This window comes from Phaseolus vulgaris, chromosome 3 (genome assembly GCF_051622355.1).
Source record: "Phaseolus vulgaris cultivar YP4 chromosome 3, ASM5162235v1, whole genome shotgun sequence".
Classification (NCBI taxonomy): Eukaryota; Viridiplantae; Streptophyta; class Magnoliopsida; order Fabales; family Fabaceae; genus Phaseolus; species Phaseolus vulgaris.
The window spans coordinates 51,350,058-51,457,624 of NC_143500.1; the positions used below are offsets into that span (position 1 = coordinate 51,350,058).

The 107,567-nt window shown below is 30.6% G+C and overlaps 10 protein-coding genes, 2 non-coding genes and 2 pseudogenes across 29 annotated transcripts; 9 read left to right on the plus strand and 5 right to left on the minus strand.

Annotated features, from left to right (window-relative positions):
- The first annotated feature begins 1,216 nt into the window (after positions 1 to 1,216).
- Positions 1,217 to 5,962, plus strand: LOC137808433 (uncharacterized). Its single transcript, XM_068609538.2, has 8 exons — positions 1,217 to 1,598; positions 1,789 to 3,159; positions 3,262 to 3,432; positions 3,518 to 3,572; positions 4,137 to 4,285; positions 4,910 to 5,002; positions 5,296 to 5,424; positions 5,531 to 5,962. Exons 1-8 carry the CDS (start codon positions 1,530 to 1,532, stop codon positions 5,609 to 5,611), a joined length of 2,118 nt encoding a protein of 705 aa, XP_068465639.2. The 5' UTR covers positions 1,217 to 1,529; the 3' UTR covers positions 5,612 to 5,962.
- A 3,518-nt stretch (positions 5,963 to 9,480) lies between these two features.
- LOC137808434 (Leucine-rich repeat (LRR) family protein) lies at positions 9,481 to 13,886 on the plus strand. 2 transcript variants are annotated; one of them, XM_068609541.2, is made up of 2 exons: positions 9,685 to 10,993; positions 13,725 to 13,886. In XM_068609541.2, the coding sequence occupies exons 1-2, from the start codon at positions 9,848 to 9,850 to the stop codon at positions 13,752 to 13,754; spliced, it is 1,176 nt and encodes a 391-aa protein (XP_068465642.1). In that variant the 5' UTR covers positions 9,685 to 9,847; the 3' UTR covers positions 13,755 to 13,886. The 2 variants fall into 2 exon arrangements, with proteins under 2 accessions (XP_068465640.1, XP_068465642.1); XM_068609539.2 differs by lacking the exon at positions 13,725 to 13,886 and having other exon boundaries at positions 9,481 to 11,158.
- Positions 13,887 to 14,800: 914 nt separating this feature from the next.
- Positions 14,801 to 17,287, plus strand: LOC137808435 (uncharacterized). The gene has a single exon (XM_068609542.2). The coding sequence runs from the start codon at positions 15,161 to 15,163 to the stop codon at positions 17,069 to 17,071; it is 1,911 nt and encodes a 636-aa protein (XP_068465643.1). The 5' UTR covers positions 14,801 to 15,160; the 3' UTR covers positions 17,072 to 17,287.
- Positions 17,288 to 21,878: 4,591 nt separating this feature from the next.
- On the plus strand, positions 21,879 to 23,400 carry LOC137808436 (GATA transcription factor 5). Its single transcript, XM_068609543.2, has 3 exons — positions 21,879 to 22,117; positions 22,205 to 22,501; positions 22,575 to 23,400. The coding sequence occupies exons 2-3, from the start codon at positions 22,217 to 22,219 to the stop codon at positions 23,169 to 23,171; spliced, it is 882 nt and encodes a 293-aa protein (XP_068465644.2). The 5' UTR covers positions 21,879 to 22,117; positions 22,205 to 22,216; the 3' UTR covers positions 23,172 to 23,400.
- Positions 23,401 to 34,949: 11,549 nt separating this feature from the next.
- On the plus strand, positions 34,950 to 41,106 carry LOC137805698 (cytochrome P450 84A1 pseudogene; annotated as a pseudogene).
- A 9,845-nt stretch (positions 41,107 to 50,951) lies between these two features.
- LOC137808437 (cytochrome P450 84A1) lies at positions 50,952 to 53,998 on the plus strand. Its single transcript, XM_068609544.2, has 2 exons — positions 50,952 to 51,955; positions 53,236 to 53,998. Exons 1-2 carry the CDS (start codon positions 51,056 to 51,058, stop codon positions 53,854 to 53,856), a joined length of 1,521 nt encoding a protein of 506 aa, XP_068465645.1. The 5' UTR covers positions 50,952 to 51,055; the 3' UTR covers positions 53,857 to 53,998.
- A 2,246-nt stretch (positions 53,999 to 56,244) lies between these two features.
- Positions 56,245 to 60,590, minus strand: LOC137808439 (protein FMP32, mitochondrial). 5 transcript variants are annotated; one of them, XR_016519309.1, is made up of 9 exons: positions 60,302 to 60,550; positions 59,849 to 60,106; positions 59,554 to 59,685; positions 59,353 to 59,412; positions 58,292 to 58,335; positions 57,097 to 57,173; positions 56,941 to 56,997; positions 56,769 to 56,835; positions 56,245 to 56,689 (listed from the first exon to the last, which is right to left on the minus strand). XR_016519309.1 is itself a non-coding variant. In XM_068609546.2 (8 exons), exons 2-8 carry the CDS (start codon positions 60,041 to 60,043, stop codon positions 56,570 to 56,572), a joined length of 708 nt encoding a protein of 235 aa, XP_068465647.1. In that variant the 5' UTR covers positions 60,044 to 60,106; positions 60,302 to 60,590; the 3' UTR covers positions 56,245 to 56,569. The 5 variants fall into 5 exon arrangements, 2 of the variants coding, with proteins under 2 accessions (XP_068465647.1, XP_090155893.1); XM_068609546.2 differs by lacking the exon at positions 58,292 to 58,335 and having other exon boundaries at positions 60,302 to 60,590; XM_090299767.1 differs by lacking the exon at positions 58,292 to 58,335 and having other exon boundaries at positions 60,275 to 60,521.
- Positions 60,591 to 61,124: 534 nt separating this feature from the next.
- LOC137808438 (transmembrane and coiled-coil domain-containing protein STS1) lies at positions 61,125 to 67,803 on the minus strand. Of its 3 annotated transcripts, none has more exons than XR_016519312.1 (15): positions 67,346 to 67,729; positions 67,188 to 67,269; positions 66,504 to 66,998; positions 66,042 to 66,210; positions 65,792 to 65,944; positions 65,202 to 65,299; positions 64,915 to 65,006; positions 64,642 to 64,716; positions 64,416 to 64,551; positions 63,630 to 63,689; positions 63,462 to 63,544; positions 63,192 to 63,268; positions 63,035 to 63,105; positions 61,547 to 61,604; positions 61,125 to 61,432 (listed from the first exon to the last, which is right to left on the minus strand). XR_016519312.1 is itself a non-coding variant. In XM_090299768.1 (15 exons), exons 3-15 carry the CDS (start codon positions 66,897 to 66,899, stop codon positions 61,310 to 61,312), a joined length of 1,587 nt encoding a protein of 528 aa, XP_090155894.1. In that variant the 5' UTR covers positions 66,900 to 66,998; positions 67,188 to 67,269; positions 67,368 to 67,803; the 3' UTR covers positions 61,125 to 61,309. The 3 variants fall into 3 exon arrangements, 2 of the variants coding, with proteins under 2 accessions (XP_090155894.1, XP_068465646.2); XM_090299768.1 differs by having other exon boundaries at positions 64,642 to 64,712; positions 67,368 to 67,803; XM_068609545.2 differs by having other exon boundaries at positions 64,642 to 64,712; positions 67,346 to 67,803.
- Positions 67,804 to 71,153: 3,350 nt separating this feature from the next.
- LOC137808440 (DnaJ (DUF3353)) lies at positions 71,154 to 74,896 on the plus strand. Of its 9 annotated transcripts, none has more exons than XM_068609547.2 (5): positions 71,154 to 71,318; positions 72,170 to 72,344; positions 72,450 to 72,553; positions 73,790 to 74,234; positions 74,422 to 74,896. In XM_068609547.2, the coding sequence occupies exons 2-5, from the start codon at positions 72,202 to 72,204 to the stop codon at positions 74,576 to 74,578; spliced, it is 849 nt and encodes a 282-aa protein (XP_068465648.1). In that variant the 5' UTR covers positions 71,154 to 71,318; positions 72,170 to 72,201; the 3' UTR covers positions 74,579 to 74,896. The 9 variants fall into 9 exon arrangements, with proteins under 9 accessions (XP_068465648.1, XP_068465649.1, XP_068465655.1 ...); XM_068609548.1 differs by having other exon boundaries at positions 71,155 to 71,282; XM_068609554.1 differs by having other exon boundaries at positions 71,155 to 71,282; positions 72,486 to 72,553.
- Positions 74,897 to 76,621: 1,725 nt separating this feature from the next.
- On the minus strand, positions 76,622 to 91,919 carry LOC137808441 (putative serine protease EDA2). Of its 2 annotated transcripts, none has more exons than XM_068609557.2 (12): positions 91,482 to 91,919; positions 91,230 to 91,355; positions 89,594 to 89,749; positions 79,903 to 80,085; positions 79,598 to 79,714; positions 79,405 to 79,458; positions 79,232 to 79,303; positions 78,143 to 78,348; positions 77,934 to 78,028; positions 77,472 to 77,546; positions 76,990 to 77,073; positions 76,622 to 76,887 (listed from the first exon to the last, which is right to left on the minus strand). In XM_068609557.2, exons 1-12 carry the CDS (start codon positions 91,665 to 91,667, stop codon positions 76,772 to 76,774), a joined length of 1,470 nt encoding a protein of 489 aa, XP_068465658.2. In that variant the 5' UTR covers positions 91,668 to 91,919; the 3' UTR covers positions 76,622 to 76,771. The 2 variants fall into 2 exon arrangements, with proteins under 2 accessions (XP_068465658.2, XP_068465657.2); XM_068609556.2 differs by having other exon boundaries at positions 79,405 to 79,461; positions 91,482 to 91,827.
- On the minus strand, positions 82,852 to 83,607 carry LOC150028904 (uncharacterized; annotated as a pseudogene).
- On the plus strand, positions 90,164 to 90,237 carry TRNAP-UGG (transfer RNA proline (anticodon UGG)). Its single transcript has one exon. It is a non-coding gene; the product is annotated as a tRNA-Pro (tRNA).
- On the plus strand, positions 90,430 to 90,503 carry TRNAW-CCA (transfer RNA tryptophan (anticodon CCA)). The gene has a single exon. It is a non-coding gene; the product is annotated as a tRNA-Trp (tRNA).
- A 2,621-nt stretch (positions 91,920 to 94,540) lies between the features above and the next one.
- Positions 94,541 to 99,701, minus strand: LOC137808442 (putative serine protease EDA2). 2 transcript variants are annotated; one of them, XM_068609558.2, is made up of 12 exons: positions 99,442 to 99,698; positions 98,777 to 98,902; positions 97,795 to 97,950; positions 97,248 to 97,430; positions 97,008 to 97,124; positions 96,842 to 96,895; positions 96,671 to 96,742; positions 95,925 to 96,130; positions 95,716 to 95,810; positions 95,161 to 95,235; positions 94,866 to 94,949; positions 94,541 to 94,795 (listed from the first exon to the last, which is right to left on the minus strand). In XM_068609558.2, exons 1-12 carry the CDS (start codon positions 99,625 to 99,627, stop codon positions 94,683 to 94,685), a joined length of 1,467 nt encoding a protein of 488 aa, XP_068465659.2. In that variant the 5' UTR covers positions 99,628 to 99,698; the 3' UTR covers positions 94,541 to 94,682. The 2 variants fall into 2 exon arrangements, 1 of the variants encoding a protein (XP_068465659.2); XR_011080707.2 differs by having other exon boundaries at positions 94,739 to 94,795; positions 95,688 to 95,810; positions 99,442 to 99,701.
- Positions 99,702 to 107,567: the final 7,866 nt, after the last annotated feature.

Consider the following 107,567-nt stretch of genomic DNA (forward strand, 5'->3'; position numbering starts at 1 on the left):
AAAAAAATTATATTGATTCTTATCAATAAAAATATGATTATATACCTAAGAAAACAAGGACAGATAAAGTAAATGACCTTCTTGTAGCATAGTCTTTAGTATTCTTAATAGCTTTTAAAGAATATTTGTACTTCTCATGCAATTCTATGTTTTATATGTAAATTATGATGTAATAATTTTTTATAAAATAGTAAAATAATTGTAGGTAATTAAAATATTTTGACTTTGTTTTCTATATTTAATTTTTTTCATTTTTTTATATTATAAACTCTTTAATCAAGAGTAAGAGTTACAAGAAGATTTTCTAACGATTTACTACCCTAACCTATTTTTATTTACAAGTGTAAATTAATTTTTAAAATAAAAAATGAAATTATTATTTAACAAAGCTAAATTATAAATACCGGAAAGAAAAAGTTATTCAAGTAATAATATTTCATAATTTTTCTGTAATGAAACTGAATTCGTGAAAGAGAAAAGAATTAATGACAATTAAAATTAATTTTTAAAAAGAAAAATTAAACGCTTAAGTATTTTTAAATAGAAAAATAAAGTAGGTATTTGAAAACAGCCCACTTGAACTCTATTCTATTAATTTATAATATTTAATATTTGTTTGACACACTAGTAATTAATATATCTAAAATGATAATAATGATTTAACAGAATTAGTTGAATGAATATTGATCATAATAAATTGAATACACGCACACACATCAACAAATTTATATGAATTTTGAAAGCAATTAAATAAAGTATTAATACATTTAAAATTTGTCCTATTATTTTACAGCAAATAATGTATATTTTAATAACGCTTATTAAACATGTTCTGGCTTTATAATTAGTTAGAAAATGAATTTACATAAATATTGAAATGAAAAATAAAACAGTTGTCTGAGAAAGCAATTAAATAAAGTATTAATACATTTAAATAATGTTGTTCTGTTATTTTATAGTAATTAATGTATATTTGAATAGCACTGAATAAATGTGATCCGTTCTTCTTCTAACAACGTTCTTGGAATTTAAGATTAAATCATATTCATAAAAAGAGTGCTTCGATTTTTGGTAAGAATATTATAACAAGAGATATACATAATTATTGTTATTATAATAAGAAATATTTAACATTATTTTCAAGTGTTTAAAAAGTTAAAATTCAATTTAATAAAAAAAATACTAAATATGAGTTAATTTTTAGTTCAGCAGATGTAGAGAGAGTAATTAAACAGATAAGAAGAGATTAATTAATAGTTAAGTATCCGTTTATCTGAGAAGTGTGTTGGAAATGGTGGAAAAGGTGAAGGAGGGAATCATTTGTGCGAATATGTTGCAAGAAAAGGAGAAGAGGGTCACGAGGTTGTGTGATTTGTGAATGAAACCTCTCACACGTTACCCGCGCTCTTTCCCAACTCTTACAATCTTCTACTTTAACTCTTACATTCTCTCACCACTTCAATTCTTCTTCTTCTCTCTCTCTCTCTCACAGATTTCTAAACTCATTTCACCCTATCCTTGCTACTGCCATGGACCTCGTGGAGGTTCTCCCTCCCTGGGTTCCAGAAGATGACCTTCTCCTCAAAAACGCCGTTGAGGTACTCAATTCTGCCAAACCCTACTATCTCTTCATCCATTCAATTTCTACTCAATTATGCTATTCTTTGTCATGTCAATTTTCGCGCAATTGAGTAAATTGAATTGCAAGTTGACATAGAATTAAGTGATTGCTATTTGTTTCTTGCTTGCATTATTGTGGTTGGTTTGATTGTGTTTAATTTTGTATAGGCCGGTGCTTCGCTGGAATCGCTGGCGAGAGGAGCCGTTCGGTTCTCGCGGCGGTACTCCTTTAGGGAATTGCAAGATCGGTGGCTGTCTCTGCTCTACGACGGGGATGTTTCCACCAAGGCGGCCCTTGCCATGAGGAATTTGGAGCTGGCCAAGTCAGCTGCTACCGGTGGCGAAGGAAGTGGGAGTGGTGCGGGGGAGAAGAGGAAATTTCAAAGCAGTGGTGGTGTTGGGAAGAAGATTAAATTTCAAAGCGTTCGCAAGCAGTACTGCGCCATGCAGAAAAAATATCGCCGGCACCGCAGCAGCGTCATGTCTTCCAAGGTAAAGAACGGGGTGGTGGGGTGTGAGGGAAAAGAGAATGTGGTGGTGGATAGTAATTTAAATAGTGATGTTGTGAATAGTAGAGTAGTTGGTTATGAGAATTGCTTGGGGTCAGAGGAGGTAGAGGTAGGGCAATTGAGTGATTTGGTGAGGGATGTACCTCTGTGGAAAACGATTGAGGATGTTTGTTTGCCTGATGTGCCTGTTCATGTTAGTGTTGAGGGTAAAAGTTGTGGTTCTGAAGGGGGAGTGGATTTGAAAGATGAGTGTGGGAATGGTGGGTTGAAATTAAATGCTCCTGATGCTGAAAGTCTCGTGAACTTGGCAAATGAGGATGCAGTTCTCTCTGTGAATGTAGAGGGGAAGGAGGTAATGGCTATGGATAAGAATAAGGATAAGCCATGTTATGATAATGTTGATTCACTTCTGTCGAGTTCTTCTGGTGATGTTCGTGAATTGCAGAAGTTGGATGAGGAAGCAAAACTTTCTGTGCCTTGTGGGTATGCTTCTGATGGGCTGGGAATTGCAGCTAATCCATTAGGTGGCAGTTGTGATGATCAGCATTTAGTTTCTGATCCTAGAAACAATGCTGCATTGTCAGCTGTAGCAAAAAGTCCTCATCCTGAACACAGTGAGGGATTTATGATCTGTGTGTTGAATACTGAGCACCCTGATATCCCATGCAATGCTAATATGGATGTATCCGTTGTAATTCCTGAATTAGCAGCTCTGAAATCCCAACCAGTTGCTAAAGAGGTGGGTTTTTCAGAATCTGCTATGAGTAATCAAAGAAGAAATGAACCAGATGGAAGCCTGAAGAAAGAAGCCGTTCTTTCTCAGTCTTTTGCTGGTTCACAAACTGTTCGACAAGAAACGGTGCCTAATGTGAATTCAAGCTACAAACCTGTTGTTTTTGGACTGAAAAGTGAAAATCCTGGAAGAAACTCTATCTCTGCAGTTTGTAGACAGAATAACAATGTTGATGTCAACCCAAGTCATGGCAGATCAGTTCGTACGAATGTGATCGATCGACATCTGAAACAAGAGGTAATGTGTTGGTCCAAGGATGCCTTATATTGGAAAATTCATTGGGGAACTAATTATGATTTTACTTAAGAAAATTCCACTGAAGTTTTATCACATAAACAGGATATTGACGCACCAGCTACTGCACATGTTAAGGCTGAGGAAGATAAAGCTTTATCAAAATCAGAAGCAAAATCATTATCAGGAGGTAATATTGAAGATGATGATGTAGACTATAATGATGATGATTATGATGATGACGAACTTCCTAACTTTTCTGATGTCGAGACAATGGTATGCAGAATATGTTGCATTGAATGGTAATTGTTCCCCATATTTAGTTAAGTTATATCTCATATTCTTAATGTTGCCTGCTCAGATTCTTGAAATGGATTTGTCTCCAATGGATCAAGATCCAAATGCAAGGAGAGAAGGTAAATCATCTAAATCAAGATAAACCAAAAGTATCACACTTCTCTCTAATGCTTTTAATTTTAAAAGAGAAACCTTTTGCAAAAGGATCCCTACCCCCATGTGAGATCTAGGGAGGGTTAATTCTACAAAACTTTACCACTGTGAGTGGATGGGTTGTTTCAGTAACTAGAAGTCTAGAATATATGGTTAACCTGGTGATGAGGCAACAAGCCTCACTGTTGTTGCCTAGTTCACCCTCTGCTTAAGGCATTATATATTAGCTCAAAATTTGTTAAAAGTTGAAGTTAAATGGTTGAATTTTTAACGAAAAGGAAAATTGATTGTTTGTTTTTTATTTTTTTTCCCCATGATTTTGTTTATTATGAAATAAGCTTTCTGTGTATTAATAATGTGCCAGTTGGTCTCCGCTAAAGTTTCAAATCAAATACCAACAGTGGTGTTTAAAATATAGATTCAAATATTGTGCTCTGATGTTTTATTGCTAACGTTTTCCTCATTTGTTTTATCAATGTCTAGGCATCTTAATGATGGCTGTCTTCTAATATTGTAGTCTTTTGTTACAGTATTGAGATATCAACATGAAGAAAGTAGGAAGACCATCATGAGATTGGAGCAATGTGCTCAGTCCTCTATGGGAAGAGCCATTAGATCTCAGGGTGCTCTTGCAATAGTGTATGGGCGCATTCTGAAGGAATATATTAGAAAAAGCAAGGTGCAATTTTGAATTTGCATCTCTTGTTTTCCATTAAAATGTGGAATAATGAATTTTTTCCAATATTTTCTTCCTCCCAAGTCACCTCAATGAATCTTGTGAATTTTCCTTTTAAATATGTTTGATACCTTTTTAAGGAGTGTGTGCATGCTTTTGTTATTTCCAAACTATGATTTAATGTCTTGCATAGTTATGGTGTAGTTATCATTGCATAGCCATTAATGCTTAGCTCTGGTTATACGGGAAACAAAATAGAAACAGTCTAGCTCTCAATGGTCTTGTGAGTAGTGGATGTTCATATTTGTTCTAGCTGTCCATGGTTGTTGAATATTTTATTTCTATTAGTTGAGCCTTTTGTGGCTTCCAATGTTTTAACTTAATTTTGTGCAAAATCATTGAATTCTGTAGTGACATCTGCATCTCTGAAAAATTATTGACCCCTAGTAGAGTGAACTTTAATACATTGAATTGTCATGTCCACAGTATGCCTTAACAGTGAATATAAATTGTGATTTTTGGGTTTGCCTAATTTGGTACTGTTCATTTCCAGTAGTTTGTGATGTTTATTCCCAATATAAAATATGTTATTTTGCTCAGTCTGTAGAACCTCTCTCTATTTCACAGGTTATACTTGGCAGAGCAACAAATGATGTACATGTTGATATTGACTTGGGAAAAGAAGGGGAGGAGGCGGCTACAAAAATATCTAGAAGACAGGTAAATTTCTCAGAAGTTCTTGGTGCAAAATTTCCGCGCATGCTTGATTTTGCTGATGAAGTTGCTATTAATTTATTGAGAATTTGATGGTGTTCTTATGAATCTTTTGCTAATTGAATTAAATGTGTTACGATGATGTCTGAATCCGTATCATTTTCGTTAGACATGTGCCCCATTCAGAGCATGGACTAGAATAATATTTTCTTCATGGAGTAAATCCAGAAATTTTCAAGATCTTATTAATTTTAAATTTCCTCCACTGAATTTATATTAGTATGAATAATAAATTACAGGCTTTAATAAAGCTCGACGCAGATGGTTCTTTCATACTTAAAAATCTTGGCAAGAGATCTATCTTTTTGAATGGCAAAGAAATTGCTACAGGACAAGCGCGGGGTCTTGGTGCTAGTAGTGTGATCGAGGTAACTGTCTTTCCTTTCTATTTTAAACAACTTTTACATTAAAATGCTGCAATTTTGTTCTTTACCTTTGGAACATAATAATCTGTGGTGGATGAATTCCATGCAGATTAGAGGCATTTCACTCATCTTTGAGACCAATAATAGGTGCGTCAAGAGTTTTTTAGAAAATGTGAATGAAAAGATATGAAGATACAAGGAAGAGGGGGTTTGTTTGTAAGAACAGAAACGGCGTCGAAGTTCGAATGTTAAGGATTTTAGGGTAGCATTCGTATGCCAGCCAAAAATATAAGTTATACCAGCCAATATTTTATATTAATGTGTTGTAGATCGAAAGTTAGAAAGTGTACATACAGATAGAAGATGAAAAGGCCTCTCACAGTAGATATAGTATAATATGTAGTTTGGCTGCTGTGCAATGGGAACTGATTGTTATCTTGTATGTTTCTTATTTCCCATTTTGATGTAATAGGATTTTTTTAATGAGACGGACATCCCAGCCCCAAGTAGGAATAATCATCAATAAATAATTATTAAACAATGTTATTGTTTCCAACATTTTTAAAGCTCTCTCTCTATTTAATATAGGGTTTTCGATGCCACCTTATTGGGGCTGTTTTCCATGATCAATTCTAGAGTATTTCCTTTATTATTTTATAAACTTTTGTGTTGAAATTGGAGGACTGAACCTCCCATTTTATTAGTCATTGATTTATGGCATTATATCCTTTCACTGCTTAAAAAAATATCCCGGTTGATATGTTGGAATATCACATCTTTCAAGATAGGAGAAAAGGTTGAAGAAGAGCTTTTGGGGAATGACTCCATAAAAAACCATATGGTGGCACCCTGAAGGCTAGCCCTTGTTTTAAATAATCAACCAGCAAGTACTTCAGTGTTTGTAGCAGGTCGTTGCGTTGTATATCATTGCTCAAGTCATTGCATCTTCAAGACTAGAGATTGAATGCGTATCTATTAAAAGTAAGAGTATATAGTTGTATTAATGTCACTGTTTATATGTATAACGTGTTAGAGCACTATTATGGAAATTGCAGAGTTATTCTCTATTTATAAAATAGCTCGAGTGTATTGCAGAATGTATCATAAGCTAAAAAAGAGCAAACAATTTAAAACACTATTTTGTTGTAGAGTTCAATAGTTGAGAATGATGAATGTGAGAATGACAGAGTACTCACAGATACATAAAGTCCTCATTTTGATAAAGTCCTTCAAGTTCAAGATCCTTATCTCCAAATTCAACTCTAAAAAAGTGAGGAGTTTGAATGATATTTATATAATGTGCAATTATTTTATCATAAAACCAGAAAGCTCTAAAAAGACAATTAAAGAAATATTTATTTTAAATTTTAAAAAAATAATAATTAACTAAAAAACAAAACATACATGAAATAAAATACAATTTACAAAATAAAGTAAAATTATTTTTACTTGAAAACGTGCTACACATAACGATTTTAACCCAAAAAAAATACCCCAATATTACTTTGACGATGCTATTATTAAAAGTACATTGCAATGTGAAATGTTTATAATGAATTAATATATAATACATGCTATGGATGCTATTATTAAAAGTACATTGCAATGTGAAATGTTTATAATGAATTAATACATAATACATGCAATGGTATATGTACTGGTAGAGTCCGTATGACTGAGATCATGACTTGAGACTCAGTCCAAGTCAGCAGACACTACAAAAACCATTACGCCTAAGCATAATTAATGAGTCTAATCAACAATCAAACACTAGGTAATGCATTCCTAAGCATGATCCAACTTCCTAATTTGACCCAATAACAGAGGACCCATAATAATAATAGAATAGGCACAAATTCCAAAAATCAGGTACGTCATCATACGATATTAATAGCGTCAAGTGTCGAATATCGAATTCTCACTTGAACGTCAGAGTTCCTTTTGCAAGTATCATCCGAGTCTGGAGTTCATGAGGACGAGAGGTGGAGTAGCGAAAGAAAAGTAAGGAGCCTGCTTCGAGAGGAAGGATGGGAGAATTGACCGACCGACTAAGGAGTGTTCGAATCGTTCTCTTGGTCCCAATCCAATTCGAGAACATTACATATTTGTAAGGTCATGGATCTGGCCCGACTTTGGATCATTTATGATCATGCAACGATCCACATACTGGAAATGAGGAAAACGACACATGATGGAAGATCTTAATCAATCAACACTAACTACCCAATTAAAGTAGAATCATAACAAAAAGCGGTGGGGTTACGATTGACTCCATATATACTAGTCAATATCCTACAGAGAATGACAAATTACATATTAAATTACGAATACACTTGTTATTGACTATTTTAAATGTTTTATGGTTCAGGTCGCCCACTGAACTTGTCTAGAACAATATTCAAATATATATATATATGATGAGCATATATTTATTCACACACAATAGCCTTAATCATAGATTATTGGACTATAATAATAAATAAATCCATTGTTTTAATTAATACTCTTATAATTGGGTTTATTTGGGCCTTAACTATTATTATTGTTAATTTTGTGTTTTTAGAGTAAATTATCCGGAGGAAGCATCTACCTTTGTGAATGGGCCAAATATGCAAAAGTTCAAGTTGCTTCTTGAACCAAAACAGAAAAAATATTATGAGGAGAAGAAAGAGAAAATAAAAGCTACAAGATTCTAGAAACAGAATTGGAAGCAAATCTTTTGCAAAATAAAAAGAATTATGGAAAGATAGAAACTTGGAAACGGTTAACAAAATATAAACTACAATATTCTCTCAAGATCCTTGGAGCAGAAAAGCCTATAAAAGGACACAAGCATCAAGGAGATAAAGGGGAGAGCTTCATAGGGTTTTCTTAGTTTATTTTCTTCTTAGTAATTCTTTTGTTTTGCCTCCGCATGGAAGGCTAAACCTTTTTGGTTGATTCTTTTGTAATTCCCCATTGAGTTCTGAGGTTTTGTTCAATAAAAGTTTCGATTTTTAATTCTCTGTAGCAGTTGTTTTTATTGTCTAATCTCCTGGAAAACTGGTTTTTGTGAGAGGTTGTACTTGAACGCATGATTGAGAGTCTTCCTTATCTTAAACTTTGGTTTCTTAGTTAGTTCGCATTGTTCTAATTAATTTCTTGGGCGCATGATTCAAGGGAGAGGAGGTAAGCATTCCCATGGAGTATACGCATGGAACAAAGTGGGTATTGATTAAACTAGTAGACGCATGCTTTACTGGTGAGTTTCAGTTGAATCAGATCGGCGCATGTTCAATCTGGTTTAGCTCTGTTGGAGGATTGAGAAAAGATTAATCTTAGAGAACCTGTGAAGAATTCAATGGTAGAAGAACTTGGGATCAACCACTTTTTATTTGCTATTTTAATCTCTTTTATATTTTTTGCACAACTATCTCAAACCCTTTTTTATCTTTATTGTTATTGCTAACTTTTATTGCCTGCAGATAGTTTTAAACCCTGATCAATTGATTTTACTATTGGATTCGTTGGGAGACGACTTGGGGACATTTGTCCGTAATTATACTATCATCTCTCTAGTGTTAGACAAGTTTACGCTAGAATCATATTAATTTGACAGCAAAAACGACAGCTATCAATATATCACAAATTAATAATGAAGAAAGTTAACAATCTCATATTTTGTTTCAATATTTTTAATATTTTTATATTGTAATTATATAAAATACACGTATGCAGCAATATGATACACCATAGAATCACACCACAATATAATTACCAACATGTTGGTTTTCTTCAAATACATGTCATCATCAAGAGTAATATATTAACACTCCAATTTTCAACCATATCATTTGTTCAATTTTATGAATAATCGTCACAACCTAAATCTCAATTCCAACAAGTCTCTTACATATATAATATTCTTCATCCCAATCAAATCTTTTTTCACCTCTATCATATATATTTTTTACTTCTTTGATGATCCACCGACCCTATATAAATATTCAAGAATACAGAGAGAGATAATGTTATTTTAAAATAAAATAACATTATTATAAGCAAAATTTATAAATAATAAGATTTTAATTAATTATATCAATAATTTTAATTTACAAATATAAACAAGAAAAAAACAATTTGCTACTTAAATAACTACTTTTTATGTAAAAAAATTGATATCTACTTCAAAAATATCCAAACTGTAAATTTGGCAATAAAAAATCCAAGAAGCAAACAAAACCTAGAAAACTCCAAACTACGATTAAAGAAGAAGTACTATTTTCTTTCCACCTTTTTTTTCTTTTTCATATGCATTGGAGAAGCCATTCACCCAAAAGATCTCTGACACCATTTAGTGTTGGAAAAAAAAGTGAGTTAATGTTGAAAAAGAAGTCTTTAATCTCACCTCTTTCCTCCATCACCATTCTTTCAACTCAAACTCAAAATGCTGTCTCTCACACTCACTTTTCTAACACTCTCACTTTTCCTAACCTCATTGGTTACTGATTCAGCCACGCATTGGGACGACACGCAGCTTTTGAAGGAACTGAAGAACAACCTTAACGCTGCTTCCGTCACCCCAGGCTCCTGCATCTACTCATGGGACTTCTCCTTTGATCCCTGCGACAACCTCTTCAGTGACAAGTTCACCTGCGGCTTCAGGTGCGACGCCGTCGTTTCGGGAACCTCTCGACTCACCGAACTCACACTCGACCCCGCCGGTTACACCGGCACTCTCCCCGCCGCCTGGAACCTCCCCTACCTCCAAACTCTCGACGTCTCAAACAACTTCTTTTCGGGCCAAATCCCCGAGTCATTCTCCAACCTCACGCGGTTAACTCGACTCGGTTTATCCAAAAACTCCCTCACCGGAACCATACCCTCTTCCTTATCCTCCCTCTCAAACCTCCAAGAGCTTTACCTCGACAACAACAACCTCCAAGGACCAATCCCCGTTACTTTTAACGCCCTCACCAACCTTCAACGCCTCGAAATGCAGTCCAACAAGCTAAACGGCGTCGTTCCCAGTTTGAGCTCTCTGAAGAGTCTTTACTACTTGGACCTCAGCTTCAATTTTTTCGGCGGAGGGTTCCCCTCCGCGTTGCCCGAATCTCTGATTCAGATTTCAATGCGGAACAACAGCTTAAGCGGCGCGTTGGAACCCGAATCTCTGAGGAGCTTGAACTCCCTGCAAGTGGTGGATTTGAGTGGCAACGGGTTCAGCGGTGCCGTTCCGTTTGCTCTCTTCGAGCTTCCTTCGTTGCAGCAGGTGACGCTCTCGTTCAACAAGTTCTCGCAGGTGGAAGTGCCTTCTTACAGTTTGGAAATGCGAAGCGGGGTTATCGCCGTTGATCTGAGTGACAACGAGCTTGGGGGGTTTCTGCCGTTGTTCCCGGCGTTGATGCCGAGGCTTTCGTCTTTGTCGTTGGAGAACAACAAGTTCGTGGGAATGATTCCGACCCAGTACGCGTTGAAGACGGTTTTCCCCGAGGCTGGGATGGCTCCGTTCCAGAGGCTTCTGTTGGGAGGGAATTACTTGTTCGGAGCTATTCCGAGTGCTCTAATGGCGCTTCAACCGGGTTCTGCCATGGTGAGTCTTGTCGATAATTGCTTGTATAGGTGTCCTCTTTCTTTCTTCTTTTGTCAGGGAACCCAACAAAAGTCTTTTCAACAGTGTAAGAGATTTAGCCGCTTCATTCCCTAGATTATGCCTTTCATCTCCATTTTCATATCTCAACTTTCTCTTCTATCTTCATTCATTTCTTACACACTCAACTTTTTCCACCTTCTTCCTCCTTTTTTTTTTATTTGTAAAGTTTTCTCTATTCGTTTTAATTATGTTTTATCTACTTAACACCATGTTCTACTAAATATCTATTCCATCCAAACTTGTACAAATTATCGAATTAGTTAATTATAATTAATAATGCTATACAATTTATTTTATCACAAATAATGTATAAAATTAAGTGTTTATATTTGATACAATTATTTATAGCGTAGGGAATATGTTTTTATATTATTAATAGCTTCATAAATACATATATTTTGATGAACAATAAGTAGATATTTTGTTAATAGATTTCAGAATAAATATAAAATTTTAGTAATTAAATATGATGATAAGAAAGATATAAGTTTTCCACTTTTGAGTGTTGATTAATAAAATTAAAAAGGTGATTTAATGGTAAAGAATCTTGGGTTAGATATAGAAAGAATGGAAGTCGTATGGTGCAAGATTTTGTGTCTTTTATGACACTCGAACGTTGTAAGCATGTGACTGTGTCAGACAGAGAGATGCACGTTCGGGACATGCCCGAAATAATGCATGGAGTGGTCTGGCCCACTGTCAGATTGTGGTGGGCTCTATTTTGGGCTAACTGTCTGATGGTGTTTCCAGATTTTAATTTGGACCAAAGCCCAAATAGTAGTTCGGGCTTCATTTTCCCAGAGTTTTATCTAATACCAACAATAGATGATTCATTGGCCTCCCTGGTTTAAAGAGAGACAGAGAAAGAGTAAATAATTTCTCTGCTTAAAATTGCCATATACTTTTAACTTACCAAATATGATATAGAATCATTACCACTTAGGAATTGTTGAGAGAAATATATATTCCTTCTTCTAACCCAATGTTAGTTTGAGTTAACATGCAAAAATTGGAGTTTCATGGTACTTGAAAGATTCTTTAATGTAGTTATACATAATCATTTATTATAAATCATTGTTCCTCATATGATTTTTATTTTCGTATTATCAATTTTATAGTATCTATTATAATAGGTATGTGTTGAGTGAATTTTTTCATGAATTCTTTTACAGAAAAAAAGAATATTTTTTCCATAAGCTAAAATTAAACTTATGTATAAGATATAAATAAATAAAATGAAGAAACTACATAAGAATTTTTTTTATAAATTAACTCATATCATTCAATTTTAGTTTATGATGAAACCAATGTCAGTTTCTTTTCTTATTTTGTTCTCCTAAAGAGATGGGAATCCTAATATGTACTTTCTGTGTGGGTTCATTATTTATGGGTAAACATTTTATATTTTATCCTATTTATACAAAAAAAAAACTATTTTTCATTTAGTATACTAAATAATACGAAATATGAGATTTAATGATTGAAAATATGAAAAAGGTCATACACAAACAAACATGAAAGAAAAAAAAAATTAAATATTCATCATTTTTTTGAAGATAGTAAACTCAATATTAATTTATCATTGGACTAAGAGTAGCACATTTATTTCTATTTGTTGTCTTGTCTTGTTCATTGTTTGTATACAAAGTAATACACTACATATTTTGTTATGTCCATATTATTTATAATATTATATTAATTTATACTTATATATTTTTTATTTGTAGATATTGTAGAAGATATACTCACATAAAAAGTGGAACTTACTCATGAAAGTTAGAAATGTTTTAAGAGGTAATTTAATTATACCAATGTAAGGTAAATATAGAGTTTGTAAACCTTTTAGATAAAATAAAAGATTTATCCGATATTAACTCTTTAAGAGAGGTAAAATGGATGCAAGTTATGAGCTCATACACCCATACTTTAACTTTTAAATTACTTGAGCCGTGTTCTTCTTATTGTTGTGAAAGGAATTGGAGTATACATACTCTTTTATTGTCAAGAAACTCTTCAAAAATAGAAGAGAAAAATAAATTATCGTGTCATTTGAGCACTTTTTTCTCTTAAACAACGGTGACCTTCTTTAACCACTGATGCAACCTTATAATTAGTTCTATCTTTTGCTGGCAACCACTATATTCTCAACTCACCACCAACTGCCACCATGTTTCATCCACTCCTCGACACATCATCTTCACACACATGCACCAAATCAATGTCTCATGCTTTATCATTATATACTTTCTCTGCTCCAACAACTAATTAGCTTAAGTCACTCCACAAATCTTGTGTTGTTGACATTTGTAACAAGCTTCATTTATATTATATATGTTTCAACTTCAAAGGAAGTGATATGATTTTAAAGTTGAATGTTAGAGAGAAAGTCATGCCCAATAAAATATCAACTAGCTTTGTCAATTCCTATGACAAAGTAGAATATATATATATATATATATATATATATATATATATATATAACCATTAATTAAAATGATTCTTATACTAACTTCATAGGTAAAAGTTTGGTGCATATGTCCTATGTTCTAACTTAAGGGCCCATGATAAAAGAAAAAAAATTCTAATCAAATAAAATATAGATAATAGATTATTAATCATATGCTTATTTATAGAAACATAGATATAAAATGTTTGATTGTGTGAAATGTAGGTGCAAAGTATTGTCATTTTCATGAAGTGACATGAACACAAAGTTAACGTGCTTACTCAGCGTATCATAAAGTGGTTAGAGGTGAAAATGATACTAGACGATAAAGAAAGCAATTAGCTATATGTATATGATGTGAGGTTGCCACAGTATCTTCCAATAGTACTGCTAATTCTGGAGGTGGTGCAATAACATTCCAAACTGTTATATCATGCTATAAAATGTGTTATTGTGTGAGCTGTTGTAAGAGTATCATTCACTAGTTGAATACTTGATTTTTTTTTCGGTCGTTTTGTCCTACTTATTTTACTAATTCAAACTCTTTTAAAAATAAGAATAGTTACCACATTAGTCATCTAGTTGTATATTACTTTTTCTTTAATCATCTAGTTGTATTTACTTTTTTTTTTCAAATAAAACTCATGTTAGATAACATTTGTAAATAACATAAAACTAAAAAAAAAACACAAAAAAACATGGAATTAGATCAAACTCATAAAAAAAAAAAAATCCCAAAAATAATCTAAGAAATTACATTGAGACTTAAATTAAAAGAATAAAAAAATAAAGACAAGAATGCAAAAAAAAAACCTTCTATAATGCCTAACTCAAAAAAAAAAAAGACAAAAAAAAAATTATTGAATCCCAAAACTTCGATGGAGTCTTGTTTTCATTTAGAAACAATAATAAAATGATATGATATTGTTGCACATCAGTTATCATTATTTAAACATCTACCGCTGATTCTTTTACCCAAATTCATAATTTAAGAAAAAAAATTACAATTATTTTCGTAAAAAACCTAATTTGGTCCTTATTGTAAAATAATTCTTAAAATTGCAAATCATAACTTAATTTATTTATACAAATAATATTGGATTTGGAAGTGACATGCATGTGTGACATGCAATTAAACATACAAGTGTCTCTGTATAGTATCATTAAACCAAAAGTGGTGAATATCAGTAGCTGCTAAATGTTATAATCCCAGTCATTTTCCACTGAGAAGGCACAGCCTTTGAAACATCAAAATGGTTACAATGATGGGATATATAATTGTAAAATCATTATAATAAAAGAAGTTTCTGAGCAGGGAGAATCCAAATGGCTCATTCTCTCTTCTTTTTCAGTTCTTTTGATGAACCAAAGGCACATGCTTCTAAGGAACTAAGTCAGGGGAAATCCAAGTGGCCGTTAGAGGCACATGGCTGTCTTCAAAATGCTGCATGCAAAGCATCAATAATTCTTGCTTTTCAAATATCTCCAATGCCATTAACAAGAAAATAAATAAATTGAATAGGGTGTGATGTGAACTACTTTACTTCTGTGTAGAAAAGTAGAAAATATCACGCTGCTCATTCCATAAACCAACCAACACTTCATAAATACGAAGTCGTAAGCTGTCTCAGCCAAGTACTACCTATTCATAATTCTGAAGTATGGTAGCCATAATGTTCCTTCTCATTTTCTCATCTCTTACCTCAATTTTGGAGCCATGTCACGTGGTGGACAAAGAAGCATTACTAGAATTCAAGAGCAGGATCATCTCTGACCCTTCAAATCTGCTAGATTCGTGGACACCTTCCTCTGACTGCTGCCACAATTGGGAAGGCATCGCATGTGGTTCCACTGGCAGGGTCATCAACCTTACTAGAACAGGCGTTGTGTTCGACGTTGATGACATCCCTCTAGAAACTTACATGTCAGGAACACTATCTCCTTATCTTGGAAACTTGTCTAGTTTGCAAGTTTTGGACCTCAGCAATCTGAAGCACTTGCATGGTCCAATACCGCCAGAACTTGCCGAGTTATCCCACTTGAGAAAACTTTTTCTCTATTCAAATGAGTTCTCAGGTGGTGTACCAGCATCTTTTGAAAAGCTTTCACGGCTTCAGAGTTTGTACCTCGATAACAACCAGTTGTTTGGTAATGTTCCTTTTTCTGTCTTTGCCTCCTTGAAGTCTCTTTCAGAACTTGGTCTATCTGGGAACAAGCTTTCTGGGGGGATTCCTTCTTCCATTGGAAGAATGGCATTTCTCACTAGGCTTCACCTTCATCAAAACAATTTTCATGGAAGCATTCCTTCTAGCATTGGAAATCTTGTAAACCTCAAGGACTTGGATTTCTCTTATAATCAGATTAGTGGAAGAATCCCAGAGTCAATTGGGAGACTTTCACAGTTGGTTTTTCTTGATCTGATGCATAATAATTTCTCAGGAAACCTCCCTTTTTCTATTGGGGATTTAAGTTCTCTTAAGTTTTGCAGTTTAGCAGAGAACAAGCTAACAGGCGTTTTGCCTTATTCCATTGGAAAACTCCGCAATGTGCAAAGGGTAATCCTCGAGAACAATAAACTCACTGGGAAGTTACCTTCCACCATTGGGCATCTAGCTAGTTTAACTGATTTATTTCTCGCAAACAATGAATTCAGTGGCAAAATTCCACCTTCCTTTGGCCATTTAATCAACCTGCAAACACTGGATTTGTCAAGAAACCAACTTTGTGGTCCACTTCCCCCTCAACTTGCTAAACTACAGAGTTTGCAAACTTTAGACTTGTCATTCAACCCATTAGAACTAGCCAAAGTACCCAATTGGGTTTCCAAGTTGAGAGTTTTTCAGTTGAAATTGGCCAAGACGGGGATCAAAGGCCAACTTCCAAAGTGGCTTGCATATTCATCAGTGTCAACCCTTGATTTGTCAAGCAATGCATTAACGGGGAAACTGCCATGGTGGATTGGAAACATGACTCGCCTGTCCTTCCTGAACCTCTCAAACAACGACTTTCATTCGTCAATCCCAGAGGCATTCAAGGGACTTTCTTCTCTGATGGACCTTGACCTCCATTCCAATAAGCTCACAGGGTCTCTAAGAGTGGTGTTTGAGAAAGAGGTTCAATTTTCACTAGGCCATTTCAACTCCCTCGACCTATCTAACAACAAGTTTTGTGGTCCCATTGACGACAACATTGGGCAAAAGGCCTCAATGAGTTCAATCATATATCTTGCATTGTCACACAACCCTTTGGGAGGATCTATACCAAAGTCAATTGGGAAACTGAGAGAATTGGAAATTCTGGACCTTGAAGACTGTGAACTCTCGGGGAATATACCTGAAGAGCTTGGCGATGCTGAAACGTTAACAAAGATTAATCTTTCAAAGAACAAATTAAGTGGCAATATACCAGAGAAGGTCCTAAATTTGAAGAAGCTTGAAGAGTTCGATGTGTCAAGGAACAGACTCAGAGGGAGGATCCCTCCACATAAGGCCATGTTTCCTATTTCAGCTTTTGTGGGTAATCGTGGATTGTGTGGACCACCACTTCCTCCTTGTAAACTTAGTTATAGATAAACGCACTATCAACATAGTATTTTGTCTCAGACAAAATTTTAAGCATAGAATTAGAGATTTTCACTCTTATGTTCAGAATTACTAATAGCTTAATAAGTTTTACCCGCTACAGTTTTTCCTTGACACTTAGTCCATTAATATAGAGCAGTATGCAAGGTGCTGTCAATTAGTATGTTCTTCTCCTCTTCAAGTTATAGTTATGGATTATGGAAGTCTGTTACTGGAAAACTCCCACTATTTTGGTATTCTGGTAATAAAATCTATAGGCATTACTTAACATAATCAATTCACTCTTTCGTAATTTATTTCTTTGACATGATAATAAATGAGTTTAACAATATGGTATGAAATACATCAATAGAAATTAAATGAGTTTAATTTTGTAATTTATTTTTTTAAAAATTGTTAAATGTTACTTTCAAATTTATCCTTGCGTATTAAAAAATTGTAATAATGAAATGAGTTATTTTTTAAAAAAAATAAACAACTTTTACCTGTTTCGTAAATTTAAAAATTAAAATTAGAAAATAAATATATATTAAATATAAATAGATATAATTTAAAAATTATAATTAGAAAAAAAATTATTCAACAAATTAAATAAAAAAAACTTCAAATAATTTCTTAAAATATTAAACATACATTATAAAATTAGAAAATAAGTTATATAAATAAAATGCGATATTTTTTATTATTAAAAATCCTATAGTAATGAAAAATAAAATAAAAATACTTAAAAAAAATATAACGTAACAATAGAAAATAATTTCATAAAAAACTATTATAAAATAAATTACTAACTCATAAACAAATAATTATAAAAAAAATAATAATATAAACGCAACAACAAATTAAATAGAAAGAGAATTTCAATTTTTTTTTAAATATTAAATATATACTATAAAATTAGAAAATAAATCACATCTTATATAAATAAAAAAATACTGTTTTTTAATATTAAAAACCTTTGCAGATTAATGGGGTAAATTCGAAAATAACACATACTGATGTGATTTTCCCTCTACATCTTTTTATTTTGAGAAAAGAGGATATTTACTGTTCACAGGTATATCCTCTCCTCTTCTTTCCTGCAAAAACCCTGAATCCAAATTACTGATATCATCTCACTTATTTCCTTGTGAACAGTACATCCATAGAAACAAACATAGCCTATTTGGATTCTATGAAATTTTGTAGATTTCTGCAATTAAATTAAAATACCATTGGAGAAAATAGACTTTGACGCTACATAAAAATATTTTTTTAAAATCATTTTCTAGTTTTAATATGAATCCATATTTTTTCTTATTTTAAATAGTTTAAGCTTTTAAATTTTCATTTTATTTATCAAATTTAATTACTTTTCTACTAAGTAAATTTAACTGATTTTAATATACTAGTTCATTTTTTATTAACAAAACTTAGAAAAATGTGATCTTTTTGAACAATTGTTAATTCACATATGCAATATATTAAATTTATTTCTATTGGCGAATTCAATAAGTTTGAAGCTCAATTATTATAATTATCCCTGGTCAGATTTAATTGATTGTAAATTGTAATATAAATCTAAACTTATTATTGTGGTCGGAGACTTTATTGAAAGCCTTTCTCGTTATTGGAACTTTGTTCTAATGTTAATAAATTTTGGACAATTAAATATGCTTTAAATAGAGGGTGAAATTATCTTATTTATGATTATTAACTTAATAATAAAATAATAATTGTTGTATATTTGTATCCTTCAATTGTACTTTGTATTTAGAATGGACTTAGGATCTTTTCAAAGGAATGATAAATATATGTTTACTTGAGTCTTAAAATGGCAAAATACATTATTTTTCCACTAAGATACCAAGAATCGGTAAGGTTGGCAAAATACAGGGCCATTATTTTTCTTTTTCTCTTAGAATCTGCATAGTTGATAAATGTTCTATCACTGAAATCATTATTGTAAACAAATTCACAACCAATTTTTTTTAATAATGTTTCTTTGACACTTTAAAAAAAAATACATTCATTCACATTCCACTTTAATAACATAATAATATATATTAGAATTCAAATTAAAAATAAAAAACATTATTATTTAGAGATGTCAAGTAATTTTTTTTTTAATATGATGGGTATTAGATTATCATCAAATTATTTTTTAAAATCTTGCCTGAAATGTATGAACAAAAAGAGAGTCAATATGGGGTTTTCATTGGCTCAAGAACTCTCTGGCTCCAAATTTTGATCTGAAACGATGAAAGTTATTTTGGTTCGAATTATTTAGTTAAATCGAGTTCAACTCAAACAAATAAATCTATTTTTTTTTTGGAAAAATATATGTTTATTCTCTTAAAATTATTTTTAAATTAATTTTTTTAAATACATACATTTTTTACTGGCAAAATCTGTCGTTACCTACCAGTATATATATATGATTCAATTCATTTCACATACAAGTGGAATTACTCGTTTTATTTTTTTAATATTGTAATCAAATCAAGAAGAATTACATTAAAATTTAGATTGTAATCAAATAAAGAAGAATCACATTGAAATATTAAAAAAATATTAAATAAAATTAATTTAAAAATAATAAATAATTAGTTATTATATGAATTAAATTACATATATTTTATAAAGTAAAAAATTATTAATATCTAAAGTAGTATTTATTGTTAATAAAGATTTATAAACTAGTTTTTAAATTAATATTTAATATTAACTATTAAAATTAAAAAATTTATTTGTTTTAATATTTTAAAAATTATTTGAATATATAAAATATGAAATAATTAGTATTTAAAATCTTATAACTAATTTTAAATATTAACTTAAAAAATAGTTTATAAATTTTTATTGATAATAAATTTATTTTAGATGTCAATAATTTTTTAGTTTATAAAATAATATATAATTTTATTAATATATTAATTAATTATTTTTATCTAAAATTAATGTTTTATTGTTATTTAATTAGTTTTTTTTTTAGTGAAATGAATATAAAGATATGTAAATTGAAAATTGAAGACAACGAAAAAAATTAATTTAATTATATATATAATATAATGTCATTGTTAATACCTATTTTATGATTGTTCAGAAATAAAAATGATCGCTATGCATATTATTATTCTAATATATAGTATTAAATGGTAATATTGGAAATTTTAACACATTTTCACATAAATACTTTATGAGGCTGCGCATTTAGGTTAAGAAGAATAAGCTTTAAAGAATAATAAGGTAAAGAGGAATAACAAAGGATACGAGTTTAACTTGAATGAACCCATATTTTACAATTCATTATAAATTACCACGTATAATAATTATTTATTGATACAATTAATTATTTTAAAATTTGAATAAATATTTTTAATTTTATTTATTTATTTTATTTTAATTTAATATGACAAATGATTGTTTTCAACAATTAACTATGCCATAATTTTTAATTAAAAATTAGAATGACTTATTATGATATTATATTTCTTAAATTTTTTTTATTATAATCATATAATAATAATAATGTATAAATAATAATAATAATAATAATAATAAATAAAAACTTTATACGAATTGTAATAATTTTAATTTTAATAATAATACTAATAATGTTTAACCCAAAACAAAATACATTCGTAAAAAAATAATATAAAAGAATCACAAAAAATAAATCTTATTTGTACTTAAAAATAGTTATTTTAAATTTAAATTTAAATTTCTCATAAAATTTAAAAATTTAAAAAGTTAAGTTTCAGAAATAATAATAATAATAATAAATAATAGTACAATTAACTTGATTCACTTAAATAAAAAAATTTAATTGTTGAAATAGTAAAAAATATACAAATAGCGAAAATTTACATGTTTAAATTCAGATAGTAATAATTATGATTAATATTTTCTTACAGTTAATAATAATATAATTATTATGATTTTAATTTTTGAAAGTTAAATTTCAATTCCATAGTTGATTTATTAATTTATATTTATCTTCTGAAATTTAAATAGTATTATTTCTATAATTATTATTTTTATTTCTAAAATAAAATATTAAAATAATTAAGATTTTTTTTTTTGCTTTTAACTTTGAATTTTAAAATTTCAATATAACTTTAATTTTTTGTATATTTTAGATAATGGATTGTAAATTATGTTAAAACTTTAAGTATTAATTTTTATATAATGTTGTGTTTTGACGTGTGAAGTTTTAAATTTTAAATCAAAATTATAGATTTCAAAATTTCAATTTAAAAATAAAACAACAAATAAATAATAATACTAATAAAATATATAAGGGTAGTTTTTTTATTAAAAAAACAAATATAATAAACACATGATAAACATGGATAATAAAAATAACATTTAAAATTTAAAATCATAAGAACAACAATAAATTTGGATTTTTTTTCTTAATTTGTAACATCTTAAAAGAAAATCAATTTTCTTACAAAAGTTATATTAGAAAGATACGAAAAATATAACGTCTCATTTTTTTTAGCAATCATACTATTAGATATAATATTTCATTATCATTTATATTTTTTCTAATACACATTAAGTAATAGTTTTTTAAAATTTACCAAGTTATAAAATATTTCATTTTATTTAAAAAATATCAATTTCATAATTGTTATTACATATGTTTAATCCTGTATATAATTACTAAAAATCAATTAAACGGTGTCCGTTTAAATACAGTGATAAATACTTCAGTGTTACATATATATTTTATTAATGAGCATTTAGTGTTGATATTTTATTATTTATTATTCTTAATGTATAAAAGGAGGTTGGATAATGGTGATGGTGGTGGTGGTGGTGGTGGTGGAGAGGGTAGAGAGAGTTGAGAGTGATAAAGCAGAAGGAAAAGTAAGATTAGGGAGTTCTAAGGTTTATTTATTATTTATTATTTATTGTTGGGGCAAAGAAAGAGGCACATTTCAGCCCTCATTCAATGATGCTTTAACCAACTCACCATCCTCCACCCTCTCTCTCTTTCTCTTTCTCTTTCAATTTCATCCTTCTTCTCTTCCCTCTCTTCTCTCTCAGGTAACCACTGCAACCCTCCCCTTCAATGTTTTTGTTTTTTTCAGGAATCTTTTTGTCAAAATTAATAAAGCAATTGTTGTTCCATAGTTTAAGGTTGCAATGGAGTGTTTGGAAGCAGTGTTGAAGAGCAGTTTCAGGAAAGACATGTCCCTCAAACTCAGCCCCCAAGCGTTCCCGGAGGACCTTAACATGCAAAACGTCACCGCTTGCGACGACTTCTTCGTCGACGACCTCCTCGACTTTTCGCTCCTCGAAAACGAAGAACCCGACCAACACAAACACAACCACCACTCAACCTCTGTCTCCCCCCACAACAGCAACCACGACAGTTACAATTGCAACCCCTCCTTTAACGACAATTTCAATACCGAACTCACTCTTCCGGTACTTCTTCCCTACCCATTTCGCGTTGCTAACTTTTTCGTTCCTTTTTTCACCAAAGTCGTCATTTTTACAGGCGGAGGAAGTTGCGGACTTGGAATGGGTATCTCATTTCATCGAAGATTCTTTCTCCAAATATTCTCTTTCTTTCCCCGCAACCGTCTCACAGAGCCTCGCTGAGAAACCGCCGGAACCGGGAAACGCCGGTTTCACTTTTAAAACCCTCGTTCCGGCAAAGCCTAGAAGCAAGCGAACCAGAACCGGTGTTCGGGTTTGGCCACTCAGGTCACCCTCGTCTTTCACCGACACGTCGTCTCCCTCCAGCCCTTTGTTAATTTGCGCCGCTGCGTCTAAAGACCACCACCCGGAGGATAAGAGGGCAAAGAAACGGGCCGCGCCGGACGGTGGCGCGGCGAGACGGTGCAGCCATTGCGGCGTTCAGAAAACTCCTCAGTGGCGAACTGGGCCGCTCGGGGCAAAGACCTTGTGCAATGCGTGTGGAGTTCGGTACAAGTCGGGTCGGTTATTACCCGAATATAGACCCGCGTGTAGTCCTACTTTCTCGAGCGAGTTGCACTCGAACCACCACCGGAAGGTTCTGGAGATGCGGCAGAAGAAGGAGGCGGAGCCTGGACCGGACACCGGTTCGCCACCGTCGGTTCCCGGTTTTTGATTATTATTTATTTTTTGTATTTTTTTATGAGACTAGATAGGAAGAGGTTGAACCAATGGACCCGGTTGAGTGGGGCCCTGAGTTAGTGTCTATATTTTTTTTCTCCTTTTAATTTTAACCTTGGTTGGGTGCGGTAGGTAGGTGTTAATGTTAGCTGTTAGACATTAAATTATGTTATTATTGATATTGATTTGGATATTGAGTTTAATTTATAGTCTGTTTTTTTTCATGTTGTAATGTGTGTTATGTAATGCGTGGTTGTGGGTGAGTTTGAAAGTGAGAAGTGTTGGTTGGAAAACATGTACTTAATGAATGGAAAGAGCGAAGAAGTGGTTAAAGGGTGTACTGAAATAGAATCATGTGGAAGTTGCACGCAAGATGGTGGAAGGGCTCATGAAGTGAACCTTTCGCCATCACTCCCAACAAAACAATTGTGCTTCGAGCTACTACTTCCAAACCTTTTCATTTGGACTTTTCCGATTAACTAGATTTTGGTGCTGCCTAATCAACGGGGCACACCCTCTGACAGGTGAATTTTCCTATTTTCTTTTTTATATTGCATTCTTCTCACCACCTATCTTTATCCTTTCTTCACCTCCAAAATCTATTATCTTTTTACCTTTTTTTGTGTGGCCTTGGTTGGACAAGAAAATCTAAAAGAAACAACCTTATTTTGATTTTGAAGTTTCCTTTACCACCATGTTTGGACAAAGGAGAAATAGAACTTAGGTTTTATCTGCGACATTGTAAAGTTATTCTGTAATTTTAATTATTGGTGTTATGAAAAGGAAAGAAGGTTATAGGTGTGATGGATCCCACATAACAATCTTATCTTGCACCTAATTAAGCAAGGTAACAATGGAGTGAAGTTTTTGTTTTGGCAAAATGAGAAGAAAATGGAGTATACTAGAATCGAAAGTTTTAGTATTCTTACTCGGGCCAAGTATCTCTAGGGCCCCATCACTGTGATAACTGTGTCTATGCTTCTTTCAATCATCTTTCACAACTCAAGTCAACTAAAAATGTGTTTTTTAATACGAGATTATATTACTTTCCAAATGATAAATTATTAGTTTAGAATATCTCCGACATAAGCAACTCATGACATGTTTCATACATTGGATTCAATAAAAAAAAATTCTAAAACACTTCAAAAAAACTCTAAATTATATATATAATTTAGATTCTAGTATTATCCATAATAATATTTACTGTTCCAATGAATAAAATAATATTTTCATTTTCTAAAGTTGAGTTCTTTGAAATTATTTCGAAAATCATATAAGCAGCTTTGAAGTATCATATTCTTCGTTTCTCAACTATCATTTTTTATTAATTTTTGTAGTCCTCAAAATAATAAATTTGTGCAAGTAATTTTTAAAATATTGAATACTTGTTAGTTTTTCTTCTGTATCACTCCTACATTTAGGGACTAATTTTACAATTTTTTCATGAAAGATGAATTATGATTCATAATATGTTATTTATGTATTTTTCTTGAGAGGCCATTTGAGGTAAAGAGAAATTATTTAAAATGATAAATCATTAGGGTATCTTCAATATAAACTGCTTACATGATATGTTTCATTCGGATTTAATTGAAGAAATTCTAAAACACTTCAAACAACTCACAATTTTACATATACATATATAATTTATACTTTATTATTGTACATAAAATATTTATTGTTTCAATGAATAAAATAATATCTTTTATTTTTAAAGTCGAGTGTTTAAAATTACTTCGAAAATCATCTAAAGAAGAATAGTTTAAGCAACTTTGAAATGTCAAATGTTAGTTTCTCATCTATTAACTTTTAGTGATAAACAAAAATTGTCATTAACTGTCAATAGTTTGTTGGTAAAAATATAATGGATTTTGACCTACATATATTGTTAGTCAACTTTAAGGAATCAAATTATGACACTTAATCAAGTATTAATGTAATTTCACTAATTCTTTTCATGAAAATGTCTTATAAGCGAAGAATGTAGAATAAAACACAAAATTCAATAAAAAAAATTAATTAAAAATAGAAAATGAGATAAAAACATTTTTGACTTTTTTTCGTATACAAAGATTTGCGAAAAAAGTAAAATTATATATAATAAAATATATATTTATAATCGATTATGAATATATACTTTATTATATATATATTTATATTTTTATGTTATTAATTTATTAATATTTATATTATAATAAAATAAATATAATTAATTATATAATAATTATTATTATTATTAAAATAATAAAAAATATTAATAAACATATATAAAATAATAATTAAAATAAATAATAAATTTATGAAATAACAACTATAATAAATAATTAAAAGAATTATAAAGAATAAATAAAACTAAATAATAGTAATAATAATAAAATTAAAATTATTAATTAATTATAACATTATTATTTTTTATTTAGTTAAAATTAATTTATAATAATATAAATAAATTAATTATTATATATTATTTTATAATTTTAAAAATTTATTAATCTATCATATCATTCACAAATTTTAAAAACTTTTCTTTCATTTTTATTATATTTTTCTTAATTAAGATAATTTCACGTTGTTCACACTTTTTCTTTAAATTTATTTTTTAATTCAAACAAAAGATGTGTTATCTATATATCTATTCATTTGAATCTGTATATTTTGTTCGAACCTTGATTACTAATAAGAATTCCAACAAATTCTTCCACCTTGATTTTTTTTGTCAATACACCTTAAAATATGAAAAAAATAAATGCAATTAATGTTATTATTAATAGAAATTTGTTAACACTATGCAACTATAGTTTAAGAAGGTAAAAAGGAGGGTATTAGGAATTAATTAAATGCAACAACTAGCCTCATAAGTTGGCTTTTTTCTATTAAAAAAAGAGGTGGAAGGAAGACGTTGAGGAAAGAAAATGAAAGTTTTGGGGAGAGTGTCAAGTTTCATTGCTTTAAATCAATATTAATAAATAAAACATTAATGATCCTGAAAAGCAAATGGTGACATTAAATTTAAATTCTTTTCTTTTTCATATTAATTTTTCACTTTTATTTCTAAACTAAAATATCACTTAACCTTTTCTTCTTAAGAATTTATTTTCCTCTTAAAAAAGTTAAAAAAAAGAGTCATGGTTAGGTTGAAAAATTCATTGGGAACTTGTTTTTAAATAATTTCAACTTACTTTTAGTTAAGGTTAATTTTACAAAATAGCAATATCTAAAATCAAATTTGTGCTAAAAAAACAGCTATACACATTTTAGGTATGTTTGGTTAATTTTTCTTTTAAAATATTTTAATAAAATAATTATTTATTAGTAATGTTTACATTACATGTTTAATTAAATTCATTTAAAAAACAAAAAAAATGCTACTTTTTTTTCTAATTGAGCTTCTTTGCAATTACCTTTTTTTTAACACACACCTACATTTTTTTACTAACATGAAATTGAAACACAAAAACAAGTGGTCCATATGCTCTATGCGAAAATGATAATTCTCAGTTAAACTATAATATTTATGGAAATATATGGAGAAGTATTCATTTTTACATAAAAAAAAAGTATAGCTAAATAATAATACGTAAAATATTTTTTATATACGTAAGAAAACATTATTTTAAAAGAAATGTGGTGATATGAGAATAATTCCACAAGTGCATATAAAACTTGTGGGCTTTTATTCCACCAAAATCAAACTAACCAAAAATATAAAAAGGCTTTATTATTTGGTGGCAATCACGTGATGACAATATCCCACCCGTTCCCAACAACTTCCGTAACGTGGTTTCTAATAGCAGCTGCGAAATTAAGAGAGAATAAATAGCAAATGAAATTTCAACATCGTGATGGCTGCTACTGAAGGATTCATCTGCACACTGCATATTGCATATGCTATGGAATATTTTTGCTTACGTATGCTTCCTCTACCTACTTCTTCTCCCCTTCTCTCCCAAACTCTCCCTAAACTTTAAAAAAAAAATGATTATTCAAGATTATAGCTACCCTGCACTACCTATTCATTTATATCTTCAACAATTATTTTAACCACATCATTAATCCTTCTATTACAAATTTAAGGAAGCCAAACACTTCCATAAATTGCTAGATGTAAACAAAGCCTTAAATTAAACCAAAAATTTTCATTTTTTTCAACCGATACTAATGATATACGTACCATATACATGGACACACACTTTGATACGTATTATTTAAAAATATAAGACATATATAATTATAAATTATATAAATTGACAATAAATATGTGCACAAGTATGTTTGAAGTATTATTTTTTTTTAAATATATTTTTTATGATTGATTTTAAATAATTTGTTTATTATTTTTATAATCATAATAAAAATTTATACAATAAATTTGAATTTTTAAAAAATTAATGTATTTATTATTTTTAAAATGATATTCGAATCATGTTAGAATTATCAAAAATTCTAAAATTACTTTTAAATTAAATATTTTACCGATACGTATCGTACGAATGTTATACGAATGTTATACGTGTGCAAACCTCTTACCTATAGATACTATAAAACCAAAGAAGAATAAAAGAAAAGAATGTATTGAATATCAATAAAAACAAATACAAATTAATTGTTATCTTTATAAAGAAGGATTTTCTAGGGTAAACAAGCAACACACAAAAGAGAGATGAACTAAACCTTAATGATTCATTTAGTTTTTTTGTTAAAACAATAGTGAACCACAAAAAAAAAACATAATTTCTTTTTTCATTCTTTTTGGAAACACTATCAGTTGTGTCTTGTCTTTGTTTATAAGAGGAATTGTCTCAGTTAACAATGACAACATAGCACAATGATAAGAATAAATGAAAAAAAAAAAAGAATGGTGAAAATATAGTAAAGAGAATGCACCAAGTTAAAACGTGACGAGATTAATTAAACAACGAAAACAGTTCATTAAAATGAAAAGCTTGCAAATGTTGTCACAATTTAAAGTTTATGTATGTAAGGTTTCCACTTAAGTTCAAGAGAGGTGTCGGTGTTATAGCTCTGTATTAAATGTATAGGTGTCTGCATACATTTATTTATTTAAAACTATTTAAAAAAACCCTGTATTAAAATGAAAAGGAAGATGCCAAGTGAACAAAAAATTTAAGAAAATAAAATGATATTTTTAAAAATAAATTATAAAGTATAATATAGAGTTGACAAAAAAAGACCTACTCTAATGGCTTGACACAAATATTCTCTAAGATGTGTTGGGTCAGATAAAAAAAAAATAACTGACAAATTTGGGCTCATTTATTTTGCTCGTGACCTAAATAAGTCAATAAGCCGAACTATTTTTAAAAATAATAATTATAAGATAAATATTAAAATAATATTATTTTATTAAAATATATTTATATCCAAAAATGTTAGAATTTATATATTAAACCATTACATCTAAAAATTAAAATAATTTTATTTTTTCAATTTAGATTTAAAAACTATTTTTTTATTCTCAAATTATTCATTTAACTTTTTAATTTCTTTAAATTACGTGCCCGATGTGGTAAATTTTACAAAAAAATGGATTTATTTTGAATTTATAAAAGTAGATAAAATTGTAAAAAAATTACTAATATAAGTAAATTGTGTTTGAAAATAAGACTTTAGTACATAAGTTCATTTTTAAAGATTCTTGATTTTTTTTAAAGTACTATAAATACACCGTTGACTTCTACTGTATAGCATTGGTAACATAAATTTATGTAGTTGTTCACATGTCATTACCTTTTTTTATTTTATCACCTTGTATAATATTCTAGTAAGAGATGGTGAATAAAAATCATCACAAAAAATATTAGTACATTGTAGTAAAATATTGAATAGTAAAGAAACATTTTACTCCGCTACATAATAAAATAATATTTCCAGATTAATTCTTTCGAATAAAAAAATATTTGTGGATAAACTTTTTTTAGATTAAATGAATAATTTTAGATTAACAGAATAAACGGTAGGATATATATGTATCAACCTTACCATCATTAATTAAATAAGATGTATTTTTTATCATATATTCATAGATAATTATTTAAATCTATTTTTATTAGAGTAGTTGGATTGGAACCCAAGTTTCTTAACTAATAACTTTTTTTTAACAAATACACCATACATGTTTTATTATTATATTATAATTATTATTATATTTATTAGTATTACCTTATGATTATTATTATATTTATTAGTATGATTATCAATATTAATATAATTATTAATATAAATATTATTAATATTATTTATATATTTAATGTCATTTTTATTTTTATTTAAATTAATAATATTATAAATTATTATAAAAATATTATTAAATATTAACGAGAACACAAACGCTTTCACGCTTGTATATTCGTATTTTTATTTTTATTTTTATCATTACAACACATGTGACACCATTAAGTTATAAACACAAATATGCTTATCTTTTCTTTGTCTTGAACCCGTAGGAAGACTTAGTCAAATCGTTCATATTCTTTACCATCACCGTCAACCACTTCCCCTCCATATCCTCTATCATTGTGATCTCTCTTATTCTTAACCCTCATAATCAAATTTCAAAACGTAAGCATTTCGCTTGTTTGTTATTTCCTCTCCCAACCCATTTTATCACTCATTTTGCTCATAGACTAACGTGTCTTCCCTTTTCCCTTTTTTTTAAATTTTTTATTCAATGAACAAAATCCTACTATTATATTTTTTCGTTATTTCTTTAATAGTTTTGTTATAAGTTTAATTAAATTGTTGTATTCATGTATTTTATGACATTATTTTTTGTCAACACAATAATAATAATATTGTCATCCTACAATACCAAAGACATACATAAATGAATAAAAAAGAAAAAATAATTTATTAAACAATAATATAAATTTAATTTAATTTCAATGTTAAAATGTAAGTATAGCTACCATTGAATGGCTTTTAATGAAATTGAAAAAATTTCTTTACATCTTTCCGAAAGTGTTTACCACCCTAGCTGGTCGAAGCTTGAATGTTAATGACCTAGGGCAAAATTTTCACACTAGGGAGACTACTTAATTAACAAAACATAAATTTTATTTTAAGTTTATTTTTTGACTTCTTGAAAAAGATTAGATTAATAATATTTTTCAATTAATACAACTAATTCATTTAATTTTGTTGGAACACTATTGTTCATAAATATTTTTTAAGATTTTAAAAGTTGACTTTTAATCAGATAAGTGTTATTAATCAACACAATTTTAAGTTGTTAATAAACACTATACATTAATTAAAGATTTTAAATACCTAATCTATTATTAATATATAACATCATTTATCTCGTATTTATAATAAGTTTATTACTTTTGTGTCCAATCTCTTTTATAAAGCATATACTATTTTCCCTCCAAAAAACCAAAGTAAAAAATGTTTTTTTTAATTCATTAACGATGAAAGCATTAAATGAAGAGCATTGTACCCAAAAACCAATCAAAATTAGCCTTTTATTATGATGGAAATAGCATACAAAAATTTTGTATATCAAGACATATCTCACTCTTCCCTATTTTCATTTTTTTTTCACCAAAATGTTAAATAAGTGATATTAGGGGAAAACAAATTTAACTGAATCCCCTCCCTAATGGATAAAAAGTATAGAGAAATTATTGTGGTAAGTAGAGAAAACATAAAGTGAAGTTATGAAAACATGCACAACAAAGCCACAATTATCCCTTAGAATTTGTTGACCCAATTCCACTCCTTTCTTGTAACTTGTTCTTATCACATCCCCACACCCAACATTTCACCTTGCCATTTCCTCCCCCACCACCTCCACCTCCACCTCCACCCCAACCCTCACCACCACCACCTCCTCCACCTCCACCACTGCCACCACCACCTCCTCCTCCTCCTCCCCCACTTACACCACCACCACCACCACCACCTCCACCACTTCCACTTCCTCCTCCCCATCCACCTCCACCACCTCCACCCCCTCCACCCCCTCCTCCACCACTCCCTCCACCCCATCCATGACCCTGTCCATTTCCTCCTCCTCCTCCACCACCACCACCTGAGCCTCCTCCACCTCCACCACCACCACCTGAGCCTCCTCCACCTCCACCTCCACCGCCACTTCCTCCACCCCTTCTTTTTCGCCCTTTATGTTGACCTCCTCCTCCACTCCCACCTCCACCCCCGCCACCACCTCCTCCTTTTCCACCGTTCCCCCCACTGAACTTCATTTCACCTAATAACATTTCCGACGAGTTTGTCCCATTCACACCAACATCTCCCCTCAAACCACGAGAAACTTCAGCGGTAGAGTTGACCATGCCATTGCCACCCTTTAATTCATGAAAATCATTTTTCACATTACCTAAACAAGGGCTTACAATCGCAACAGTCACCAGAAACACCCCAAACACACTCCTCACACACCCCATGTTTTGGTTTTCCTAGATTATGATGCACAGCACTTACCTCATACCACCCTTTTATACCCTTCGCATTGCACTGGGAGCACTCGTGTATTCGCATTCACAAAATCCCCTAACCCTTCCATAAAGCTGCAAAAGTTAGGCCATGGTGATGATGAATGAAGACAAGACATGCAACTTTGATTTGCCTTCAAGTGCAATTTGTCCCCACCTCTATTTTCCCACCAATTTCTTTACACTACATGCAATCCAGAGCATATTATTAATAACACTAGTACGTAAAATCTCTTAGTCCCGGTTCGTGTTTAGGACACATATAATTACTCAAACTCAAAGTTCTTTATTACTTAGTTCACTTTATTCTGGAAAATGTCTCCTTGTTATTGGAGCACCCAAGCATGAAATACCTAAGTGAAAGCATATAAAATGGTGTAATTGTGGTGATGAAATTCGTTATTTGGCTTTTCATGGACCCTATAGTGTTTCATAGAATTTAGAAACGTCAACAAATATTATATTAAATATTCTTTCTAATAAGAACTTAAATTATATCATACATGTTTCTCAATATTCAAGAACAAGAACAGTGTTGTTATATAAGTACCTGTTATAGTACTCTAAATAAAAACTATCAGAACAAACAACTGCTCTAATAATAAAACTGCATAAAAATTTAGTTCTTTAGATTTAAGAATCAATTACCAATACCCATTGTGTTATGAGAGATAAATATACACAAAGAACCACATAATGATGTCTAGATCTCCAAATGTATTCCTTTTTTTATGTATATTAATTAGCATAAATGATAACACATGATGTTTGTTCTGCATCATGTTTGATAGCAGCAGTGCATTATAGTCTTTATTTCTGCTATAGATTAGATTATGTTGGTCTGCTAATTACATATAAGAAGCACTTCCTCTGAGAAGGTTAGCCATTGGCTTTGCAAGTTGAAAACCTCTATAGCTATTATAATTGCAAGTCCATTAAGTAAAGAGATTGACGATGGTGTATATGTATATTGCGTAAAGCACATGGAATGGAGAGGGGATATTGTTGGGTGGGATGGTGTTGGCTTTTTCTTAAAGATTAGAATTTTGGTGGAAGCTGTGGTAGTGGCCTCGTGACAAAGATGACATGTGGTGGACCTGAAGAAACAATATCGAATAGGTATGGCAGGGATGATTGGTAGTAGTGGAGGTAATGTGAATGTTGCATAATGGTGCAGTGTCTTGGATTTTTGAAGTGCATTAAAAGAGTTGCAATATGTGGGTCTTGGTTGATGCGAATTGGAAGGTGGATTTGTTCTTGTCCTCCCATCATTTCTAAGTATGGAGGAAATACTTGCTTATCCTTCTGTTCCTTCTACTTCAGCCTTCTTCAACCTTCCAGAGGGTCTCATACTAGTACTCGTTTAGGTGCTCAATCTTTATGGACAAAATTGACTAGTGATTTCACTCGAATGAAAGGAAAATAATACCTTTACCACCAAGTCACAACCATTATGATAACAGTAGTGCAAACCCCAGTAATATATATATATATATATATATATATATATATATATATATATTTTTTTTTTTATTTTTTTTTTCCTCAACATGTTGAATAAACTTTAAATGTTAATTTGTAGGTTTTAAAATTAAAAATTACTAAAAATAAAAGAATAGAAAGACAGTTTTGTGAGTGAGATTTTATTATATTGTTAGTGGGATTTTAAAACTATAATGAAAATTTTTCTATAAGAACTTCATAAAATCTATAAATAGATGTCCACTCAGTTGTAAGATATATCGAAATACAATAAAGAAGAAATACAAGAAAAAGAGTATTTCTTTAGAAAAAATAATGTGTTTTTTTTTTTTTTAAGTGACTACCTTGGAGTGTTATCTTGGATAAAACATCACATTCACTTAAAGTGTGTTATCCAACTTTAAACTAAAGATCAATTTTATTTCACTTTTAAAGATTCATTCATTTTATCTCTTTAAACCACATTTGTCCTCTTTCAAGTTAAAATGTTTGTTGAAATAACTACATATACTTATTTAGACAATCTTATAATTTTATGATAGATTGTCTCATAACAATTTATAACAAAATAATATTTTTTAAAGTGATATGTATAATTTTGTGACAGAAAATAAATTATTTGTAACAATATGTTTTCTGTCTTATGACAACGTTATAATTTTGTTATAAATTATCTCACTAATATTTGGTAACCGGTTTTATTTGTTTTGTGACATACCTTTTGTCACAAAATAATTTTTTTTTATTAATAAAATAATAATTAACATGTATTTTTGGTAATATTTTATTATTATAAGATGTTTAACAACTTTTTTAGAAAATATTATATATTTTCTGTAAAAAAATATTTTATAATAAAAGGTTTGACAATTTTATAATAACAAAAACTACAAAAAAGAATCAAATAAATCTGGAAAACATTGATTTTGTTTAACTCAAATTTTATATTAAATTTAAACCAAATCAAACCTAGAGCTAATTATTATGTTTAATTCAAATGATTATTTAATAAAAAAATTGAAGCAAACTAAGTCACATGCATCCCAATAAATAACATGGTTTTTTTATATGTAAACCACCAGATTCCAACTATAATCATTCAGTGGGGCTACGATGTGAGTGTGTATATATATAGAGAGAGAGAAGGTCCAAGGAGTGACTCTTGATTCTGATTAGCCCATGCAAGTTGTAGCCCAACAAACAAAGATTTCAAAATAGACCATTAATATTGGCACAGCCAAAAATTACTATTAAAACCTCCCCTGGTAATATTTTTTAACCATGGAAACTTTCGTTGTATATTTATTTACACTAGATTTATGAATCAGGTGAAAAATATCTTTGGAATATAATTGTTCTATCAGACATATTTTTATACTTTTCTTTTTCTTATTTTCAAAATGGATTAAATAGTAATTTACTTTCTCTCTTTTCTCTTATAAAAAATATAGATAAAGAAAAGGAGGTTGTGTAATAAGATTATGTTTTAGATTATGGGGTGGCAATTCAACTAGATAACAAAACTGGGAGCACTTTTGTATCGTAAAAGGATTGGATCACTTTGAAGTAATATATATTTATTAATTTTTATTGCTGATAAAAAAATATTTTAAATTATTAAGAAAAAAAATTATAACAAAAGCATCCACATTAATTAAAGAGTAACAAATTCCAAACTGTCACCCATAAAAGGATAAACATGAAGTTAACTATGTTTCGATTTTCAAAATTGTCTTTTGCTTATTAATTGGTTGAACAAATTTGATATTGGATGGAAACTTTTAACGTAAGAAATATCAATGAAAGACCTTAAAACTAATGAATCAATGTTGAAGCTTCCATTTGTAATTACCAGTATGCCATCTTTCTTGTTATATTTAAATTTAGAGAGACGATTCCTCAACTGTCATTTTTTAGGCATTATTATATTTGTACGAGAATTTTTCAACTCCATAAAGAGCTCGGTATTCAATCCTTTCAGTCCTTGTTCTTCACCTCCTTTTTTTATTTTTATTCTTTTTCTTTGTCCATTTGGTAACTGTGTTTGTCACTCAAAATAAACTAATCAAATTAAAACATACCGAGACAGCTTAAAAAGAGATAAAGGAGAAGATGGAAATGTGGTGTAATAAGTATATTGTTTAAAATTAAATTAAATTCAATTCAATTAATTAAATCCATAGAGTTACCACTTTGACTTGGTTAGCCCAGATATGAAAATGGTGTTATTTGAAACTATTAATACCGATAAAAACAAAGTCGTGAGAATGGTACTCAGTTTCGTGTTGAAATTATGTAGTGGTATTTGCACAATTTTGTTTAATATGTTAATTAATTAAGTTGGGTATGGATGATGATAAAGTTTGTTAGTTTGTTTTTTTGTTAATTTATTTTGGAATTTTTCTATTTGTAACTCCTTTGCCCTTATATTTGGACCTTTTGTTTACTGTTTTGCCTTTTTATATAATGCACCCTTGTAATTACTAAACACATTGAATAATAAATTCTCTTTTCTCGGTATTATTGTTCATTGTTGTTATTTTTGTTATTCCTTTTAGTTTAGGGTTCATCATGCACCTCTGTTTTCTCCTTTTCTGTTTCTTTCGGAACGTTGAGTCTCTATGCTTTCTTTGTTGCCGAAGACACGTTCTTCATAAGTGCTTCTTCACCACGAGAAAAAGCCATCATGTGCACCATCATCTTCCTCAAGGCGATTACTCCACCACTATTTGGTCAATCTTATTAGATGACATAATATTCTGCATAATAGTGTTTTAATGAAGATTAAAAATGTTATATTAAAACGGTTTGATAACCATTGTTACTCTGGATGTCAATATAAACAAATGATTTATAATGACAGTTCTAGAACTGTCATTATAAATGATTGTTGGTTGAAAACAAAAAATTAAAAAAAAAACATATTTTTAAAGACGGTTACAAATGGTTTAGGGTTCCAGATGGAATCTTCGTTATAAGTATATTTTTTTAAAATAAAATATTTTATTATTATGCATATACTCTAATCTTGCATAAAATATCAAATTTTTATAACAATAATGCATGTAATATCATAATTTAAATATAAAAGTCTACATACAATAAATTTGTACATATAACATTCTACAAAATGTTGTACAAAATATGAATCATAAACCCCAAATTTTAAAATGTTTTTGTATTGAGGTATTACTTGAAACCTCTATCAATTTCAGCTTGCACAATAGTCGATATCCAGTGCATAACATAGTAACCATACTCATAATTTTCATATTGCTTTAAAGTGAGTGAACAAATATATTTTAAATATTTTAAGGTGCATCCAAGTGAGGTTTTTTTTTCATTTGCACTTCCCCTCCCACTCAACATGTTATATCCAAAATAAGCACTAAAATAATAAGATTTCATGTTAGAATATGTATGAGTAATAAATTTGTGAATGTAATATAATCATAATGGTTTGATAAATCTCTAAATTTATACTAGGGAACATCATGCAAAATTTCAAATTTTTCTGACAAGTGAAAACATAGGAACTAAAACCTTAAAATACCTAACAAATACCTAAATAAACCTTAAAAATAAAAAAATAATAGTAAAGGGTAGATTTTTGGAATTTGGTCGACTCCAATCCCCTTTAGGGCAACTATCTTTGTTTGGGGTCGTCATATTCATATTTTGTACTAGTCAGTGTAAAATAATACAACTGAAGTTGTGTTACCCGTGCACAACTTCAGTTGTATTTTTCTCCACTGAAATTGTGTCAGTCAAGCACAACTTTAGTTTGGTTGTGAAAAAAATAGGTTTAATGCGTGAAAGGTCTTAATTTTTTTTACTTTGTGGTATATTTACAAATTTTAAAAATATATTTTTTTCTGTATATTATTTTAAAGAGTGGTAAAATTTATATTTGTTATAATGTGTTAATTGTAATTATTTGCAAATTACAGTATTATGTAAATTTGCACATGTTAGTTGAATGACATATAAGCATAATAAATGAAAATTCAAGAAAATGTGAGGTATTTTTTTATAATAAAAAAGTTTATTTACAAGTGATGACACGCTATTGTCGATACGAACAATTGTTCTTATTGTGTTCTTCATTTTTACAATAAAAACACTTTTTTAGTTTGTTTCGATCTGGATCATCTATTTCGATACGTCTAGTCTTTGATCTTCCAATTTTGATACTTTTACATCTCACAAAAACATATTTTCTATAACGTCCAACATATTTGTTACTTCTACCATGACACATTCATCATCATACAATCCACTTTCACTATTTGTATGAATATTCATTATTTTTATCATTTAATTATTCTTGTTTCGTTTAACTTAATCATACAAATTTTTTATTCAAAAAATAAGAAAGACAACATAATTACACAAATAATAATATATATTTTAAAAAACCCAACTTCTTCGTGTTATCAAATTATTCAACAAAAATAATATAAACCAATACACTAAAAGAAAAATAGTTTTAACAAAATTATTTTTACATTATCTAAATTAAAAAATCTGTTAAGAAATTTAAAACTATCGATTTTATAAAAGAAATCAACGAATTGCAGCTTTTTCTTAATAAAACGACCGGTAAGTGAGCCCATAAAAGGAACCGTCTGCCCTACCGTAGCAACTCACGGGATTACAATCTGTACAAACTTTTCAAACTACTCCTTTCCTTTCATTCCGATCATAATCAAAACAGCAGAATATCATATAGGAATCAGAATAAAAGTTTTGTTAACACTGCAAAATACTAAATAACGGCATAAGATTTCGTAACCAAAATCCACACCATGGATTTACTCCTACCATTGTTAATAATCCCGTTCACGTTGGTGCTGTGGGTTTTACTGTCTCCAATTCGCAGAAAAACGGCGCCGTATCCACCGGGGCCAAAAGGCCTTCCCATCATAGGCAACATCAACATCATGGATCAGTTCACACACAGAGGCTTGGCCAAAATCGCCAAGCAATACGGCGCCGTTTTGCACCTCCGCATCGGCTTCCTCCACACGGTGGTCATTTCAAATGCCGAAGCGGCGCGTGAAGTGCTCCAAGCCCAAGACAAAATATTTTCCAACCGCCCTGCCACCGCAGCCATCAGGTACCTAACCTACGACCGCGCCGACATGGCTTTCGCAAACTACGGACCCTTCTGGCGCCAGATGCGCAAAATCTGCGTCATCAAACTCTTCAGCCGCAAGCGCCCCGAGTCCTGGAACTCCGTCAGAGACGAAGTCGACACCGTCGTCCGCACCGTTGCGGCGAACGTGGGCAGCCCCGTTAACGTGGGGGAACTGGTGTTTAACCTCACGAAAAACATCATCTACCGTGCCGCGTTCGGGTCCAGTTCCCAACAGGAACAGGAGAAGTTCATTTCAATTATTCTGGAGTTTTCAGTGTTGTTTGGAGCCTTGAACATTGCGGACTTTGTGCCTTGTCTCGGGTGGATTGATCCTCAGGGCCTCAACTTGAGACTGGTGCAGGCACGCGCCGCCTTGGATAGCTTCATTGATAAGATCATTGAGGAGCATGTGGAGAAGAAGAGGAGTGGGAAGAGTTGTGACGATGAAAGTGACATGGTTGATGAGTTGCTGAACTTTTACAGTGAAAATCCCAAATTGAATGAAGAATCAAACGACCTCCACAACTCCATCACACTCACCAAACACAACATCAAAGCCATAATCATGGTATCCTACTTCTATGCCCTTTTAACTCTTCTCTTCTCTTCTCTTCTCTTATATTTCTATATAATTATTCCAATCAAATACTTCTCTTCAGATTTACATCGAGGGATTCATCCATTAAATTAAGTTTTTAAAACTCTTTTTTTAAAAATAATTTTTAAATCTTATTACTTCTAATTATTTATCATATTTAACTATGGCATACAAGCGATGGTAAAAAAGTTAAATATTTTCTTTTGTAAAAAACAATTTAGCGAAAAATTAAGTTAAAAAATTCTCAAAAAAATGTTTTCTGCAAATATAGTTTTTTAAATGATAAACTAAATATGCAAAATTTATGGTTGAAATTTTGAAAACTTTATATTTTTTTTGCAAAGGCTACCTTGTACCCACACAGTTTTTTTATGGTAAAAATTAATATTTAATAAGATTTGTGTACATATTGTACTTTACTGAGAATTAAGGACTATCAAGTGTTTACTGTTCCTAATTTAAACTTTCTATATATAATAAAAAATTGAATGAATTCAATCGCATAACATGTAATTATTACATTTGGCTCTATGTTTAGAATATTTATCTCAGTATATATATTGTTTTCTAAAAAATCAAATAAATTAAAATAATTATTTTTAATGTTATTTTAGGGTGTCACACTAGATTAAACAGTCGAAAAGGTTTGGTTTGCGTAATTTAAAACAACAATTATTCTTTCTTTTTACATATTTTCTTATTCATTAAAACTAAACAAAAAAAGTTAATGCTAAAAATGGTAATTGTAATGTAAGTGAGGACTTGGACATTACGAACAAATGATATCACGTAGTGTGTATTGCATGAGAGAGTGCATGCATAATTTTCCAAAGAATAAGGTGAAAGCATAGAAGTTCGTTACTATTTCACTTTCACTTTTTCGACCATAAAAGGGAAAAACAAATAAGTGATAACAATTGCACAACATGCAGCACGTTGTGCAGGACGTCATGTGTAGAAACATTGCAAAAGACAGAGTTTTGGGATAAACCTGTTTCAAGCAATTTTTACTCTGTTGTATTTGGCTACATCTTTTTGTTTTTTTATGTGGTTTTTAACGTGGAGATGAGAGAATAAATATTATCATTGAAGAATTAATTTCTATATTTGATCATTTTGGTCAGTGTAACTACAAAAAGTATTTTGTCATTCAAATAAATATTTGGTATTTGGGTACAATAATTACTATAACAATAATATATATTTATTTTGGTAGAAATGTTCAATATTTAAGTGTAATTATTATTATAATAATAATGTATACTTGTTTTGCTTATTATACCTATTTATAATACATAATATATTGATGGACTTTTTACTTTTGGACTTAAATCAAAGTGTATATGTTAAAATTAATTTGATACTACTTAATTCCTAATCATAATACTTTGGATCGATACCGGAATACTATATAACTCAATTGATTGTTGGGATTATATACCTTATCTTTTTATATTATATATGGATTGTAACATTTCTAATATTTATTTATTTATTTATTAATTAATTAGTGAGAAAAAATAAATAAAAATGCAGGACGTGATGTTCGGAGGGACCGAAACGGTGGCATTAGCAATTGAATGGACGATGGTGGAGCTAATGAGAAGCCCAGAAGACCTGCAACGCGTGCAGCAAGAACTCGCTGACGTGGCAGGTCTGGACCGGCGCGTGGAGGAATCGGACCTTGAAAAGCTCGCCTTTCTGAAATGTGCGGTGAAGGAGACGCTGCGGATGCACCCGCCGATTCCACTTCTCCCCCACGCGGCGGCGGAGGACGCGGTGGTGTGTGGGTACCACGTGCCGAAGGGGTCGCGGCTGATGATAAACGCGTGGGCCATAGGAAGGGACGGGGACTCGTGGGAGGAGCCGGAAGCGTTCAAGCCGTCGCGGTTTCTGAACCCGAGCGTGCCTGATTTCAAAGGGAGCAACTACGAGTTCATTCCGTTCGGGTCGGGTCGCAGATCCTGCCCCGGAATGCAACTGGGTCTTTATGCGCTGGAAGTGGTCGTGGCGCACTTGCTTCACTGCTTCACGTGGGAGTTACCCGATGGGTTGAAACCAGCGAGTTGGACACGAGTGACGTGTTCGGACTCACCGCGCCCGGGCGAGTCGACTCGTGGCGATTCCATCGAAACGTGTGTCATGCATGTCCTCTCTAACGTTTGCTTATGCAAAGAAGAAAAAAAGTACCTCAAGTGTACGAATAACGGTCATAAGAAATTTAAATAAATAAAAATATAAATTAGTTTATAAATAAATAAAATTTACTATTCAATTCATTTCACAAAAATCATTATATCTCTTCCACCTTTCTTTTATAATTTTGAATCCACCTTAAATATTTTCTATGAACTGAATTATTCAACTTCTTTCTGTATGAGTGTGAAATTATGTAAAAGATTAACGCATTACTATTAATCCAAAACCTTATATATATCTAGTGGTTATTATTTAATATGGATTGATAATATATACTATCATGTTATGAGTATTTTCATTTAAAAGCCAACATTTTCTTATTATTAACGTGATTTGCTATATCCTAGTTAGAAGAAAATAATTATATAAGTGGTAAATGACCAGCTAGTAAAAGAAATTTATTTGTGAAATATATAAATATAAAAAAATATTTGGGTATTCTCTTGTGAAATATAAAAATATATATTATTCTAAGAAGTCTAAAAGTTATTTGATTAATAATGTTAATAGTTATTTGATTCAAATTGGCTTTAATCTAGATGTTTCAATCAAGATTTATGTTGATCATGTTTCTGCAATTAATCTTGCAAAAAAATCTTGTTTTTCATCAAAGAATTAAACACATTGATATTCGATATCATTTTCTTATAGACCAAGTTGGAAAGAACATGATAAATTCAAATTCAAACATGAAGGTGGTTCAAAATCAGAATTAATGGATTATGTTGATATTAATTCAGATTTTATTTACTAAATTAAAGTTTGAATTAGTCTTAAATTGTTGTCTTAGTTTAGTGTTAATATTGTATTAATGGTTTAGTGGTTTTGAAAGTGTAATCCGGTATTAGTATTGTAGGTGAGAGTTGAGTTATTACTCCTATTTTATAGGTTCTGATAGTTTTGTAATTTTATTTATATATATTGTCAAAGTAAATCAACAATATGCATCAACATTATATTGACTTCTATTATTTCTTTCAAATACATTAAGATTTGATGTTGATTGCTTGCTATATAGGTAAATGCAGAGATTTATTAGACGTATAAGAAGTAGATTCTATAAGTTATACAGTATTTATATAATATGATATAACATCAAATTAAACAATAAAACTGTAAAATTAATCAGAAACAAAAACAAGTTGATTCAGATTTTTTTTCTATTCAAACTTAACTATACATGACTTTTATGTTTTTATTTGGATATATTTTTAATAATAAATTAAACCAACCCATATCACGAACACCCTAATTTTAAATTATTTATGATAAAAATTAAGAATTTGAACACACATATATATATAGTATCAATTATTGATTGAATAAGTGGATTAAAAAATAGAACTATGTTAGTGCATTTGAATTAAATTATAATAATAATAATAATATATTGTTTAATTTAAAAAGCAAAAAAAGACATCATAATAATATTTTTTTTAAAAGAAAACTAGGATAGAGAAAATGTCTTTCAACATATGTGGGAAATGATGTATACTTTTCATAAATTATTTTTTGTTCGGCAAAGTATACTTTTTATAAATATCTATTCCGAATGACAAATTGAACGGGGTGACGTGATAAGCTTGGATAAAAATAAATAATAAAATACAGAAAGAGGCATACCTTAAATAAAAATTATAATTTTTTTTTTGAAAAATTTATATTGTGTTTTTCTATAAATATGTGTATTTTCATATATAGTTTCAAAAGCCTACCTAGAATAGGTGGCTCTACCTTAATTAATTCTCATTTAATTCTTTTAATATTTTTAGTTGTAAGATTTTTCACAAAGTTTTAATTATGTAGTAATTTTAACATTTCACTTTCAACAAAGGGTACTGTATTTGAGTAATTTATTTCATTTATTTTCAATATATTTGATCTTAAATAAATTTAAGAAATTTTAATTTTAAGATTAAATAACAATTATAAGTATTATCAGTAATATTATGTGAGTAATACGTGCATTAAACATATAACCTTTTAATATAATATATTATTTTTGAAAAAAAATTATAATAAGACAACATATTATTCAATTATTTAAATCAATAGTAATTTTAACTCTAATGTATTAAAAATGCTTGAGCCTTCCAAACTTTGAACCTTAGCCACTAAGTTTATGATCTAATATTAAAGGCAATCATAAAACCGTTACCATGTCTCCATCCGTCTCATTATTTTTTAGTATTTTTCACTCTTTTAATAACTAAAATTTGTAATACAAACTTGCACATAATATTAAAATAGCCTATTTATTTCTTAATAAAAACAGTATATTTAGAAAGATAGAAAATTTCAAACTTTAAATTAAATATTAAAATACATTTTATATAATTTTGAATATATCACTACAAGAAAATCATGAAATAGAAACCAATTTTTAGAAACCAAAATAATTAGTTACAATAGAAACTAAAATAGAGACCATTTTAAAAACTAAAAAAAAAATTGGTTTTTAAATTAGTTTCTATTATTTTCTATTATTGTTAAATAGTTTCTAAATTGATATCTAATTAGCAAGATACCAATTATTTAGTTTCTAAATTTAGTTTCTAAAACCTTGGTTGCTAATTAGATACCAATTTAGAAACTATTTAACAATAATACAAAATAATAGAAACTAATTTAGACACCAATTTTTTTTTTAGTTTCTAAAGTGGTCTCTAATTTAGTTATTATTGTAACTAATTATTTTGGTTTCTAAAAATTGGTTTCTATTTCATGATTTTCTTGTAGTGTATAATGAAATTGATGAAAGTCCTCCATCACATGCTAGACTTTTTCCCTTATATCATGTTATAAATTAGTCATCTTATTAAATAAATTAGAATGTCTTTTCCTCGTCATTCGAATTTTTAGAATTCTTATCTTACTCGCTTGATATCGAGTCTTTTCTCAGTAAAATGAATGATACATGCAAAAGATCATCCAATGTTCAAGTTAGTGATCGGTATTCGGTGGTTGAAGGTAATAATTATCATGGAAAACATACCTCTTATCTTGTTCCTGATTGTGTATTTATAGGATTAAAGAGGTCCAGGTGAGTTAATCTTATCATTATGGAAGATTTCGTACACATGAGTTATGCTTAATTAATTATCTTAAATGGTGGTTAATCTTGAAATTTCAAGATATGTTAGACTTTTAGAAGGTTTAGCCACTTGTACCGGTTTCTAGTCCATCATATGAAATATAGTATTTTTGAAATATTCAGACACGCATGTCGATTCCTAGTCGGTCATGCACAATATAAATCTCATTTGTGATACTATGTTTATAAATAATTTGTAATTTTTATTGTGTTTATAGATAGTTTGAATTTTTATATTTGTCAAAAATTAAATTTAATATTTTCTATCAAATAAATCATCCGTATGAATAGTTAGTGATTATCACTTATAGATTTGTAATAAATAATTTATATCAGAGTATAAAGTAAAGCCTAATTATTTGATGATTTATTTATAAAAATTATTGACTAGATTTAGAAATAAAGATAAAGATATGGAAGATTAAGTAGGTAAATAAAGAAGTAAAGAATAATTTATTACTATTTAGAGATAAATGTGGCGAGCAACTTTTTGGTATTTATATATTTAGTGATTGAATTATATATTCTTATTGAAATGATTTTTATATAATATGATATCTTCAGTGAATCAGATTTTTATACATATGGTTATGAACTGGTTTTAATATATTAAATTGGTTTTCATATAATTGTTCATTAAACTAGTTTATGTATAATTGTTCGCTAAATTGAACTTTTATATAATTAGTTTCTTTATAATGATAATTGTTAGAAATGTAAATAGAAAAGTTGAGTAATATTTACAAACTTAATATCTTAAAGTTTTATATTGAATATGGCATTATAGTGTTTTTTATTGACTAAACTCGTGAGTTACTTATGGTGAATCTCCTTAATGTAATTGATGATAAATTAATTTTTAAATCAAAATTAAAATTAATTTTTAAGATTATCTATCAAAGTTTTACCTACTTTCTAAGAAATTATCTCTACTTTAATTCTTTTCTTATACAAAATTTTGAACTGTCAATACTCGAGTAAAGCAAATTATAACACCTTCTTTATGTTGATTTGTTGTGAATAAAAATATTATTTTGATGTAGGTCTCACATAATTAGATTTATGAGTGTTCTATGGTATGGTTTAATTTACTTTTAGACTAAAAATTATCCAAACCAAAAAAAGTGTGATGTGATTTGTTTTGGTTGAAATTAACCATGGAATCTATATTTAATCAAACTTTTGCCGCTTGAGTTGATACTATTTATGGTTATAAAATAATTTTGCTATGTATTATTTATTAAAAAAAACATTAATTAAAACATAAACTAAATAAAATATAAATAAATAAACATAATGTACTGCGTGATTGGATTTGCTTTAGTCTTTAACTCCTAAACTACTAACTGAATCGAATAGAAGATTTTGAAGGAAAAAAAAAATCAAATACAATGAAATGATGTCCAATTTTTCACAATTTACAATTTTTAATTTGATTTTCAATTTTTAAATTAGATTGGTTAGATTCTAAAAATCTTTAATTCAATTGTTTAAATTTGAACAATTATTAATAATTCTCTTCAATCTCAAATCACTCAAATTATGACACCTACTTAAAATTTAGGTTTTTATTTATATTTTTTTATAAATAACTCTTATAAAAAAACACTAGGAGTGTGATAACTTAATTACACAAAATTATAGATTTAAACGAGTTGCATTATCAAATTTATCCACTTTTAATACTAAATATTGATTATTTTATTTTCATTAATTTCATTTATTATATATATATATATATATATATTTTTCATGACTTAATACGAAATAAAACAATTTTTCTTCTTGTCTTCCTTTTCATCTTCCACTGTATTGTTGATAATTTGACTTTTGGTTACTAGGCTGGTTGACTTGAAGTTTCCTTGATTGAATTGATTTAGGTTTTTTCTCAATTAGATAGACTTAGATTCTCTTCTAATTAGATGAATATATTTATAAAGTACTTCAATAATAAAGTTAGAATCTGTTCGATTAAGTTATACTTTCATAAAAATATTTTATTTCTCTCAATAGCCATGTATTTTCCTACCCTCTATATATACATAATTACCACTTAATTAATTATGTCTTGGTTGAAAAAAATAATCGATAATATGAATAAAATGTTTTTTAACATGATATTTATTTATTTTATTTACATAACAAAAGGTTAACATTTTTATTCAATCAAATAAAAACACATTTTAAACTAATTTAGTGACGTACCCAAGTAAAATTTTACTTCGACTTCGTCCTGTTTACTTGGTCTCTGAATCTTGCTTTCTCTTTAATTTAGTCTAAAGTTATTTTACAATTGTATTGTAATATTCATGCACCTTTTTTTTGTTTCTAATTAAGCTTTTAGGTTTATTTTAAAAAAAAGTTTGTTCCGTTGTCTAAAATCATATTATTTAAATTAAATTTGTTTGCGATCCTTCGTTTAATCATAGTTATTAAATGATCAATCCAAAGTTAGTGTTTAATCATGATTTAAAAGATCAAGGAACAATTTTTTAAACGGAAATACATACAAAGAAAAATTGAAAGAAGTCTTAAGCAACCCATTTATTTTATTTTATTTCTTACTTGCTAGATAAATTTAGGATTAAAAAATAAAGAACTCAGAAAACCTCATATAGTTTGTGCTGCAAATCATATTTTGACCCTCTTTTCACCCTCCCACCCTTCCTAAGAAACAATAAAGAATAAACAACATGCACATATAAATATATAATGGTAGTTGCACAAGCAATTTAAACTTTATATAATAAAAAAAATCTTCCTAAGAAACCAAATTAACACAGAGATTTCTTTTAATAAAAAAAACAAATTGACAAAGACATGGGTTCGCAATAAAGCAAACTTAGGATGATAATAAACTATATTCATTGCTTAATGTATAATTTAAAAGAAAACCCAACAACCCAGCATGAATAAAATACAACACACATGTATGCGTTTCTCTTATAAATTTACCAATTATAATTAATCCATTGGTAAGATATTTGCACTAACAAGTTGGTTAGGGTACCACATTTCTATCACATGATGCTTTTTTTATATTATAGAAATCTCAATTAGCCTCAACTTTTGAATATGAGTGAGTGTCTTTAACTCTTTATAGCTAACCACCTTCGCTTTGTTCATCATTGAGTTTGATTTTCAACTATGGTGAGCAAAGTTCCTACAAACCCATTTTCGATGGTGAAGGCAGTGTTTCACTGAATCATGTTAATGGCACAATCTTCACATTTAAAACGTTAGAGTTATGAAGTTTTAAAAGTTTAATGACATTGTACATTAGTTTTATTCAACCACTTGATGTCAAATCTTAGAAAAATGGGTTTGAATTTATCTATCCAAAGCATTTAAGTGTAATGTCACTTCATCTTTAGGACAATAATGAATCTTATAGATTTGGGAGATATAGAAGAAGAAACTTTTAATCTTCTAAGAATTTAAAGCTGGAAAAACATCTTCTCTATGTTCGATTTATGTTTAAAAGCTAAAGTTTTCAATAAATAAGGTTTCGGAGTTGGTTTTTATATGTCAATATTCATAAAAAAGTCATGGAAGAGATAAAAACTAACTTTTCTAAATTAATTAACATAAATATTTTGATGAAAAAATAACATTTTTTATTTCATCATTTTATATAATAATGAATAAAGATTTTGATAAAAAAAAAATATATATACTATCTATACATAGTTCATAATTTCTAAGACTTCATATAAAGTTCCTTTTTAAAAGTTATGTAGCAAAGCATGACCATGTTCAAATGTAAGCACCCTTGACTAAATAAGATCATGTCCTTGTTGGATCACTATTATTGTGTTTTCAGTCAAAACAATTGTTACCTCAATACAGTTTTGTTGAAACTTGCATCTATATAAAGCATTATTATAGAAAATAGGCATCCAAATTATTTTTTAAATATATTATTTTCTATAACTGAAATTTAAATTTGATTTTTTTATCAATGAAATACAAACCATACATATATAGGTACATAGGAATATTAGAGGTGCTATGACCTTATACAAATTGCTCTCAATACAAATATGATAATATAAGAACTAAACCTCAAAATTAAATAGATAATCATTTTATATCTCACCACTTAAAACCAACAATAATTTTAATTCTAGACATTATAATAAAAAATATCATAAAATCTTGAAACCTAATTGTGAAATTGAATTTGGAAATGAGATTAAATACCAATATCCTTTTGAATAAGATCTAAGTTAGTCCCTAGTATTACATTATTTTGTAAAATATTTTTTGATATATTTATGCAACTAGAATGGTGTCATCACTTTTTTTTGACAAATAAGTACTTGTAGTTTTTTAACCAAAATATGTAGTTCATTTGTAAAAGCTTTTAGTTTATCCTTGATATTTTTTAATAGCTTAAGTTCGATGGTTGCCTTTTGATCTATTGTTGCTAGAACTATTTTACTTTGTTTATGGATTTCTTTCACGTGTTCCTTGTGCTACTTTTATAAATCTCTCGTATGTTTATTATTTTTCTTTTTGTACCCCCAATCAAGTTTATGAAGTTGTTAGCAACTCAAGAATTGTTCATGTTTTCTGTTCATTGAATTACATAATGTGGCTTAGGAAAGAAAATTCCTAGACTTTATGATGGGTGTCAAATATTTTTAGTAAAAGGTGGAATGTTGTTAAATGAGTTAGGTATTCTCACCAAGTTGTATAGATTCTTAAGTTTTAAAAGAGATCACTCAATATAGAATGAATATCTTTTTGAATAAGATTCTTCAATACTCATATTTGTTATAAAATAAATTATTTTTATTAATATAAAGAGCAAGTGAATTGAGTGAGATAATACACTCTTGAATATTAATGTAATCATATATATGCTTTTAGCTTAAACAAACAAGGTCAAATTAATCGGATAATCCAACAAAAATTAAAATTTATTATAAAATTGTTTTGTTACCTATAATAGCAAAATATATTATTGGAGATCTCACATCAATTAGAAATAAAATCAATTTATAAGAATAATTTTGAAGTCGATTTTGTAAAAATGAGTTGATCTTAAATTTTTTTTTTAATATGATATCAATGTCTCTTAATCAAGATTATTGTGTCTAGTGTGGAAATAACCCATAAATATTTAGTTTCACATAAAGATGTTTATACCTCAACGAAAAAGTATATGTTGGACATCTCATAAAAAAAAAAAAGTTAATTTATAATATATAATTGAAAACAATCCTTACCTTTCAACTTGGTTTTTTATATTTAAATATAAAAATAAATTAAGATTAAATTCACTTTTTAATATATATAATTTTGGTTAATAGTTAATTCGATTAAGATGTAATTATGATGATGAACAGATAATATAGTTATAGAATCTGAAAAAGAAAAACACGTTAAATAGCAATAGTAATTTCTGGTGTGTAGTAAATTATGGTTGGAGCACGAATAGTTGTATTAAAATAGTAAAGATAAAAAAACTCCTTTGACGGTTCTATAGCTACCCTATTTGTTTAGGTAGCTTTTATGTTTTGCTAAAGGGCAAAACAAACGTAGTTCATCCTAATTCTACACGTTATGGACATGCAGGTTTGCTAAAGGACTATTCTCTTTCTAACTACTGAAAGTGAAATTAGTACAAATAACGTTTTTTGAGTTTGAAACAAAAGGTTAAAAAATATTTACTTTGATCTAAAAGTATTTTGTGTTACGGATTCCCGTGAACAAAATGAACAAATAATTGGGAGACACTATTGTTTTTCGGAGTACATTTTAAATTCTCCTCACTAAAATCAAAACATACACAAGAAACATGCAAATATATACCAGTTGTAATTATGTTCGGTAATACTTGCTGTACGAACTGGTAAAAAAATAGGTTTCGTCTAATAATATTAACTACTAATAATTTAAATTATAAAATAGTTAAAATCTTTAAAACTAATTATATATTAATTTAAAAATGATTTATTAATAATAAAAACTATTTTAAATATTAATAATTTTTTAATTTTTATAATAATGTCTAATTTAATTAATATAGTAATGGATTATTTTTAGTTTTAAAATTAATTTTTATTTAATAATATTTTTATAATGAAATAATATTATCAGATTTTATTAGATGGAGTTGACATTATGAATAGTGTGAAATAACACTTCCTAACAGAAGTCATATTGTCATTATAAATGAAATCACTAATTAAGATGTTGATGGTTCCTTATATTTCTTATTCATCATGTTTTGTGGTTAATCATTTTGTTTTATCAGTTATCTCATCATTTAAATATTTTTCTATTAATAAAAAATAATAAAATAAAATGGAACATTTTAGATATGTTGAAATCCTTATTCATCATTGTAATGTTATTTTCCTTCGATATTGATGTACAAAATTATTAGAATTAACTTCGTTATACTCTTGTATTTATAAGGGTATGAAATTAATAACACATGTATTCTCTATTTTATGGAATAATTAAAAATTCATGGCTCCTTCCATTGTTTTTCTTTCAATCAAGAGCATCAAAGGTGGAATATATAATGATTAAAATAAATAAATAATCAAACACCCTTTATAATACATACACCTATCCATGTACTAAAAATAATTATATTTATAAAATACGAAAAATAATAAAGTAACACATGGCAGTGAGATGATTAGATCTCCTTAGGTCATTAGTCTCTGTCTAACTTTAAGTCTAAGTCTCATATATATTATAAATAACTAATAATGATACTTGATAATCTACATTAAATTAGAATTAGAGAAATAAATAACTTTTAATCTCCGCTTATAAAAGAGAGTATGTGGCCTACGTAGAAACAAACACGGGTTTCACAAACTCTTCAAACTTCTTTCATTCCGATCATAAGCAGCAGAGCACAGCCATGGATTTACTCCTACCATTGTTAATAATCCCGTTCACGTTGGTGCTGTGGGTTTTACTGTCTCCAATTCGCACAAAAACGGCGCCGTATCCACCGGGGCCAAAAGGCCTTCCGATCATAGGCAACATCAACATCATGGATCAGCTCACACACAGAGGCTTGGCCAAACTCGCCAAGAAATACGGCGGCGTTTTGCACCTCCGCATCGGCTTCCTCCACACGGTCGCCATTTCAAATGCGGAAGCGGCGCGTGAAGTGCTCCAAGCCCAAGACAACATATTCTCCAACCGCCCTGCCACCGCAGCCATCAGGCACCTAACCTACGACCGCGCCGACATGGCTTTCGCTCACTACGGACCCTTCTGGCGACAGATGCGCAAAATCTGTGTCATCAAACTCTTCAGCCGCAAGCGCGCAGAGTCCTGGAACTCCGTCAGAGACGAAGTCGACACCGTCGTCCGCGCCGTCGCGGCGAACGTGGGCAACCCCGTTAACGTGGGGGAACTGGTGTTTAACCTCACGAAAAACATCACCTACCGCGCCGCTTTCGGGTCCAGTTCCCAACAAGGACAGGAGAAGTTCATTTCAATTATTCAGGAGTTTTCAGTGTTGTTTGGGGCCTTCAATATTGCGGACTTTGTGCCTTGTATCGGGTGGATTGATCCTCAGGGCCTCAACTTGAGACTGGTGCAGGCACGCGCCGCCTTGGATAGCTTCATTGATAAGATAATTGAGGAGCATGTGGAGAAGAAGAGGAGTGGGAAGAGTTGTGAGGATGAAAGTGACATGGTTGATGAGTTGCTGAACTTTTACAGTGAAAATCCCAAATTGAATGAAGAATCAAACGACCTACACACCTCCATCACACTCACCAAAGACAACATCAAAGCCATAATAATGGTATTGTACTTCTATGCCCTTTTAAATCATCTCTTATATTTCTATATAAGAGAAATATATATAGAAAAGTTTTTAAAACTCTTTTTCTAATATTTCATTTTTTACCCACGAAAATATTTTATTTTTCAATGGAGTGGATATTCGTCAACTTTTAAATTCTGTATTTAGTAGTACAGAATGTTTTTTCTATAAATCATGATTTATTAATGATTAAAATGTTTTTTTGAAAATACTTTTTAAATCTTGTTACTTTTAATTATTTGTCATATTTAACTATATGATACAAAAACGATGGTAAAATATTAAGTCTTTTCTTTTTGTAAAAAAAAAATTAGCGAAAAATTAAGTTAAGAAAAATCTTAAAAAAATCTTTTCTGGAAATATAGTTTTTTAAATAATAAACTAAAGGAAAAAGTTTTGTTGATACTCTTCCAAAAAAATAACATATACTTGGCACACCGATTTAATAATATAATAATATATATTAAAATTTTAAGTTTAAAAATAACACAAATATTATTAAAATATTATTATTTAGAGTGTCGTGTATGTTTTTTATTTAATGGTGTCAATCTATCATCATCCTAAATTAAATATGAAAAATATCCATTTTCTATTTCATAGTTTTGAAATTTTATATTTTTTTTAGCAAAGGCTGCCTTGTACCCACATACAGTTTTTTTATGATAAAAAATAACTATTTAATAAGATTTTTGTACATATTATTGTACTTTACTGATAATTAGGGACCACCAAGTGTTTACTGTTCCTAATTTTAACTTTCTGTCTATAATAAAAAAAATCAATAAAATTTAATGTTATTTTAGGGTGTCACACTAGATTAAACAGTCGAAAAGGTTTGGTTTTGAGTAATTTAAAACAATAATTTTTTCTTTTTCTTTTTACATATTCTCTTATTCATTAAAACAAAACAAAAAAGTTAATGCTAAAAATGGTAATTATTATGCATGTAAGGAGTTGGATTTTAGGAAGAATTGATATCACGTTAGCATGAGAGTGTGCATGCATAATTTTCAAAAGAATAAGGCGAAAGCATAGAAGTTCGTTACTATTTCACTTTCAAGTTTTCAACCATAAAAATCAAAAACATAAAACACATACACTCTACAAACTAATAAATTATTATTTTAATTATATTTATTTTAGTTTTTAATTTAGAATATTATTATAATTATTTATTAAATGTGTGTTTTACTATTTGGTTTCAAAATAAACTTTTCCAAACCCAAACAAATAACTGATAACAATTGCACATGCAGGATGTCATGTTCGGAGGGACCGAAACGGTGGCATCAGCAATTGAATGGACGATGACGGAGCTAATGAGAAGCCCAGAAGACCTGCGGCGCGTGCAGCAAGAACTCGCTGACGTGGCGGGTCTGGACCGGCGCGTGGAGGAATCAGACATTGAAAAGCTCGTCTTTCTGAAATGTGTTCTGAAGGAGACGCTGCGGTTGCACCCGCCGATTCCTCTTCTCCTCCACGAGGCGGCGGAGGACGCGGTGGTGTGTGGGTACCACGTGCCGAAGGGGTCGCGGCTGATGATAAACGCGTGGGCCATAGGAAGGGACGGGGACTCGTGGGAGGAGCCGGAAGCGTTCAAGCCGTCGCGTTTTTTGAAGTCTAGCGTGCCCGATTTCAAAGGGAGCAACTTCGAGTTCATTCCGTTCGGGTCGGGTCGGAGATCCTGCCCCGGAATGCAACTGGGTCTTTACGCGCTGGAAGTGGCCGTGGCGCACTTGCTTCACTGCTTCACGTGGGAGTTACCCGATGGGTTGAAACCCAGTGAGTTGGACACGAGTGACGTGTTCGGACTCACCGCGCCCAGGGCGAGTCGACTCGTGGCGATTCCGTCGAAACGTGTGTTATGTCCTCTCTAATGTTTGGTTATGCAAAGAAGAAAAAAAATACCCCAAATGTAAGAATAACGGCTTCTAATGGCCCTACTTTTCTGGATTTCAACTACATATTTCGCATTAAAATTACTATTCAATTCATTTCAAAAAGTTATTATCTCTAAAATATTTTTCATCTACTTTTTCTCTAAGTTTTTTTGAGAGATCCACTCACATTAATGTTACTTTATTTAAATAAAACCACGTCGTGAGAAATAATAAATAATATATAAATACTTATACTATGATTAATCACACTATTGTTAAATTATTTAAACTAAATTTTTCTATAAATAAGTTTAAAGAAAACCTCTTTTTACCATCTTGAAAAACCGGAACAAAAGGAAATTATCGTGCAAAAGTCTGGAAAAACAAATTAGGATTTTATAAGACAAAGATTACAAGAACACTAAATATACAAATAAAATAAAATCGTAAGTTTAAAATTAATATATTAAAGGAGTTATCAATATAACTTTTCTGTTATAACAATTAATTAGAAATGAGTTTAAAAGATATAGAACACCAACGTTAAAAGGATTATACCGTATCTCAAATAGAACTTAATGTTAAGATATATATATATATATATATATATATATATATATATATATATATATATATATATAAAAGTTAACAAATTTAACATATGTGATAGTTTATGACCAAATAATATTGTAAAATAATTTATATTATTTTTTCATTATAAATTGTTTTAAACACAAGTTCTAAAAGTAAGAGTGTTTATACCTGAACTGATAAAAAAATTAATAATCAATCCAAAAAATGTTATCCGTTAAAATTGAATTTTTTATTGATTTGGATTTTTTTAAAATTAAACTTTGATACTTAATCAATCAAAATTGAACCGGATCGAAACTAATTTTTTAAATATTATTATAGTATCTATTATTTCAACAACAAATTATATTATGAGTATGTAAGAGAAAGAATAATGTATTTAATTTCATTCATGCTAATAAATATGTGACAAATTAATAATACAATATGTTTAATAAAGTGGAAAATGCCTAAATATAATATAAAAATTGAACATATAATTTGAACATAAAATTAAACATTATCAGTAATATTATATGAGTAATACGTTGTATTATTTTTGAAAATGTATAATAAGACAACATATTATTCAATTATTTAAATCAATAGTAATTTGAACTCTAATGTATTAAAAATGCTTGAGCCTTCCAAAATTTGAACCTTAGCCACTAAGTTAATGATCTAATATTAAAGGCAGTCATAACACCGTTACCATGTCTCCATCCATCTCATTTTTTTTTAGTATTTTAACTCTTTTAATAACTAAAATTTGTAATACAAACTTGCACATAATATTAAAATACCCTATTTATTTCTTAATAAAAACAGTATATTTAGAAAGATAGAAAATTTCAAACTTTAAATTAAATATTAAAATACATTTTATATAATTTTTAATACACAGTGAATCTGCTTGAAAGTCCCTTCATAATATCACTGTTAGTTTTTTTTTTCTATCATGTTATAAATTAGTCTCATTGGTGATATATTATGTTTATTGATAGTTTTCTATTTTTATATTTGGCAGAAATTAAATATAATATTTCTATCAAATAAATCATCCGTGTGAATAGTTAGTGTTTAATTATTATGCTAATCCATCGAATTTGTTTTTTAATACATATTTACGGTAAAAGTTGAAGTATTTACTTTTGGTATCAATTATTTGTACTTGAACGTAAAAGATATTTTACATCTAAATTTATTTTTCAAGAACTTTTATTAAATAAATTTACAAGTAAAAATAAGTGAGAACTGGAAAATAAAGTAAAAGGAAAATGAAAGAAAAAACAATACAAATCACCTTTTTTTCAAACAACACAAAGATGGTGTGTAGAAACGTTTACCATAGAATCTAATAACACAGAAAACCTTCCATATCTAGATCTACTGAAAATATTTACCATCACCACATAAGTTAAGATTTTTTTTTATTAATACCAATTTAATATAATTGAACAATCGAAATCCTTAAATCAATGGTTTAAAACTCAAAGTTAAAGTTAATTCTATTGACAGGTATGAGCAATTTACCACTATCTGATAATATTTTTCCCTTTTTCTTCCTTCGTGTTAAGTGAAAACACATTGTGCTTATAGCATTATGTATATATATAATACAACTATGACTGAAAGTCGATTGTACAACAATGTCGTGAAATTCAAAAGCAAATTAGAGCATCTCCTTACAAGAGTTATTTATGAATTGAACATTATTTCAATCTAAGTTTTATACATTTCAATTTAAGTAATCTAAATACGTGGAACCTAGAATAATAAAATAATATTTTTATTCACAAACAACTTTGAAGATGCTATAAAAATATGCATTTAAATTCTTCCGCTTACGCATTATAATATCCAAGATGCTTGTGTTTGTATTCATACCATATGGCAAATAAATAAACAGAAAGAATATGGAATGGGGCTTAAAAAACAGGCCCAATTCGTGCCTACTTGGAGCTTCTTCCTTTCTGCTCCACTAGTGTACGGACCAAAGCAAAATAAAGGAAAAAGAAAAGGTTGAACTAGTATTGTAATGCAATTGTTTCTCTGAGAGAAGACAGATCTTCAAAGCAGCTAGGTACCCTAGATTCTTTTCCACCTCATTTTTTAAGCTAATTGGAATACAATCAATTTACATCAAAATACGTAACACAGCAAGACCAACAGCAGAGATCGAAACCAGTGTTCCTATGCAGTATTTTATGACATCATATTTGGCTGCTTCCAGCTGTGCTCTTAAAGAATGGATCTCCTGCATATGAATAAGAGCAAAGGGTTTCAGAATGTAAATTACTAAATTGGCAACTTCTAAATGTCACATAATTGCTTACTCTGTCAAGTTTGTTTGTCAAGTTGTTAGTTTCAGCATTCTGATTAGACAATTCATCCCTTATTCTCCTGCATTTTTAGCGACTCATCAGCACTAACAGATGAAAATGGGAATTTCAGTCTAACAAAAGTTCTGTAATCTATGACAATCAACAGTTTATTCTCAACTCTTACCCCCTTTCAAGGTTCAAATCTAATCGCTGCCCAGCAGTGACTTTATCAATCTCATATCTGCATCGCAAATCATGTTATTTTACCATAAAATCGTAACAAAACAAAAGACGACTATAGTTTGATCAAGGCCAGTTGCTAAAATTGATAAAAACATACGTCAACTGATTACGCATCTTCTCTATATCATTCCTAAGCTTCTCAGTCTCATGTTGTAAGAGAGAGAAATGGTGTCCCTGAATTACAAGTTTTTCAGCACATTACAACATCGTCAAACAAAACCAACATCATCAGCATCAGTATAACATTCATTTTGAGGTAAATAAGATTACAAGGATGAAGAAATGTGAAATAAAGACAAAGAAAAACGGTTCCTAACTTCCTAATATAAAATGAATGCACTCCCAGCATAAATGTTTCAACAAAATGCAACAGAAACAATCATAAATGCTTAGCATGTAATTTGCCAGCACATGAATTATGATCCAACCATTTGAATTACTCCCCTAAAAAACATATAAGTACCACGAATTTACGGGGCATGAGTTCGACCTTTCCATTTGGAAAAAAAAAACAAGTGCCATAAGGTTTTTCGTTTTCACTTTCAATCACAAAAATGCCACATTTCCAATTAGTAAATAATGTTTTCATTGTTTCCTATCCTCTACACAAATATTTGGAAACAAGAAACAAAATTAAAATAACATAGATATTTTGTAATTAAAGTGAAAACAAAGAACAAAAAACTAAAAAGATGATATTTTCTCAACCAAACATTTTAGAAATTAATCTTATGTTTTGTTTTCCCATTATTAAATGAGATAAACCTGGAGGAGGATGACAATCGTTATCCTATCATTGTTGTCAAATTCTCATGTGAACTCAAACTCTTACAAATTTATGATTCAAAGTAGAAAAATGAATTAAATCGCCATCAAACTAATTTGGATAAATCCATATAAAAACTCAAATACTTTAATCAAGAAACAAGTCTATTATTTCAAAATCAAATGAATTTTTGCACGATATTGACTCCAAAGTGACTGTTCTATACAGCTCAAGCATTGTTTTTTAAGCCAACATAAATATAACATTTTCTAAGGGCTCAAATGATTTGAAGAAATTAACTCTTTTCAAATGTTTTTACTTAAAGAACTTATGTTTTTATGAATCTATAGATTATGTGATTATTTATGTAGTTTGATATTATGTAGTAATAATTACTATCACATACTACTGTGAGTCGGTACTTCGCTTTATTATGGAATTGAAATTTTGAATCATTGCATTGTGTCATTAATAGAATTTTTATATTATCTTTCAACCATATAAGTCAAGTCTTTAGAATCTTTACCAGTTTAAATATACTCTCAAGTTCGATAACCTTGCTTCCTACCACTGCGAGAAACACATGAATAATTTCAAGAAAACATAGAGCCCATTTAATTTAAAGATTTTCAAATATATAGGTTAACCGGACAAAAGGATTTAACAAGTTTATCTTAACCAAAAAACACTACAAAACGGACATCTAAATATCATAAATAACCATTTAATAAACAATAGATACTTAGTATATCATCTTTCTTTTCTGTTTCTAAATTAAAATTTGTGCTTACTTTCATCCTTAGCATTTTATAACAGTATTCAACAAACACCGTATGTTAGCAAGCTTCCCCACAGAGGTTTGAACATGTCATTGACTATCTTATGCAGCAAAGTTAATAACTAAAATAAATATAACATCATCATGAAATGTGACAACATACTACCAGATCATAAGTTTCTATTAAATCCCAAAATTGAAGTGCTTCTAGAAATCCAACAACTCATTGATCATGACCACACCAATTAAAAGAGGGACTAAGAAAGTACATTATGCTATGGATGCTAGACGCAACTGAGAAGATCATCTACAAAGAAAAATTGAGGAAAGAAGAAGAAAAGAAAAGAAAGTGAAGTGTCGGCCTCAAGAGAGAAGCATAGTGAAGAAAGTACGTGAGCAACTTAATCTTATATCTTCATTCTAATTACTTTCAGCTTCAGAGAACATGATCAAACAATGCCATACGCATGTTTTATTGCTGCATTAGAACAAAGACAACAATGGCCACTTCTCATTCCTAATAATGGAGAAGCAGGATGCACATATTCACCAAGACATTTTGGAGGATCCAGGCTCAACGTTTTATCAGTAAGTAAATGTAAAAGGTACTTTTCATCCGGAGTTATTATAATCCACGGAAGTCAAATTTATGGCAGTAAAACAGGATGCTGGCAATGAATATAAGCACTATACCAAATACATTCTTCAACCCTACCACCTTAACTACCGGTAGAACCAGGGCATAAGACCACATGCACCAAAATCATAACCCTCAAAGTTTACAAAACATCAACATATTTAAGAAATACCTGTAAGCTCTGCACCTCTGCTTTAAACTTGGACAGATTGGATTCTTGCATCATCTCAGTCTTCAAAAGAAAATTGACCGAAACAGCTTATATTAGTACCAATTGTACCGTTATGAAATTTATAAAACTGACAAGGGACAATGTGAAGGCGGATTTTAAATCCACAAAACAAGGATTATAGTTGGCACTAAGGGGTCTTACTTTCTGCATTTCTCCTTTAGATACTAACGACTGAGACACATTTTCGAGACTGTCATTCAAAACTTCGGTTATGGCAGCGGTTATTGCCTCAGCTTGTTTCGAGGGTACTCCTTCCCCCTCTAGTCTTCTAACCTATACGCCAAAAAAAAATAAAAAAATTAAGCAAACAAATCAAGCCAATAAATTGAAGCAAACAATTTGCAACATGGCAATTCACTAACCCTTGTTCGGAATTGCAAATAAAAGTGAATTCCAAACAAGGGAAACAAATGAGAGGGAAAATGTAAATTATTACAAGGGCTAAGGTGTCAACGAGAAACAAGTGTTTTCCGTTAGATTTCACCAATTGAGAAAAATGTCTTGTCCCCGAAACAGGAAATGGATGGAATATTGCTCTTTCGAACGACGACGACGACGAGACTTGGGATTTGAAACCCCCAAAAGCTCCGATCCCAGATAACTGCCATACCCGCTTACGAACCGCGGCCATTTCTGATTCCACGAACAAACCCCAAAAGTCGCACAACAATTTTCAGCCTTCGCAGCAAGTAATCTACAAATCGAACAAAGCACAGATTTATATCGCACGAAGAGAGCACATAAGTTTGTAAAAAAATCACGTTTCTTATTTCTCTCTCTTTAATCCTTGTTTTTTCAGTAATGGGAATGAAAGGGTGTGAAAGAATGTTAAAAGAAAAGGAAAAGGTAAAGATTGATCGGCCTGGGGAAGTGTGAAATGGACGGTTACCTCAAGCAATGACCAATGGGAGGAGGAGAATGAGAGAGAAGCTGCTCCACCTCGTTAATCAGTGTTGTTGCAGTGATGAGTCATCAAATCGAAGACACGAATACTAATGGTGCTCGTCAACAAAAGGAGTTGCTTTGCTACTATCAAAGGCAAGCAAAAAACGGAACGAATCTCTTGGGGGTTCACCACACCATCCCTTTCCCTTTCTTCAACTGCAGACACTGAACGCGTTACGACAATCACAATTTCAACTTATTTTCTAATACGGATTTTGATTTATCGGTTTCTCAAAAATAAAAATTTGGTTGAAATTTCATATTTAGAGTTTAATGTATTGATTTTAAGATCATTTTCTTAATCTTTAATACTCTAGTTAATTGCACATGCACCAAAAATAAAATGAACCACGTTATCAGTTAATTTTATACCTTAATTTTGATTTGTCTATAAAACCTTACGTCGTAGCTGTATATAAAAAATAATACAAGGGACTTTTATCATTAGGGAATTTTATTTAGGGAAGCTGCTATCAGAAACACCTTTCAGAAAACTACAGAAAGCTGTTGTTTTTCATTATTTTATTGTATAATAATGACAACAAAATTTAAGTTTACTACTATACAAACTTTTTAAACTCTGTTAAGCCAATCCTAATGGGTTGCTTTTGTTATCCATTATTAAATCCTATTTTGCACCTTTTAATTTTAATTGAAATTTGTTTTGAGACCCATGCACTTCGTGCTGTTTTCTATAGTAACAAACAGGTAATATTATTAGGTCCAGAATGCGATGAAGAATAAGATTAAATGGCAAGAAACCAACATCCAAGTTAAAATATACCCAATTTCTTTATAAAAAAAAGTAACATAAATAGAACTTTTTACATTTGAAACTAAAAAAAGTAATACATCCTTATAGTAATGCTAATACAGAAATAAATTTCATGCATAACTTCTGAATAATGTCAAACTTTTAAGTGTATGCAAGAAAAGCACCCTCATGAAAGGTTCACTGTATGCAAGAAATGTTGTTATATACAGGATAATATGTATCCAATTGAAGTTGGTCTAAGATCCTTGGGGTAGCCCACAGATAAGACGAATGGCCTTCAATGTGATCTGTCACATCCACCTGCAAACCAAGAACAGACGCACATTCTCTTAAAACATAAATATTCATAACTTATGAATGCAACTTAGAAAACTAGTTCTGTATGTCAGCAAAGAGGATGAAGAAGCATCTTACATTTTGGATCCCAGGAATATCGACAGGTTGGATTCCAGCTAATCCTTTCGTAAGTAGACTGCTCAAATTTAAAAAAATATAATGCTAAATAATTATTTTTTATTTGTGTCTATTAAAATCAATTCTTCTAAATTAAATTGTTTTACATGTTCCTAAAAGAATGGCAAATAATCACTAACACTGCGAACTACACAGGTCAGCTACACATAATAAGTAGAAAATTTCTCGTGATATGGCTGAAAGTAACACCTCATCTCCAAAAGCAATTGTCCCATATGCACCTATTGTTCAAGTTGTGTCACCTATTCATTTCCTATATGATACTTAAGTCATAGTTATCAATGAAATATCTATTCCATACAACTAAAAATAATTTATAATTTTTTATTTAGACAATCTAACAAATATAATTTTAATTTGGATCCGCACAATTACAATTATATATTTATTATGTTTTAAGAATTTTTACACATTTTTAAATATATATTTATCTCGCACCATATCCTCTTATGTTCAAAATAAGCATATCACTACATCATAGGCAATGAGTCTACTACCACACACAAAAAGGTTTATGCCTTGTTTGGATTAGGAAGTGGGTTTGAGGGAGTAGATTTGAGATGATTCGAAGGAAATGTGTGAAGAAAATGAGATTGTTTGGATTAAGGTAAATAAAATAGAAAGTGTAGGAAAAGTTTATGAAAATTTGTGAGTGATGGGATGCATCTGATTGAAATTATATTTTTCTAATTGATAAAATTATAAATTTACAAATTTACTTTTATATTTAAAAATTATTAAAAAAATTAATTGGATTGATTTATTTATAAATTAAATAACTTTATTATTTTTATCTTTATCTTTTATAATTAATATAATTATTATATAAATATATTTTTTTATTTAAATATATTTATTATTATTATTGTTTATATTTATACTTATAAATAATTAATTATGTTATTTTATAATAAATATTTTTTTACAGTTTTAATTATATTTTTATATTTGAATTATAATCTTATTTTAAATAAAAATAATAATTTTAGTTTAAAATAAATAAAAAAACTAACCTAAGCTATAAAGCAACTTTTGTGGCAATTCTTTCTTACCACAGAAAGTTTTAAGCAGACAACCTTTTTGTTTTTCGTGTTTTATTTAATATCTTGTTTTTCATGTTTTACTCTCAAACAATAAATCTTCTCCTTTCCGCTCCCAAAAACAAACGGAGCCTTAATGTGAAGATGACGACAATCCACAAAAAGACATACTTGAAGAGGCATCAATGAATACTTACCAACTTCCACTTCAGGTATAAACATACAGACCAAAACATTGGACGATGGGCTATGTAGTGTGAAACTTCTTCTCACGTACAAAAAGTTATGCAATTTCATGATATTGGTTTCTTTTATCAAGTTAATAGGTATCACGGCCAACTTGAAATACATAACTTTGCATACATTTAACAATTATATCTCAAGATACCTGGCACGGAAGGCAAGTCCAAGCATCCAGTCATTCCTCGAATAAGCATTTACAAATCTTCCTGCTACCATCTATAGAATACCGTGATGTTAGAAAAGATTTATTCTCATTATACGGATGAGAAAGTTGTACTAAGAAAATTAAATGCCCCACAAACCTTTCGAGCTGCTTCCCAGTTCTCGTCCTTGATTGGGATGGGTGCTCCAAGAAGTACAACTCTTTCTACTAGTTCAGCTGCCAATAAATAAAAGTGACAAGGTAACTTCATTCAATGAATAAAGATGGCTAGAGTATACCAAGGACGTAACATTATATGCATCCGTCACTAGAATCAATAAATGAATAAAAGAACAGGAAATGATCTCATGTGTAGTAAAATAATCTAAACACATCAAGGATGAACAAAGGAAAGGGAGGAAATACCTACCACTGTTTTCAGTTTTAGCCAAACACTGTAAGCACTTAAAAATAACCCTCGCCCCTAGTGAGTAACCTATAAGTGTCACGGGCCTGAAATTCAAACATCGATAAGAATACATCCATCTACAATTTTCTTGGAGCGGGAGTAAAAGTAACTCTGGAATTCGTCAAATACCTATTTCCCTGCAGTCCTTTTAACAATACTTCAGCAAGCAACTTACCAGCTCTGTTTGATCTGAAAATCAAGACTAACTCAGCATGTAGATCCAAAAGTAATCAAAGAAAGGAAACTGATCATGACAAATTTTTCATTGAGATTGTGAAGCCATCACATTAACAAAACCTTTTATCAAGAAAAAAAAAGCACTAGATACTCCTTGACATGCCAAATCAAAACCACCTTGACATCAGCTTTCAGCTTTGCATATTAATGATCAATTAAATTGACACTTTAAAAATACAAGTTAAAACATAATGAAACTAAACTTGAACATGATGATCAAACAACAATTCAATCCTCAAATAATAATTTTCTAATATCTTTAGTGGTGAAAAAAGTGAGGGGCAACTTTAAATTCCTCAGAAATTTAAGTTAGTCCCAGGCAGCCGTCAGATACCAGGACCCAGTTATTCAACAGATTAACTCACTAATACCACAATCCAACAAAAACAGTTGAAACCTTGAACTGAAAATTAGAACACTGATATTAAATGTGATATGTTGTTTAAAAAATTCACCTTATCCATATATTTATAACAACACTCTAGGATCAGTAACTTTAATAGTCCAAATAGTACAAACATAGCCAAAACAATAAGAATCATAATTCCTGATATTTTAACCATTTAGCAAATTGAATTGCATTCATGATATTCAGTAACAAAAGAAACAGGAAGAAGCTTCTTCTCCCCGCTACCAAGCAATGTTGTATTCTAGACAGAATCGGGAAACAAAATACACCTGCTTATAGCAATTGTCCATTTACTGTCTATAAAATCGGTTGCTGCAAGTAATGCAGCTGGCCAAGCCAAAGCAGTTAAGAGTGAACTCAAAACAGTCATCATAGCCCCTCGTTTCATCAGCTCCATCGCAAGTCCTGATGCAAGTCACAGCAATATAAACATCATTCAAAGAGGTACTTATGTAATAATAACAGTTTTATTAGAATCCTAAATCCCAAACTCACTTGAAGTAAGCCAATCTTGAATTGCAGTGCTCACAGCAATCAGATTCTTGGACTCCCACTGCAGCGCATACCTAACTTTAGGCAACATAACAAGAAAGGTCATTTCTGTTGGCAAGGATGGTCACTGTCAATCATAAGAATAATAACACTACAGTTTCAAGATAAACTAAACTAAAAATACAAGCTGATTTCAATAGAACAGTGTAATTTTCTATCAACATCAAGCTTTCTAAGGTGTCCTTGACCATTGAAGGGCAATATTCACTATTGTACCTCTCCAAGTTGTCATTACATCCTTCCCAAGGCCTTATAAAATCTTCCTTCTCAAAGACAAATCCAGAGACTAAGATCTCAACCCCTAGCCTCTGCAAGCAGAAGTTCAACAAGAAACTAATTTAAAAAAATAACCAGGTACAGATGTATTGTTTGATATATAAGAAAGGTGGGACAAAGTTCATACAAATGCACACAGAAACATAGTTACAGAAACATAGTTCATAACTCAATTTAAGCAAGTGAAGTCACAAGAAAACAGGAACATGAAAGATATAAAAACCTACGCCTTGGTTATGGTTTTCTCCAATAGCCTTGAATTCAAACTCATCAACTCCCCCAACTCTCCTAGCCATTTTGCTTCCAGTAAGTCCAGCTCCTGCAGCTGGAAGAAGTAGAACAAAGAGATACATAAAAAATTTCATTGTTTAAAAAAGGAATTTGACTGATACAAAAAAGTATAAAGAACTGCAAGATCAATGAATCAATTGCCCTACACATTGACACTTTCATCACAATAATAATAATATTATTATTTGTTAACAGATAAGGAACCAGCGTTGTGTACTTTGAAGAAATCAAATGTACTGTCATCACAAAACAGGATATATCAGATATTATATGGGCCTGCATCACTCCTCCAGTTAGTTACAATCTAAAGTAAACACAAACTCTCATGTAAAATTTGTATTTATGGCAATCTAAGAGGAAGTTATCTTATTTAAGCAGATAGTGTAAGCATGTAAATGGATAATTACAACAACAAAAAGCCTTAAACTACAAACTAAACTTTAAAAAAAATGAGAGAAAGGATGCCATAGAAACGGGATATGATCGAATTCTAGGAAATCTAATCACATTATAGGCAAATATAAACCTCCAAATGATGCAGCAACAGCAACAGAACCAGCAACTGTTCCTGCAGCACTAGCGGCTGCAGCAAATCCACTTGCTCCAATTACAGGGATCAGAGTACCCAATGTTGGAGCCAAAGCACCTAGACCTGCTGCAATGGCTGGTGCAGCTAACCCTGTTGAATGAAAACAAACATATTTTCTAAAAAGCTAATTCATGTGGAAATTCTATATTCCATAATACAGTTACAAAAGACAACATGGTCTGCATACCACCAGTAATAGCCAACAAAGTTCCACCAGTTATTGCTGCAGCACCAATTATACCACCCCGCTTCAATTTAGCCCACTTGCTTTCTTTTGGTTGAGTTTCTTCTTTCTTTGATTCTTGTGCCTTAATAAAAGCCATCGCAGAACAAGCAGCCATGGTCTCAATGGCCTCCTACAAAAACCAATACTCGTCTTAATCATTAAAGATACAGGACCAGTGAATATGAGAGATTCAAATAACTGACAATACAACGCAATTTTATAACATACAAACATTTACAATCACATTCAACTTGAATTCCAGTAGCTTAGAAATCAAGGCAAACATATAGGCAATGTTCACCACAATCCAGCATACAAAGTCAGAAGCCAAGGCACTCATCTAACGATTCCCAACATAAGACAAGTTATTTACCAATCAGGCAATCATATAAAGTTCCATTCTAAAAATTTCATCAAACAAACCATTTTCATCCACTTGACATCAAGCCATGTTGCGAGCAACCGCAGAGCCACACGATGTCGAGCATCATAGCCCTTCCTTCTCTGCCCGATATCTTCACCTAAATTTGACAAACAAGCAGACAGTAGTTCATACAGAACTGTCACCTTCCTCTGATCACTCAGCATCATTACTTCCTCATTTGGTCTATCATCAATCTTCCAACTAACAGACCCATGCTGTGGCTCTTCAGAGTCAACTATAGGAGCAATATCCATTACCTTCTGAACTTCGAAATGATCATCTACCTTTTCATCAAGAGGCTGAACCTCACCAATTGAGAACTTCTCACGACATTGATTCTCATATTCGCGAAGCATCTCCCTTTTAGACTCGGAAGACTCCAAGTTTTGCTGCATTTCATGTGTGATACCATCAACTGCACTTGACAAAGCAAGTTCTTGATCTAACGTTTGAGAAGAACCATCGTCCAATTCTTGTGAAAGTAACCTCAAGAACTGTAACATTCAAATGCAAATTATTTTCTATTAGCAATATATCAAAATGAAAAAAAATGCCAGTTAGACGCTGTCTAACAAACGATTTCCACCACAAGTTCTACTGTTAATTGAAACTCTTTAGAAATCAACAGAATCACTAATGCGTAATTTCCTTACGAATGAGAACGAACAAGTAGTGAAACGTACCGGTCCCACGTGATGCGTAGCGGAAGAAGAACCAGCGGTTTCCTCTAGTCCAAGCCACGCAGCGGAATCAATTTCAAGAAACCTGTTCAAATTCGGATTCATATTCAGAGATTCAAAATAACTATCAGGATTTTCCCTGAATTAGAATTAACACGTACTTAAAAACGGGGCGGAGCAAACCCGAATTGTTGTGGACCCAAAGATCCGGGTCCTCGGAGACCGAGTCGCTGCTGGAGCTACTACTGGTTCGCTGCTCGGATTCCTCCGTAACGGGTAACGGCAACGGGTTGGTTTGATTGAGTTGAGCCTCGTGCAGTGCCAGGCCAAACAATGCGCCGGCAGCGTACCTCTGCGTCGGCGACAAAAGCGACGGCGCCGTCGTCGTGGGTTCCGCCATGTGCGGTGCGATGATTGCGAAGATGAAGTATCGTTTTCTTCTTAGGAAGGGTTATCTGAGAGAGAAAGAGGAATCGACGTCGTTTGGAGGTGAAGGGAAATGAAAATGGGGAACATGTGTGTGCGCTTCAAGGAAAGACGAAACCAAAGAGGTTTAATATGTTTGCATTTTTAACTTCGTCGTGTGGGGTGACGTGGCGCACCGGACCTTTTCAGAATCTGAACTATGTATCAATGCCGGATAAATATAGTGTTTTTTTTTTATAATTTAATAATTCAATATTATTAAAAAAAAAGTAAAAAAAAAAACTCGAGCACACAAAAAAAAAAGGTCAACCTTGTGTATATCGATATAATTTCTTACTTTTTAAATAGGTGAAATTTGATAAAAAAAATATAAATAGAGATATTCAGTTAATTCAGTTTTTAATATGGATTATATTGAATATTCTGAAAATATTTTTTTATTCTTAATGGGTTTATTAAACTCTTGTAAAATTACTTCTCATAAACAACTATTGGTGACCCTCTGAAAAAACAATAATTAGAGACTCGGAAGAAAAAAAAAGTGTATATAAAGATGTAACATCTTTTTACAAAGTGAAATCATGTTAAAATTCAATTTTATAACTATGATATACATTATGCCATGGAATATAGATATGGAAAATATCACATATTTTATCATTTATCTTACATCATACTTGAATGAATCATTGGTTATTTAGATTTAGACTTGCTTTACCATTAATAGTTGAATAATTATGCCTCGTATATATATGAGGTATATTGACTAAAGGATGAAGTGTAGGTAGTATAAGTATCATCTTGTAAGCATATAAAGAAATATATTCAAAAAAAATACTAGAAATTTATAATTAATTCTTTTAACTGGATTAAACAAACATACACAAAAGAAGATAACAAAATCATTTAAATAAAATCTATATAAAATGCTATGATTCTTATATAATAAATGTAATACTTGATATAATGCACACATTAGACAAAAGATATGTACACATATATAAATTGTAACATAATATTTTAATTTTACCCAAGAAAGTGCTTTTAAAACATGATCTTTATATAATAGATACTTTTAAAAAAAATAATTAAATATGTATATCTTCATAGTCCAAAAAAGGAGAGGTTTATATGAAAAATCTATATATGCCTAATAATGCCTTCAAAATATTCATTGACATTTATTCATGTATTAAATTCTATCATAACAAACCAAATAATCATTGACTTTTTAACATTAAATCTGTATACAACTAAATATGGTGAACACAATTTGACACAAGACAAAAAAAAAAAAAAACTTATAAAATTCATATTATAGTATGATATATTAGAAAACTAACACCTTATTCAATCAAACACTTTGATCTCTAAATAGATAAAAAAAAATCAAAGATCAATGTAAGTTCATTACAATTGATAATTGTATATCTACAAATATTTTATGTTTGTAATAATTTTTCCTCAACTTCTCAACATATGATGTCTTAAATTATATAATTTAGATAATTAGTGAGTAAGGAGATTTTTTGTTATATTGAAAGTTTTATTACTTAATAATCACAAATACGATCAAGATCAACACGTCATCCATGCATATGCGACTTAACCAATCTAATTCTAACATAATAATATCATATATAAATAAAAATATAATATTTGAAACCATTTATAATAATTATAACACATGAAACTACTTCCACACATATAAAATCATAACAAAGTTCATTAGTTGAGTGATTTACACTTAAGAGATATAAAATCATAACAAAGTTCATTAGTTGAGTGATTTACACTTAAAATAATTCTTAGCTCACTAATTTATTTTAGCTAGACGAATTTTATTTTATTTGGCTTACTCACCTAAATTCATTGAGAAAATGGTTATTAGTTGGACAAATTTAGTTTAAAACATACCTTAACTTTGTGACTGAGATTTTATCCCTAAACAAATTATACAAACCAACCGTTTTACAAAATTTACTAAAATTAATTTCAAATCCAAATTAACGCATTCACATAATTCTAATAAATATCGATTAATACATATAAAGTATAAATTTCATGTAATGACTAGTATTATTCAAAGGAGGTAATACAACCTAAATTCAAGTGAAAAATCAACAATTCCAGATAAAAGATAATTTAATCCAATCATATTCCATTTAAATAATTATTTCTAACTACGTAGTAACAAGTCTTAAACTTCAATACTAATATGTTTTTCAATCCAAATTTTATATATTTCAACTTAATATGGCTACCTAAAACATAAGTATCCATTTAAAATCAAACCTTCAAGTTTAACAATAATAACAATATATATAGCAAATAAATGGGAAGATATAATTTTTTTATTTTTATTTTGTTTAAAATTAAATTAAATTATCGTGTCCTCATCTTTTATCATCTAAAAGAGATAAGAGTTAAAGTTAAAATTTAAGACTAAAAACGATTACTTTATGGAAAATAAAGAAAGAAAAGAGAGAAAATAGTAGAAAAAAATGAGACTTTTAACTTATAGATCCAACCATAGTTGTGAGTTATGAAAAAGATTAGCCCAAGTAACTATTGTATTGATTTAGAAGAGAAAACCATTTTATTCAATTATTTCGATTTTCTTAAATGATAATTCATTCAATTGGTTTAAGTAAAAAAATTATATAATTTAAATTGGTTTTATTGAAATTCATTTTTATTTTTATTTATTCTTACTTTTTAAACATCAAGATGCATAATCTATAACAAATATATATAAAAGGGATTTTTTTTACATATTTCATTTTCTAATTTTATCCTTTATAATATTAAAATATAATAAATTCAATAATTATTTATTTTAAATTAAAAAATTTAGAAAAAATGAATTTGAAAATAAAACAAAGAATCCAATTTCAATTTTACTTTTTAAATAACTACTTTTTTTTTAAAATTCAAATAATTCTTCCTAATCAACTACACAATAACAAAATTACATACAACAAACTTAAAAAATTATTTTTCTATAATTATTTTTAATAAAAATATTTTGTATAATTTAATAGTAAAAATAGTCTAGATTTCATTTACACGTCATTACATAATTAGTAATAGTATACAGTTTTAAATATACACTGCATCAATGTTTTTTTATACAAACATATAATTATATGCATGCATTACTCAAATAATTAATAAATTGTTTAAATTAAATAGATTCTTATAGAAAGCCATAAGTTACATGATGACGATGCAAAGATAATGTAATAAATAAAAATATAAACACAAGTAATTTTAAAAATTACTTAAACGTTTTTAGTTAGGAGTGAGTTTTGATTTTGGTTTCTTAATTTTTATTTATTTTTACTGTTTAAAATTGCAGTAAGAGTGTAATGAAAAATGAAGTTAGTGTGTTGTTATTGTCATTATTCTTTTAATAATGTTTCTTTTGACACTTTTTTTTTTAATTTTTAATTTACAATTTTTTAATAATAAAATAAATAATTTTTTAAAAGAAAATAATAATATTATTGGTGGTGAAGTTAAGAGTTTCTTTTTCACAGTTGTTGTTACTGTTATTGATTTTCATAAAATTGTGTGGAACAGGGTTTTGGTCTTCTCCTAATTCTCCCCTCTCTCTTCTCGTTCCCATTGCTATCCGTTGCCCCTTTCATTTTCTTACACCTTTCAGTGGTAACGAGCGTATCAACTTCTTCTTTCGATTCAATTGTATGTAATATGCAATAGTTTTTTGTTGTTTTCTCATTAACTTAATCCCTCTGTTCTGGAATACTATTTGATGATGCTTATTTCTTTTTTTGAACGGTTCTTACAACGTTCTAGTCTGTGCCCAATTGCGCCGGTATTAAAGTTCAATTTTTTCTGTCTCTCCTTACAGTCCCTGAGGTGGCTGCACCTATTTTTATGATTGTTCTTTTTGTTATAATGAACTCCAGTTGTAGTGGCATGAAGGTTTTAAATTGAGCTTGAAATTGCGGAAAACTGATGGTAAATGATTAAATGTGGCCGGAGTTGCGATTGGGGAGATTTTGGAATCAAAACCTCTGGTTGCAACTTAGTATGACACTAGGGTGGTCTGCCCTAGTTGGTGTATGGTGGTAGTAATAGGTGTATATTATCTCGTCTTTTTGTGGTTAAATACTAGATGTGCTGAAGTTGATGCATGGTAGTAGTAATAGATGTGTGGAATTGTTACCTTGGTAGTGCTGAAGTTTCAATGTGGATAATAAGATGATTAAAGGTGTTTATACTGAACAACTCGAACTAAGTTTTTTAGTTTATGACAGTTAAGTTGGGTCTACTAATCCCTCGAGAAAAAGGGGGAAATGGTGATATATATAATCAGAAAATTATAAATTTAGAGACTAAGTTTAGGAATCTAACAATTAGTGGATTAATTATATTATGATAGCAATTGGTTTGTATCTGTAATATGCTTATAATTGTCTTTTTATATACTGCAATCTTTGTCCATAGATTTTGATTTTCTTGTCTATTTTTTTTTCTTTGGACATTGAAATATCAAGTTGTGTTCTCAATTTCTCACAAAGCATAAACAGGTAGGTCATATTCCCAGAGGATTTTAGTAACAATGACTGCATCTGGGTTGAGTGGCTGTCCCTCAAGATGTCCCCAGCTACCTTTTAGTCGCCTAGGATCACGCCATGTTCGGGTTATGGCTTTCTCTGTGGCTGGGAAATCCAAACAAGGAATGGAGTTTCTCCAGGTTAAAAGGTACACTATTAATCATCACCTCATGAGTTTGAAAATTCATGCAAGGTTCATAGCAAGTTAAATGGATAAACAGTTTTTTATTTTCCTCACCTTTTCACTTTACAGAACAAGTTATTTTTCTCCTTTATTAAAATGCAATAGACGACGAGTTCAGTTGATCAAAAGTGCCATGGATGCTTCATTTGGTGATATGGCTAATGATTCTGCTGGTAACATTTCTTTCTTGAAGAAGCTCTATCCTTATGTTTTATGATGTAGAAAATTTCACTGCTAGGGCATTGATAATGTAAACTGATTTGTTAGGTGCTTGGTAAATGGTACTTTTTCCTCAAGCAATACATTAGTAAAATAAAACTTAATTGAAAATGATTATGTGATCATCGTGGATGTTTGGTCCTCTCTGAGTGCTAGGCTGGGAATTTAAGCACATTGTTCATAGCTCTTGGGGTGTTTTTGAGAACTGGAACTGGAATGTGATATAAATGTTAGTGGTACCCTACCAGCTGGGGAGGCTAGGTGAACTAACTGAATGCTAGGCTGGGAATTTAAGCACATTGTTCATAGGTCTTGGGGTATTTTTGAGAACTAGAACTGGAATGTGATATAAATAGAGTGACACCTTATCTGCTGGGGAGGCTAGGTGGACTAACTGTAGGAGATTGAAGGTGGACTAACTGAATGCTAGGCTGGGAATCTAAGCACATTGTTCATAACTCTTGGGGTGGTTTTGGGAACTGGAACTGGAACTGAAGTGTGATATAAATGGAGTGGTACCCTACCAGCTGGGGAGGCTAGGTGTGGACTAACTGAATGAGATTGAAGGTGGACTAACTGTAGGAGATTGAAGGTGGAAACTGTTTTTCATTCTTTTGATTTCGAGGGTACAATTTTTTTTTTCTTTTAGTTTATTAATTGGTTTATCGGTAATAGATTATGCTTTACTGTTTGGCCAGAATGGATATTTCCCTTCTTTCCCAAGCCCCCACCTTTCTTGTTGAAAACTGAAAGATATTAGTTGCTAGTTTGATGGATTTCATTGTAATGAATTTTTTCATTAATTATTTTCCACCTAAAGCGTATGAAACTTGAATCTCTTACAAAAAAAGCCATTAGGGTTTTAAATAGCGTGCCATAGTGGTGGAGCAGTTGGGAGAAGCCCCTGCAGAGGGGCAATAGCAAAGTGGTTTATTGTAGTGGGTGTAGCACACGAAATAGTGGCACGCTGTAGTGGTTCCAGAAAGCCCTTTGAACAGAGAAATTAGAACTTTTTTGGGGAGGGTGTTTTTGGGATTTCAATTTCCAAAATGAAATCTTCAGCTGTAATAGTACGTGGTAGATGCTATATCTTTTTTGGGTTCATCCGCTATCCAGGATTTAAAACTATGAAACCAATAATATATTATTGCGTAGGTTATCATTTTACTGATGATTTGCTGCAAATGCAGCTGTTTTTCCAAGAATTAATGTGAAGGACCCATATAAACGACTTGGAATAAGCAGGGAAGCTTCTGAAGATGAGATTCAAGGAGCAAGAAACTTCCTGATTCAAAAATATGCGGGACACAAGCCAAGTGTAGATGCTATTGAATCAGCGCATGACAAAATAATCATGCAGAAGTTCTATGAACGGAAAAACCCAAAAATTGACATTAAGAAGAAAATGAGGGAAGTTAATCAATCCAAAATTGTTCAAACTGTCAGAGGAAGATTTCAAACTCCATCCACAAAATTCATTATAAAAACATCACTAGCATTCTTGGTACTTGGAATTTTAACTGTCCTCTTTCCAACTGAGGAAGGGCCAACTCTTCAGGTAGCAATATCTCTGATTGCCACAATGTACTTTCTATATGAGCGGCTGAAGAGCAAGATTCGAACTTTACTATATGGGTACGTACACAAATGCGTTTTGTTCTTTCAAATGTTATTCTCTGTTAGCTCATCATATGTTATTTTTTCATTTAGAAACATCACATTGCCATGGTGTGACATTCTGATGTTGATTTCATTGTGCCTATCTCTAGAATTTTATTCATCTGTGGTTTTTCTTCTTATATAACGTGATGCTTTGATGCAGGTTTGGAGCCTTTGCTATTTCGTGGCTGTTGGGAACCTTCTTGATGGTGTCAGTAATTCCTCCTATTACCATACTTAAGGGACCAAGGGCATTTGAAGTGATCTCATCATTGATTACATATGTTTTATTATGGGTTTCATCGACCTATGTTAGGTGAAGAGGGTTTAAGGCAGAAGACCAGTTTTTGCAGTGGAAGTTCACAAAATATTATGGCTTACCTTATTCAGTGTTCAAATTATAGCTCAAAGGAAAAAAAATGAAATTCCTTATTTTGTTGATGAGCTGTTTTTTTTTCTAGATTCAATATTTCAATGAGCCAAGGAACTGGAGTTTTTTAGACACGGAAATGAGTGCGTTTTGTTCAGTATGGCATGAAAGTTTTAGCTTTCATCAAATTGACATATATCTCCTTCAAAGAGATCTTTGTCCCCTTGAACGAGTCTATCTAACGTGATTCGAATTACTTGTGATCTAATGTAATTTCTAGGGATCAAGGGTCTAAAAAATGTTTACATGCATTAATGTTGTTATTCAGAACTGTGTGACCAAAGCTTTTCTGATATAATATAATACATAACCAGTTTTCTTTCTATATAAATAAAAACAAAATTCTTACAAACACAGTCATGCCCTGCAAGCAAGTTCATTTCCCAAAATGCTACTAATGACATTTCAGTCTTGGTAGTAAAAATAATATTAATCTTAGGCCATGCTTGGTGGTTATAGTTATAAGTTTTGAAACTTTGAACTTCTGATCATTTTTTGAATTATATCAATTTTAATTGTTACTTTTTTCGACTTTTATCATTTTAAGTGTTATCTTTTGCGTTTATCTGATTTTCACATTTTTAATTTTCATCATTTTATCCTTTTTCTAAAATTCATTGTCGTAACATATGGCTACACATTTAACGGGCTGATATAAAAAGTAGAATATTAAAAAAAGTTATAGAATATGAAATCAACTTTAAATTTTTAAAAATTAAAACTAGTTTTTTGTTTTTTCTTCTTTTTAAATCTTCATGTTAATCTTATAATTTTCCGTTAAAAAGTTCATTGGTAAGATGCAAGACACTTCACGTGAGGCAATTATAAAGATCTGAGAGTTATGAGAATCGAATTAGTCAACAAGCCATCAACTTAGTTATGAATCTGTATCACTAGTATAATACCCTCCTTTTTGTTTGATTTTTTTGTATATGTGAATAATTATTACGAGAATTTTCTAAATAAGTAGTTAAATAAATTTTAATTGCAACATAAGTTTGGATTTTTATAATTAAAAATGGTAAAAAGGTTATTTATTGACGGAGTTTTGTATCAGGCACCTTATCTTATAGTATATAAACATTTTCCCTGGTAAATGAAAAAAAGCTTAAACTTGGAAAATGCTCCCTCCACCGTATCAATTTTTCCATGCACCTTTTCCCTAATACGAGAGGATTGGGAAGGACGCACCTCTCGTGTGCCAGTTATCATGTCCACGGTAAACGCTGAACGGATAACTACTGAAAGCATTTAAGTAGGAAACCCACCCCAAGATAAGTGCTCTCCTATTCTGACTTTCCCAGAGCCTCCGATAGCACAACCAAGACAATGATGGATTCTCTACCCCAATAGGGATGGAGCAAATGAAGTTTTGAGAATTCAAGAAAAGATTACGACGAGACGAGCCGTTTCTAATTAATGATAGGTGTCAAGTGGAAGTGCAGTGATGTATGCAACTCAACCTGTTATTGAAAATGACAAAAATACCCTCTAAAAATGACAAAAGTAATCTTAAATAAAAAGAGTAATCCATAACCTTTTATCTGAAAATATTCTGAATTTGAATATTCAGAACACATTTTTGAATTCCAAATTCTTTTATCAAAAATGGATTTTTTATTTATTTATTTTTGAATTATATTTACTATTCCAGATTTTTAAATCCGAAATAAGAGTAATTTTGAAAATTTAAAAAAATATAAAGTGTATGTTAGAATTGATATAGTGCTGTGCCCTTAAACTTTACAATCCAAACCCAAATTTTAAGTCTTGAACTCAATCTCACTAATATACTATGATATTAGAAAATCAACTTTAAATTAACTCGACTTACAAAATTAATTTGTAAAATAGAATTTACACCTACTTATCTTTAATCAAGGTGAAATATCTAATACAACTCTTACGATGAGATAAAAACATAAACATGCAGTGAGTAGATATGTTCTGCTTTATATTTGGTCATTTTATATAAAGTTACTTAACAAATATTGCACGGTGTGATAATTATCTTTTTAAAGGAAAGAAATTCGAAAAGTAATCGAAAGTTATAGTGCATCATTGAAAGGGTGCATGTAAATAATCATATAAAACTGCTGCCTGTGTCCATGCATTCAGATAACCATAAGTCCATATTGTCTGAAATCTTTTGCCTTACTTTGTGAACTGCATCAGGAGAGGTACAGTTTTTCTCACTACCTGAAAACAAAATACAAAATTACAATGTTGGCTCATATTATAACATGATTAAGCTAAACCAATCTGAATATCATTTATTAAAAACATAAAAGAGACACATACCTCCAATGGTGAACGGAGCTTGAGGACATCCTCGATAATCAGAACAGTGGCCACAGTTATAACATGAAACAACGTAGGAAGGCACTGAAAGGTTTAATAACAATTAGGCAGCATTCAATGAACTGAAAAAATAACAGTATTGCTTGCATTGCACACAATCAAGGCAAAACAATGTATATTTTTTACGATGTAGCTACATGATTCAGAATACTTCTTTTCCCCCCCCCTTTATTAGTCAAATAAGGATAATGTTTGAGCTGTAACCTAAGATCATGTTGCTAACATTCAAGCAATTGAACAGGGTCACACATTGGTTAATGTAACTTTTATTGGAAATGAGCCACTCATTTGTCCTAGATAACCATCAAATAAACAATCCAAGTAAGATTCTAGAGAAATATGGTTCAAGTATAACCCCCCAGAAATAACAAGGATCACAAAAGTTACTAACTAAACTGATAAAAAAGTAACTAGCAACTTACAATCAGGAGATGAAGTTTGTTTGGACGCATGGCGCCAAGGATCTTGTGAGCCGTTTGTAAATATTATTTTGGAACCTGTTCACGTACACCAGAATAGAATTACATAAAATCAGGTCATATTCAAGAAATAGTATGCATAGTAAAACCATAAGACGCCATAAAAAGATTGTACTGAAGATTTTTTTCATATACTAACTTATAAATTTGAAATATGCAACAGAGAATATAATTTTTTTCAAAATGACATCTTAAGCTCGTGTCAGGATAAATAACTATGAGCAAATCTATGAGCAGGATAAATAACAACAGTATATATAATATAATGGGAAAGTCAATGTCATGTAAATATATTATTTATGAATTTTGACATGTATTGTTAAATGTACATATGTTGCTAAAATGACTGGGGTGTTAAGGTGGAGGAGAATAACATAAAATTCAGGCAAAGGCAAGTTTCTATACCAGCAATTTTTGTGCCACCATAGTATAAATTAGTTGCATCAACGTCAGGAAAGGTGCCCTTTCCAAAGACATTTTCGCAAAGGTCCAAGTGGTATCTGCAATGTATGAGAAACCACTCTGTACATATTAACAACATTATAAAGAAAAAAAATCCAATAACTACAAACATGAGAAGTATGTAAAGCGAATAGTGAGGATAAGGAACTTGCTTTGTATCAACTTTTGAGGAGCGAATACTATCATTTGAGGGAGCCACCTGAAAGTATGCAACTTCAGTGCAAACTTGAAACCACCATAATCGAGAAGCACTGTCTTCATTAATATCAGTTCTTTTCAAGTACTTCTGATCATAACTCTGTACAGTAACACCAAAAGTTCCAGAGTAGTACTCTTTAACATATTTGGCATAAGCATCCTGCATGTTAAAATTATTGTTTCCATCAGATGTATTAATCCACAAAGACAACTTTCTAATGAATTTAAAATGGTGATCCCGTGCACAAGGCTGCCACCTGGTGCAGTTAGGGGAGGGTAGATGCGCACAACCTAACTCACAAGATGGAAGAAACCTTACCACTGTGCCAAGACTTGCCCTCTAACAAATGAATGTAAAATTGAATAAAGACAATCATTGTCTGATTAAATGCACTATCTCTTGCATATTACTTAAGAAAGATACAAGTGACAAAATGAAAAACAAAAATAGAACATTATTTCAATGTGCTAAGAAAAGAGGTGGATGGAGCTAATGAACATATCAAATCAAGACACTCAATCTAGAGAATTCCTTTGTGACAAAATACCAAATTACATGTTTAGTTATGAAGATCATGATTAAGGGGCTGAATACATCAGCTAGTGTGACCATAACGAAGTAATTGGAGTTAAGAGAAAACTAGTAAAGTAGATATGTTGTTTGTAAATATTTCAGATAAAAGGGGCAGCATAAATGAAGAACCACACGCTATCATAGTGTACATCATATTCAAATTTGAGACTTTAAACCCCACCACCTTTTATGCAATGTGAGGAATAGAACAAATCTTGACTGAGTTGTATAAAATGACCAAGAATCTTCATACTATTAGACTATAATTTAGAGTGGCAAAAGGAAACAAAAAACTATATAAACTATCCATTTGCAAACCGAGTGAACAATTGGAGGGGGTGGGGAGTGTCAGAGGTTGTCAGTAAGTTATACTAAATCTCCCACCAGTACACACACACATAAGGGAGAGAAGAACTCCATCCACCAGTTTCCTAATTTTTGGGAAAAGGAACCAAGTTGAAAAGCATACCACCAAGTCCTCTCCGGCCTTCTTTGCTTCAACAAGAGGCTCACATACTTTATCTGGATTTCCATATTGAAACTGTAAAATTCAAAGATCCAGAAAAAAGAGAAGACTGTTAATGAAATTTGAATACAAGAAATTGCAATTAATAACAAAACCACTTTAATCGAAACACTTACTGCTGTAGCAGCAGCATCAGCCAAATAATAAAAAAAGTCTCCATCTATTTCAAGCTGCAAAACAGAGGGAAATAGTCAGTGTACAACATGACAAGAAAACTAGTAAGCCTAATAATGAGCAAGATAATTCATGTCCTGTGGCAAAATATAATATCCTTTTGCAAGGAAAGAGTAGCAAAGGAACAAAGCATACAGCATCTGCATCAAAAGTGGCCTTCACTTCGCTTCCACTGCTTGCAAGTTTTTGTTCAACAAGTTGAGTAATCTCTTGAAGCACTGCTTTACATTCAGGACCTGCTGACTCACCAATCTGCAGGTGAAAAATAAAACCAAAAACTTAAAATTGGTGGAAATTAAATAAGAGAAAACTTTATTCTCCTTCTATTTCATTTTATCACTCGTTTAAAGAAAAACAATAGATCAATAAAGGAAGAGCATTTTTTCACAGTGAAATGGGGGGGAGTCAATGCTACTAAAGAAACAAAATATCTTCTCCACCTGCTGATCAAATTCGGTGAAGTTATAAACAGCAAGAACAACTGCTGAGCTTGCTAGACTTCCACATGTTAAATGGGGAAATTTAAGACGGAACCATGCACTGAGTGCTCCAGAATATGAGCCACCAAAAATGAACCAGGGGTTTTCAATTTTTGTTCTATTAAGCTTGGCATTTAAGGACTCCTGCATGAAATGACAGCAATAAATCAAACAAAATTGACAGGAAACCGGCAATCTAATAAACTATAAATACCATATCTAGGAATGGATTATTTAAAAGTTTGAGTCATGTCATAGACAAACCTGAAGTACAGTGAAAAAAATCAAACAGAAGAGGGAAATATGATTAATTGATATCTAGAAAGCATCCCAAAACTATTAACAAAATACTTGATTGGTTTAACAGATATTACCTGAGATATAATCAAATATGTTAGCAGGAAACTGTACAACTAGAAATTGAGGCTTGAGTGCAGGAGTAATGTACATGCAACCACAACTCTGATATGACGGAGAATGAGGCAAACCAAACTAGGGTAAACAGGGTAAAGAGACCGTATACATCTATTATTAGGATTGGGATTCTATTTTGTTGAGATGGCATTCTATTAGGGCATTCTATTAGAATATTTTTAGTTAGAATCTTAGCACATGGACCATCACTCTATCATGTTATTTAGCCTTTCACTATTTTGGATATGCACAATCTAGTCAATATTTCTTTTCTCATATGTCATTCAAGGAGCTTCTTTTGACCTCAAACTCAGAAGAATACATACTCTCATTTAGTTCTTTCATTGGGAGTACCTCACTCCATCTTGACCATGGTTGGCATACACGTCCAAGAATACTAGCTCTCGAGCTAATAGGTTTGAGGAAATTGTTTAACAGTTGACTCGCTCCAAACTTATTTCACTAACAAGACAGAGAATGTGGTCAATTGAATAGTGGCTTTGAAGGGTGATCTCCCATTGTTTTGCATGACTCTAGTCACATTTTCACGAGAAGCATTTTTTGAAGCTTGATGCCTTTGATTGATGGTGACGATCCTCATGGTTGGATCTTTAAAAATCATAGTTCTTTTATTATCATGCAACTTGAGAAGAGAGAATCACAAAAACCCCATTGCCTAAATGCATTATGGGGTTAAACACCTCCTTCTTGTTGAGTTTCTTTGCCAAAAATCAAACATGAGGCATTAGCGCAACAACTTAGCACACTTAACTTAACCATGTTGCACCTCACATGGTTGAATTAAGATAAATTGCAAGATCTTCTTTGCCTTGCTCACCACCGCCCACCACAAGAATGTTCACCCTCGTGACCCATTGTGCCACTCCCGCACCATCACCCATACAACAATTTTCTCCACTACTTTTGGCTCCTCTACCAAATGCTTGATTTAAGCATCTCACCAAGGTTGAAATTGCAGATTGAAGTGAGATTGGTCTTTGCTTCAATTGTAAACAAATAAGGTCACAATTGCCAAGTGAGATATTATTTTTGGTGGCCGAAGAAGTTGACATGTTTCAAGGAGACTTGAGAGTGTGACCACAGACCTAGAAGGCATTACATCTCAATTGTCAATAGAAGCCCAATCGACCCAATCAATCCTTAATGCTTTGTCCACAAAACTTGCATCAAATCAAACGGGACAAATTGCCCACCATCCAATAATGATTCTTGTTGATAGTAGGAACCATACTACCTTCAAGATGGAACAACTGATGCTTTGGGCCTCACTCACAACCCAACTTCATTGATACGTGCAATGATTAGGAATGGGGTGCAATTGACGTGTAATCGAGTTTGTAAAACAATACAAGGATTGATTCAAGGTCAACAATTCATTGTGGACCTCTACCTCTTGGAAATGAGTGGCTTAGATATAGTACAAGGAGTCCAGTGGTTGAAACAACTTGGCCCTATCTTCGTGGACTACCAAGCTCTCACCATAAAATTTGTTCATGGGCATCATATGTGGAATTGAAGGGTTATACCAGTTTTAGCCCAAATCCACTCAGTTATAACCATATATGTAAGTAGTGTTATCAATATCGGATAATGAAAATTATAATAGGTTATGGCGGAAGCATCAATACAATATATACATATAGATAATTTAAAAAAATATAGAAATGTAATTGTAATGCAAAAATAATGAAAGAGACAACCATAAATAATAATAATATTATGTCTAGAAATTCAAATATAATCACATCAAATAAAAACACCACAAATTTCAAGTTTAAAACATAAAATAAATGTCTTAAATTTTTAATTATCTGACTCTTCTTCAATCCTAACATAATTATCTTCAATATTATCCAGTGGGTCATTTCCCTCCTCCTCTTCCCTCTCAGAGAAACTCTTGTCAAAGTTAAGTAATTTTTCGAACTTAAAACCAGAGCTATCATGACAACCCCAATTTGAATCTTCTCTTTGCCCCTCCTTGTAGGGGTTGAAGTTGTCCCTCGACCTTTCTTACAAGCATGGGAAGATCCAATAACAATACCACCACTTGATGGTTGTTTTCTTTTATTGGTTGCATGTGTAAATTATTGGTTCTTCAACACCTAAAGCTTCATAAATAGTTATCCAATTCAGAGTGGGATCATCATAACAAAAAAGCAACTCATTCGCCCGCTCTTCATTATCCACTGGTCCCACTAACCACTCATTAATGTCATTCAGTACAATAAGGTTTATTTCATCCCTAATATTGTATCTTTGAGCAAGTTGTTGGTTATACTTTATATAAACCAAATCATGCAACATTTTATGGTCCATCCTATTCCTTTTGAGTGAATCTGCATTATGAATAAGTAAAATATAAATTAATTTCTTTCTAAATTTTATAAAAAAAGATAACAATGAAATGAATCGTGAACAATAATTATTTCTTGCTCAAATACATTCCAATTGTGCTCACATCCCAATAAACTACATGTCAAACTTAAAATCTTGATTACTAGCTTTTGTAAGTTAGTAGCTACGTGTCTATAATTCCTCCACCATTGAGCTATAAAAGCAAAGAAAATGAACATTATATCTTAACGAAATTTAGAAAGTGTTTAAGTGTCTTACCTGAGACTATGTCTTTCTTGATTCTTTGCAAAATCATCACCAAAGAGTATACTTCCACTCTTATAAAGAACTGAGTTAAATTTTTTTGTTGCACATCTTTACTTGACACCAACCTCTTATACAAACACACAATTCATTTGTAGCTTCCAAATCATATTCTTTTTCCAGACTGGAATAACAAAACTTTGGGTTCAAAAAGTGACCAGTCGAATGCAATGGTCGATGAAGTTGACATGTCCATCTATTATCAGTGATTCTAAATACATCCTTGTATTTACTTTCATTATTATTGAATGACTTCATTATTGTTTTTTTGGCTTTCTCCATTGCTTCATATATATAACCCATATCTACTTTTCTTTCCATCCACCAGACAAAATACATAAACAAGAGTCGCCATGAATTAGAGAGTAAATATTACATCATTCCAAAATGAAAACCTAAGAACAATTTTTGTAGCTTCCCTCTCCTTAGCTACCTTAGACAACTTGTTCTTGCTCCATTCATTTGAAATGAACATCTTTCTCAAATTTCCATTCTTTTGATGCAACCTTTGTAATGATAAATAAGAGGTACCAAACCTTGTAACTGTTGGCTTACCAATTCCCTCTTATTTGTAAATTGTCTTAACAAACTAGAATGACTATAAATAAAACCAAGAAGACTAACTCCTCTTTGAATTGTTTTATTTATCATAGAAAGCTTTCCAATTTTTTCAAGCATCAAATCTATACAATGGGTAACATAAAGAGTCCAACAAAGATGAGGTAATTTCTCTTCCAATAATTTACCAACTAACACATAATTGCTTCCATTATTTGTGATAACTTGAGCCGCATTTTCTTCTCCACAAGGATATCAAACATCTCAAATAGTTTCTCCCTTGTATTTACAAATTTAGAACAATCATTGGACTTGACAAACATTTTTGTTGCATAGGAGTTCACCAAAAATTTAATCAAACATCGTTGCTTCCGATCAGTCTATGCATTTGACATGATAGAACAATCATATTTGCTTCATTGCAATATATAATTTTTCAACAACTTTAGTGTAGTCAACTTCCTTGTTGAGAAGCGGAACTCTAATTTCATGATAAGTAGGAGCTATCAAATTAGGTTCATAAGCACCTATAGCATCCATCATATCTCCAAAACTCTTCAATCTTACAAGGTTGAATGACAAGCTGCTTAGTACCAAAATCGAGCAATATATTGATGAACTAATGCCTTTAAATTTTTGTCAGAAAATTTCTTTGATATGTTAGGCATAAATCCACTTACTAAGAGTCACCTTGTGCATCTTACATACAATGTTACTGAAAATTTGTTATGGCAGTGTCATGGTGGAAACCGTTGGCGAATTTGCAGCGTATCGCCACAACATGGCAGTGGTGATCCGGGTTTCCCAATGTGGCTTTAAAGGCATCGACTCGTCAATACATTGCTCAATTTTGGTATCAAACAGACTTGTTATTCAATCTTATAAGATTGAAGAGTTTTCATTATATGATTGATGTTATAGGTGCTGATGAACCTCATTTGTCAGCTCGTACTTAACATGAAATTAAAGTTTCACTTTTCAACAAGTTGATTACACTGAAAAGTTGTTGAAAAACATGGTTGTTCTATCATGTCAGATGCATGGACTGATAAAAAACAACGATGTTTGATTAACTTTTAGTGAGCTCCCCCAGGACAATGTTGGTCAAGTCCATTGATGATTCTAAAGTGAAAACAGGAGAAAAACTCTTTGAAATGCTTGATAGCCTTGTGGAGAAGATTGAAAAAGAAAATGTTGTTCAAGTTATCACAGATAATAAAAACAATGTGTTGGTTGGTAAATTATTGAAGAAAAAAGATCTCATATCTATTGGACTCCTTGTCCATTGTATAGATTTGATGCTTGAAGTCAATTCAAAAAGCAGTTAGTCTTGTTGGCTTTAGTTGCTTGAGTTTGTTGAGAGACAATTTACACGGGAATTGGTAAGACACACGGTTATAAGGTTTGCTACCTCTTATTTATCATTACAAAGATTGCATCAAGAGAAATTTGAAAAATATGTTCACTTCAAATGAGTGGAACAAAAACAAGTTGTCTAAGAAAGCTATGGGGAAGAAAGCTACACAAATTGTTCTTATGTCTTCATTTTGGAATCATGTCGTATTTACTCTCAAAGTCATAGCTCCTCTTATTCATGTACTTCGTCTAGTGGATGGAAGCTATATATATAAAGCAATGGAGAAAATCAAGGAAACAATAACGAAGTCATTCATTAACAATGAAAGTTTAATAAAATTATGTATTTACAATAATTGATAATAGATGGACATGCCAACATCATCGCCCCTTGCATGCAACTTGTCACTTTTTGAACTCAAAGTTCTATTATTCCAACTCAAAAATGGAATATGATTTAGAAGTTACTGAAGCATATTATTCCATAATTAATGCAAATTTCATTTTCTATTTATTAGAACATATTTGATATCTTTTGGAGTTTTGATTTGTATAGCTTTAATCACCTATTTTTTATTTCCTTAATTAGGTTGTAAATAGTCTATAAATTCATATTGTAATCACATATGAAAATACATTCAATCTTTTTCTTTCAACTTGGTATAGAGTCATGTAGAGCCTATCCTAACAAGAGTTTGTTGAACTTATCAGGTTACCCGATATTAGACCACTCATAAATATATAGTCTCACACACGAGTTGGCAGATCTCGGTGTAACAACGACTAGAGATAAGGACATTTCATAGTTATATAAGTAGGTGCAAACCTCATTTTATAAACCAGTTTATAAGGTTAAGTTAGGCTTAAATTTCACTTCCTAATATGTACTTGAAAGAAAAATATTTAATGTATTTGTGAATGTATTTTCAAATGTGATTACAATATGAATTTATAGACTATGTACAACTTAATTAAGGAAAGAAATAATAGGTAATTAGTTATAAAAATAAAAACTCCAAAAAGATACCAAATCTATCCTAATAAATAGAAGATGGAATCTGCATTAATTATGGAATAATCTGCAACACTCTCCCTCCAGCTGGTGAATGTATATCTATCATGACCAGCTTGCAAGTAAGATCTTTGAATTGTTTTGAGGGAAGTCCCTTAGTGAACATATCTGCCAATTGGAGTCTTGAAGGGATATACTAGGTGGATATACTCCTTAATGAAATGTTGGCATATCTTTATGTGCTTTGTTTGGTTATGTTAAACTAGATTGTATGCAATACTGATGACAGACTTATTAGAAGTTACAAATGGATTGTATGCTTGCATCAAGAGGTTGGGGCCAAGTAAAGATGTGCAACAAAAAAATTTAACTGAGTTGTCTCTTTATAAGAGTGAAAGTGGACTCTTTGGTGATGACTTTGCCAAAGAATCAAGGAAGACCACAGTCTCAGGTGAGACACTTAAACGCTCTCTAAATTGCGTTAAGATATAAATTAAATCATGTAATGATTACATTCTAAATTACTTTCTTTGCTTTTATAGCTCAATTGTGGAAGAATTATCGGCATGCAACTCCCAACTTACAAAAGATAACAATCAAGATTTTAAATTTGACATGTAGTTCAATTCGGATGTGAGCGTAGTTGGAGTGTATTTGAGCATGTAATAATCATTTTTCATGACATGACGCATTTCATTATTATATTTTTTGTAGAATGTAGAAATAAATTAATTCACATTTTACTTATTCATAATGCAAATTCATTCAAAAATAAAGTAATAGACTGGAGCACAAAAGGTTGCATGATTTGGTTTACATAAAGTATAACCAATGCTCAAAGATACAATATTAGGGATGAAATAAACCCTATTGTACTCAAGGACATTGATGAGTGAAATGAGTGGTTAGTGGAACAAATAAATGATGATAATGATAATGAAGAGGGGGAAATGAGTTGATTTTTATTAATGATATCTCACTCTTAATTGGGCAATTAGTTTATGAAACTTCAAGTGTTGGAGAACCAATAATTTACACAAGGAAACAAACAACTAGTAAAAGAAAACAACCATCGTGGTGGTGGTATTGTCATTGGATCTTCCCATGCTTTTAAGAAAGGTCCAGTTGCAACTTCATCCCCAACAAGGAGGGGCAAATAGAATATTCAAATTGGGGTTCAGAATGAATTGCATGATAGCTCTGATTCTAAGTTTGAAAAATTACTTAACTTTTACAAGAGTTTCTCTGAAGTGGAAGAGGAGGAGGGATATGCCACATTGGATAATATTGAAGACAATTATGTTGGGATTGAAGAAGAGTTGGATAATTAGAAGCATAAGACATTTCTTGTATGTTTGTTGTTATTTTAAGTTTTGAATTTGAAATTTGTGGTGTTTTGATTTGATGATATTGTTATTTTAATTTCTAGACTTAATATTATTATTAGTTATGTTTGTCTCTCAATTTTTGTTCTTAGACGATCTTAAACAAGACTTGTAATTGCATCCTCTATTCCCAGGAGTTGTGTGCCAAATGCCAAGATACTCCTGACATTGTCCACAATTTCAACTCAATGATAGATTTCTTAATTTTCCAAAGCAAAATTTGGATTAGCCTCTATTGTTTCGCAATCTACTCTTGAAGGTATTCCATGAATCCCATATTATAGGGCATGCTGGTTTCGCCAAAGCATTGAAGCACCTGCCACAAAATTTAACTGGCCTAACATGGACCAAGAGGTGCGAAGTTTTGTACCACAATGTCCAACTCGCTAGCAAACCAAGTACTCTCCACTAAATCCTACTGGTTTACTTCAGCCACTTCCAATTCCAAGCAACGTGTGGGGAGATGTTTCTCTTGATTTCAAAACTAGACTTCCTCCACCATACAACTTCATTATTCTTGTCATAGTGGACCATTTCTCCAAAGCCATTCATTTAGGTGCCCTGCCTTAGGATTTTACTAGTTACAAAGTGGTTGAGTTATTTGTCTCCATTGTTTACAAGCACCACAACTTCCCAAGAAGTGTTGTCTTCGACCATGATCCTAAATTTATTAGTCATCTTTTGGTCTGACCTAGTCAAATTAAGTGGCACCCTATTGTGCATGAGTTCTTCTTACCACTTGCAAATTGATGGATAGATAAGGGTTGTGAACCACATTGTTGATCAGTATTTGCACGCTTTTGCTCACATTAAGCCTTCTCTCTGATTTTGCTACTTGTGTTGGGCAGAACTCCATTATAACACCTCGGTTCATTCTTCCTTGGGCTTCTCTCCCAATCAAATTGTATTTGGCAAACTACCTCCCTCTTTTCTCTCCTACACAGCAGGTGTCTCTTCAATAGCTGCTTGTGGTTCTAAGTTACAAAGCCGTGATGAGATTTTTTTCTTTGCTACATAGAAATTTACTTAAGGCACAAAAGTCCATGAAATCTGCAGCAAATAAGCATCATATTGATCTTAGTTTTGTGGTTGACTTGTGGGTTTATGTGGAGCTTCAGCCATAAGCTTTCTAAGCACTTTTATGATCCTTATAGAGTGCTTGGCATCTAGGCCTTGTGGCTTACTGCTTAGACCTGCCACCTTCATCTAAGATACACAATTTTTCACTGCTGCCCCTGAAGGCACATGCAGCAGGTCCACCTCCTACTCACATTGATCAGATTCCATGTTTCTTTGTTGACAACAATCCTGCGGTGTCTCCTTTGGCAATATTGGTTCTTCAAGACTACTTTTGCACATGGCTCTCCTATCAAATTCGCCTTGTCCAATGGCGCCTTATCCCCTGACGATGCCATGTGGAAGACTTGGGATGACCTACTAGTTGCTTACAATCTTGAGGACAAGGTTGTTGTGGATGGGGTGGGGGAGATAATGTGACAGAGAACGAGGCAGCCGAAACTAGTAGGTCCAAGAGGATTAGTGAACAGAATAAAGGCGCTGTATGCATCTATTATAAGGAGATTCTGTTTTGCTGAGATGGCATTCTATTAGGTATTATGTTTGAATATTTTCTATTAGAACGTCTAAGCACATAGACGATCATTCTATCGTGCTATTTAGCCTTATACCCTTCACTATTTTGGATATGCAGAATCTGGTCAATATTTCCTTTCTCATATCTTATTCTAGGAGGCACCTCTAACCTCAAATTCAGAGGAATACATACTCTTTCAAACTCCACGTACAATCATAACATATTTCAAGCCCAGGTAAAGTACAAAATCAATTATTTCTTCTTTAAAACATTAGGAATATCCAAGATTTATCTTTCTTATACTTCATTCAATGCAATTTAACTTATTTTAAATAGATGAAAGTTAGGTAAACTGTGTAACAGAAAACATCATTCGAGAATCAACTCAATCCCACTGAACGTTGCCTTAATCTGTATCCAAATGTCAATCACAACCACACTAATCATTTCTGATGAACGTTTACAGTTTTTTAAAATTTGTCAATCACAACCACACAAATGGCTTGCATTATTCATGCTCTTTTAGTCATCTAAAAAACTTCAAACAAAAAACAATCCACTATTTTTTTAACCCAATTTCTTAGGCCAACTTTTTTACTAGCGTCATTTCTACCAAATTGTTATCATCTACAACAGAAAAACACTGTAGCTTACCTGATAATACTGGCGAAAAGCGGCCAAATCAGAGAGTGCCTGCTTGGATGAAAGATATTTCAAATTTTCTGTCTCCAAAGAATTAAACGGAGAGCTCTTTCCATAGTAGCGATGTTCCAGAGAAACCAAAGCTGCTCCAAACTTCTTTGCCAGTACCTAAGGACGAAAAATAACAAGGAAATATGTTTATAATATTACGTTTTCTTCAAAAAGACCCACATAATTATTTGTTGGAGCAAAAAGAAAATTCACTCTTGTTGGGGAGTGGATCCTAACTTCCTCATAGACGATAAATACACGGGCCAACCCAATATTTGTTAGTACAGATGAGTACCCTTTTCCAACAAAAATATATTTTCTCTCACTCTGCCTTATTACAAGACTCAATTACCTAATTTATCAAAATTAAGGAAAACGCGGAAAGATATGTTTTTAGATCTCGCATTTCAAATCCTCCTTTCTTTTGATTTATTATTTAAGTCTTTTTTTCTCTGTTGATAGATATCAACAAAGAAAAATGTGGAAAACAATATAAAGATTCTTTACAATAACACTAGAAACAAATGGAAAAGGGATGTAGCGCAGCTTGGTAGCGCGTTTGTTTTGGGTACAAAATGTCACGGGTTCAAATCCTGTCATCCCTATCCCTAACTATTACTTATCATATGATATTCCATATTCTATGATATTCCGTATTCTATGAGATGAGCAATAAACCGGGACCCCCTTCCCTTTGAAGACGAATTCAAATTGAACATACATACTGAATATATATATATATATATATATATATGCAAAATTAATTTGGATCAGATAAAAGAATTAATGAAAACAAAACGCTCTTAGTTCAGTTCGGCAGAACGTGGGTCTCCAAAACCCGATGTCGTAGGTTCAAATCCTACAGAGCGTGATTCTAGTCTTGTTCGCCTGATAATTACACTGAAATAATTGAACATTCAAAAGAAAGTATGAATTTTATCCTTGTCGACTAGGATTAAAACTAAATAAATAGGAAATCCACAAAAAAAGAGACATTAATGAATCAAAGATCCAACTGATCACCTCGTCGGTATTGTAAATATGCAGTTACAAATAATCCAGCCAAAGTAATAGGAATTAATCCTAAAACGATTCCAAATAGAAAGACTTCAATCATTTTTATTTGTTCGGAAAGTAAAAAGAAAGGTAATATCTATCCTTAAATATTAATCTGTATTGCTCATGAATCTCAACGACCGAGAATTGGAAATTTACATAGTAAGGAATGATAGAATGTCTTATACCAAAATGGACTCTTCCTCTTCTCTCAAAATTACAAATCAAATAAGTTGTATTTTACTAAGACCAATAAATAGAGACGAGGTTATAAATAAAACCGCTAGTAAAAAACCGAAATAACTAGTGATAGCGTTGGATGTAATAAACCTGTCATAAATATCTATATTTTAAAACCACCCTTTTCATTTTCTAACTTTTTTTATCTGTACAATTTCTTTCTCTTCTAATTAGGGGTATTTTAGTCTAAAAGCAATTAACGCAACAGACATTGTAATTGGCTCTTAGAAAAATGAAACTGCATTTCATAAATAAAAAATGGAGAGTGCTGTGCAAATTCGGTCAAAGAATTTCAGCTTACAGCTAGATAGTCATTTGCTATGCCATTGGATGTGCCTTCACCACCGATTAACAAAAAAATTGGTCCATCAGGAATCCGGAAATAGTCCAGGAACTCATAGTAACGCTGCCGGAATTGTCGGTGATCCTGCAGTGAAACGACCAATTTTCTTAACACACAATAACATTAATTTTCCAAAATTAGAAAAGCACAAAGAAGTGTAACGCACTGAAAATTGTGGTTCTAATTTAGTATTTAGAGAGAAGGGGATACATAGGGAGAGAAGTGATCGAGGGTTTGGTCGAACCAGAGCGCCTGATTAGTGAGATATTTGCTCTCCGACAACTTATTGAGCAGCGTACGAGGAGGAACAAGCCCGTAACTGAACGTCGGAAAAGAAAGAAACAGCAACAACGTTAACGCCGTCACAATCACCCAGTCTTTCTGTCTCATGGTCATGAATACTCGGTTCTCTTGCGCTTCAGTGTGTGTTTCCTTGTGAAAATGAAGTGTTTTGCAGAGTCTTCCAACCTCAGATATTAAAATATATGCATGCTACATGAGATGCAAACAAGAAAAAATATCAGAGACCAGCGCCACGCATGTATAATTTTATTTTAATATATCTAAAAAACATAATTCATATAAAAGATGCAAGAATTGAAATAAATAAAAAAAATTATATCAAGCAAAAAAAGTATAAAGACACATGAAAATGATAGTCTCGTCTCTATCTATATATAAAAGAGAGAAGAGAGTGAGGTTTGGAATATGTTATTTAAAAGATGTTATAATTAATAATTTAAAGGGGAATAAAAATTATTAAACTGACCAAGTTATTATATTGATAACGATTACCTAAACTGACCAAATAATAAGTTATGATGAGAATCTTCATTATTATATTTGGAAGTGAAGTTATTAAATTGATAACTGTTATTTTTTTTTTAAATATAAAATTGAAAAAAAAAGTTATAGAAACAGAGAAAAAATTGTGTACATGAAAATGAAAAGTAAAAACTATGTGTATCTGCAATTTTTTATTTTTATATATATAATTATGTTTAATATTAAAAACTAAATAAATTATGTCATTATTCATACACTTATATTGTTAGTATAAATTTATAGTTAATTTTAACAAATATGAATATACATGAGAAGCCACACAAAATTTCTGAGTTCACATAGTGATATATTGTAATCAAAACATAGCTAACATAGGAGTTATATATGGTATATTTACAAATGTCATGCAAAATTATAACATATATTTATATATATACATATGTGCTAAAGAAAAAAAAAACGCTAATTTGAAATGTCATGATTTTGCATCAATAATTTATTCTTTAATTAGGAGACCAGATAAAAATTGATATTCATGATGTCTTTTCAACTCCTGTGTCATTCATGGTTGTTAACGAATATGATCAATCACCACATTCTAAGTATTGTCTGCTTTGGAGTTTGTGAACTTCGTCACGATTTTGTCTTTAAAAAACGTATCCGTAGGTTAAGGGAGGAAGGTATTTACAAATTACTTTTGACTTTGACACCAAAACGATGTGATACTATATTGGACGTAACAGAACAAATTAAAAATATTTTATTAATTAAAGTGATAGAAAAATATTTTTATATTATTTTTTATATTTATCAATTCGATAATCAATTATTGGATATTTAAATTTGGTATCTCTAGAAATATCAATTTATCCACATTAAAACAACCACAATTAGCTATTTTAGAAAAAAATTAACAAACACATTTGTTGGGCTAAAATTAATTTTAGAAAATAAAAATTCACATTTAAATTTGAAGAGATTAAAAAATTTACTTTTAAATTTTGGAAAGTAAACAAGTACTTTTGAATTTTGAAATTAAAAAAAAATACTTTCAAATTCAGAAAACTAAAATAAGCTAATTTACACTGATAAGATACCATCAATCTAAACGATTTCAACTCAATTAAAATAGTTTGACTTACAAAAAGTATGAGTAGAACTCAATTATCCATGTTATAATTGATACACTTTTATAACAAAAATTAAGAAGTCTATTTATCCATACATTTTTTTTTTATCTTTTTTTCACTTCTGGGTTAATATTTTCTTCTTTTGGTTTAAATTATTTCATCAAAGTTCATATGTAGTATAAATATTTAAAATTTATATAAAAATGCATTGGTAAAATATACCAAAATAATGTATTAAAAAATATACTAAATTTAAAATTAAAACACACATATAAAATTTTAATTCAATTAAATAGCGTAAGAAAATTTCAACACAAAGAAAAATATGCAATATTTTACCCCACTTTTCAATCTTTTATTAAAAACTATATATATTGATAAAGTGAATTTAAGTGTGTTTAAAAATATTGTTACATAAACTCTTATGAAAGATATAAGGTATGCGGGATGTAAATTTGATAAGGGATGACTGTTTATTAAATTTTGTTTGGATAAATTCTGATATAATTTAAATATAATTTATTCTTGCAAAATTAATTTGTAAGAAAAAAATATATCGTATTTATATATTTTATATTAATTTTATTTATAATCGATATGAAATTTATAAGATTTTAAAATTAAAATTATTCATATAATTGAGAATTTTATATATTATTTGTGGATAAAGATCTTTAACATGTCTTAATTGTGACTAAACAATCTATTTCAACTTGATTTTAGCAAGTAGATAATAAAAAGAACCAAAGTATAACATGTTTACATGTTTTTTAACTCTTTTCTTACAATATGCTCTACCAAACCTCCAATATTCTCTTACTTTATTCCTTATTTTGTCTCTTCCTTTCTCTTAACAAACAGACCTAATTGCATGTTATGCATGTGATTTGGAATTCCTAAACCCTAAATAATTCAAATAAAATCTTAAGTTTAAATTTTATGAAAATAATATGATAAAATAAACTTAGACACATTCCATTTTTAGCAAAAGATTAGTGACAAACAAAATTAATTTACACTCTTAATCAATATAATTAAAAAAAGGAGGGAAATTCAAATGAACAACGTTCACTTCATCAATTTTTTTTTAATCGTCTTTTTATGGTAGTTAATACATGAGATGAGTTTCGAGTTATTTTACGAGTCATCCATAAGAGATTTTGACACAACTTTCAATTCAAAACCAAATACATTAATAATGTGAGTCTTTCTCCTTGAATATGTCCTTCTCCCTCATCTCCACCCAATATAAGATTCTAGACTCCACACTTGAATTTCTAAAAAAAATAAATCCTTTTTATTTAAGTATAACTCTGAAATTCTTTTTTATTATTAGTTAATACTATTATTATATAAACAAACAGGGTGACATGTTTTCATATTTATTTCTAAATATATAATAGCTATGGATGAATATGAATTTGGTATGGAGTAGTATATTTAGCAGTACATACATAAACACATCTTGGGTGAGTGCATTGTGAACATATAGTAATCACATATAACTCTTCCCTGCATCGCACTCAGATAGCCACAATTCCATATGTTTTGAAATCTGTAGCCTGACTTTGCGAACTGCATGAGGGGAGGAGCAGTAGTTCTCATTACCTGAAAAGTATAAAGAATCGTTATCACTAAGCAATTGACAAAGGTATGACAATAATTGGAGTAGAAATACCTTCAAGGGTCAAAGGAAACAGAGGACATCCTCGTAAATCAGTGCAATGAGCACAATTAAAACATGTGATAGTGTAGGAAGGCACTGAAATAACAATTAGGTAGCATTCAGTGAACGACTTAAAAACTCTATGGCCATTGCAAAATGAACACAGAACATTATATATAACCTAAGATCATGCTTCTAACATTCAAGAAAATAACCCCACCTGGGATTCTTGAAAAAAATACACACCAAGATAGCCAGAATAAAGAGTGTTATTGCTAAATTCATTAAAAAGCATATGGTAACTCACGATTAGTAGATGGAGTTTGTTTGGATGCATGACGCCAAGGATCCTGTGAGCCATTTGAAAATATTATCTTCGAACCTGTTTATGTACGCACAGCACAGAAAGATGAGATCATGTCAGATTCAAGATGCTTTGTGTAATAGTATATTAAGAGTAAAAGCATAAAAGAATGGAAAATATGAAGCATCCACAAAGAAGGATGAGATCATGTCAAATTCAGGATGCTTTGTATAGTAAAAGCATAAAAGAATGTAAATGTGATGCCATAATGAAGTTTTAGGGTGAAGAATACATGTTTAATGAACTAACTTATAATGGTATGCACATGGTTCAGATTGAAATATGTAAACATAAAAGAGATTTTTTTTTTCAGAATGAGTTTGTAGTTTGTGTTTCAGGAAAATAATCATGACAGTCTGGAGATATATGATAAAAAAATAAAAGGAAAAATGGAACCATGAGGGTCATATAAGCATATTCTTTATGAATTTTTGATTGTATTATTTGAATGAAGGGAAAAAAGAGAATACAAGTTCAAGCATAAGTAAGTTTCTAGACCAGCAATATTTGTGCCTCCGTAGTATAAATTAGTTTCATCCACATCAGGGAAGACACCCTCTCCAAAGACATTTCTGCAAAGGTCCAAGTGGTATCTGTAATGTAAGAGGAAAGAGCCAACAACCACAATGTTAAAGAGTAGTGCAATAATGATATGTTAAATAAGAGCAAAGAGTATAGAAAGTGAACAGTGAGGATAAAGAACTTGCTTTGTGTCAAGTTTTGAGGAGCGAATACTATCATTTGATGGAGCCACCTGAAAGTTTGCAACTTCAGTACAAACTTGAAACCACCATAATCTAGTAGAACTGTCTTCATTGATAGAAGTTTTTTTTAAGTACTCCTGGTCATAAATCTGTACATTAAAACCAAAGGTTCCAAAGAAGAACTCTTTGACATACTTGGCATAAGCATCCTGCATATTGAATTATATAGTTTCCGTCAGATGTATTGGACTAAAATACACAACTAGCCCCAGAGGGAGACAGAGGAAGTGGAATTCATATTGATAATTGAATGTGGAAGGATAATCCAATGCAAATCACTGACCTAATGGGGTCTACCTGTTATGACCCCATACTAGAAAATTAAATAAAAGAGAGAAATTTGGATTTCTTGATGGCCAAAGAACAAAATAAAGAAAATAGGTCTTTCTATCACCAATATGTGCCTTCTGGAGTTATTAGGATAAAAGCCCTTATGAGTTAGTTTATGAAGAGTTTCCCAATCTCAGATTTAAGAGCTTTTGGTTTTTTATGCTATGTTTCTATCCTAGCACTGCATAGGTCGAAGTTTGACACTTTTAAGCAATGTGAGGGATATAACAGATCCTTTGCAAATGGTGACCAATTGATGTAGTGAGGTAGTTTATAAGTTATATTAGCAACCCCCTTCCTCACCAAGTTTAATTGACAGTTCCATAATATACTGAAAAAGGATCTTAAATGAAAAATACCACCAAGTCTTCTCCTGCCTTCTTTGTTTTAACCATAGGATTGCATAATTTATCAGGAGTTCCATTTTGAATCTGTGACATTCAAAAATCCAGAAAAGAGAAGACAGCATAATGAGTTGAATAAAAGAGATGGAAATGACCAAGAGTAACAGCTAAAGTCATAGATCTTACTGCTAAAGCAGTAGCATCAGCCACTAAATACATAAAGTCTCCATCTCTTTCAAGCTTCAAAACAGGGAAAAGGTCAAAATGCAACATCAAAATCACACTAGATAGTCTACTGGGCATCATGATTCATGTTCTTCGGCAAAAAAAGTAACACAGGAACAGATCATACATCATCTGCATTAAAAGATGCCTTCAGTTCCTCTCCATTGCTTGCAAGTTTGTGCTCAATGAGTTGAGTAGTTTCTTGTAATACTGCTTTACATTCAGCACCAGCTGAGGTACCAACCTGCATGTTAAAGATACAATATAACTAACTCAACTTAAAATTTGACTGAACTAAAATAAAAGGGAACTTCAAATTATTTATAGCATATAAAAAAATACATGAAATAAAAATCATTATCTTAACCTGCTGATCATATTCTGTGTAGTTATAAACAGAAAGAACAACTGCAGAACTTGCCAGACTTCCACATGTTAAATGGGGAAACTTGAGACGGAACCATGCACTGAGTGCTCCAGCATACGAGCCACCAAAAACGAACCAGGAGTTTTCAATTTTTGTTCCATTAAGCTTTGCATTTAAGGAATTCTACATGAAAATGACAGCAAGAAGTCAAATAAAACGAGTAGCAATCTAATAAACACCATATACAACAATGGATTATTTAAAAATGACTTATACCATAAAAAAACTAGAACTGAAGTGAAAAAACAAACAAAAGATGGAAGTATATTAAACTGACAGCTACAAAAGTACTGAAGAAATAGTAACACAAAGAATTGCTTGATGAATTACCAGATATGCATTAATCAAACAAGCATGGTGGAAACTATAGAACTTCAAACTACTGCATGCATGTTTGAATTTATTGTTTGGAGAAAGTAATAAGTGACAATGCCAATAACTTGCATTGCCTATGTTCCTGTAGTCATCTAAACAGCTTCAAACTTGCCTGATAATACTGACGAAAAACAGCCAAATCAAAAAGTGCCTGCTTGGATGAAAGATATTTCAAATTTTGTGTCTCCAAAGAATCAAATGGGGAACTCTTTCCATAGTAGCGATGTTCAACAGAAACTATAGCTGCTCCAAACTTCTTTGCCAGCACCTATAGATAGAATAAAATAAGGGATGAAGATTTGTTTATAATATTATCTTTTCTTGCCAAAAGCTACACCACTGTTCACAAATTTACTAGTAAGGCACTTTGCCACTACCCCCATAGTGTTTATTTATTAACTCTCAATTTCATAATTTTTACAAACAATTTAACCAATTAGAGTAAATGTTATTATTATTATTTTCTTTATTAATTATTTTATTCATTTATTATAAATAGAGGTTTAAAAAAATACCTCAAATCTCCTATAATCGAATAAGGACCCAGTTCTGCATTTTTTCTTGGTTATTGTGCTGCAAATAAATTTTTGAAATCCCACACCATTAATAAACTAGTCACTTCTCTCTCTTTTTTTCTTCCACCACCTGTTACTTATCTCTTACTAAATTCCTGTGAATTTTTTGTATCTACCTCCCCATAAGAAATAAATGCACGAAAATATCTAATATGTTTTTCGTTTCTTTACATTTGTTTTAATGTTGGAGTAATTTTTAAATAATTTACAACGTATATTTATTATACTAGATAGATAAACAAATGAATAAAACAAAACACTATAATTATTTCATTAAAATTAAAAAAATATTTTTATTTTTTAAAATAACATTAAAAGACATATAAAAAGGAAACAACCAAAATATAGAGAAGAATAAGTACAATACAAAATTATATAACTATTATATTGAAATTTTAAAAAAATATTAATCTTAAAAAACATGAAAAATGAAGTAGCTAGAGAGTAGGGTATACTAGGAGAGAGAGATATAGTGATGAATGCAAGCAATAAAAATGTGTACCAACACTTGCAACTTACACCAACATAGTCATTCTCAATCCCCATCAATTCACTTTCACCACCGATTACCAAGAAAATTGGTCTATCAGAAATCTCAAAATATTCTACAAACTCATAGTATCGTTGCGCAAATTCACGGTGATCCTGCAGTGCAAACCTCATCACAACTTGATTAACATATGTGCCAAAAAAACACAAAACAATCCTACTCAATAGGGTGTGCCATATTCAAAGAATTTGTCAAAAAAAAATATTAAAAAATAAACTTTAAGTCTAACTCAACCCCATAAAACCGGTTCATGGAGTGAAATTTGCACTCACTTACACTCCCTCACGTTGAGGGGTGACCTGATAAGCCCAGCAAACACTCGCTCTGATACCATATTACATAGTGAACTTTAAGCCTAACTCAATCCCATAAAATCGACTCATGAAATGAAGTTTGCACCCACTTATATACAATGAAAGTCCTAATCTCTAGTCGACGTGGATCTCCAACCAGAAAGAAATTAGAATAACTATAAACTATTTTTTCTCCTTAACTTGGAATAAAAGTTGGCTTGATAAGTTTAACTCCACAATAATGTAAAGGGTTAGCATGGAAGTTAAGAAATTCAATTCTACTTTACATTTGCAGAGAAATATATGTATTGAGAGCGAGAGAGAGAGAGAGAAAGAGAGACATGGGGAGAGAAGTGATCTAGGGTTTGGTGAAACCAGAGCTCCCGAGTGGTGAGAAAAGTTCCCTTAGACAGCTTACTGAGCAGCGTACGAGGAGGAAGAAGTCCGTAACTGAACGCAGGAAAAGAAAGAAACAGCAACAACGTTAACGCTGTTGTGATCACCCCATCATGTTCTCTCATCCTCATTGATACTTTGGTTCTTTCTCTCTGAAAGTAGAATACTGTTGAGTCTATTTAGAAGGCCATGATATTTAAGTGTGTGGGGGGTACTAAAATCCACAGCACAATAAAAATAAATAAATGTGAATAAATGAAAATGCAATTTCATGTTGGATTTGTGTTGTACTCATAAATGGAATGCAGAAATGTTCATTCTCCCACTAAGATTATCAAGGTGGATGAAAAAAAAATATGTGAAGGATTTTGTTTTTAGTTCCAAAGGAAGTGGAAGGGAACTAGAGGGCTGATTTTAGAAAAAAATTATGTTCTTTTGTACAAGAGAATATTTAATATTTTTTTACTTGAATTTCTAATCACAATAACTATAATATAAAAAGATAAATAAGTTTTTTTTTTAACTTTTATATATGGATCCAAGACGTAGGACTTGTTATGTATATCTTTTGAACAGTCTCAGTTCTCATATTCGTGACATTTTATGATATCTTAAATGATAAAAGCTTCTCTAGTTATACATTAAGGGTTTGTTTGGATTGAGGTGGGGATTTGTGGGGAGGGGAGGGAGTGGATTAGAGAGGATTAAAGAGGATGTGTGAGGTTGTTTGGATTAAGGGATAATAGAGTGGATTTGTGAGGATGGTTTATTGAAGTTTGTGAGTGATGTGATAGTTAAGAGATAATTTAGAAATTATTTTAAAGATGTAAAATGCAAATTTACAAATTTATCCTTATCATTATTAAAATATAATGAATTATGATTTTTTTTTTGTAAGTTTGAGTTAATTGTTTTTTTCAATATATAATATTTATAATTATTCTTATTTTTTTAATAAATGATAATTTTGTGTTAAATTCAAATAAATTTATTAAATATATTAAAATTTATGAAAGTAATTTTTATTGTTATATACATTTGTTATTTTATATAATTATATATATTTTGTTGATATTATCATTTTATTTTATTATTTTTATTATTTATAATTATATGATGTTATTAATAGTATAATTAAAAATATTTGAAATTATTAAATAAATTTATGTAATATTTAAATTTGTATATTGTATGTATATAATTATATTAATAATTATAATAGTACTAAAATAAATAATACTGTTAATATTTTGAATAATTATATATTTTAAAAATAATGTACAATTTAAACATAGTAGCATGATAAAATTCACATATTTTCATAAATATTATGAAATATTAACTACCAACAAGAAAAAAATTATATTTTATTTTTTATGTATATTTTTTTCTCTCATTTTGTATCCAATAAAAAAAATAACAACTTTCGCTTATCATTAATAAACATTAGATTAACATGAAATAGTCGGTGATTAAAATAAATAAATGAAGTCATTAAATTAGAATCCTAAATGATGTGTCATGAAAATTTAAAAAATTACAAACATAATAATGTCCAATAACACATTAAATTTAACTGACAATCAAAATAAGTTCAACATAAAAAATAATAATAACACAATAAAAATACAATTAATGTTCTTTATTGAGTTTAAGCTCGTGAAGTGTATCTTCAATTCGGTCCAAACGTGTGTGGATATTTTGAATTCCCCCCCAAATTTGTGTTAACATTGCCGAATCATGGGGGATCTCGGGTTGAGGATGACCGCCTGCAACATGAGGCAGTGGAATGTCTTCGTGTTCTTGTTCATGTTCATCGTCAGGCCTTCCAAGTTGCCACACACCATTGACCTCAAAGATATTCATTTTCTTCATGGTTTTTTCCCCGAAGAAGTTATTCCACCCTAACGTGATTGATGACTCTCCCATCAAGTTAATGCCATATAGCAACATGAGGTGTGTGATTAAACAACCATATGAAAGAGGCATATCATTGTCACGACATTTTATCATATGTTGCATGATATAATGAGGCCAATTAATCATCACATTACTTTTTAGGCACCATAACATGAAAACATCTTCATGAACCAACTGCGAGAAGTTGCTCCCCCGAGGACACAACATGTGCACCCATGTGTAATGAAGTAGTCTATCATTCATAGTTAAACTACCTATGTTTCTTATATTTTGGCCGTGCACCTCTTCTCTTGTCATGGTTAATAGGGCTTGTTGACGATCAAAATGTATGTCCTCAGGGATGGTACCAGGGGTTAACAAGAGACCATCATATTTCAGATTCGCCACGTTCATCCAATCCCTATGTCTAATTATAATCTTGTGGGTGCCAATCTGAGTAGCAAGATAACCCTGTGTCGTTAGATGGAGATTTGAATAAAAAACCCTAACCATATCCTCATAATATGGTAGTCTTATACTAAGAAAGTTTTGCAATCCTTGGAAGTTCAAATATTCTTGAAACTGAAAACCAGATGTGGCAAAAAATGGGAAATCTAAGACTTTTGGAGGTATGACTGGTCTTCCATGAAAATTTTCCTCAAATGCAACCATCTGACGTTTCGTTTGGAAATACCGGGAATAATCTAAAACACCCTCCCTCCTTTGTAATGGGATCATAGGAACTTCATCATCATTTCTTCTGCTTTTACCCTTACCCTTGGCATTTTTTGTCTCTTCGTAGATGAAGATGCCATCGATAAAGAAATTCAAACCTATGATGAAAATGTTACGAAACAATGACAAAATAATAGTATATTAGAAAATATCCTCGCACATAAATTTCAAATGAAAAACAGTTCAACAATAATAATATAAGAAGTACAATGTTTGTCTTAAATTAAAAGTAGATTGATTAAATTACAAATTGAAGAACATAAAAACATAATTAAACATAATTTATTGACGCCGAGTCATGATGTTAAACAATTTTGCCATTCTTCGCTCTTTCGGCATACCAAATACTCGCATTGCAATAGCTGGATTTTCACAGAGAAAGTCATAGCATTGGTCCATGACTGCTTCATCTTGAATATTTAGATCAATTAGCATGGACCAAATATCTGAAGGCGAGTATTGATATGAACTCTTACGACGATCATTTTGTACGTGTTCACCATAATAGTCATTTCGTCGTTTGATTTCCGCAGCGATTTCTTGTGATGAAGTGGCTTGTACACGAGCAATGGCTAATACCTCATCAACAGCATCGTTACCACGGTTCATGGAAGCGACACAATTTTGCAGGTTCGTATTCAACATATTGAACTGATTCTCAATTACATCCACCATGGGGCCTTTTCTCTTTGATCCCCTAGATGACGATGTCCCACCGGATGGTTGAGAGGGCGCAGATGGAGTATTACTTGGACTGTCTGTTGATTGAACATGCGCTACAGGTGAGCATGGAAGTTCATGGTCTGCAACATTAAACTCTGGCGGCTCAGGTATGTAGTCCATGTTATGATCGCCTAGGTCCACACTTAAATTTTCCGTGTGCACCTGTCTAGATGCCAATCGGATTGTCCTTTGACCACTTCCAGTGGCCCTGTCGTTTGACCACAACTCCTCCATAAGATTGTAGTGTCGAATGGATTTGGCACGCCACTTATCAGCAGATGGTTTCGCCTACAAAAAGTTGGGTGTTATTATAATAACAAATTAAGGGATATTGTCATATTTAATTATTGGATATTGTCATCTTTAATTACTTTACCTGAATCAAGTTTTCCCAGACTTCGTCCTCGGCCTCAAAACATTTTGTGGCTTGGTTCCAACCAAAACCACTAAGACCACTAAATAGGTCGTGGACCTCCCGCCACCTGTCCTTCAAACATTTTTGTCGGTTCTTTACATTATTTTTCGTAATGGCAGGGAGTCCAGCCTCGTGTAATGCAAGTACAATGTTATTATATCCCTGAGTCGTCCAACTGCCATCGATTCTCGACCCTCGTCGTGCCTCGTCCACCATGGCATTAAGCAGGATAAAATCCATATCCGTGGTCCACTTTGTTGTTTGTGTGAACCCAATGGATGAACTTAGCTGAACATTTTTACTACGATCCATCTAAACAACCATTATGAAAGTTAGGACCAAATAGAGTAAGCATAATATAAAACAACATTTAGTAAAGTATCAATTGTTTACATAATCTTGCCACATTTCATTTGCTATAGTGTCTCTAATGTGTGAACCTAGTCTATGATCATCGTCACGGACTTGAGAAGCTGAAACTTGTATATCTTGTTGCAACAATTCACGATCCACTTCTTCTATTAAAGAGTCATCATTGTCCACTCCGCGAAGAAAGTTATGCAAAATACAACAAGCTAAAATAATATTTGTCATGGTATGCAAATCGTAATGTGGCTCGGTCCCACTAGCTATAATTGGGAAACGTTTTTTCATGACACCAAATGTCCTTTCAATTACATTTCTAAGCGACGAATGACGATGATTAAACAATTCTCTTGAATCCTGTGGTCCTCTTCGAGAATACTCTTTCAAGTGGTATCTAACCCCACGATAAGGTGTTAATATTTTTGGTTTTAACATAAAACCTGCATCGCCAAGATAGTATTTTCCTACAAACATTCCAAGGAAACATCCATTAGTTATGTATATTATCACCTTTGTATCTATTGTTATGAATTCTCAAACACCTTAAACTTGCCTTCTGGAATAACCAAAGGATCCTCTCCTATGAAAGCCTCCTTCAATATCCTCGAATCTGAGGCTGTTCCTTCCCACCCAGCTAGAACATACGTGAATTTCATATCCAAATCACAAGCTGCGAATACGTTTTGAGTTGGCCAATCTTTTCTTCCTCGAAAACGAGGTGCATCAGCACGTGGGACCTTCACACGTACATGAGTGCCATCAATGGCCCCTAAACAATCCTAATGGTAACCAAAATTTCAGGTCTAAACAAATACAAATACAAAAGACATTATGAGAATTGTAAAGGAAATTTGTAATAAACAAACCTTAAAGTAAGGGAAAAATCGATTGTTGTGTAAGATTTGGGGTTGGACATCAATACCATCTGCTTGCTTTATGAATTGTCCTTCCAACATCAAAATTGCATTTAATACGTTGTGAAAGTGACGAGAAACTGTTTCTCCAGACCGATGGAAAAAAAATGAAACACTTCGATTCTTGACGTTATGTCCAATAATATGAAGAAATTTAGCAACTTGTTCTTCAACTGTTGAACGATATGCATCCTTAACAACTTCGGTTGCCCTAATCCGTTCACATAATTGAATGAAAGCTTCTGGTCCCATGCGAATAATGTCACGAGAACGTTCGGTGTGCACCAAATACTCCATCAATTCTTGTCTACGACGCTCTTTTCTTGGTTCAAACTCAGTAATAGAGTTCGTTGTACCACTTAACATACGCAACAAATTCAAACCAAAAGCAATGATGCAAAGGATCATCACTGATGTAAGTTCAGTATTTCTTTTCAATTGTTCTTGTATTTTTGAAATTAGATTCATGTTCGCACGAGTAAGATCATTATAAATTGCAATTGTATCCTCAAATTCTTGCATGTCTTCGTCGTCCCAAAGTGGTTTCCAATTGTTCTCGTTATCCATGTAATCTTGACCTTGCCATTCACAACCATAAAATAGTTTATGGATACATGTGAAATAGTTTATGTTACGAATAACTCTAACCACTTTAAGTTAGAGTTACTATAATAGCATTAGGGTTAGGATTAAGATTATAATTAGGGTTAGGTGAAAAATACTAATAGGGATAAGATGTACTTGGATTCTTATAATTAAATCTATACACAAGTAATAACACTACCAATAATAAAAAGAAATAAACACATAATAATAAAAAATATAAAAAGTAAACATATAATAATAAAAAAAATATAAAAACAGTAAACACAACCAACACATAATAACAAAAAAAATATAAATAAAATTGTAAAAATTAAAAACAGTAAATGCATAAAATAAAAAATTAAACAGTAAAGACATAATAATAAAAAATATAAAAACATTAAACAAATAATAAAAAATATAAAAGCAGTAAACACATAATATAAAAGAATATAAATACATTTATAAAAATAAATAAAATTGTAAACACATAATAAAAAAATGTAAATACATTTATAAATATTAAAAACAGTAAACACATAATAAAAAATCAAATAAAAGTCTAAATATATTTATAAAAGTTGAAAACAGTACATACGTAAAAAAATAAACAACAGAGTAAAAATCTAAAAAAATGCAAATTCAATTATTAAGATTAAAAACAGTAAACATATACAAAAATTAAACAGTATCTTGTTAATAAAAAAAATAAAAACAATAAAGACATAATAAATATATATATATATATATATATATATATTTATAAAATTAAAAACAATACAAATAAAAAAACTAAACAGTAAACACAAAATAATAAAAAATATAAAAACAGTAAAAAAATAAGAAGAAGAAAATATAAATAAATTTTTAAAATTTAAAAACAATAAACACATACAAAATTTTAAATACATTTATAAAAATTAAAAATGATAAATACATAAAAAATAAACAAAACAGTAAATACCTAAAAAAACTGTAAACAACAATTATTAAAATTAAAAATAATAAAAACCTAAAAAAACACATAACATAAAAAGACGTAATAATAAAAAAAATAAAAAATTAAACACCTAATAATATAAAAAATAAAAACAGTAAAAAATAAGAAGAAGAAAATATAAATAAATTTTTAAAATTTAAAAACAATAAACACATACAAAATTTTAAATACATTTATAAAAATTAAAAATGATAAATACATAAAAAATAAACAAAACAGTAAATACCTAAAAAAACTGTAAACAACAATTATTAAAATTAAAAATAATAAAAACCTAAAAAAAACACATAACATAAAAAGACGTAATAATAAAAAAAATTAAAATATTAAAAACGTAATAATATAAAATATAAAAACAGTAAAATCATAAAATAAAAAACTAGTAAACATAATAATAAAAACTGTAAAATCAACAAACACATAATAATAAAGAAAAATAAATACATTCATAAAAATAAAAAACATAACCACATAATAATAAAAAATAACTACATTCATAAAAATCTGAAAAAAAAAACTGTAAACAAGAAAATAAATTAAACAATAAACACATAACAAATATAAATATATTTATTAAAAATAATAACAGTAAATATATACAAAATAAATGTGAATATATTTTTAAAAATTAAAAAAGTAACAGCACATCATAAACTAAACTGTAAATATATTTATAAAAAAATAAATAAAAAAACTTACTTGAAGGTGAAGAGCACAAGAAGAAGCACTGCAAAGAAGAGATGAACTGGAAAGAAGATGCACTGGAAAGAAGAAGAAGAAGAAGCAATGTGATGAAGAGAATGTGGAAAAATAAAAAAAATACATAAAAGAATCCAACATTTTTCTCAATCTCACACAAGGGAGAATCGATTCTCCTTCTACCTTCAAAAACCACAAAATCGATTCTCCCAAATCACTTCTATATAGAGAATCGATTCTGCATCTTTTGAAAAAATTTAAAATCGATTTTCCACCATCAAACAATATGTAAAATCGATTCTATACCATACACAAACATTGGAAAATCGATTCTCTAGCATGTAAGAGATAAGAAAATCGATTCTACAGCTTTTACAGTGATACGAAAATCGATTTTGGAAAAGGATGGAGAGAAACCAGTGCACCAAAAGTGAGTTTTACCTTCCTCAAACCAATTCTCTTTCGTTTTCTTCTTCTTGTTCTGGGCACAGCACAACAATCAAACCTCATCTCATCTCATTTATAGCAAACACATTCAGATTCACGGGTCTACTGTTTTGTTTTGGTCAAGATTCTTCTACACAAGTAGCACTGCGGAGAGTCTAGTGAAAAGAAAACTCTGGCTCAGAACTGCACCATACTAATTCATTCACATGTGCAAGGATAGAAAAGTAAAATCCTATGTCAATAGTATTTGTCAGCTGTAATCGTCTCAAATCTCCTCACTTTTGTGAG

What these genes read in the sequence shown, in the direction of transcription:
- LOC137808433 (XM_068609538.2), top strand. Translation starts at nt 1,530, where the DNA reads ATGGACCTCGTGGAGGTTCTCCCTCCCTGGGTTCCAGAAGATGACCTT. An exon ending in TCCAAATGCAAGGAGAGAAG is followed by an intron (nt 3,573 to 4,136) that starts GTAAATCATCTA and finishes CTTTTGTTACAG; the next exon opens with TATTGAGATATCAACATGAA. An exon ending in CAAAAATATCTAGAAGACAG is followed by an intron (nt 5,003 to 5,295) that starts GTAAATTTCTCA and finishes AATAAATTACAG; the next exon opens with GCTTTAATAAAGCTCGACGC.
- LOC137808434 (XM_068609539.2), top strand. Translation starts at nt 9,848, where the DNA reads ATGCTGTCTCTCACACTCACTTTTCTAACACTCTCACTTTTCCTAACC.
- LOC137808435 (XM_068609542.2), top strand. Translation starts at nt 15,161, where the DNA reads ATGGTAGCCATAATGTTCCTTCTCATTTTCTCATCTCTTACCTCAATT.
- LOC137808436 (XM_068609543.2), top strand. Translation starts at nt 22,217, where the DNA reads ATGGAGTGTTTGGAAGCAGTGTTGAAGAGCAGTTTCAGGAAAGACATG. An exon ending in ATACCGAACTCACTCTTCCG is followed by an intron (nt 22,502 to 22,574) that starts GTACTTCTTCCC and finishes TCATTTTTACAG; the next exon opens with GCGGAGGAAGTTGCGGACTT.
- LOC137808437 (XM_068609544.2), top strand. Translation starts at nt 51,056, where the DNA reads ATGGATTTACTCCTACCATTGTTAATAATCCCGTTCACGTTGGTGCTG. An exon ending in ACATCAAAGCCATAATAATG is followed by an intron (nt 51,956 to 53,235) that starts GTATTGTACTTC and finishes TTGCACATGCAG; the next exon opens with GATGTCATGTTCGGAGGGAC.
- LOC137808439 (XM_068609546.2), bottom strand. Translation starts at nt 60,043, where the DNA reads ATGGCCGCGGTTCGTAAGCGGGTATGGCAGTTATCTGGGATCGGAGCT. An exon ending in CAGAGGTGCAGAGCTTACAG is followed by an intron (nt 57,174 to 59,352) that starts GTATTTCTTAAA and finishes CTTGTAATTCAG; the next exon opens with GGACACCATTTCTCTCTCTT. An exon ending in AAGATGCGTAATCAGTTGAC is followed by an intron (nt 56,998 to 57,096) that starts GTATGTTTTTAT and finishes TTTGCGATGCAG; the next exon opens with ATATGAGATTGATAAAGTCA.
- LOC137808438 (XM_068609545.2), bottom strand. Translation starts at nt 67,584, where the DNA reads ATGGCGGAACCCACGACGACGGCGCCGTCGCTTTTGTCGCCGACGCAG. An exon ending in TGTAATGACAACTTGGAGAG is followed by an intron (nt 64,713 to 64,914) that starts GTACAATAGTGA and finishes GCCTAAAGTTAG; the next exon opens with GTATGCGCTGCAGTGGGAGT. An exon ending in ATATTCCTGGGATCCAAAAT is followed by an intron (nt 61,433 to 61,546) that starts GTAAGATGCTTC and finishes CTTGGTTTGCAG; the next exon opens with GTGGATGTGACAGATCACAT.
- LOC137808440 (XM_068609547.2), top strand. Translation starts at nt 72,202, where the DNA reads ATGACTGCATCTGGGTTGAGTGGCTGTCCCTCAAGATGTCCCCAGCTA. An exon ending in GAGTTTCTCCAGGTTAAAAG is followed by an intron (nt 72,345 to 72,449) that starts GTACACTATTAA and finishes TTCACTTTACAG; the next exon opens with AACAAGTTATTTTTCTCCTT. An exon ending in TATGGCTAATGATTCTGCTG is followed by an intron (nt 72,554 to 73,789) that starts GTAACATTTCTT and finishes CTGCAAATGCAG; the next exon opens with CTGTTTTTCCAAGAATTAAT.
- LOC137808441 (XM_068609556.2), bottom strand. Translation starts at nt 91,667, where the DNA reads ATGACCATGAGACAGAAAGACTGGGTGATTGTGACGGCGTTAACGTTG. An exon ending in CCACTTTTGATGCAGATGCT is followed by an intron (nt 79,462 to 79,597) that starts GTATGCTTTGTT and finishes CCCTCTGTTTTG; the next exon opens with CAGCTTGAAATAGATGGAGA. An exon ending in TGGTGGCACAAAAATTGCTG is followed by an intron (nt 77,547 to 77,933) that starts GTATAGAAACTT and finishes GTACGTGAACAG; the next exon opens with GTTCCAAAATAATATTTACA.
- LOC137808442 (XM_068609558.2), bottom strand. Translation starts at nt 99,627, where the DNA reads ATGAGGATGAGAGAACATGATGGGGTGATCACAACAGCGTTAACGTTG. An exon ending in TAGATCACTTCTCTCCCCAT is followed by an intron (nt 98,903 to 99,441) that starts GTCTCTCTTTCT and finishes TTTGCACTGCAG; the next exon opens with GATCACCGTGAATTTGCGCA. An exon ending in CTGATGCTACTGCTTTAGCA is followed by an intron (nt 96,743 to 96,841) that starts GTAAGATCTATG and finishes TGAATGTCACAG; the next exon opens with ATTCAAAATGGAACTCCTGA.